The 121,896-nt window shown below is 40.0% G+C and overlaps 6 protein-coding genes across 11 annotated transcripts in view; 5 read left to right on the top strand and 1 right to left on the bottom strand.

The window, feature by feature from the left end:
• The first annotated feature begins 478 nt into the window (after positions 1–478).
• kif6 (kinesin family member 6) lies at positions 479–50,120 on the top strand. 3 transcript variants are annotated; one of them, XM_046412966.1, is made up of 23 exons: positions 480–680; positions 2,468–2,577; positions 3,675–3,749; positions 7,732–7,879; positions 8,082–8,191; positions 9,803–9,932; positions 13,564–13,770; positions 13,959–14,102; positions 14,412–14,498; positions 19,631–19,734; positions 21,517–21,622; positions 24,094–24,256; positions 31,043–31,240; positions 37,330–37,432; positions 38,129–38,184; positions 43,615–43,665; positions 44,371–44,458; positions 44,608–44,743; positions 45,925–46,013; positions 47,366–47,443; positions 47,561–47,650; positions 48,395–48,510; positions 49,471–50,119. In XM_046412966.1, exons 1-23 carry the CDS (start codon positions 621–623, stop codon positions 49,482–49,484), a joined length of 2,463 nt encoding a protein of 820 aa, XP_046268922.1. In that variant the 5' UTR covers positions 480–620; the 3' UTR covers positions 49,485–50,119. The 3 variants fall into 3 exon arrangements, with proteins under 3 accessions (XP_046268923.1, XP_046268922.1, XP_046268924.1); XM_046412967.1 differs by lacking the exons at positions 37,330–37,432; positions 38,129–38,184 and having other exon boundaries at positions 479–680; XM_046412968.1 differs by lacking the exons at positions 480–680; positions 2,468–2,577; positions 3,675–3,749 and having other exon boundaries at positions 7,757–7,893; positions 49,471–50,120.
• Positions 50,121–51,773: 1,653 nt separating this feature from the next.
• Positions 51,774–57,909, top strand: LOC124072483 (potassium channel subfamily K member 16-like). The gene is made up of 5 exons (XM_046413945.1): positions 51,774–53,113; positions 53,523–53,637; positions 53,715–53,881; positions 54,017–54,185; positions 54,416–57,909. The coding sequence occupies exons 1-5, from the start codon at positions 52,901–52,903 to the stop codon at positions 54,622–54,624; spliced, it is 873 nt and encodes a 290-aa protein (XP_046269901.1). The 5' UTR covers positions 51,774–52,900; the 3' UTR covers positions 54,625–57,909.
• kcnk17 (potassium channel, subfamily K, member 17) lies at positions 57,096–61,614 on the top strand. Its single transcript, XM_046413456.1, has 5 exons — positions 57,096–57,311; positions 58,474–58,588; positions 59,254–59,483; positions 59,620–59,788; positions 59,923–61,614. Exons 1-5 carry the CDS (start codon positions 57,096–57,098, stop codon positions 60,171–60,173), a joined length of 981 nt encoding a protein of 326 aa, XP_046269412.1. The 3' UTR covers positions 60,174–61,614.
• Positions 61,615–78,770: 17,156 nt separating this feature from the next.
• Positions 78,771–90,343, top strand: kcnk5a (potassium channel, subfamily K, member 5a). The gene is made up of 5 exons (XM_046413151.1): positions 78,771–79,267; positions 86,714–86,825; positions 87,035–87,201; positions 87,315–87,483; positions 87,581–90,343. Exons 1-5 carry the CDS (start codon positions 79,082–79,084, stop codon positions 88,528–88,530), a joined length of 1,584 nt encoding a protein of 527 aa, XP_046269107.1. The 5' UTR covers positions 78,771–79,081; the 3' UTR covers positions 88,531–90,343.
• Positions 90,344–97,445: 7,102 nt separating this feature from the next.
• Positions 97,446–115,096, top strand: rab3gap2 (RAB3 GTPase activating protein subunit 2 (non-catalytic)). Of its 2 annotated transcripts, none has more exons than XM_046412236.1 (35): positions 97,446–97,858; positions 99,100–99,188; positions 99,513–99,630; positions 99,715–99,796; positions 100,724–100,771; positions 100,855–100,930; positions 101,086–101,187; positions 101,842–101,941; positions 102,477–102,575; positions 102,978–103,126; positions 103,310–103,389; positions 103,856–103,948; positions 104,074–104,213; positions 104,822–105,017; positions 105,201–105,344; positions 105,581–105,663; positions 105,763–105,827; positions 105,924–106,014; positions 106,572–106,693; positions 107,576–107,786; positions 108,034–108,131; positions 108,399–108,507; positions 108,657–108,817; positions 108,955–109,129; positions 109,252–109,434; positions 109,929–110,035; positions 110,271–110,337; positions 110,520–110,590; positions 110,688–110,723; positions 110,861–110,989; positions 111,748–111,963; positions 112,087–112,176; positions 112,322–112,546; positions 112,643–112,807; positions 114,271–115,096. In XM_046412236.1, exons 1-35 carry the CDS (start codon positions 97,750–97,752, stop codon positions 114,421–114,423), a joined length of 4,182 nt encoding a protein of 1,393 aa, XP_046268192.1. In that variant the 5' UTR covers positions 97,446–97,749; the 3' UTR covers positions 114,424–115,096. The 2 variants fall into 2 exon arrangements, with proteins under 2 accessions (XP_046268192.1, XP_046268193.1); XM_046412237.1 differs by having other exon boundaries at positions 97,447–97,858; positions 110,861–110,935.
• Positions 115,097–115,213: 117 nt separating this feature from the next.
• The window catches only part of iars2 (isoleucyl-tRNA synthetase 2, mitochondrial), a 12,062-nt gene continuing 5,379 nt past the window's right edge, over positions 115,214–121,896 (bottom strand). For 2 of the 3 annotated variants that reach the window (XM_046412239.1, XM_046412238.1), the window contains exons 15-24: positions 121,383–121,463; positions 120,593–120,701; positions 119,398–119,500; positions 118,844–118,966; positions 118,633–118,764; positions 118,428–118,534; positions 118,162–118,307; positions 117,564–117,754; positions 117,331–117,475; positions 115,214–116,422 (exon numbers count right to left, since the gene is read on the bottom strand). In XM_046412239.1, the coding sequence (XP_046268195.1) occupies positions 116,277–116,422; positions 117,331–117,475; positions 117,564–117,754; positions 118,162–118,307; positions 118,428–118,534; positions 118,633–118,764; positions 118,844–118,966; positions 119,398–119,500; positions 120,593–120,701; positions 121,383–121,463 (1,283 nt within the window). In that variant the 3' untranslated portion in view covers positions 115,214–116,276. The remainder of the gene's footprint in view (positions 116,423–117,330; positions 117,476–117,563; positions 117,755–118,161; positions 118,308–118,427; positions 118,535–118,632; positions 118,765–118,843; positions 118,967–119,397; positions 119,501–120,592; positions 120,702–121,382; positions 121,464–121,896) is intronic. The other variant, XM_046412241.1, reaches the window with a different exon arrangement.

Raw genomic sequence — 121,896 nt, 5'->3', positions numbered from 1 at the left:
GTCCTGATCATCTCTGACCGGGCTCTGACTCATATTATCAGGCAATTGGGAAAATAAGAGAAAGATTTTTTATATATAATTTTTTAGTACACAAAGAAAGAGTTATAAAGACACAATTTTCTTTGATTTTACTACTATTACCTTCATTAAAACCAAACAAAACATCCTGTCAGTATTCTTACTTATATCACAATAGTCAATATTATCAGTTATGAATTTACTCAAGTGAAGGCCTTTTGGGATGGTTACAGTGCCTGAACCAATGAAGAAGTCTTCCTGTGTATGAATGAACAATGTGATATCCTTTTTAATACAGTGACAAAGCTGGACAATATCTATGTGTGATTTTAAGGCATAAATTTGACATTTATGGGGTAAAGTCCAGATATTTTTTCCTAGTAATATCTTTTATGAAGCTGCTTCAAAGAGAAGAAGAGATGGAAAGGATGGATCATCTTGAAAAGTATAGACGATCTTTGTCAGTGGAGGCGACCACCGTCACCTAGCAACCAGCTACAACAAACTACAAAGAGCACAGCGCCGACATTAACGTCAGCGTTAGCCAACGAGCTAACCAGCTTTATTTACACTACCAAACTATTTTCTTTTTGGGCGAAAAAATGGTGAAAGAGACGATACAAATATTCGCTCGTATTAAACCCACTAAGAAAACTGCGGCGGTGAGTTGACAACTAACTCGACATAACTTCACACAACACAATTTATGCTGGATGTCTGTTGAGGCCAAATTAGCTATTGCTGGCGTTGTTTAACAAGCCATCCTGGTTTATATTCCAATTTCGTGAATTGTCCCAGTTCACATTTCATTACATAAAAACAGGTTTGAAGAGCTAAAAACACACCTGTCTAGATATGATGCTACTCATGTTTTTCCTGCTTTTTTAAAACCACCTTCGTTTTGTCTTGTCATAGCAGGAAAAGCACAGGTGTAAATAATAAGGTTAATGATCATGGCTCCTTTCCATGAAGTTTCCCATTCAGTCATCCAGTGATCAAGAATTTACAGAGCCAGGCCCTTCAACTGGCGCACCTGAACGGAATGCACTCATTATTAATTGTTTTCAATTGCACTTGTGCTTTTCTTGTTTTGACATGTCAAAATAACTCCTGTACAGGTCTGTGTCGCCACTTGCTCCATACAACATGGAACCTAAAAACTCAAACGCAGTAAAGTGACCAAACTTTGTTCATCTCTGAGTTGAAAAGATGCTGACAGCTAGTATTTTGTGGAGTTTTGTGAAGTTGTAGCATGTTTAACATTACACACGATCTCTTTTGTGTACAAAACTGACACGTTTTCATTGTTTCACCAGTAATTTTCTTTCTGGCTGAATGGAGTTCCCCTTTTCAGACCTTACTGGATATTAATCATCAACACAATTAACAAGTAATTCGTAGACTGCAGCATGGTTATCAAAACGACATATTCTAAGTCAGAATCTGATTCTGAATTTAGGGATCACGTCAATCATATCAATCCACATAACAGTTAATAATAGTTTTATTATTTTGTTTTTTGCATCATGAACATACACATTCTTTTTTGGATACACATAAGAAAGTCAGTTTCCATGAGAAAGTTCACTGGCACTGTGTGAGCACAGCAGCTGATGGATGAAATAATCAAATTATTCTGAAGGTTTCTCTGGCACCTCAGCTACAGCCAACAATATCCAACAAAATGAAATGAGCACAGCCACCTCCTCAGGGCTTTTTGCGGTTCTGCACATGTCCACCTGAAGGCAACAGAACAGTGGTGGTCAGGAGGCAACCCTGCACACTGGCTGACAGAGGAAAAACAATCCAATCATTTGAGACTTATCTTTTATTCCTGAAACCCTGGGGACTTGTGATTGCATCGGTGTCCATTGGAAACATATGCCAGAACATATGTTGAAGCTCAAAAACAGGGTGGGCGTGCTTGCATTGACCCAGCCAACCTCACTTTAAATGTCTTCCACTATTAGAGCTCAATCTATAACGGTTTAATGTTCCACAGTTTGCCTTGTGTCCCCTGAGGCGTCGGTGAGCAGAAGTGAATTTGTAGAGCTTTCCTGCACTATTCATTCATCACGATTGCTTGTTCAGTTCTGTTGCTTTCCACAGAATACAGTATATGCTTCATAAACTCCATCTCTTAATTTTGGGGCTTGCAAAACCCAAACCACAAGTGGCCAAAGTTATATTTTAGACCTAACATGATGTATTGTCTTTGTGTTTGAATTGGGCTGCATGTATGGCATTACATACCATAACAGCATACAAATCATATAGTTGACTACCCTTTCAAAACAGTACATGGATGCCTACTGTATGTGGCTACTCTCAAATACTATATATTTCCTTGTGGTGAACTGGCCCTGAGCGCTGTACTGTGCTAATGAACAGTAGCCTGCAGGCCCTGTTCTGCTAGGACTGACTCTGCGGTTGTCTCTGGCTCCCCCAGGTGTACTCTGTGGACAATGAGGAGCAGACAGGTGCTTCGGTGGAGTTTGTATTGCCCAGGGACCTGGCTGATGGCTTTGTTAACAACAAGAGGGAGTGCTACAAGTTCAGGTAGAGTGTCAAGTAGCTGTAATTGTGCCTTGTCATTTTCCAAATCAGCCAGCTAATTTGGCCTAATTAAATCCAATGTGGTCTTTCAAGTCCACCATTATAATTTATCATTTTTGTATCCACAAATGGCTATATGTCTTCCTATCATTTGTAGACTGTACACTTATTGTAGATTATACAATGTATATATATATTCTAAATACAGTCTGTTTTGTTGTCCACATAAAACCATATATAATAATATTGTAGAAATAGAAATCAGATTTAATAAATCTGTATGCAGTTTACATTTTATACTTATACTTTATGGTATCAGTATAATTAGTTCCACTAGGCAATAATGACACCCTGTTTCAATATGTTGACATTGACAAAAGCAAGAGACTTGCAAATGAAAACTTCAGCTCTTGATTTCAGTTATGTTTAAGCTAAAATCTGCAAGAGCAGTGTTATACTCAAATTTAAAATGAATAAGGACAACATACAACATCAAGGAATGTGTGTTGCCCACCAGATTTCTCTCTGACATGCTCTCAAGGTTGCATAAGGACTTTTCCTATTAATATTTCATCCACCAGTTCTGCCAATGCATGGCCAGAACATCTGTTTAACTCTGTCGGTGAGAGCTGCAGCATATATGCTCTGGGCAGGGCCCATGCCACACTTCCAAGCCCTAAATTCACCGTCAGGGAGTCAGACAGCAGTGGACACTGAGAGCCTTTGAAAACCACAGTCTTAAAATTGCCTGTGGAGGTTCCCTTGTGCCCTTATAGAAATAAAATTTCCACATTTAACAGTCTTCCTGGGTGGATTCCTCTCACGTTGCCCTCATCTGTCTGTGGGATAACACATGATGGGTTGCGACTGTTTTAGAAAACAGAGTACTAAACTCCTCTTCATCCACTTGCACTTGGGCACTTTTGTGCTTATTCAGTATGGCTGTGGGTAGCTTTGTTGAGCCATGCTTGAGATAAACCAGCAACACAAATTTTTAATGTATGTGATGCTAGTAAATTTAAAATTTAGATAAATGATATGACCTGTCCTGTTGTGCCACATATGTCATGTACTGTTTTTGTTATCTCACTTTTGCACAGGTTCCAGAAGGTATTTGATCAATCAGTCAAGCAAGAAGAAATATTTGAAAACATTGCCAAACCAGTTGCAGACAGGTAAAATCTTACTGACACTGTACTTTTCAAAAACTTAAATAATTCTTCTTATGAATACTGGGTCATTTAGAAAGTTTAGAACTGTTTGTCAACCCTACAACCTTTAATTATCCCATTTACAGATCATAAATTTCAGAAGCTATCACAATTCGCCTGTGCCCAGTGATGCTCATCATGTGGTCATCACATTGTGCTCAGGCCACACAGGCTTTAGCCAACCTTATTGATTGGAAGTCAGTAAGGCTCAGCTTTCTTAAAGATGGAAGTGGAGGGAGGCACACTCAAGATGGCACACTGTCCCATCTTGAGTGTGAGAACATTTTCAAGCAACAGCACAGAGCTACACAATGAACTGTAGGTGCTCCCTAATTCTGAGATGCTGTTTAATTTGTCATTCGCATGTACCACATACAAGAGACTAACCTGCTGGAAAATCTTGCTCCCAACATCAGCAATACAAATAATTCGTTCAGTTTAATATAAATAAGGAGCTAATGTCAGTCTGTTTTAAATGTAAAATGTTGAATATCTTATATACATTTTATTTTAAATATGAATATGTCCAACATATAAGACCAATTTAATTTGAATAGTACAGAGGCATAATTATGTGTTCTCTTTTATTATTGATATAACAGACTAGACCGCAGTTAGATTTAGTCAGTTTATCCATGTATGAATTGAAACATTAAATTGATGGTTGATGAGTGAGTATGATGTTTGAAGTAGGCATACTACTCTCTGAATATGCTGATGTGGTAACAGTTAAGTTTAAAGTTAAGTTTTCAAGATTCCATCTGTTTAAGAAAAAACTGCAAGAACCAAAATGGTTGACTTGGTGTTGTTATAATATACAACTCCACCTAAGTAGATAAGTAGAAGCTTTACAAATCGATATTAGCAGAATTTTCAGTCTTCCATCCTTACCAGATATACGATATAAATGATATCATGATATCATTCTGTCTTAATTTTTCAAAGATTACTGTAGATGCTATATACTCTATACTATATAATTAAACATGTTCATGTGGGATTCTTACATCTCCCAATCAGCACAATTGTTTCTAAATGAGGTGAAACAAACCTCACTGACAAGATTAAGGTTCTTGTTTCTTTACCCCTAAAATACCTTGTCACACAATTTTCACTTCATTTTAAGAAAGGTGCACTCTTACAGCATCTGACATAGCTTCACCCTTGCCTAGAATGTTAATCAGACTTTCAAAAGCGAAAACAGCCAAGAGAAGAGGGAATTTACTTGGAATTTCCTGTGATCAAATGTTGGTTGTGTTGTTGTTATGTGAACAAGGTTCCTCCTCTCCACCTCACCAAACTCTGTCTTCCTGGCTCATTTTAGCTCGACCATCTCCTCAACATTCCACCCCCAGCCTCCTTAGTCACAACAGGAGCTATTTGTGGAATCTCACAACTGCTTTGCATTATCTTCACAATTAGAAGACATATAAACAACATTGTGAGATGTCTGGATTGGCTGACTAAGGTCTTGGACCTGACTCACATGTGTTCATTGACTCACGTATTAAACTGCCCTACCAGACAGCATTTTAATGGCTCCTTCTTAGTGTGGCAGATGATAAACATCAGGTTAAAAACATCTGCCACAACCAGGCCATGTCACGTCATATTAGTTTGAGCTTGGCATCTTTCAGTCTTTGATATGAATGTAATGTATGCAGCCTAGACCACATTAGTCATCCTGTCTAGCCATGATCATTCTGCCTCCCCAATCATACATTTGTTAGTCTACAGTCAATTCCTTGCCCCCTCTGCAAGATGCCTGTTTACACTCTGAATGTTCTAAATTCCACAAAGTTTTAACCTTTTAAATCCAGCCTCACCACAGTGGCTCAAAGACAAAAGTGAATGGAGTGAATAACTGCCAGTTAAGCCCACATTTCTGATTATAATGTCTTGTTTTCGAACACAGTCACCGGAACAGACCAAGACATAGGCCTCATATCGTTATTGCAAAAAGTACTGATAAAGACTGGGACTAACATTAAGTAAACTATGTGAACCCAGTTGGTATGCTGATAACTAGCTTATGTTAAGCTTATGATACTGACATGGTTCCAATTACAGATGCAAATCTTCTCACAGAAAAAGGAATCAAATTTAGACAAAATGTTTTTCCTAAACCCTCTCTTTTCAGGAAACATTTATTCATTTTTAATCAGGAGTCACTTTCAATCGCAACAGTTTTTCTGTCACCACACTAAAATTCAGTTTCATGCATGTAGGCGCCTAGCAATAGCTGTCAGGTTGTTGTTTTGCTTGATACTCTGTTATACTTGGTGTAATTCAAGTTTAACCAGAAGCTCTCACTCGTTTACTTGCACACCAGTCTCTGTCTCTGCTGTGGTGTAATTGAAACCAGTCATTTCAACCCCAGCACAGTAGTTTAAAAACAAACCAGTATTAACAGCTCCAGGAGAGGAAGAGCCAATGTAATGGTGTTGGCTTGGCAAGGCAAACCCTCTAGCTGCATTGTAATCCAATTTCACAAGGCTGTGAAACCTGCAGCCCAATGTCAAAGAAGATGGCTCTCTCCAGTTTTAACCTTAAGCTGATAACCTCAACAGTTTGGACATATTGCTTCTCATCAGAAGAACAGGAAGAACAGGGATCCTTTGAACGATGTGTTGCCGATTTCCAGGAAAGCTGAAGTGTAAACAGGAACAAACATTGGGAAACGCCCAAGCCTCAGTGGCAGGGCCCAGGCCGCATCATTAGTGCTGACATTAAACTGAACACTGAGCCTGTGTCTTTTCTCCCCACTGCCAATCACTGCCATGACTCACACTAGATTAAATGGACATCCAGTGGCTGTCCAAGTCAGACAAACCAACCACCATTCTCATGAGTGGACGTAGTGTTTTATATAAACCGACATGCAGTTTTTTTCCTTTACCCTTTTCATGCAGGGAGGGAAACCCACACTATGCTCAAATACTGGGTTTGCAATTCCATTAGAATAAGTGAGAGGCTTAAGTTTGTTTATAATTCATCTTTAAAAATATAGTGTCATGCTATCCTTTTACTTGCAATTGGCAAGTCAAAGAGCATAGAATTGATCCTTACCTTTGATCCAGACTCATGTGTCAGAGGCCCATCTGTCATTCACTATTTCTCACTGGTTTATTTCCAAAACTACAGAACAGAAGTTTTTTTTTATGACAATTTGTCCTACCTCATATGATCATATTGAATGTTTATTTCATTCAAACTAGAACTAGATACCATTGGTTTCCACAGCCCTGAGCACGTGCAGAAGGGAAGTTCATTGCCAAACCAAAATTTACTGGGCTCTGCCTAGTTGAGTGAGTCTGGGCCTTTTCCTTGACTCATACTCTGAGACATTCCTCCCTTACCGGCAGATGTCTGTCGCCACTGCACCACTCACTGCCATCTTTTCCTGTGGATTTAAAGTGTCAGATTCAGTTTATTCAGACTTTTGGTGTCTGCTTAGGGTATACTTGTCAGTCCCTTGTATATTAAAATAGTGATGTCATCTTATGCATAGTATGCGAATGAGCAAGAATTTAGTTCCATTTACAGATGCTTTCTGCGATACATTCAGTAATCAGTGAGGCAGTATTTTTAAAGGAAAAACAATTTTAATTTGGCTTTCTGTGCCATGTGCCCATTTTGTTGTTTGATTGCATCTATTTCTCTGTCTTAAAAAAAAAAAAGCACAGCTGTTATCACTGTTATCACACAACTGTTTACTGTGCTTAGGTGCTTGTTTTACCATTGATGGTCAACTGGCCAGTGACAACAAACTAAATGTGGAAAAATATTTGGAATTTTATAAATATTGTGTATTGAGTTTGCAAATCTGCTTCTCATAAAATATGAAAAGTAGTTAATATACATTGTGTATTCCCATAGGCTTTGTGCTCTTTGTGCTTATGAACTTGTCTGGTATTTATAGTTGTTAATGTTTGTGTCTGTGCAGTGTATTGGCTGGCTATAATGGCACCATATTTGCCTATGGCCAGACAGGCAGTGGAAAAACCTTTACCATCACAGGAGGGGCTGAGCGCTACAGTGATCGTGGCATCATTCCCCGCGCGCTCTCATACCTGTTCCAACAATTCAGCCAGGTCAGCGCAGCAGGGTCAGCTTGTTTTTTCAATTCATTTATTGTATTGGTTTCATTGGGACATACAGGCCACACAAATTGATACATACAAAGAAAATATCAAATGGCCTCCTTGTGCAATTGCATTTGCAAAATGTCAAATACAAGTTTTCCATCTTTATGCACCCAGACCCATTTTATGTACTTTATTTTTTGCTCCACAGGACAGCAGTGTGGTTTATACCACACACATCTCCTACCTGGAGATCTATAATGAGATGGGATATGACCTTCTGGATTCCCGACATGAAGCGTCTCGACTGGAAGATCTACCGTCAGTGTTTTTTTATTATTATATTTTATATTTATTGTAACTTTTAGTCATGTATAGTGTATATTTTGCCTTTAAATCATACAGTTTATTCACTGAAAAGGCCAATCATCCCTGGTTTCATTCTCCCAGACACTTGTGGGTTTAGCCATGCCTTATCCCTGAACAGCCATTTGTCAGTCGGACCCAGAGTCAGTGTGGTGAAAAATGGAGACTCTAGTATTTACCACCTCACTACAAACTGCCAACTGACATAATGAGACTGTGGGACAGCAATGGATGTGGTCAACCTGGTGGCAGACTGTGCAACTGGAGTGGGGAGCAAGAAGGTCATTTGGAGAAATAGCTTTACATAGCCAGTTGCTGCTGCAGCTTGTCTGATTTTTTATTTGTGTGTCCATCTACCTCTTTTTCTCACTCATTCTTTGTTGTCCTTCTCTGTCTCCCTCTCTGACTTGGCCTGTCTTTCAGACTCTCTCTTCCTCACTTTTCTTTTTCTATACGTGCATAATCTCTCTTTTCTGTTTCTGTCACACTCAGTCCTTATTTGTCTCAATGTAGCCTTTGGACTTCCAGGCATGACAATGTCCTAATTCATCATTTTGGTGTTTGCCCTTTATTTTCTTTTTTTTTACAAGTTCCATTTAAGTTGCGTCTCTCCTTTTGCAGAGGACCCAGCTCAAGGTTTCGATACCCACAAATCACAGTTTTCTGGAAATAGATGGTGCCCGTTGTTCACTATGCTGTGGCCACACTTGCTGATTCAAGGAGAAGCTGTGGCACTGGCAAATTTCTCTTTTTAACTGCAGGCCAGCTTCTCTGTTTTGCTACTCTTCTCTTCTCTCTGACATTCTTGATCTAATTTTTTTCTTGCCTTTCTTGTCTCCATCTGTGCATCATTTCCATCATGCATCCAGCATTCCATCAGCATTCAGTCAGTAAAATATTTTGTAAATTCATTCAACATCTAGGGCATTTTTTACAGTTGTGTGAAAGTACAATAATCAAATCCTTGGAATGGCGAGGCTGTTTAGGAACAAAACCTGCCTGGGGACATGCCTTTAATCAAATTAAGATTAATACAGTTTTATCAAACTACCTCAATTACCTACACATGTTAACATAATTATTTGCATGTGTTCTCCAGTCATTCCACCCTCTTTGACATCTCTATCCAGTAGCCACACTGTCACAACCCTGGTGGCGTGATGGAAATGATATGGTTGGATTGTAGGAGTTATTTCAGCCCCATCTGTCCAAGCACACTGTGTTTGAGAGTGCTTGATGTGGGCAAGAACCAATCACCTGTTTGTTTTTAAAAGCAAGCCCTGTCTGTTATCAAGTTCTGAACCCCCAGATAGATAAAGCATATGTGTCAAACTGGGTCGCAGCCCACACTGACTTGCAGATGTGGTTTGTTTGGGTTTAGAGCTGAGCTTGGCCAAGGAGATGGGAGGGAAATGGATGACATAACTGACATAATTAGTTTTCATAATTGCTTCAATGTTGAACTATTTGGGTTTTGACTGGATTTGTTCAGCTTTGTCATTTTTTATTCATAATTTCAGGTAATTTATTATGCTGGAATTTCCCTTATTATTTTTTCTCTTCCAGAAAAGTAATGATCATGGAGGATCCAGACCAGAACATCCATCTCAGGAACCTTTCACTGCAGCAGTCAGCAAATGAGGAAGAGGCTCTGAATCTGCTCTTTCTGGGTGACACCAATCGTATGATTGCAGAAGTAAGAAAGAAGAAAACATTTCTCTAGGGATTCTCCACTAACAGAAATCAAATGACTTCCACTTCCAGCAGTTTTATGTAGGAACAATTTTATTTCTACCAAGCTATATCATATCACTGCACAGAAGGAAATGTGAATCTACTTATGGATGAGAAGCTAGACAACTAATGTAGCTAACATTACAGCTCAGCAGAGGACACCATTAATGTGCTATAGAAAGAGAAAAGTTCCTACAAGAGACTGATTTTGATTAACTGGGTCATGATCTCTGAAGAGGGCAGCACGGTGGTGCGGTGGTTAGCACTGACGCCTCATAGCAAGAGGGTTCCAGGTTTGAATCCCAGTCTGGGCCCTTCTGTGTGGAGTTTGCATGTTCTCCCTGTGCCTGCGTGGGTTTTCTCCAGGTACTCTTCCTCCCACAATCCCAAAGACATGCACTATAGGTTAATTGGCTACTTTACCATTGCCACTCCATTGCCATTGGCACTACCATTGCCCCTAGGTGCGAGTGTGTGTGTGTGTGTGTGTGTGTGTGTGTGTGTGTGTGGTCATCTGTCTTTGTGTGTTGACCCTGACAGATAAGTGCTATAGAAAATGGTTGGATGGATGATCTCTAAAGAGAGACATTGATGTTGAGTTTTTCTCATGTATATTTTGACACTTTGAGCAACACAAGCAAAGTGCCATCTATTTCTGTTATACTAGAGAAAATACAGACATCTCTACAGGTGATATCTTCCAAACTTAGCAACTCACACTAAAACAATCTAGTTGGGTAGGACTACGCAGCACTACATGTAAGACAGAAATTATGCATTTTTGATTTGGGGTGAACTGTCCCTTTAAGACCCATATAAAATATTATTTTGATTCACTGTGGTACCTTTTACCATGTTTCCTCTTTGTAAAACCAAGCATTCTCTCTGTGATTTCTGTTTATGTTGTCGTGGTTCTCTTTTTTTCTACCATCAGACACCCAGGCTCCCTATGTTGATGAGAAACGTGGTGGGTCGGCTTTTGCTTTGCAACCTGAGGTTTGGAGCAAAGGGCTGATCTCACCTAGTTTACTTGTGTTGCAAATTTGTAAGTAAATAACAGACAGTAAAAGTAAAGTGACTAATTACTTCCCATCTGAGACTTGCTTTTCATTTTTGACAAGTTTTTCAAGTTCACTTTTAGATGTGGCTGGGCTTCTTCCTTGAAACAAAACCAGTGCAATGGATGGGATTTCTCCAAAACTCGTGCGTTTAGTATGCCAGTATTCTGTCACACTGTCCCGTCCTGTATTTTCATAGCAAAGGAGAAACTGTCCACCAAGTAACATGCAGATTCTACTGAACATAACCCCTTGCCCAAACAATATTGCTTTTGTTTTTCAACTACCTTGAGGACACATTCTACCCTTGAGTCCACTGCTGTTATGCTTGGGGGATATTCCAGCGGAAACACATTCTTGGATGTTAAATGAGTCTGTTGATCAGGCGTTTGAGGCATTGCACAGTTCAGTTGGGAGCCTCCAGTTCAGTCCACCCACACAGAGACTATTGTGAACTCATCCTCTCTGGAAGTTCTTCACAAGGAGGTTTTTCTTGAGCCCCAAGCAAACAAAGCACCCTCAACATAGCCTGTTTGTCGCTGCCAGAAACATCCCAGAAGTCTTTGCTCCTCACAGACTCTCTATAAAGTTAACAGTAAGGCTTTCTTTCTTCTTTTGCTTCGAACCATGTGGATAAAATATGACACATTCACACCACACTCAGCAGACAGTGAGCTCACTCGCTTTGAGACTTGGCAGTCGTCGCCACACTATTGTTGGATGGGAAATAAAATACACCTTCTCAACTACTCACCCTTTCTTCAGCCTCAGCCAGAGTTTTATCCACTGTGATCTTTTGTTTTCGGTTCAGTTTTTTTCAAATGCAGGACCTTGATCTTTCCCCCTTTCTACATCCTGACTCCCTCCTGAACTTGCAGGGATATAGGGTGCGTAGCAGGTGGTCGATATTAAACCTCGCACTTTATGTTTTGAATGAGCAATCTCTAAGTGTTTTGGGGGTTTGTAGCACCACGTTGTCCCCTTCTGCTGACCCACTGCAGCACTGTGTGTGGTCACATAGTGAACTGAGAACACAGGAGAAGTTGAAGTTGCTCCAATGAGGTTGTATTGTCCTGCTGTCCTGTTTTTGTGTTTTGTTTGGTTTTTTTGTGTGTGTTTTTAAGCAATTAAGACACTTTCCGTAAGCATTTAAAAACACATACTGTACATGATGAGCTCTCTCTGCACACATTGCACAACACTTGACAAAATTTACCCAAACTGTCTCTCAGCTAGTGCTCACTCGGAGATCATTCTTATCTATGGACAGCTGCAGTGTATTTAAAAACTTGACAACATAATGCAGTCTAATACAACAGTCCTGCAATGAAGCTTCCCTTTATGAAGGTTCTAATATTCAAACCCTACGTGATATAAATGTTGTGGGACAAACTTGTCACTATAACCCATTATAGTTCAACAGCACCATGAACTACATCATGCTAAATGATCATAAAGTCAAATAAAACCATTTCAACAAAAAGTGACCGTCATAATCATGATGAAGGGAGGATTCATTGCAGGCACTCTGGAATTTGTCAAACTTAATGTACAGGCCACTTTTCAAGGCCACTTCACGAGGTTACTGGTTAGTGTTGAAAATAGCTGTCAGTGGGGAGACTCATTCTTCAGCATGGACACTTTATTCGTACCTTTGACCTTGTATTCAGTCCTATTAGGTATGTGATCTCTTGTCAACAACTAAGGGCTGCCTCCTATTACTTTAAGGGATGCCATGAGGAGCAAACATGGACCCGTGCAGAGTGAAGGGAATTCGGACTGAGGAAAGAGATGATAGCTGTTGGTTAAGATAGCGAAAGATCTGTCATGACCTGTCGTGACCATAACAGGCAGGTGTTGGCACATTTACGCTGACAAGTCCAGGTCAGAGCACTTTTGTGGAATGAATAACCTGGATCTGACCTTGATATTTTCAAGCAGGGAGAAAAAAAAAGTCATATTGAAAAGAATCCCAGCCTTGATCAGAAACTAATTCAAGTCAAGATGTAATTTACCATCAGGATAACCCCTCTGTTATCATTAAAAGCTTGGTCTGAGCACAAACAAAAGAAGCAAAAACAAAAAACCAAAAAAAAGAATGTGGTCAGCACTATTTCAGTGACTGTCTATTTCCCTTGTTTATTCTCTGAGTATCACATCCTCTAGTTAATAAAGCTTGTTTGTGCAGAATGACTCATGCTCTATTTCTGTCTCCTCTTGGTCTCAACCTGACTTCTGCTGTTCTACTGACCATCTGAAAATCAACCTCAGCTTTTCTAGAGCCGGCCCCATGTGTTTTCTGCTCATCAGTTACATATGGCGTGGCTTTGATCTTCAAACCAGTGGGAGCGAGAAAAATAAGAATCAAAGGAAAGATGTTTGTTGTTTGGATATGGAAAGTACCACAGATGGAGAATGATTTATGTGTCCACAGTGTGCGCTGATTTTAGGGGATTCAAAATACTCTCACACAGACCCTAAGAGCATTTTCACAATGTTCTGTCACCACTCTTTTCTTTCTTATCTCTTCTCTAGACTCCAATGAACCAGGCATCCACACGCTCCCACTGTATCTTCACTGTGCACCTATGCAGGCGTGAACCGGGCTCAGCCACCCTGCGGCGCTCCAAGCTCCACCTTGTGGACCTGGCTGGATCAGATAGAGTTAGCAAGACTGGACTGAATGGGAAGCTGCTCACTGAGGCCAAGTACATCAACCGCTCCCTCCACTACTTGGAGCAGGTAGCTACTTTTGAAATATGAAGAATATTTTCCTTTATAAATAATATAAAAAAAAATCACTTTACTAATGACCGTCTTGTGGCCACACTGTTGAAAATAGACATTATGTTACATTTAAGCATTTAATTAGCTTCCTCTGTCTTTGTCTTCTTTTACACATCAGCCCTTATCACTGCTCTCTCCTTCAGGTGATTATAGCTTTGTCAGAGAAGAACCGCTCCCATATTCCGTACAGGAACTCCATGCTGACCTCCGTGCTGAGGGATAGCCTTGGGGGCAATTGTATGACTACAATGATTGCCACTATGGCAGTTGACAAGAGGAACCTTGATGTAAGGGACAGCCTGCCAAAGGCCTTATTGAGAAAGAATCTTCTGTTGTTTGCCAAAAAAAGTTGGGAGAAACAAGGATTTGGAGTGAAATAATGTCATAAGGCCTTTCAAGCTAACTCTTGGACACTTGGTCAGTCAGTTGTATACATTTTCTCTCCTGAAAGCTAATCTGAATTCTGAGGGTAATTTAACCAAGCAAAAACAATATTTTCTTACTTGGGACTGTTGTACAGTAGTAATTAGGAGTAAAAGTCTTCCCCCAGGCACAAGAACAAGCATTAAAATCTCTTTTAAAACTGTATTTTGCAGGAGTCCATCTCTACATGCCGCTTTGCTCAGCGCGTGGCTCTTATCAAGAATGAGGCAATATTGAATGAAGAACTGGATCCTGCCCTGGTGAGAAAGCCAGACCTTCACAGCATTTCACTAGTTGCTGTCACTACTGTAGATTAGCCACACAATCACACCACAGAAGCATGACTTAATGTGCTCTTTCATTATGGCCAGACCCTCCTCATAGCTTCCAGGCCCTAAATTGATCAGGGAACCAGTTATAGTGAGAATACAGCTACTAAATGAAACGAAGTGTAACCCACTATGTGCTTAAGTGTCCTCTTTAGGTTTCCAATACCAGATTAGTTTTTCCAGTGTCAGGCAGTCATTCTGAAAGAAGCAGTTTTCCACTTTCAACACATGGATGCCTGTCCGCCTTGGGTTTTTAAAACTGGCTCACTGGTCCTGTTTGCATTCTCTCTGTGTCTTGTTTACATGCCTCCAATTCTGTTATGGCATATTTTATCTTAACACCGTACAGCCTCTTGAGAAAGCATCCAGCTGCAGACTGGTGTGTGTGTGCCCTTACGCACATTCATGCAAGGAAAGACAAATTGCTCACACGGAGTCACGGAGTAATTCCTGCCCAGATGTTGTAGGGCCGAGGACAGAGTGTAGCATTTTTAAAATGATGTGGTCAATCTGTTAACTTTCATTATATTTAATGTCTTTAATACTATGAATACATTCTTATAATAGTATGTTACACACAAAGCCAGAGTAGGTGATGTAGGGTAGAGAAAATTTTGCGAAGTCCTTGAATTGTTGCAACATACAAGCTGTTTACAGGGGTCACTCAACAATTCTTAGAGCTTACACATTCTTTCATATCTGCCCTTTGTTTCTTTATATAATGAGTAATAGGAAACCACATGAAAGATTGCCAGAGCATTTTAGCCTGCCTAGGTCCTAACAATGGTTTTCCTCCTTTACCTTCTCCTTTTCCAATCCTTGTCGCACCGTTGTATATTGTAGTGTGCTAGGAAGCAGACCTGGTAGTTGTTGTAAAGACCCCTGGGGGAATATACAGTAGTAAGTCATCACAGCTATATCCGCTTCCTCCCCTCCTACCAGGACCTGCCTCAGGATCAACTGCTACTGTATTACTGCTGCTTAGACTTGGCTGGCCACTTGCAAACCCTACAGAGGTATTTTTAAGAGAGTCTGCGGCCGACCCAGTAATTGTGACAGTGTCTGGCTGCTCCCAGTTGGGTCCAGCACAGTTACAGCTCCAGGCAAACCCAAACTTGATGGGCAAACTTCTTGTCTCTGCTTATGACTTTTTAGTGTGTTTTTCATTTTGTTCGTTGCTCCCGTCTCTATGTCTCTCTCTGTTTCTTTTTTCTTGGTGCACCGAGAAAAAAAACATTAAGCCAGCAGTGCAGTTTGCGAATTACAATGATGTAATTTATTGTGGTTTGAGGTGACATTCAGTCTCCCATTTTTGGCCTGTCCCAGCTGAAGGCACGCTGTCTATTGGACATGCCGGCTGTGGTAATTGATTTGAAATCTGGAGTTTGACTTTTGCAATCTTGCAGTGTTTGGATTGGACTGTTCAGACCACACACTGCCTTAATGGTGTTATACTGTAGCCTACAGGCTACAAAATGCACTTCTTCAAAGCCTGAACACCAGGAACCAAACCAGACCTGACAAAACAAGACTCTTATGGACAGGGAAAGAATGAGGTATCGAAAGTGACCTGTGATCTGTGACCTGTGTGTAAAGAAGTCAGCCACAGTGACCAGATCATATTAGACTGGTTCTGCTGATTCTTTTAAGAACACTACGGTCAGGCATAATCTGCCATTAAGACCAGACTGATCCTGGTCTGCAGTCAGAGGAAGCTGTCAACAGTTATTTGATCTTGGATCAGTGTAGCAGTGTATTTCAAGTGTGTACTCGAGGGAAACTTGAGAATTGAGTGCAGGAGAGCTCAGTTGAAGTTGAGCTGAACTGCCATCAGAAATATTTCTGTAAATCTTAAAGGGTCCAAAAAGTTTATCTTAATTGTTATGCAGCTAAGCAACGGGTAATATGAGGCTTGGTGACCCTCCTTAACCTAGACTCTCCATTCACTTAATGTTACACACAACATCTTGTTTGAGGAGACAGCTCTGATTAGTGCACACCTGTGAGTCAAACAGAGGACTGCTTATGGCCCACCAGTGAGACATGATTCAGAAGAGGGTGTGAAAATTCCTGCGACTGGTTGCTCTTCCTGGGTCCCCCATATGATTCATCTCTGTGGTCTCTGGTATTGGTTTGGACAGAAGGGAGTTTGTAAGAGTTGTGGTATGGTGCACTACATTGCTTCTTCACTTAGTCTAACATGTATAAAAGGTGCTATGTATAAAATGCAGCCCAAGTGTTATCATTGTGTTATGGACAATGAGAGGCCTTTCCCATCTTTAAATGTTTGGGAAAATTTGACTCCTCTTCCTTCATTAAAAGGGGCCTCATATTAGCAGCATGTTTGTGAGTGGCATACTACATAATACATATGCATCTGAGGTGTAACCTGTGGTTATACTGCTGTGCTTGCAGTTTATTGTGGGTGGTTCTCTGCACAGGATGCATTCAAGAAGAAGACGTATAATTTAAAGTACTGTTTATACAAGTCAGTGTAATGTTTCAAAGTTAATTGTGTAACATGTTTACCAGCACACAGACATACATTTAGTGTTGCTTTTTGCATCACTTTATTTTGCACTGTTGCACTCACAAGGATTTCCATAGGATATGCTGACATCATCAGTCACATGAGTCAGGTTTTTTTTTTTTTTTTTCCCAGAGTGTATGAAGAACTGCCGCGGTGCTGTGGTACCCTTGTGGGCTCGGCGCTCTGAAATAGACGATTCGGCTGACCAACAGCTGGCGGTCAGGATGCAGCTGGGAGAATTACATCAGACCATGGGTTCCAAAAAAGAGATACAGGGAGTGGCTCTATTGAGGGATGGTCAGCTATGGTTTTCAGTGTTAAAAAATATGATATGGGGTGGATTAGGGGTGAAATTTTGTTTTAGCTAGGTGGCACCTACCCCAAACCACACTGCAGGTCTGGTTCTTCTCAGGAGCATCTTGAGTTAATAGTGTCTGACTGCATGACTGTGTTTTGACTTTCCCATTAGAAGATGTGTCTGCCAGAAGTGGCAGTTCTTTGCTTTGAGGACTTAGTCTGACCTTTGGCTTGATTGAGTATTCGTTGAACTTTGTTTTCCTAGCAGCTTTGTGTCAGGAGTGTTACTGTGTAACTCTCACAGCTAGTTGCCATTTTCCGTTGTATTTGCTCTTTGCTACTGAGAAAGTTCCAGCCATTCAGTCTACTTTAGTATTTTGTGGTGTGGTCAAAGTCAGTGGTGATTGTTCAGTGGGATTTATAAGCAAGAGAGCAGTGCATCATGTGAGAAAAAGAACAAATCGCCATTTTTTTGTTGTTTGTTTGTTTGTTTTGGCGTTTTTTTCCTTTGGGGTGGTTTTGCGTGTTATTTTCTATCGTGATTTGTACAGAATTTTTATTACAACTGGTCTGGGCTTCTTTTACTAACAACACCATCCTTTGATTTCAGTTTTGGCCTATTTTCCCTACCATTAACATGTAATTGCACATCTCTGTTTGGACGTAATGTAGAAAGGCTCATACCCTTCTTGGACTGATTCCTCTTTTTCAAGGGACTGAATGAATGAATGAATGAATGCCATGTTAATATCTCATACAACTTATATGCACAGATATCGAGCCGTAGGTTTTATAAGGTATGATGTTTGTCTGTGGTCTGTTATGAATGTAGATCTATTCACATTTAACCATAGCACCTAAAGTTCAAGTTATGGCATACTGCTAGTAACTGCAAAGGACCCAAATAAGTTGAGTGAGACAGGGATTGTGGATATAATCCCATTTACCAGGATGAAGACCAAAGAATTAAAGATGAAAAGCCTAGTAATATAGATAACTGAGTGCCTGCTTTCAGACTGGTGCTTAATGCACATTTTCAAATAACATTTGCCTCTATAACCTAGCAGCCAATCTTTTAGCAAGTCCTACTCATTACCTACTACTTATGGATGATAATTATTCGGTTAGTCTAACTTGTACATAACAAACACACGGCAAAGCCAACAAATCCATTTAAAATCTGTTTTTTTTTTTGTTTTGTTTTGTTTTTTTGCCATCAGAGGAGATAGTATTGTGAGATTCAGGTCATGGTGGTTTCATCTATGTACAGGTAATAACACTTCATCTATGAGCTGAACTCACTAATCCTTTGGCTGGTAGGTAGCTAGATGCCTGCTAATCCTTACCTAGGCTGACATGAGGCCCCTTACACTGACCTCTTTGGGCACGGACCAGAAAAGGGAGAATTGTTTCTTTCTAGTGATTAAAGAGTTAATGTCAACAAGACCAGGACGTGTTTTTGGTGAATTCTCCTTTGCCCTATATAGCTTTTTTTCATACACTCTGTTTCATAGGGGTGTCTGTCCCTGTGCTCAGCAGGTGGAGAATGCAGTGCCAGAGACTGCACAACATATTGCTGTCAGCATTAATCAGTAGAATTATGCCACAGGCAGTTTATATACAAACAATCTCCCTGTCCTGATATACCGTCTCTTCTGACATTAATTCATTTTTGACAAGCCTCTTGTTACTTATTTGCAAAGATTGCTATCTAAGTACATACTTAAGAAGCTATGTCTGGACTTGGTGAGATATTGTTTTTATAAATAGAGTAAACAGATCTGGACAGTGGTTACTAATGGCTTGCTGACTGAGTGTGCAAGGCCCTAACCAAACCTGTGAACAGATAGCAGTGGGTTACATGAGGGTTTTTTTTCTTTTTTTTTGCCACAGTAGCTGTTTAATGCTAATTTTGTATTTTGGTTACTGCATTTTCTCACTGGAGCACCCAGTTAACTGAAATCACTTATGTTGGTCCTCAGAATGCATCAATACAATAACTCTCAAGAATGTTGAATGCTTGAATGCTTCATCAGTTAGCAGCAGTGAAATAACCTCTGTCTGCATGTCCTTGTTTAGCATTAGGCATAATGTATGTCTTTGTTTCGTTCTGTGGATGGAGACACAAATGTTTTGGGATTTTTTTTTAATACCATTTATACTGTGCATACGGTATACCTCTGGAGTTGCTTGTTGTGTATGTTTATGTGTCGGTGTGTATGTGTGTATGTTTCAGTTAATAGCACGTTTGAAGAGGGAGATCCAATCACTGAAGGAAGAACTGGCCATGATGACAGGAGAACAGAGGGATGACCAGCTCACTGTGGAGGAGATCCACACGTATGTCACCTCTTTGTTTCCTCAATACAGTCTGTCCCTCAACAAAGCCTACATATTTTGGCCTGTGATGTTATCTGGAGATTGACAGGTAACAGATGAGGGGAGGCAACAAACTCACTTGATGTTAAATCAAAATGTTCAAAAGGTGATAGCCATGCATGATAATATCGGTTACAGCCGATAAAGGCTGCAATACAGAATATCAGCATTGGCCTGAAAAAAAAGGGTTGACCCTAAAAGGATATCTGAATTCCTTGAAAGGAGAGTCTTGATTCAATTCAATTAAAGTTATCTCTTGACACTTTCCAATTAGAGCAGGTCTAGACCATACTCTTTAATAGATTTGCTCTCATGACGTTCTCTGCAATTGTGTGGAAAAATATGGATCGATACATAGGTATTCACAATTGGTTAAAATTTGTTGGAAAATATTTGCATCAGCACTGGAAGCAGAGAGAGCAGACAGTTTTTATGTTGTTTTTTTTGTTTTTTTGTTTTTTAGACTCTGATTTGTATTTGTAATGCTTAACACTGGGATTCCTGAGCAAATATGTTTTATATTTTGGAAGTATCTGGAGTTTGCCTGAAGTGCCTCCATAAGTTATGTCTTTGGAAATGCATCTGTGCTGAGTTGAAGCCTCATTCACCGAGACCAGATCTAATGGAGTTTCCCAGGACTGTGCTTGAGCATTACTGCTTTATTTCTGCTCTTATATTCATATGGCAGAGGGACCCAGTCAGTCAGGGCCAGAGTTCAGGACAGGTTCCATCAGGGACTTGGCACATCTCCTGTCCAGTGCTGATGTATTTACTGTGCCTTGGCTCACTCAATCCGCCTTTTTATTATTTCCTCTCTACCCGGGTGATTATCCTTGATTTCCCCCTGTTTGTGGTCAAACTCACACAGAGAACCTTTAATGAAGTCTGTTGTGACCACATTCACTGGACATGTCGACCTTTTTTGTTGCTGTTTCCTCCCCAGCTTATGCCTTGAATCATCCCCATTGCTGAGTGATTGCCCATATTGTGGCTTATTTGTTGTCACATTTCCAAACACATATATCTTCAGGAATACAGACTTTTGGCTTTCCAGAAGGCAAGATTTGCAAGATTGATTATCAGTCCATCCAAGTCAAATTTGTTTTTCTAAATAGAGTTTTAGTTTGCAACAATTGCTACATAACTTATCATCTCACACTTTGGAAAAACTATTGGCAAAATTTTAAATTAAGGCTTTTGAATTGAGATGTCGTTTCTCTTACAAAATATTGTTCATGACATTGAAATTCTTTCTTCAGAATCAAACTTTGTATCTGAAAACCGCTCATGTCTTGCAGGGCCCTGAAACAAGACTGCTACGTTTGTTTTAAGCCCTTTGTCATGTAAACTTAGCCTGTTTTGTGCTGCACACGTTACGCAGAAAATCAAAACCGCACGTTGTCGTGCCTACATTGGATCTGTCTGGATGGTTGCCTCCTGGTCTTTTCCAGTGTCCGGTTCCAGAGCTCAAGGAACCAATGTTTGGACTAACATCGAGTGATAGTTTATCAACAGACCGGCCCAGTGGAGCTGGAACACACGTTTAAGTAAATAGTTTTCTTTGACTGGACCCACATTTTAAACATTAGAAGCACTCCTCAAATATAGATCTTAACTGTTTGAGTGCCTGTTGAGCGTGTGCTAAGTGTGATGGAGAAGGACTGTAACATGGAATGTGGCACTAATATCAGCTTTGGGAAGTTATTAGAAGGTCTATGTGTATGTGCGTGTCTGTGTGTTTAGGTTGGAAGAGTTAGTCAAGGCCTTTCTGCATGACCCTGATCCAGACGTGACACTGTCATTGGGACCAGACATGAGAAAAATCCATTACTGTTTCTCCCTGCTGAAGGTAATGTATTTACAGTATTTGTCTCTCCATGTACATGCACGTCTACGTGTATCACCCTTCGTCTGCGTCTGTTCTTTCTGTCGTTTCCTTTGCTTTGTTTTTCATTCCTCTCCATGACAAGATCCGTGTGCCATCACCGTGCTATTGTGACTTGTGGTTGGGTACGGAAAACTTCTATCAAACAGGTCCTGCAGCTAAATTTTTAAAGGCCATAGTATCAATAATTTCTAACGTTATCGATAATGCTTACAGTGCTCGAGAAATTAAGAAAATATATTTCATTTTTTATTGTCATTGCATAAAAGTCATGTTGCACATTTATCTCACGTACTGATCGAGACATTTGTCTATGATGCATTCTCACTTACACCAATCTAGAAGACAGACCTTTTTATCAGAGCCTGCGTGTAAGATGCTGGTCAGTTGGCGTTCACACAAAACACATGCATACTGGAGAGCACCAAAAAGGTCAAAAGTGTGGTTACACTTTACCAGAGTTGCCACAAGTGCAACAAGTCTTTTGTCTATAAGGACAAAAACTCAAGTAATCTGTCTAATCATCCAGCAAAAGTGTGTTATGTACAGGAGGAGAAACACACGGTTTTTGACAGGTTAGCTCGTAGTGCATGCCCCACCTCTGTTGCTCAACTGCTGTTTATTTTTCTGCTGTAAATTATATCCCTCATCACCAATTTATATAATAGTGAATTGTTCTAACCAATGCTGTTGCAGTTTGCTATTCAAGACATTGATTTACATACAGTACATTTGAGGAAATACAGCAATGCTAATTCTGTTCTTAGTTTTTTTTCTCTTAAAAATATCAAAAAGATCTGACAAGAATACCGTTAAAGCACCGATATCAATAAGCAGTATAGGTAAGAGTAGTATAACTGTTTCAGTCTTAATGTAACCATCCTTAAGTGTGACAGCAGAAGATATTTTTAGTTTGGGTTGCTATGCTGGTTGACTGAAATTAAAATGCTAATTCTCTTTGTCAGTGCTTGAGTTTTATTGTCACTTTAACAGTGAATAGAACAAACTTGATGAGTGTCAGAACTGCTCTCATGCCCTGTCACCTCCTTTGCTGGAAATTAATTGACTTTTTAATTAATTAAATTTCTGTTCCTATTTTGATGTTGTTGCTATCACAGTAGGTTGTTACTGTGTTACTGAGATTATGAAGTTTAAGACCCAATGATGCTGTTTTGTCCAGTGCTGCTGATTTTCTCACAGTCTGACTTTAGTCCAGACGCTTGGTGTTTTGCAGTTATTTGCCATCTAGTTAGAGGCAAGGTGTAATGTGACATACACCTGTTAATGTGCACATGTTCAAATGTAGCCAAACACAATGGCCTGAACTGTCCTTTCGTACAAATCAGTGCTGAAAGGGTTAGTTGTAGTCAAGTAGTTAATTGGTTAGTTAAGCAACACAACATTAATCACCAGTATATTTTATGAGAGTGGAGTCATTTGTTTTTGCTCCTGTGCACAGTCCACTAACAGTGCTCCCACTTTATATATACAAGGCTAATTCTAAGGTCATGAAAATCCTACAATTCTTAGTTTCAGCTGATAATGAAAATGTAATTTCTCTGAATAGATCCCTCTAAATTGCATCCACTTTTCCTTAACCTTTCTTCATGTTTTTAAATTTTTGTTTTGGAGTCACATCAGTTATAGGTTTGATTTCCTCGAACAGCAGCCGATGGCCCACTGCTGTTAAATGAGCGTAGGGAAAACAGTGTCCACACTGTTCCTGCTCTCTGGTTTAGTTGGAGTTGGAGCAGCCGCCAGAAGCAGTTCCAGATCCTACTTGAATGTCTGTTTATCTCTTCTTCAATTTGTTATGATCTGCACACTCTATCTCCTGTTCAGTTTACATTCCTGTGAGCATCAACCCAGTCCCACTCCAGTGATTCTGTTGGAATTTGGATCTGGTTTGAATTTGATTTCCCTCCTCTTTTTTCTTAATGCTGGTGAGCTCTTTCATGCTCAACTTTCTGCTTGTCCTTGTTTTATGGTGATGCTCAAACTCCAGAGGGCACATCTGCAGTTTTATCTTTTCAGCACTGTGAGCGTATATGTGCAATACAACCTGTATTGCCTCCATACAATATATGTCCCCAGCCTTACCTCTCCTTATTCCTTTTTCTTCTACTGTATTATAATTGGAGAAATGAGGGGAATTGAATTAATGTTCAGGGAATATAACAAAATTTAGAAGGTAAAGTGTATTGTCCAGATTGTTTCCATTCATGACATCAGATGGTTGTTTAATCAAAACTCAATTGTGGTAGCTCCTGTAGAAGTGTATTATGACTTATTTAGAGAAATTTTGATTCGGTGCAATTCTCAACAATTGGTCTACAACCATATCATATAACCATCTCTGAGAAAAGGAAATATAGAAGCCATTCTGTTTTTATTTTGCATTTAAAATCAGCAGTGCTTTTATGGTGTTTGTACAGATTATGATTATGGACAAGCAAGAACAAAGAGGTAATCGATCCCATGGTGGTCAACAGTCCCCGGCAGCAACGGTGAGTGAAGAAATAATTCAAGACAGCCACCACAGTGCAACAGAGGTGACCAAATTAAAGAAGATGCTGACCCAACGTGATGATGAGATCAGTATCCTTTGGCATCTTGCAGCCACATCAGCTCAGGTGAAACTACTATTGCACTGACTGTTTTTGTTTTTTTTCAATGGGGAGATTTGAAGGGACACTCTAATTGTCAAATAAGGTACTATGCAATGATATATTTAGCATGAAAATCAGTGTCTGCATGCGTTATGTAGGTTTGCATTGCACAATTGTAATCCAATGTGTGATATTTTTCTATGATTTGTAGATCCATTACTTGACAAGAATAAGCCTGTAATTTTCCATTAGGCTTAAAACCAAAGCTAAATGCACTCACTTTCTCTTTACCACATAAATTACATTAAATAAAATGAATGTTTGAAGTCTGTAAGATGCATGTCACAAGTCAGAAGACCTCACTTTTACACTGAACATCTAAGTAGTAATAGTAGTAGTAGCAGATTTTAGGGATGCATTATGCTATAGATGTATGGTAGAAATATATAAATAGAGCACGAATATAATCATTGAATTTCTGGTATAGTCATGGATCAGTCATCCTAAATATTGGTAAAGGTTAGTCCTTTAAGTTTTCATTCTGCTAAGACAGACGCTGTACTGTGACACCACTTTATTTCTACAGCTTCATCTACTCTTACTGAAGCATTGATTGTAGTTCCTGTGTCCACCATTTCCGGTGGTGTCTGGTTTGAGTCCCCTTAGCAGTACCTCGGGCTGGTCTGAGCGAATGTAAGAATGGTTGGTGTGAGCGCCTGCATGTTGTAGGGTGGCAGTGAAGATGATAGCATGAAAGTGAAAAGGAAATGGTTAGAAGAGGCAGCTGGGAACACCATGTGTCAACAGCGAAGGCACTTAGTAAAAATAATGATGGCAGTGTTGTAGTGAACGTGCATTCCAACCTGATCCAAAATGTGGAAGAATCTGCAAAAATAAACTGAGTAGGGTAGGTTTCCACTCAACAGTTTAATCACTCTTACTGTTGATAGTACTTTATTCAATAATAGAAAGGTATTTATCCTAAAGGAAATGTGCCTGTGTTATTGCATGGTTGGATTACAGCACTTCTACAAACACATAAATTTGAAATCTAAGTAGTCTTGCATTCATCACCAGTGCCACAAAATACACATGAAATGTTGTTTTAATGTGTATGTTCAGATAGACCTGCGTCTAATGACTGCTGTTAATCATAATTACTATTAATCACAATTATGATATTTGTGTTTGAATATGATATTTCTAATGGCTTTATGGGATTATGCTTCCCTCAGCCCCTCAGTCAGTCCCTTGCTGTGGCTTGTCATTAGATCACAGCACATTAGTCGGAAAATTGAGATGTCTGCTTCATTACTTAGCCACAAAAATTTCAAGCTTCCAAAATAAATAGAATATTATCATGGAGATATTTCACCGTAGTATTTCTTGGACCGAGTATGTGTAATGTGAAATCCTGTCCTCTTTGTAGATTTTCCTTCTCAGAATGTCATACACTGGTTTTCACATGATGTAAATGTAATTGCCAAAATTGCTGCTCTGCGTGTTAAAAAACATATATTTGGGCCTGTAATGCACATGCATCACTGACCATATTGCTTCTATGTTCTTTCACTTTGTTTCATTCAAGTTTGTATATAAAGTTTGAGAAACTGTCAGACCCTCCTTGAGGGTGGTCTGTTTGCAGTAACACTAAAGTTTGTACCCTGTAGGGGGACATCATTTCCAGCCAGAGCCCTAATAACTATCTAGATTCATACCATTTCAACAACTAAAGCTTGTATCCACTTGTTAATCACCATGATTTCCATGTCTGCATAACTGTCCTACCCCCTACACTGCTGAAACCATTACTGGGAGCTACAGGCTCACTGTTCCCAGACTGACACAGAGTCCTCACAGGGTTAATTATGGGAACGTTCCCTGTAAAACAAAAGGGTGTATTCCTGCCCAACTCTGTATGGCAGCAGGGCACCTGGTAATGCTTAGCTTACTCTAGAGTAATATCACATCCAGCGCTAACATGAAGGTAGAGCGGCAGGGAGAACAAACATTGACGATTTTGAAGAGCAAGATTGCACATGTGTTTATAATACTACGTAAAAACTCCAGGTAGGCCTGTCAGGATAATTATGTTCTCAACTTAAATGCAGATGATGTAAATCATTTTACTTTGATATTGCCTGTTGTGTTTACATGCAGTCTTTGCTAACAGAGTCTGAGCATCTATTTTATTCATTGTTTTATTTATTTTTTATATTTTAATTCTAATGTCTAAATATTCCAATGTCTGAATATTCATTATACTATTATATTATCATTACATCAGAGACAGGAAGGAGTCTGAAAATGACAGTCATAGTGTTTATTTTCAATTATTGCTGGGTCAATATATAATCCAACAAAAGTAATTATCAAGACCACAGTCTGTATCATAAATAGTTAACAGAAGAGAACCCATTGGTTTGTTGACCATTTTGAAGCCTTGAGCTTGACATTATGAATGTAGCTATCTTGTTTTTTTAAAAGCAGAAAAGGCCATATTTGGATGAATGTGTGCAGCAGGCGTGTATACATATTGCTACACCCAGATCCTGATTGGATCTGATATGGTAGTGACAATCACAAGGTAGCCACATCACAGTACTTCAGCACTTCCAAGTTGTAAAGTGTATCATACCTTCTCAGATTGACCCCAACAACTTGACAGAGACCTGAAACTGGCTTGAAATAGGCAATTCATCACAATGAATACTGTCTACCACACACGTTATCCATCTATCCATTCATCCATCCATCCATCCATCCACCCATCCATCCATCCATCCATCCATCCATTTTCTCTTTCTATTTTCTATACTGCTTTATCAGTACAGTCACTTGGGGGCTGCAGCCTATCCCAGCTGACGACGGTTGAGAGGTGGGGGTACACAATGGACTGGTGACTTTTCAGGGACATAAAGTTACAAAATTTTCAGGTAGAAAAATGAATATTCTCAACTGGGAGATTTTCCATTTGGCTCACATGTGCTGTAGCATGTACCCAAGACAGATTTGGCTAATATTAAGTCATAATTGCAACAGCGATGAGGCATAGAAGTTATCTTACATTGTGTTTACTGCATTGGCAGGGCTTTCCTGAATTCCCTTAACAACCCTGGCTATTGTTCAGTAGGATTTCTTACATCAAGACATTAGTGCCTAAAATTCCACTCAGTCAGATTAATACCATTGGTCAAAGACTCCACAGCCTGGTTTCGTGTAACAAATCATTGGGTCTCTTTAGTGGTCTCAGCTTTAGTAGTTTATGTACCGGGCTAAAGATGTTTCTGCATATTTTTTGCCACACTAGTAGTGTGCCTGCTCAGCCAGAGAAATATTATTATCATTTCTTCACCTCAGAAAATGCCTGCTGATGACTTTGGTCCTTTGGTGTTTCTGCTTTATTAGTCGGATAGGGCTATGGGGAAGGACAGCAGAGATGGGAACCTTGCTTTGGATTGTGTTTTAGTGTGTACTGAAGAAACATAGAGAATATTTAACCACTTTTTAAAAGAGAATTCTATCCTCAATTCTATACTGTCCTAATCCTTAACCTTGAACCTCACAGTTTGAAAGCTATATAACCTCTATATCCTCTATATATTGTACATACAATATATACCACTGAGTCTGATGAAACAGAGACTCAACAAGCTGAATATGTAATCACAGTTCTGGTTCTGACAATCAATGCAGAACTAAGAGGATTTTATTGTTTACTGGTTTCTGTCATATGATTGTGACTGAGGTGGAAGCTCATCCAAATTATTTTGTGAGAAGTTTGTACCCATAAAGAAATGCACAAAATTTCACGTTGTCATACATTCTCAGAAATGTGGCCAAGAGAGTAGGTTTGCTGCCAGCTGCAAACAGTTTTTGCATATATGCAAATGAGTGTTGATTGGAGGAGATTACATAAATTAGTCTATTTACAATTTCAAAATGTTTGTCTGATAATGGATTGAATGGATTATAACAAAATGACATTTTATTTGAATCATTTGAATTGGGGTAGTTTTCAAAATTTAGCAAATCATACAGAATACTGCATTAGTAGTAAACCCATTCACTTGTTATTGTTGCGTTGATCTGGAGTTGAATTGGCGTGTCCGTGGTGTCTTCTCCACAGCCCGAGTAACTGACCTGAGATGATGTGTTTCACATCCATACAGATTGCAGTCATTTTTCTTGTACACAGTATACAGCATATGAACACTTTTTATTCAGTTCATGTGTTCTCACACTCTGCCCCCTATTCTGGTAACATTTCATGTGTTCTACTTTATAATCATCTCTGTTAAGCTCACTGCTGATGCTCACCAGAGGGTCACTAATTGCAGGTTTCAGTGAGAGTGACTGTGCGCATGCATCATGTAACAATTTTCTTTGCCACTTTGAAGATGCAAAGCAAACAGCAAAACATAAGTCACTTTATAAATAGCATGAACATGTTTATCATCAATGCAGAAATGTGTTCTGCTTCATAAAAATATAATTAGCTATGCGCCGTAGTTTGTTAAATGAAATTAGCAACATTGATTCTTACATTTTATTTGTAGCCCAAATTATCAAAAGTGTAAAGATGGTCCTGAAGAAAGGTCCTGTAGTCATTGCAATTATAGGAGATCAGCCTCTAGAGGAGGTGAATGTGCTCAGCCAATTTATGATCATGAGATAACATATAGGCAGCTGACATCTTGACTTAAGAGTGGTTCTAAAGGAAAGCTACTTTTTCTGTTTAATCCTCAACAGTTATTGGATTTGCTTTTTGTAGGTCCATTGTTGAAAGACCAACGTGCTCAAACCTTCTTCTAACACTGTACTTGTAATATTAAAAGTAGGCAAAATATCTTCCTTAATTTATATATTACACAAATTGTATGGTATCCTGAAACCTGAACAATTTGTGGCACCACTAAGATTGGCTTTGCACCCTTGCCAGCTGTGATAATTTTCAAGGCATTTTCTTTATTTTCTGCTCTAAGTCTGCTCTCTTGGACAGTATAATAAAGAGTGACAAGAAAGATGAGACGGAGAGATTAAATGCACATCAAGAGCTGTGTTTGACCACACTTTGAGCACATGGCATGTGAAGCAGCCCACAGATCTAACATGGAACCCCCAATAGAAACTTTCATCATATACCAGAAGTCTATGGCAGTGCTGAGCATATGGAAAGGTATCAGATGCCTCAATAATGGAAAAACCTGACAAATAACAGTCTGAAGTAATGACTTGTGTAAAACAATGACACGGGACCCACAAAGTTTTTCTCTGTAAAACTTGGCTTCTATAGCTCATTTGGAATTGTGTTGGGTTTAGATTTTGGCAGTTATGAGATGGTTGGTTTCACTGGAAACTGTATGTTATTGTTCCCTCTGACATCCCCTTTGTATTGGCTGACAGGAATATAAATGAAGCTCCAGCTCCTTCAAAACTACATCCATTCATCATCCAAAATAATGACATTTTTTCTTACATCCCAAATTATCTGCTGACCACCACAGTTTTCAGTCTGGCCACAAGTAGATGTCTGCTAATCTCATGATAGGAACATGCTTGAACAGACTCATGTGTTGCCTCTAAATTATGGGTTGTGATTAGGCCATCAAACTCACATTCTTTTATAGTGGAAAAACATTCACATAGGTCAGGAGCTGAATGAATATTTTATGAGGCTGTAATGTTTTATTCATGAAGGTAATGTATACGTAGATCAAAACTAATGGTTAGATAGACTTAGGTGTTCTTATAGGATAATTTTAGCTAATCTTTTACCTCTTTACCTGCTAACCCCTGACTTACTTTAATTTCTTGGTCTCTGCTGACATCTTAAAAGCAATCTTGGCAACTTTCTTTGAAATGTCTCAGTAATGTTTTCTTTATACAGTTTTCCCCTGCAACTCTACTTCACACAATTACAATTTTCCTTCTCTCAGCAGTTCTGATTTTAAAAAATGGCCTCTGCTAGCACCATCTTCTCCTTTCTTAACAGAAAGGAAACAGCACTGTTATACAGTAAAAGTCACTCTACAAGTCATGAAGTGCAGCAACCAGGCATCAATCTGATAATCAGATTTGAAAGTGCTGAAGGAATTCATGCTCTGCTGCATGCATTATTATTAAAAAAATATGTGGGACCAGCTGAATGCAGTTTAAGCAAGAGGCAGTTGATCAAATACAGAATAGTACCGTAGAGCTGGAAGCAAAGTACACAGGAAATGATTATAGTAAATTGTCCTCATGCAGACATTGCATATGGAAAAGTGAAACGTGTAGTGGTAATAAAAGCGTGAACAGATTCTAAATGGCAGTTCTTGCCTTTCACCTTCTCTTGTTCTTTCTTTCACACTCGCTCAACTGCATTAACATGTGCCGACATCCTCAAGTGGATTCAAGCAGACAAACATGTACATACAACCTCATCGGAGAAGATTTTGTGGAATTTTGGTAGAGCTTCTGCTGCCTCCCTGTCTCCTCTTCTGCCCACTGAATCAACCCAAACCATGACATCTTCCTGAGCCTCTAAGGTCAGACGCTGAGCTCATGTCAGCACCCTTTATTGAAGAAATGAAGCTTTCTGCTTTATTTTGGACTATTCAGTCTAAAACTCATGAGTTGTCATTAGTAGGATAACCATGTTGTTTATGTGTACATCAAATTCTAAGTCGTCAACATCTGCTGAAACGGGTCCCTTGATATGCATGTGTTAGAAAGTGAAAGATCTGTTTTCCATCCAGTACTTTGTCCAAAGTCTTTAACTCAGTCCCTACAGGTATTTTAGTTAAGATGTTGAAGAGGGAGAAAAAAAGGGCCCAAGATGCAGCTGCTCAGCTTGCTAACATCACCAATGGCCAGAGCCTGGCCTCTCAGAGTGCCTTGAAGTCCTCCACACCACCACTTTTGAAGGATGGAAGCACTGATGCCATCTGTACAGCCAATGGGGGACAACCTATGCAGTACATGAAAAGAGGTACTTTTTTTTTTTTTTTTTTTGGACGTGTCTTTAGAGTGAAGTGTTTACAAGAATTTAGCCTGACAGTTTTAAGGGCACCACACTATGGGGCTTAAAAATCATATTTCCTTAAACTTACAAGTTGTGATATACAGCCATGTATATAGTCTTAGTTTTATTTGCCTTGGTTTTCAGATATCAGATTTTTCCTTCACCCAAAACAAAATGGGACTATTCTTTTCAGTAGAATGAAAACTGTCCACAGCAATATGACCTATCCAGAGTAACATGTACACTGTCTAAAGAAAGTTGCTGTTCAGCTTCTTTATATGTCTTTTTTTCCTTCTGAAAGTTTCGCAGACATCAGGCACACACACACTCACACACACATTGATTATATATACAGATGGATGGCTAAAGTGAAGCCAACACATCTCAATCACCCGTGGTGGCTAGCTGCAGTGTAGGTCATCAACCCTTCTCTCTCCATGTTGACGGATGAGACATGGGCCAAAGTAAAAAAAAAAAAAAGTTCGTATTAAATTAATTTATCTTCAAGTGATAATTTTGCTGATAAGTCTGGTTTTAATAAGCCTTTTGTTCCTATTAAAGGGGAGGTAAAATGTCATGATTGACAGCTTAGCACTTCTTGGCACCAATTGCGTCATCAGCACAAGATGGCAGCACTTGTATCCAGGATATTTTGGCTTCATTTTGGCTTCATTTTGGAACAGTTGGAGGAAGTGGAGATATGTTGTCCATTTTTATATAGGTCAATATGGCAGAATTCTGAGATACAGATCTCTTCAAACTTTGGCACATAAAAGCAAAATAATCTGTATCATACATATTGTGTTTCTTTTCACGTTTTGTCTATTGCTGTTGTTTGTAATGTTGGTGAACCAACCCTTTAGTACTGCACTATTTAGTATCTCACAGCAACAAATTTCAAGGTTTGAAATTATTATTATAAAATTACTATGGCCATCTTATGTGACCTTAGCATGTTCATTCTGTGTTTATGTGAGCTTCCTTCCATGCCAAAATACTTGTATTTTAGGTAGCAAAAAAATAAGTTATGCTGTATTTGGCACTGCACTGTGCTCACTGCTACCAGGTAGTAATAATGGGCCAAAGGTCCCATGGAGACTACTAAAGTACTGTATAAATTAACCAAAATTTTCACAGATGTTCACTCCATTAAACGTGACAGTCAGTCTTTCAGACCTGGAAGAAGCAATGAGTTTGTGATGAATTAGGCTCTAAGAATACAGACAGGTGATCTTCCTCAGTTGGAATGTGAGCAGCTCTTGTGGTCATGCTGATTTTCAGTGTGTCTGTTGGGGCTGCCTGTGGGGCATGACAAATCCTTAATTTCTGGATTTTAGTGCATGGTGAGGAGTCTGACATCCCAGAGCTCCCCACGTTCTCTTTTCTCTAAACAATATCATCAGTGGGATTGCAGGCATTTAGGAGTTTCCCTTTAGAGGTCACTCAAGTGGCCCAGTGTAATCGTGTCAGCAAACCAGCATCACAGAGTACTGTATATTAAACCTGTAATTTGTTGCTGATGAAAAGATGATGAGTTTAAAACCTATAATAATTATACTGGAACATGAAGCAGGAATGAAGTGCCAGGAATGCTGCATTATAAACACAGACACTGTTCGGACAGTCCATCAAGATGCAGTATGTCCATGTCAAATGAAAAGACCGCAGGTTTTATGTTCTGTTGTTCTACGCAATACAAAAATAGAAGTAAACATCCATCCATCCATTTTCTATACCGCTTATCTGTCAGGGTCGCGGGGGAGCTGGAGCCTATCCCAGCTTAGAAGTAAACATGCTAGGGGATATTTACAATGTTTCTTTTAGTACATGTATACATGAAAATATCATGGTTGTAGTATTCTTGCACGTGGCATTGGACTGAGTGCCATCACAGTATTGCAGCTGATTACATTATCTCCATGTGGTTTGGCCATGGCACATACCCTCAGAAGATTTACCTCATTATGTCAGTGCAGAGAAAGTATGACGAAGACTGTAAAGCAAGTAGCGGACTGCAACTTCTCTTGGATTGTCAGTCAAGTTGTACCTTTTTTAGACTTGAACTTGGTTTAAATGTAACAGGAATATGAAAGTCCAGCCAGTCGAACTTTAAGATATGTTCCCTCGCCAGCGGCACCGTTTGTTTAGCTTCTCCTGCTTAATTTTGGTAGAGAGGAGCCTAAAGTGTGATGATAAACCTGACCCATTATAATGAGCTTGGTCATAGCCATGGGCCACAGAGGTATGAGCCAACAACTCATCAAACTGAGTCTGAACTCTTGTCTGGGCTAACCACAGCTCCCTCATCCTGTTCAGCAATTTTTGTGTAATTGTGCCCAGTGTGGTAATAAGGCCAGCAAAGGGGTATTTATAAACAAGGTCTGTGCAAGAAGAGCCTATTAAAATTCAAACACACTCGGTCCGGTCAAAATTAGTAAACCAACAGTCATTCATTGAAAGGAAGAAAGAGGAACACTGTGATGGACGACTGTAAAGCTGTGGTTTTCAAACTGCTGATAAATGACATGCAATTTGTATTAGTCTTGTAGAATGTATGTGATCAGTCATGGAGCAAGCATGATCATCTGTGTCATGTCACCCACATGGGTGTATGTTGTCACCTGACTCTACCAGTCCTCTTTTTTTTCTCTCCCTCATTTCATGGGACGTGGGGACCTCCATGGATCCCATTTCCATTTGGTTGGCCTATGGCTGTAAGTAGCACTAAAAAGATTGGTCAGTCAGAGAAAATCAGTTGGTAGCTATTTAGATAACTGATTTATCATTTCAGTTATTTTCCAAGCAAAACTGTGAAACACCTCTGTTGTACAGTAGTTCCCAAACATTTTCATGTGAAGGACCCCTAAAGTGGCCGTTGATCTTCTTAATCACTATTGGTTTCAACCCTGAAAAAACATATAGTGTCACCCCTATGTCATACATAATGTATAGATGATTTATAAATCAACTCTTTCAACAACTCTGTCCAAATGGTCAAATAGGTCAGTTCCCAAACCACAGTCACATTTTTTGTGGCAGAGTGAAATGTTATATGAGATAGGATAAGATATATAATAATCCTAGAATTTTTAAGTGGAATTAATGGCAAATAATTTTTAATGCTTGGAATTTGTAAACTGTTTTGCAGTGATTTAGAACTTACATTCTTTTCAAAGAGCTGGTCAAAGGAGTCTAGATATAAATCATAACTGCTTCATTTACTTCAACAATGTACTTGAGTGAGCAAGTGAGATGATATTAACTCATAAACACAAACTTTATAATGGCAAGGTCCTGTAGCCAGCAGTATTCATAGAGTACATTGTTGTGAAATTTGGTGTGAAAATGTTCCTACCCCCTCAGACACTCCCAGATCCTGCAGTCCATTGCTAGCAATTACATGTCCAGTCTGGTATCTTTATCAAATTTTCTCACACTTTCCTGTCTCTTTTTTGCTCTATTTCCAACCAATACTGTCAGCAGAATACATTTCCAACTCCATCAGCTGTTAAGCAGCAGGGAACACTTCATGTTCTCCAGAAAGGCTCTGCATTTTGGAAAAAGAAAACCTTTAAAAGCAGATTGAGCATTTCCAGTGTTTCCAGTGTTACGGAAGCACACCAATGTCAGAGATTTTTTTTTAAAAAAAGCACCAGTTAATACTGACATGTCAAAAGAGTCCATTACATTCAGTTACATATTGATATTCCTCTTAAATACACATAATGTGCCAAATAATAGAAACACACAATTGACACAGCTGTGTACAGTTCACTGTGTCATATATCACGTCTCACATCTGGAGTGGTATTTTCCATGACCCACTTGGAAGCTCATAACCAAACTATATGCACATTAGATCATTGTTCTTTACTCTGTCCTAATTCAAAACAAATGCACAACCCTTATCCCTTCCTTATGCTCGATGGTTCACCGAAAGCTTATGTATGTTTTAATTTAGCTTTAATATGAGGATTCTGGAGCTGTAGCCAACAGCCTCTATGGTTACAGAGAGCATAATTGCTGTCCCCAGTAGATTGACTGTAAACGTAATGATGATGATGACCTTTCCATGGAAACTGTTCATGCTGATTGAATGGTGCATAAATGATACTATTCTTGCCATAATACATCGGCTCTGAGCTTTTGCCAGTACAGAATAAAATGTAAACATATAGAGTTTTTTTCTTTTTTCCATTGTCTCTGTATCAGCAGTTTACATACATTACAAGTTCTTCATGTGACTGGATTACGACTATGCACGCTGTAAATTGCAAACCGGGCTACTCTGAGTGAGAGATGCCTAATTTATTGTCTTCTTTCACTTGTACATATTACAGTGTCTTCTTGTGCTCTTACGATAATTATTGATAGTGTAAAAATATGTCTAATGGATGTTGTTCCTGTTATAATTCAGGCTGGTGATGACTTGTATTAAGCTTGCAGAAACTCGAAGGAAAGTTGAGACGTAGTGTAGGGTTAGAGCTTAGTGTAAATCCTGTTAACATATAAAGAGAGGCTGATGATTCTACCAGGCCTTCCACACATTTCTGTGATCTAAGCAGAAGCCAAAGACAATAGCGATGCCTCATTAAGTCAAATACTTCTGTCCCCTAAAGGGGGCCGCAGTAGGAAAACACAATGTAACAGTTCTAAACAACGGATGTCGCACAGCTTTCTTCTTATATATTAATGGAAAAGTCCTGTCATACTTCACTGTGCTGGTATTTCATTTCTAAAATTTGTTGCAACAGCAACAATAGTCACGACACATTCCTTTCCAGTAAAACCTCTGTGGTTTGTCAGCACTTGAAGCATGGAAAAGAAGAATTAGGAAAGTTGGCCTAAGGTCCATGTGATCTTATTACCCCACAAATTATGTTAGTACAACATAATATGATGTCATATCACTCAGAGATATTCCTGGAATGTTGCTTCATACAAGAGTTGAATGGAGTACATTTCCCTCAAAAAACCTCCAAAGCTGATTTGTTGGGGTTGGCTCTTGCAACACCCTGTGTGCCTATGAAATGCCGGCTGGTTTCAATCAGCTTTCCAAAAATAAAGAAACAAAATTCCTAACTGTCCTACAATAAATCTCACATGAGTTGCTGTCCTGTGCATGTCTTTGGTTAGAACAAATTTGTCACAAAAATCCACACATGTTAACAAGGGTGGAATTTATTGGAAATCGTTGTGAAACTTTGGTCTTTTCACAGAAATCTGAAAATGTACATGTGTAATTAAAAATAATCAGCAACATTAACAAAGACCACTCCCTGTAAGTGAGCCACTTTTAAGGTCCTGTATTGGCTCTGTGAAATGCGACAGTTGATGGAAACTTGCCATCGTTATGTTATTAGTTACACCGGTGCTTTTCCTGCAATGCAAAAATATCTGCTCTGAAGCAACCTTTCCATAGCAGAGCAGTCCAATGTTATCTTCCCGCTCTTCATTTTATTGCACAATGTGAGTGATTAGTCACCTTCAAATAACATTAAAAAATCATTTTCCACTAAATCAGATGTTGACAAGTAAACAAAAAACATCCTGTGTGCAGTCAGTGTGAACAGTTGTGTCTGTTTTGTTTCTTTGGTAAAAGTAGAGTATTTCATGCAGAGCTATCACTTTTCCTCACTTATGAGACTGTCAAAGTCAGGTGAGGGCATCTGCCATGTACATGTTACATCTAAAGAATTGCTGTTTATATTTGTGTTTATGTTCTATTTAAACAGTGAATGGAAGGGTAATAGTCCTTCAATTTTTCAAATATCAGTAATAGGTGGGAGGTCAGCTGTATCAGCAAGGCTCTTGCTGGCATCTGGCTGCCAGATTGGAGCAGAGTACCTGTGGATGTGGGAATGTGCACAGCTCACATCTTACAGTTCAAATCTGAACAACAGGATCTGATACAACTTCCCATAGTTAGTAGATTTATTTTGTGTTGTGTGGTTTTCAGGATAGTAGTGTGAATGATGTGGTGATATGAACGGTAGCTTCTGATTGTTCGAAGAAAGCATATGCTTTATCCTTATAGCCGGATCTTTTTCTTTCAGCTCCTCAGCTATCTGTGGCTAAACAAGAGGCCTTTGACACTTTTATCAAAGAGCATGAGGACCATTTGACCATTGAAGACAACAAGAAAATACTCAAACAGAGGTTAGTGACATAGGACAAGTTATATGAACAGTTTAAATTAATATCCTGATACTGTCCAAACTGCAGTTAGTCAGTATGAGCAATATGAGGAGGGTCATATTTGTTTATAGGCTTATATATTTTATGTTTATTTTAAGCTCCCATTCTATTATAGTTCTTGATAAATCTCACAGGGAACATATGACAGACCATTTTAACCCCTTCTCTTATTGTACCTCAGAAAACCTACTTTTAAGCAAATGCATTTTTGAGCTATGGATTTTTCCATTCAAATATCCAAGGGAAGCCACAATGAAAATTAAAATCTTTACTTGCTTGTTGTGTGAACATTTTTCAAAGACACGCTATGTCAGTCAGACCCCAGTAAAGCGTAAAGTCCTATACCTTTGGGAAGAACGTATGGGGGGCCATGTTTCATTTTCATTCAGACAGTTAAAACCTGCAGAGACTGGTAGGTTTTAAAAATGTGTTGATGTTTGGAATCAGAAAACCTTGCAAAAATCTTTGGCCATACATGGCAACAAAGATATGTTTTATTTGTTTGATGCAATGTTTCATTTGGAATTCTATAATACCTCGCAAAAAAAAAAGCTCATGCATTGGACATGATTATTGTTGTTATTTACCAGATTTCATTTATCAGATTTCTTTTGTTTTTCTTGCATTGTCCATGAACACCTGCATCCTTTTGAATAGGGCAGCCGAAGCCAGAAGACTTGGGGAGCAACTGATGGAGGCCAGAGAAAGAATCAGTAAGTCACCCTCTGGAAATCAGATTATATTTTGAAGGTGTGAAAACTTTCAATTCTGCATTTTATTTTCTTCATCATCATTATCCCAATGGCAAACAAAGATTGTGGAACAAGCCCTGAAGAATGCTGGTGATTTCCATTAATGTTCTCTTAGTGGCAAAATACACCAGCCTGCCTACCTGAAAATCGTTTAGGAACACATCGCTGTCAGGGTTACGTTACCCCGGAGTGTAGAAATGTCGTTCAGCACATTCCTGAACTTTTCCAAGACCAAAAGGCGTTCTGATTTCCACCCACCTAGTCTTCCAACCTGTACTTTTTACTAGCCTGAGCCAGGGCTGTTTTATGATGACTCTGTAAGCACACCCATGTGTTCTTCTGGGTAATGTCCTTGACAGGTAGCCTCACTATGCCAAAAGGAGACCTGGCATAAAACCTAGCTCCAGTCAATGTTGAGTGATTATCCAGTTTACCTCCAAGAAATGGCCTCCACTACACTTCTGTCCAAAGTTTCTCTGTAGACACATACATGTGTGTATTCCTGTGTGTCAATGCTTTTATTCCTTAGATAGTCATCTGGGAATATGAAAGAGCACTAGAGTAAAAGTACTCTTTTACTCAAGTAAAAGTGCAGACTGTATCCTGTTGTCTGTCACAGACACAACAGGCACTTCTTCTCTATTTGGCTCCTGTCTTTTGTTCCATTCACACAGAGACACTATTTCGTTGTAACTGAACTTGAAGTGTAGGAAAATACTGTAGTTGAGATAGAAATACACAAGTAAGAGTAAAATGACTGATTTTTAGTACTCAAGATTTTTAGTGCTCAAGTACTCAAAAAAAACAACTTTCAGTAACCAGAGAGTAAATGTAATTCATTGCTTCCGCCCCTAAGTGTTTGTTTATTGCTTGGTTGATTATTTAGTAAGATTTAAAATATAAAGGAAATGCTTCATAATAGTTGGAAATGAATCCACATTGATTTGAATTCATGATACAAATAATTTTATTCAGTAAATTTAATAATGAGTTGTTCAAAGACAAGTCCTGTTACTGGTAGCAATAATGGCATGATAAATGATGTCACTGTACTTTGGTTGCGTTTTCCAGGAAACTTAAAACAGTTCAGAATCTGTTATTAGGGCTTGATTTGCATTTACTGTTCGCCAGCTACATTTAAGAATATCCCTAGACTGTGTGTGTTTGTGGTTCAGTTCACATGCCACTGAAATGGAGAGGCTTGCCTCACACCAGTGCCTGGCATCAGTGCTGCTTCAGATCACGCTTGGTGGTTTGGTAGCATTCAGCTGTTACCCTCATACATGCCAGCATACACTTATCACCCTTGGAATTTAAGTTTTTCTCAGCATTCAGTCCATAAGGTGCTGACACAGCCGTGTATCATACATCACACAGAAATCAGCAGTGACATCATGTAGAATATTAACTCTTCAACTAAATGAATGTAGTTTTAGCATTTGAATTCTTGACATGATTCAAAATCGGAAAGATACCGCCAAGAAATCATGATGCTGTCAGATTTGATTATATTGTTAGCTACATGGAACTGCATTCTTCCAAGATGAGAGACAGTGTTTTTAGTGGAACGTGGTTGCCTCTTCTGGATGGAAAGTAGCACCATAATATTTAGCTGTGTGTTTCCTTGCCATCTTGGAAGGCTAGCTTGGAAATTTTACACTACCTGGGTCTCATGGTAAATGTAGAACATGGAAACATTTAGCATAATATATACAAAAACGTTGTGCTTTTCCCTGATGGATGTGCCCAGCATGAGGGTCAGTAGTAGGGGAGAAAGGGAGAGGTGGTAGCCCATGAAGACATAAGTGTCTAAACATTTCCTGGGTTTACAGTATTGTTCTTGGCGACAACACATGGTTCTGGAATCCAATCCAACTGGAGGAGCGTGTGTTCCAAGTCCTTAGGTTCAAAAGGTGCGAGGATATATATTTATTCATCGATGCACATCTTCTACAAAGGTGTAGAGTAGCTGAAAATGAGCAGCATCTCTTGATTTCTCTGCCACATGTGATGGAGCATCTGGTAACTGCTTTGGCATCCTGTTTTTACTCTCTGTTGAAGTGACCCAAAGACCCAAGGTTTTTGGGATGGATTTCAAGCAAAGTCTTTTGGAGTCTAAAATGTGCGTCATTGCCAGGAAGCACCAAACCACTTGTGAAGGAACATCGCAGGAAAATTTAACTTGATTTCTGCATTGCATGATGTCTTTGTAACCAATGGCCACTTGATTCTACATGATTGCTGCTGTGATTTTCTTGTTGAGGTAATGTTATCAGCTGCTCATTAGAGTGGTTTATGTAATGTTCCTGGTTTAGGTTATGGTCTCAGAAAACACTGTCTTGAACACAGCTGTCCAATAAAAATTCTCATTTTAGCATTAACAACTTTTTATATGGTTTTTTCATATATGCAAGTCTTGTGATGGTTGTTTATTAGTCAAATTATGATAATAATTAATAATAATTTTCCAAGATATTCATATTGCACTATCTTAACATTTGATTCCAACTTAATACACAGGAACCAACACCCACCCAGGTATTGAGAAGCTGGGCAGAATGTATAATCCTTGGATCTTGAACTTGCTGTGGTATATGTGCGGAATATCACATTTAACCTCCAGGCCACAAAAATCACCAAATATTTATTGAGGTTTGTATCTTGAAACCAGGCCTCGAAGACGACGGCACGTCTCTTGACAATGTGGGGGGAAACCCTGCATGGTTTGGAAGAGGTTTTGGTGTGGAGCCCACAGTCTTGTCCTGGAAAGAGTATAGGAGCACTCAACTGTAATGAAGTATTGCATTTAGCACACCGCACACCACTACTTCTTGACACGTATGCAAATGAATCGTTTATGGAATTTTTCTTGTCACTGAAAGACAGAAATACTGTTGAAAATGCAATCACATTTTCAACAGGACATATTGCACATGTGCATCGGCATTGAAATCTGGGATTGAGAGTTATTTAGGCATAAAGCTTCTCTGCATACCATGACTGATGTCAACCACACAGGTTGTGCTGGCTCCTTTTTCTCTGTTGGTCGCTGCTGTGTGCTTCTTGCACATTTTCACTGTGTCCACATGGCATGCTCATGCGATAAATATTTCTTAATCCTTTTATGTTATATATGAAAGAGGGACAATATACATGAATTATCTGTGGCGCATGTTTGAGAAAGTTTTGCCTGTGAGATGACTTGGTCTGCCCACCTGACCACAATGTAAAGCCACAGGGCGTCTCCGTTCATTTGGATTCTCAGCTACCCTAACTACTGACATTGTATGAAAACACTTGGCTTTGTGAGGGGTTCCCAAACCCTTGTTCTTACTCTTTAGGCATGAGGAAAAACTGTGTCATCATAGCCACAGTATATCCCTGTGTGTCATTTGTAACATTTCACTTCATCCATTTATGTCTCCACTGTCTACTGGAACCCCCAGTAGTGGTCTAGATTTAAATAAAGTGTCTGTAAAGAGTTTTGAAAGATGAGCTAATCTGTGTGTCACTGGAGCAGACTGTAAACAGTTTATCAGTGGAATGCTGAGAGCTGATGTAATACTCAACCTAAAGTCAGTGATATGGATGTTGTACTTTATTAATCCCAGCACCTCTGTAAGAGACTCAGCTTTACTCAGGGCCACTTCAGCCAGACAGATGTTTGCCTCAAATCCTTTCAGTTTCTTCATCTTCTGTTCGACTAAACATTCTAATCCAACTTTTTTATGGCACCATGAAAGGTGTTGCGTCAAAAGGTTGCGTCCCACACCCCAGTTTTTTTCAAAATGATACTGATCTGGATTTCTCATCTTTGGAGCTTTGACCTTAACTTTTAGATTGGCTACATGCTCGTATTACAGAAAGAGCTTTAGTACAGCAGTGTCTACATGTGTATAAGACCTAAGGGACTGTAATGGAAACTCACCACAGAAAATACTGCCTTCCAATCTCTCTTTTATCTTTTAGTCCGCCTTGTGATTATTCTGGTCATTACCTAAACCTTCTGTCACAATACTTGATGTCAGTGTGTAATTATCTACCATTGTTGGCTCGTATTGTTGTCTGCATGTCTGAATGGTGCCACACAAACTGGTATGGTCACTTATATAAACTATACAATATAGTTTAGTCCATTTGTTTTACAGTTGTCCTGTAAAGCACTTACCCATATGTTAACGGTTACTGCCACAAGATAGGCAGTGACCCCAAAACTCTACCTCATGTTGCTTCCAGGCTCGCAGAAGTCATTCTTCTTCTTTTTGGTCTAAGGAAAGACACTGCTGATTTGCATTATTGGAATTTTAGGATCCAGGGTGTTTGGAGCCTGAACCACACTAGAGAGTAAAAGTGGGAACACCTTGATTATTGTTGCTCAGGTTTTGACCATGTTTTTTTTTTTTTTTTTTTAATTTGTCTCTCATCATACTCCTTTACAATACTCCTTTAGTATGGATAAGACACACATAACTCAACAACACTGAAAAAAAGTCATCAGTGCTACTGAAATCAAGAAGTACACACAGACGGTCTTGTAAAATCTGTTTTGTGAAAGTGCTGTATGCTGCATGTCCAACAATTAGTAAAAAGAAACTGTCGTGGAGAAATCATAGACTGTGTCAGAAATGGATGTAGTCTCCATGAAGTCTGTGAAGTGGGTGAAAATTCACAGTTATCCAGATCATGCACGTTAAAGTTGAGTAAAGGCAGCTGGATTAGGTCATAGATTCTTGGGCAAGATGTGCTATGTAAAAACTGTGTTGCAATGCAGGGCTTTTACCAAGTAGTAGATGCATAGTCATTTTTAAATAAGTATATTGTAGTGTATATTAGAAATATCAGTTGAAAGGATCCAAGAAGTGCCTGCAGTAATAATAGCTCTACTTCTACATCTGTGGTCAAACATAATCTGTTGATGGACCAGAACAAACAGAACGATTGTTCTTTGAATTCGTTCATAACATTAAAGCAGCATGAGTATAAACCATCTCCTACAGTTTACAGTTAGCATTGTTGCATAGCATTGTAGAAGAATTATAGAACTGTCAGTTCTATAATTCTTCTCCTCCTCCTTTCTTCATTCTTCACTCTTTGCTGTCCACAATTTGTGTTCCCCTCCCGCCACCCAAACTCCTCCTGTCATATTCTGTTATTATCACAATTGGTAATCTCATGTATTGCTCTGAGCGTTGTGCATTTTCCCCATCTTAGTGACATGGGATCTCTGTGATGTCACTTTGGCAGCCCTTTGCATTTCTGCTGAATACTAAACTGTAGTTAGTATTTTATATATAAGCAATAGAATAAAGTAGAATTACTGGTTGATTTCAATTATGCAGGAAAATATTTGAAAGTTTTCCTTAAGTTTTTTCCTCCCTCTCTCTTTCTCAGATGAGTTGAAGAAGCAGTTAGCACTGCAGAGAAGGCAGAGGGCAGCTCATGGTAAGATCAAACTGACCATGATTGTTCCCACAAGCAAAACTTGAACCGTGTGTCTCTACAAGAGTAACGTACCGTCCATCTACCCACACCACCAGCCAAACAGAACATGTACACCTGCTCTCAAGTTAGGATGATTGAGGATTCACACTCTGACTTCAAAAAGTGTCAACTTAAAAGATGTTGCAAATGCAAACCCTGTTTCTGATCTTTTTGACACTGAACTCCTTTGAGAATGGGGTGGTAAACATTGTGGTTGCTCTTGTACTGTATGTGCAGCAGTGCCCACTTCAAAGCCTTTGCAGTAGGCCCCAGTGACTGAAAGCTTAGTGACCAAAGACTGGGCGTCACAGCTCTAAGAGTTTTTTCTTTTCTGACTGTTTTGATCAATGACATAAATGCTTTGATGAGGAAATCTGGTTGTAAAGCACACAAACATCTCCCTCCAGTTCAGACGCCAAGGGCTTTTCTTGTTATTTTGTGTTTGGCATCAGAGAACACATCACAGCAGCCTGGCTTCTATTATCCAGGGCCAGTATTTCAGATGTTGTCTTTAAATGAGATGCATTCTCATGTACACAACACACACTTGCTTCTGAATCTGAAACAAACAAACATTATGACTGTGTTTCTTTTAATCTACAGTATGTTCACACTTATGTCTTTAAAAAATGTGTCATGAGTTCTGCCTGTCCAACTCTACCATAGGTGTGATGGGGAATCACACAGGGGCTGAAGAGGAGGTAAACCCAGTAGAAGAAAACCTGTGCAAACACATTGATCAAGAAAAAAAGCTGTACGTGCAGTAGCAGTGCGTTGTAATGTATTACTACACCAAATGTTTGCATAGGTTCTCGAAAGATCCTGTTCAGATTGATTAGACACAGCAGATGCTGTGCAGTGGGGGCAAAAGATGAATGATAATGTGATAATATGTGCCTTCAGTTACAAGAGCACCATTGGCCGTCTGAAAGCGTTAAGGACTGAGATTGAGCACCTGCAGCTGTTGTTGGAAAGGACAAAGGTCAAACTCCAGAAGGACTTTGAGAAGTGGTGGAGTCAGGAGACTTCCAGTGTGCAGGTAACTTACCTTACATTTCCCTTCCTATCTATGTGACAACACCACATAAAGCTTCTATAAACATGACACAATGACAATGCTGTGTGTCAAAGATACGTTAGTCACATCAGACAGGAAGGCTTGTCAGTTCACTTACCTCTCCATATTTATGGTGGTTTCTTTTGTGAGTGTTTTCTGAATATTGGCCTCTATGGACATTATGTGTGTTAGTTGATATGCAAGTGTCTCTGAAGTTGGAGGCTTTTATGGCACCGGTGTGACCCTTGCAGCCTCTGTTTTGCATCATGCTGAATAGACCCTGGTTCAGAGACATGTAGGAGACATAGACACAGGAACACATTTGTACAGTTTTCCATGTGACCCAAACAAGATCCTGGAGCTCTGAGGCAAGACAGCAACAACATCAATACATAAACTAAGAAGTTAGGCCTTAACAAGGACAACATGTTCATGAGGTTTCTCAGCAACACATTGGGGGATAAGAGTTGAGTCAGTGTTTATTTCAGTACTTAAGTAATAATTCTGTGTGCAAGCGTGAATAAGTAAAAGACTTGTACATTGTAGTGAAATATAATTTTGCAAGAGAAAAAAGATAAAAAAATTCCCAAACAAACTGTGAATTAATTATAACACTGACTTAAGAAGAACTAAGTCAGGTCTCACACACTTTACTTGGCCTTGATGGCTGCTGTGCACATTTGGTGAATTAACCACAAAGAAGATGTTAAACAGAACATCTGACCAGCAGACACTGCTGGCTTCTACTCTTTGGGTTTGATCTTATGAATGGAGAACAATATCTCACTCACATCTGAGCAAGGTTTGGGAATTTATCACTGAATGACAAATGGAAAGAAAAGCAAGTCCGACAGACAGACCCTACATGTGCAGTTTTGGTCTTCCAAGCAGGAAGCAGGCCATTTTCCTTGGCAATATACTTATATCCAGCAGCTTTGTTCAACCATTTATTGCTCTGTTTTTAGAAAACAGTGCACATGTAGTTGATTAAGCTTTGAGTGAGGTGTGATGTAGCTAGAGGACCCAAAATACCTGAGTTCTTCTGTTTCTTTTAGCTACATATGGCCACATTGTGTTTAACTTTCAACATTATCAGCATGGAATGGTGTTTTCGCTGAGCGCTCCAGCAAAAATTTCAATGATTCCTAAATGATTGTGACTAGGAATCTGAGTCAGAGTCCACAGCCAGATGTCATGCAGGATCACAAAGTGGAACCTTGCAGCCATCTTCACCTGGCACTCCAGGATTTCGGTGAGATACGCTTTCTGTGAGTGATTTAAAATCTGACTGACTGCTTTTTTTTCCATCCTTCCATCCCTACTGTAGATGTAAATGTACACCTATTAAAAGTGTGCTTGATTACATTAAGATGCAGTGGCCATGTTGTTAAGCATTAGTTTTTGTCGCTAAGACTGAGCCGATTGGTTAGGTAGAGAAAGCAGCCGAGTTACAAAGAGAGACAAAGTCCCCTCACTGAGTCATTTCCACTCAGTTCTTTAAACTTATTTTTACCCTCTCACCATCTGTGCTTGGATAGTCTTTGATTAATGACCAACAAGCTACAGCTATTCAGTGCTTGTTTCCATGGAACAAATATTGAACAAATGTTGAAAGGTAATGCCGTTGTGTTTGTTCGCTTCATAGAGAGATTAGAAGATGTGAATAACAATATAATTAGCCATTTGGCAGTGATGCAGGAGGTATTTGACAACCCATGTCTGTCACAAGTCTTCCACGATAACAGTGTGTCACATTCTCAGAAACAACACCACAGTATTGGTCAAGGCTGTGTGTACACATTGCCATCTTCACTCCTCCGACTGTATCAGGAAACCTGCAGGTCTTGAATTTTCTCACTTCTCTATATTACCTTTAAAGGTAATATAACTCTTAATTATTTTCTTTTGCCTGCTGTGTGTAGCAGTAATAGATGATCATTGTCACTGTTAGCTGTTAGCTACAGTATCTAGGAAGTTTAATGTCTTATTTGCAATTTTTTGTACTTGATTCTTTATTGTTGGTAGTATTGTTGTGGAGCACTGTCTTTGATTGTACTGTGCATTCTGTTGTAATTATCTGATAGCTGACACAGACACAAATGGAAATTTCCAAAAATACAATAAGTGAAACTAATCAATGTTTAATGTATCTGTCCATTTACTGCCTCTTATCTGGGTCCACATCCTCAGAAATGACTGGTAATGCTGTTGGCAAGTGCTGAAAAAATAAGATAAATAATGCTACTTTTATACCTATGGTAGGTATGATCATGAAGCAGGTATTAAATTGTTTAAAATCTTAAATAATGCAGCACTGGAAAGTTCATAACAGGTCTAAAATTTGACATGGTTAACTCTGCAGAAACCCTGAGCAGACTTTGCACTGTAGCTCCCTCTTGTGGTTAGGATGAACATATAATTGGTGATCATACTGAAAAACAGAGAATCACACTGAATACAGACTTCAGTAAGACACAGTCAGTACTTTCTACAGAACCACCATACAAGTTTCATGTGTACATTATGCTGTATTGCATTGATGGAGCAAGCTACAGATGATCTGTGGGATCATGGTGTAACAATCTTGTAATTCTTGTCATACAGAGCACCTAGTCTGAGCAGTACTGTGAAAGACCCAGAGTCAAATCCAAAATGCTCCACCGCTCCTGTTCATGATCTCAGGTCAGTCCCTTCATCTCTTAATGTGTTTCTCATAAGGTCCTACTAGAATATACTGCACATCACACTTTGTCCTCATCAACTTAGATATTGTAATTATTAAATTTCTGTGAATTTCAGAAGCTACATCCCCAAAAGTGTACCTCCACTGACAGCTGTCCCTGCATGGCATGATGAGTCTGTGGATGGGAGCCCTTCATCTGAGTGGAGGTACATGTTGAATATCAATGGATGGTTTTTCATGAAATTATAGAATATTAAGGAGAATCCAGTGATTATAAGTTGCATTTCAGAAATAAAAAAAAACCCAATGGCAGCATTTGGGATCATTTTAACTGTCACTTCTTACTTCACTTGCAGTTTTAAATGATTAAGACCATAAAAATAATGAATCGAACTGAATTTTGTATCCAGTTTAGTTTGGGACACATACATATGCTATGCATTTATCAAGTGTATGCACCACTGCAAATTATATAGTAGCATTTTCCACATGTTTGCAGTAGCTCTTCAGTCTATACATACAGCCTGGACCTGTAGATTTTATAGCTGAGCTGCATTTTCTCTCCTCTTCTGAAGATGACCATAAAAGTTTTATTTCAATGTGAAGTAATGTCTCCAAACTCTGTTCACAAATCAAACACCTGTGGTGTCGTTTGAACTTGCTGTCAAAACTACTTATTTTTTTTACAGCCAATGCGTTACGTGCAGCCATTTGTAGGACAGAGATACTATTGTTTCGTACAGAGACTCCATGGTATGAGGAGCTTTTCTGTTACCTGTTAATGTTTTTTGGAATAAGAACAGTTAAAACACATTTTACAGCAGTGTTGTAAAATGTGCTATATATTGCTCCAACACACACACACACACACACACGTGCGCGCACACACACACAAGGTAAACTTCAAGCAATATATATATAATACTACATTGAACATATGTACATTTCAGAGCCCTGTCTACCACCAAACTCTCGTCCTCCTCTATTCCCCTGACTGGAGATCAGCAGGCTGATGCTGATATCCTGGCCTTTATCAGAGCCAGGCAAAAGCTCCTCAACAGAACAGGTAAAACACACACACAAAGTAAAGCTCATGCTGTGCTTTCATACAATATGCAATTTGCAGTCAACGCTGCCCCCTGGTGGCATGACACCTTACAACACTTCACCTTGCAACTAAGTTTTCTGTTTGCTGTGGATGCCACACTGATACAAGATATAGCACTTGATAATGAGCTGAAAATGTCTTTTAGCTTGTCTTTTACATTTTAGCTTTTTCTTGCTGTAGAGCATGATGATGATGAGCATGAAGTAAAGAATGATCCCATAATCCAGACAGTGATTTTCATAAAGGTCTCATAACGTACCGTCACCCCCTCAGTTAGCAGCCTCACTTTTTCTAACCCTACAACCGCTCATCTTTTGCTCTTATGTGGTTCATCTTTTCATCACACACACGCACACACACACACACACACGCACTGTCTCCTCTTCTTTGACCCTTGTGTAACTGCTTACTTTGGCAGATAGTACAATGGAATCGGCTGTCTTGTGGTTTGCTACGGGATATCCAGACCAGCTGAGGTCATAAACAGACAGAACAATGGCCAGGCAGAAAAACAATAGTTTGCCCTCTGAAATTTTTCTTTCTTTCTTTCTTTCTTTCTTTCCTTTTTTGTTCTGTCTTTCTTTAAAAGGATGACTCATTTCATGCCTCTTTTCCTTGGCACTACTAAGCAGGACAGTGACTGTTGGTGCTATTCCTCCTATCAAAACAGCTCTTGTGCAAACTGGTGCATGCTGGGAAGTGTAGGGAACCTGGAAAAGAAAAAAAACAGCATATTTTCAAAACAGAGGCTGTTATTGTAGTTGAAATTATAGTTTAGGATGTGTTTCAGTGCAACTTAATTTCAAGGACTGTTTCTCTAAAATTAAAATTATGTAATTTATGTGTCATTTATTCATTTATTTAATGCTTATTTCTTAAATACTTTTAACTGAATAAGTTGTTTTTTATGTATTTCAGGCCCTCCTCAATAATAACACAAAGTTCTGTTGATACATCCAAGGCCCGAAGACATCATCGGCTTGTGCAACCTCCACATGTGTCAGGTGATAGAATGATCCAAAAAAACCTGTATTAGACAGACTTTGCATAGATGGACTGATAAAAACAAAAAGGTGTGTGAAGACAGTTATCTCAACTGGGTCCCAAACATAGCTGTTTTGTCTTTAAAAAAAGACCCAAGCCACACATCCTATCTGAGCTTTATATGCATACACATACTTGTTGACCTCCTGGAGATGATGCCAATGATATAATGGCCAGCAGTATAAATCACAGCCCACGCCAGCTATTTGATCTGAACAAATGTTGTCTCAAGATATCAGAGGAAAGAGCGGACAATAGAAAGCCAGTTGGCTCCAGTATGTGTTTGACTATATGGTCACAGGAAATGTTGACATGCATAATGACAAATGCATTTCATATTTCTGCCTGGCTTCATTTTATTTTATTAAGTGTAACAAATTTTGTGTAAGATGTCATAAACAAAAGTCACTAATTTACTTGATTATATCAAACCTTCTGAAAAAAGTGTTGTTTTTTGAATCTGTACAAAAATAGTGACTCAAAAATAAAACTAAACAATGACAAAATGTCCATTTTGTGAACATTCTTATCTATGAAAAGGTCAATCACAGATGTTGCTTTATTTATCATCGCTAATGCTAAATCTCATTATTACAGCCCTCCCTTTGCAGTCCCTTACAAACGGCAAATGCAGTCTGAGGATCATTGAGCTCTAAATCTATTATTATGCAACGGTTTCACTAATGGATCATCTGGTCCTTAAAATTTCCATCTGTGCTCACTGTTCTTTAGGGACACACGGAGGTGGAGTCTCAGCATGCTCTGAGCAGAATAATGGGAAACATCCCAGACAGGCCTCCAGTCCACACAGGACTTCCTTAAGAAGACTATTTGAAATTCAAATAGGGTTACAAACATTTTTTGCATACAGTATTGATTATTGAGCATTGAGCTGAATGATCATTTATGGCTGCTTACAGACTATTATAGTAATATTTAATGTGATAGTTCAGTGTATCAGTCAAACTAATCCACATTCAGTTGAATGCTAGAATTACAATTTAGTTTTTGAATGGCCTTCAGCAAGCCTGAAATGTGTCTTTTTGACTCCATGCGTCTGCAGAGTTACCCGTAGACCTCCATGAATACCACACAGTCTTGTGCCGTCTGTACAGCCACTTCATGAATACAAATCTCATTCAGACAGTGCATCGTTTTTCTAACAGCTGACAATCAAAATCTATCATCCAGTCACCTCAGAGCCATCACTACACACCTACTCAAACAGAAGACAACCTTTTAACATTGCAGCAATCTGTTTGCATTGCTTTGCGTTGATTTGTTTGACATATGACAGGCAGCTGCACAATTTGCATCCAGAGTCGCCTTAGAGAAGCAGCCCTCTCTGGTCAAGTCATGTTACCTGTTACTTCTCTCAGACGCATTGACAACTTTCTCCATAACATTAGAAACTTCTTTAATTGTCAAAGTTGATGCAGCGATAGACACAAATTACAGAACGATTACATTTTTACCTCAAACTAAATAGCCGTGGTAGATAATTAAGTGCACGACTCCCTTTAAATCAGCTGAGAGAGTTAGCATTCTCAATGAGATGACACGTAGCTCGGTGTTTCAGTTCCACAGAAATCCCACAGCCCACTTTATACAGTTTAAAACCCTCTGGAGTCCAGGTTGATAGTGGTAAACAGCTCACTGCTAAGCATCAGGTCTCATAAGAAGAAGAAATAAAGTGTTAAAATGTAGGAAATATTACTCAAAATAAACAAAGTTGTTTGCCATTCGGAAAATTTTGCTTCCCAGGAGTTTTTCACATGTAAAAATATCTTGTCTCAAAGAATCCTCAGATATCTTAGATCAAGCATGGCCAGAAAAACAAGTACATTTGTCTGGATAAAAAGAAAAGATTTTATTTTTTCAATATGTAGGAAAATGGGCTTTAACAAATGTTAATGCCATCGTCTTAAAATAAAGGTTTTTGTTTTTAGAAAGATTAACTTAAAACCAGTACACATACACTCAAAACAATAACATCCCTCCTTTTCATTATTTATAACCACTTACCTTTGGAGCATCACAGGTAGCTGGAAGTGATCCCAGATGACATTGGGTGGCAGGCAGGATACACCCCAGACAGATCGAAATTATCTTCCAATCCTGTTGCAATCCCTGTGATACAGCTTTTTGTAAAATTCTGATAGCCTGATAAGAAGACATATTTTGTCAGACAAAAGCAAAGAAATATTGCCCTGATTTAAGATTTAGATTTTAGTTTTTGTAGTGTGGTTCACAGACATGAATGTGTGCGATACAGTGTGAAAGGCCATGTCCGGTGACTCTGGGGCACCAACCCACCAGAGCAGAAATGAACATTTTATTATTTATTGATAATTGTGGCTGGTTGCTGACGTCTGCTCTAAAATCGGGGCTTCCCTTACAGCTTTGCAGACATTTTCAACATGCCAGTTTAATAAACACTGCAGCCATAGAATTCCATTAGGTTCACCCCTGAGACTATTTGATTTATGGCCCATGATCAAGAAGTGCTCTCTACACCTCTCCAAAATGTCATCTCCTTCCCCTCCATCTGACCATAATCATGCTTGGTCCCTGAGTGTGGTTAAAATGTCTGATGATTAATCTAGCAGACCTCTATGGGTTAGAAAAGTTGAGATTTTGAAGTGTCCATATGTAATTAATATCAATTTATCTCTCTTAACACGACTCAAGTTGTGGCACCAATCATTATTATTTCAACAGCAATTTCTGCAAAGTACATCAATTTGGAAATCCAATAGTTTGTGGCTGAAATACATTGCTTTTGTTAAATCTAGTCCCCACATTACAGAATCCTATTGAAAGCCTCTGGCATCAGTGCTCCAACAACCGCCAGCAGGTAAAATATTAACTTTTGTTCTGCTGACAAGATACTGCCGCCGCTTCCTTATTAGTGGAAAGAGTTGGAAGTGTGCGAGTCCAGATGTCGCCGCTAATGGAGAGGAGGAGTTACCAAAGCAACCCATAAATCAACATCCAACATCAACGGTACTCTGACCAATCAGAATAGGAGCAGTGAGTGGAGATGCTTCACCTTTGGATGATTATCCAGTTAGAGATGTCATGCTAAGTTACAACTTTACCAAAAATTGGACTCTTTTGTCTCACATGGGAAATTTTCCAGCTCTCTCTTTTGGAGAAGAATGCCACAGTCGGCACTAATGGACACTGTATTTGGAGGACCACTCATCAGATCTGCATTTCATCAAGACATTGATTGTTAGTCCTTTCTGAAGTAATTAGCCTCTTTCTGAGTTTGTGTCCATTCTGGTGTTGGTGGAGGTTGATGGCGAGGTTCCAGTTGGCCCGGGTCAAAGTGAGCTGGACTGCACTTTTGACTCTGGTCTATTTCACATACCTGCTGTTTGGGGCCATAATCTTCCAGATGCTGGAGCGAGAGGCTGAGAGCAACAACCGAGACCACTTCCAACTGGAGAAGTTGAATTTCTTGGCTAATTATACCTGCCTGGATAGACACGCCTTGGAGAACTTTGTTCAGGTTTTCCCTCACTTTGTTCAGGAATTCATGTATCAGAAGAACAATGGGGAGTTCATAATTTTCATAGTGTAAAACTAATTTGATCAATTTTTTCAACTTATTTTCACTCAAAATGGTGACATATTAACATTCTTTATCAAAGAAATAGTAATAGACAAATGCTGTGAATGTTGATGAAAAGGATTCATCAAATACTGAGGGACAGAGAAATTGGAAGATCAATTTTATTGTGAGGTTTTGTACATAGCAATAAATGGTATTATGGTAGCCTGACCTAATAAATCAATAAGTGTTTCTTGATCCAAACAATGGCCAGCATCAGTTAAGTGAATGGGTCATTTTTTTTATGTCCAAATGTGAAAGAAGCTTCTTCATGAATTTGAATCAACTGTTTTACGTGTGTTTGCAGGTGATATTGGCTGCCTGGGAAAATGGAGTGAATCCCTCAGGCAACTCGACAAACCCCAGTAACTGGGATTTAAGTAGCTCCTTCTTTTTTGCAGGCACAGTAGTCACAACTATAGGTGAGCGCCTTTTTTTATATATTTAACTCATCGATTTGATAACACAATGACAAATTGTGATGCTGTGCTGTTCCCAGGCTACGGCAACCTCTCCCCCAGCACTGTATGTGGGCAAGTGTTTTGTGTGTTTTACGCACTGTGTGGGATCCCACTGAACCTGGCCTTCCTCAAACAACTTGGGAAGTGTCTCAGCAACTACCTGGGTCGACTGGAGAAGGGAATGATCTCAGTTGTTCCGCACAAGGTGACTGACGCTTTAGCCTCAGAATTGGTGATTTATGGTGATTATTTGCTCCCAAAACATTGTCTCTACTTTTCTATGTCCAAGTGATTCCCATGGATCTCACCTAAATCTAGTTTTGTTGTGTTCACTTCCTAGCAAACAGTTGAAGCTCTGGCTGTGAGCTTGTTCTTCATCGCAGGCAGCCTGTTGTTTTTGGTCATCCCTCCTCTGCTCTTTAGTTACGTGGAAGGTTGGACGTTTGGTGAGGGTTTCTATTTCGCCTTCATTACCCTCAGCACCATTGGTTTTGGAGATTATGTGGTGGGTGAGTAGAGAAAGCAAACAAGCACTAATGTGGCGGACAGGCTTCAGCAGTCAACTGTGTTAGAGGAAAAGGCCTTTTAAAGCTATAATACTGTGACTGTGCTAAAGTAAGAAGAAGAATAAGCTTGTTTATGTAAAAATCATCAGCGTTTTGCTTATCTACATATTGACTCAACGTTTCTGTTGGCTACAGACTAGCATGTTCTAATGAGGTAATGCCAATTCCTGTAGGGGCTGAACCTGGCAAGAAGTACATCACTCTATACCGCAGCCTTGCAGGTATATGGATCATCTTTGCCTTGGCTTGGCTCGCTCTCATCCTCAACATGGGAAACAGAATAATGGCGCACGTGATCGGCCTGACTCATCCAGGCTTTAAGAAACAAGAGGAGGAAGAGGACGTGTCATCCACTACACTAGAGGACACGTCAAAAATCTGACAATGGTCTACACGGGATTATCAACATGTAATATATTTAGTGTGATAGTTTTCTGTACATATAATGATATATAGTACATTGAGAACCAATGTAACAGCTAGCAAATGGCTGTCTTTTGTAAAATATTAGCCCCAGGATATTTATTTCTGCTTTAAATGCTTCATTTACTTTAGAATTATGTTTCATCTTGTAAAAGTGGTTTGATGTATCATGCAACAGGCTGGGAAAACATTACAGCTTTTTATTTGATGATTCTACCTCAGGAGCCAAAGAGTCAGTGCGGTAGACCTGGACATGTATTTATCAAACTTCTAAGAATTACACTTAATAACAGGCTGACTTTAAAGTACATCTCTCTGCTGAGTGTGAGCTATAAGACACATTTATACAGTGGCTTACACATGCAGACAATGTAGCATAGGAGTAACATCTTCGAGCGACGTACAATGATTAATTACATGTATGCTCTGCAGGGCAGCCGATTACAGACAAGGATGTAACCTATACCTGCCTGAGTTTTTTTGTTTGTTAAAAAAAAACTTAGTGATGCTATTCTGCAACTAGCGATTAATATGTGACATTAACGACAACCAAAGATACATAAAATGAACACTGAAATGAAAGCATGATGAAACCTGAACTTTGACAGGAGCAAAATATGAAAACATGGCTGGAGTAGATGGGACCCCAGTGAGTGCAGACAGTGAAGGTGAATGGATAGTCACACCAGCTTTATTCATGTCTGTGCTCCAGAAAGAAACAATCACACTAATGATAACGTTGAATGTTAGCATCACATTATATAATACACTAACAATACAATACTCTCTGAATTCATATCGCCTCAAGAACTTTTCATTCATCATGACCAATCATACTGTGTCTATGACTCTGTACTGCAGCCATTAAAGATCTACTCTGAACCAGCTTAAGGGATCACTGGAGCTCTCTTACATTTAAGAGCAATTTTATAACATTTGGTAAATTGCTCTTATTCTTGCCACGCTTTTACATCAAAGTGAAAGGATGTTTGCTTTGGTCTTTCACTCAAGCCCTAAATTTAACATGTAGCACTTTGATATACGTGCCCAGGGTAAAGGTATCAATCTGATGTCATGTATTGTCTCAGGTAGGAATCCTGTCATGTTTTTCCATCCTCAGACAGCTGGTAGAACTCTAACTGCTGAACTATAAAGTGGTGTTTTGTTTTGTTTTGTTATATATATATATATTTTTTTTTCTATTCTTATTTATGTCTTTTTGTTGTTGTACATTACCCGACTGCATTGTTAGAATGTTCTCAAGTCAGACTGCAAGTGTGCATGTATGTTTTGTGTGCGTAAGATGATGTGAGTCCACATCTGTGTTTGTGTACTGATTGTAAGCTCTGGTGAATTGAGCATGGAGCGCTATCTTAAACAAACACATTAATCAAGATGGTGATGTGCGCTGACCCGAGAGCACCCAGGACTGATGCCAGGCAGGCAGCTGAAATATAGCAGGATGGCCTCTGTCTGTCAGAAGGGCAACAACTGTCACCCCTCTGTCTTTTGCTTTACTTGCCCTCAGCAACTGAAATGCGTAAGTGAAACTGATATAGTCTGATATATAATGTGGAAGTGCTTTGTGAACTAGTGCAGTGATTCTCAACCTGCTGTTAACAGAGGGTATGTGGAGAAATTATAGAGTAACTCAACTAATCTGACCATTAATTTAATTATCTGATAAAAAAAAAATACATCCATATGTTAGCTAGTCAGCTATAATTGTAATTAAGATTGGGTGAAATAGTAAATTGACCAATAAAGTTTTGTGGAAAAGTGGTTTCCACTCCATGTGGAGGTGGTACGAATGCAAACCTTAAAAAAAATCCAAAAGGAACTAATCATTTCACAGTTCACATGTATGAAAATGTTTCAGATCTACTTTATTTAATTGATAGTTAAATAGCATCCAGTTTGAAATGATCAAATCAAATGAACACATTTGGAACCCAGCTGGTGGCGTTGATGAAGAGGTACTTGAAATTATCTGACAGGGCTGTGAGGTTATCATAAAGGTTTGACCCCACTAGACCAGTGAAGTGCAGTAGTTAGTCAGTCAGTGCCTCTAAAAACCACACCAGCTTCTGTAGTTGGTTTTGAATTGACCCGTGCCGTGCTGTGACAAGGCAAACTCCGTGACTTCACAGACAATGGCCACAAACTGTAAATATCTGTCCTTACCAACAGTCATCACCTCCAGCCCAACCTCTGCTGGTCTCCCTCTCCCTGTTCTCGTGTTGTTCCACTACATTTGCATGGCAGACCATGGCAGTGATGGAAACAGTAGCACAGGTGGAGGTTAATTTGCCTGTAATTTATGGAAAGACGAGAAGCCAGGAAGATAAACCTTCACTCCTCGCTTTCCCCGAGTGCAGAGGTTGAGACGCTGAACCTGTCTGGATCCCAAAGTTCTACCAGGGAGCCAAGATGGAAATAAAGGAAATGTTAAACTTGGCGCGTGTGCCCTCCATCCTCATACTCGGTGTGGTTTACGTGGCCTACGTGCTGATCGGTGGGGTGGTTTTCTGGAAGCTGGAGGGGGATCTCGGAAAGAAAGACATCAGCGTTTTACTGATGAACAAAAAGAATCTGCTCATGACTTACACCTGTCTGAACCAAGAAGGCCTGGAGGCAGTGGCTCAGGTGAGGCACAGAAACAGCAGCGGAAGCAGTTACCTGAACCAGAATCCTCACCCCTTCTCCCAGGGTGAGGGGGGCAGGCAACACTGCTATTGATGTCATATTACGCTCCCAGGAACTCATTACCTTTCTCATATACAGTCTAACTGGCAACTCTGAGCTAATACCTGCTACTACTTTAATGTGCATAGTTGTTTTAACACAGGTGAGCCTGTGGGTTCACAATGAGACCACTGGATTTACATCTGGACCACAACCCTACTGCTTTCACACACGTACAAGTCAACAGTACTGTCCCTCGTTTAATGAGTTTAAATGCATGTAAGACTCATATTAAATAGTTGCTAAGCTTGCTGTGTTTTTATTGTCACTCGTAATAAATCATTCAAATCATTCAATAACACTAGTGGTACCTTTAAACATGATTTGTGTTTTTTTTAAAAAATGACTGATAACAGTTCTAAGTAGTGAAGGGCTGTTTGCAATCACATACAGATTCATAAAGAAAAACAAAAACATCTAAATCTTTCACAACTGCATTTATGTGGCAAAAAGGCAACTTGTCAGGTCATGCAAATATCATCTTCTCCAGCCCCTCAGCTTTCTGCGTTGCCTGTCTTTCTTGCCCTGACTTGAAATACTCTACAGCAAAATTGTAGAATCTTCTTCTTCTTCTTCATTTTTTTACACTTTGAAATGAATTCCAGAGAAGGGCACGTTACATTGCACGCTATTTGCAGAGTAAGAAAATCAAAAGATTGTTGCGTTTGCACTGTATTAAAACTGAAATACTTTAAGGTATGAAGATATAAAGTCAGGCCACACTTAAACTAATAAGCCTGTTTAGGATTAGGAAGTATTGCATCATAACTGCTAAGCCTAGATAACAAGGCCACAGCTCTCAGACTGTTATATATTTCTTTTGGAGTGCTTTCCCACACTTGTGATGAACTCGAGACTTTTATGTAACATGCTGTGTCAATATATCTGCTCTGCCTGACACAGTGCTGAGAGGAATGTTCTGTATGTCATGCTGACAACTGTGCTATTGACCTAAAATGCCTCAAGGTGTCAAGGTGTGAGTTACATAACAGTGAGTCTTAAAGTCTGACCCACATCCATCAACACATGTCAGAGATTGTCAGAGATTTTCTATTTGTTTCAGGTTGTTCAAGATGCATCCAAAGCAGGCCTAAGTTTGAAAGGCAACAACACCACAGACGGCTTCTGGAAATTCACCAGCTCTGCTGTGTTCGCTGCCACAGTGGTGACAACTATAGGTTAGATTTTTATTCGATGGAATGGAGCCAATACATATTACATATACAATATTATCAGGCTTTTAAACCTGCTCCAGACCCATACTAATCTTGTGTTGGGATAACTGAGACAGGAGCTTTATATTTAGAGCTGTTTAAACTTATGGTAACGCTTTCTGTGAAGACCACATCTATAATGCATTATGGGGGCATTCATAGTGTATTATAATGCATTCATAGTACTTTATGGCAACAATCATAAGCACACGTAATGCTTTCTAATCCTCTGTATGAACACTCATACAGAGTATGTACACAGCTCAACAATCAGCTGTAGTAATGGCTCATAGCGTGTGGGACAGCCCATGCCAGCACGATAATAATCACTTCTGATGCAGCATAGATTCTTTTAAATGCATAAAAATGTGCTCACACTTTGCTGACCACCAACGACGGAGCATGCACTGTTACAGGTGCATCAATGTGAACTTCACTTTACTCCACACATGCAGTGATACCTTATTGTACTGCATGGAGTTCTTACTACAGCTGATTGTAGAGGTGTGTATTGGTGAGTGCAGGTAGTCATAGCGTATTATAAGTTCCATCAATCAGCCAGGATCCATATGAAACAATTTGGCTGAAATGATGCATTAATTTAACCACTTTTTGAACATTTAACTTAGAAAAAGTTCTTCCTGTCCCTCCACCACAGCAAGAAGAAATACTAACAGCTTACAGTTTTGCAGGTTATGGGAACATGAGCCCCAGCTCTAGTGGTGGCCAGATCTTCTGCGTGTTCTTCGCGCTATTTGGTATCCCACTCAACATGGTGGTGCTCAACAGGGTGGGCAAGTACATGCTTGTTATAGAGAGAAACATCTCTGACTTCCTCGAGGGCAGAACCAGGCGAAGGGTGAGGAGTTCTTTAATCACCTAGTCGAATAATAAAAATAATAATAATAATAAAATATGTTTACGATCACTCAAGAACTGTGGGAAAATTCTTTCTTGAAACATGGCTCATTTCTCCCTCCTGCATCTCGCTGCAGAAGTGTACCCGCTTTTTTGTCCACCTGGTGTCTTACCTGTCAGGAGCAGCTCTCTTCTTTGTCATGCCCATGTTAGTGTTCCAACAGCAAGAGGGTTGGACCTACTCCCAGGCCATCTACTACTGCTTCATCACCCTCAGCACCATCGGCTTTGGAGACTTTGTGGCAGGTGAAGTATAGCAACTGCCTCCAACCATAAAAACACACTGCAAGGATGAATGTCAACTTAAATTTATCACAATGTGATCCTGAGTGACCAATTCCTTTTTTTAAACTAGCACTGACTGAGTCTTTCCATGACAGATAGTAATCCAGACAAAACATACCCAGAGTGGTACAGCGTCCTCATGGCCTCATGGATCTTCTTCGGCCTGGCCTGGCTGGCCCTGCTTATCAATCACTCCATCGACATCCTGGAGAGGCTCAACACGCACTTCAAACAGCGGAGGGGTGGACAGACACAGGAAAAAGAGTCTGGCAGTACAGAGGGTGACAACCAAGACACACAGGTGGACAAGGAGGATGAGATCCAGAATCCCCCAATAACTGAGTAATGTACAGAACAAGGAGAAGGGTTCAGTGAGGTGGCCTAGTTGTAGAGTTATCCATCTGTAGATCAGGATGTGGGCAACAGGCATAAATCAAGGAATATGACTAAACCATAGCGGGATGTGTGTGTGTGTGTGTGTGTGTGTTGTGAGACCGTAAACGTTGAGAGTCTGTGATGAGCAATGGCTTGTTGGTTTTGATCCATTTGTCCTTAACTGTCGCTAAAATATTGACTCATTTTTGTTGAGTCAGATTTGTTTGTTTGACTGCAGCCAACACCCATGTGTTGTTTGGTCTGTTAGCACTTTGTTTCCCAAACTGTAAATAAGTGACTCTTCACCTCCATGCCAATTAAACTACCTGGTTAAAAAGAGTCCTTTGAGATTAGTCTAAGGGAGGACATTGGGTCAACACATACTTTGCCCCATGTGCCTGACTGTGGGTTAGTGGTCAGAGGAAAACTACAGTCAGTCAGCCTGTCTGTCTGTCTGTCTGTTGCTCTTTGGCCTCTCAGTGTCTTGCTCACCCCATCACTTTCAGACCAAGTAATTTGCCGGCTCAGTAGCATTTTGTAAGTGACCAGTGCATTTTGAACGACTGCTGGTGTCAATCCACAGTCAATTGAAAATAAGTGTAAATATTGTGACTTGTTTGTAAAATAAGACTACTTAAATGACCTGTTAAAATCATCGCTCTGGTTCACCATGACTTGTGTGTTCTGTACACTCAAGCATTTGAATCAGATATTTATCAGAATGTATCAGTGGGAGAACATTTTTGAATGAGTATAATTTAAGTTGAGTGGGCTAACAACAGTCAAATATTTCACTTTTGGCTAAAATGAAAACAACACACAAATTCAACAGAAAACAAGAAAACAGAGCTGACTATGTGATGAGATTACAGAAAATACTTCAATTTGCTTTTACACTGTTAAATATTAAAACAATGCCACAATCTTAAATGTGGGATATTTACACTAATATTGTTCATTTTTACCACATGTTCAATTGAAATTATTCCTTTTTTTTATTGATGTTCTATGTAGAGCGTTCAGTAAAGCACTGAGCCACTCACTTGTGCTGAAATCACCTTTGTTTCCACAAGGTGGTGTCACTAAACCAACACTGAGATTAACCATTCAAAGCAGAGTCAAAGCAGCCAGTCCACACTGTACAGTACTGTACTGTTCTGTAAACTATTGTAATTATGTACACTAACCATAGTGATCGCATCCTCAGTTAATATGCTCCTACACTTCAGAGAATATCACGTCAGTCAAAAGAACATATAAACAAACCCAAACACATCCCATAAAGGAATGTCCATCAAATTTCATTTCTTGTCCTCTTGCATCATTAAATAAATGTGTGCAGTCATGATTTCATTATGTGTTGCTTTTATTTCCCCCTGCGTATCTGCATACTTTTCTTGACAATAACCCACCAGGATGCAGCAGCTCTCAGAGGCACAGACGCCTCTTGAGGCTCGTATATCACCGAACATGTCAGGCAGTACTGAGGAGGAGGAGTGAATGACAAAGACAGACGGCAAGCAGCAGGGACGGGAGAATGGAAAAGTCAAAATGTTCTGGAGAGGTGGATGGCGAGACAGGAAAAATGGGCTTGGTGAAAAAAAAGGGAAATATTTGAGGGAAAGTGCAAAATTCCAGACAGTAAAAGGAGGAAAAAAGGCAGCAGAGGAGATTTCTGCGTTTGCTGTGTGTGTGGATAGTGAGGAGTGTGAAGGGGATGTGGAGTGAGCGTGACAGGACTGTGACCACGGTACAGCAGAATGCCACATACCTGTTTGGCCACGGTTCAATGAGGACTCAGTATGTGTGAGAGGACTGGTGCCTCTCATTTGCTCTGGCTACTTGTTTAGCCTGCATACTGTCCAAACAATGTGTCCTGTGGATGTTCACCATCATCATCATCATTTATCTTTGTTTAATTTACCCGAGGAATATTGTCCCCACTCATAGGGACTGAACCAGTTAGGATCGCACAGCAGATGTTGTACATTACTGTAAAGGTCAGTTTGGACCAGTACCTGGAACTCTGAGAGAACTTGTGAGATGTGTTCACATTTTCCCAGTCTCATGAGAGATCCGGTAACTTACTAAATCCTTTTTGTTCAATGGAAACTTTCAATGCGGAAAGTGGTGAAAGTGACACACACATTGTGAAGCGAGTACATGGAAGGCTGTAGTGTTACGTAGGGGCATAAGCAGCCACCGAAAGCCTGTCATTATTTAAACATGATCGTGAACCTTTAGAGTGGCAATATTCTACATTTTATTAAGGTGAACAAATCACCCCAAAGCCAACAGTAAACTGATTCTACCAAGTACTGAAACTGTATGTTAAAGGGGACCTGTGGGGCCACAGAGGGAGAGAGAGAGAGAGAGAGAGGAAGCTGAACAGTATTGAGTTCGGTCTTCCCTGTTTGGCGGTCAGGTGTAGTCAATACACAATCCATTCCTGTATGGTAGAGGATCTGCATCCTCAATGTGAATTCAGTTAGACTGCAAGGATGTTTCTCCAGGAGGGAACCAGCATTAACAAACTTATCTTCTCTTAAAGAAGAATTCCGGTATTTTTAAACTTTGGTCCTATGTTTACATATTTTTGAGTGAAAATGATACACTCTTAGCAAAAGCAGATCGGCAGCCCTGACAAGGCTGCAACTGAGTTTGCCTTGACGGACTGCTAGCATGAACTTATTTCCAAATGTTTTCAAAGCATTTAAAGGCTGAATTTGTAGCTGATCAATCAACGGCTACTGCATCTCTGTAAGAATCCTATCCATGATGCTGTCAAACACTTAGAGTAACAATCTCAGTGTGTGGGAGGCAAACTTTTGGTGAGTATGAATCGTTTACACACCCAAATATGTAAATACAGGGCCCGTGGTCAAAAATAACTAAATTCCTCTTGAATTACAGAAACAGCAGCATGTCCGATATGTAACCCCAACACCACTTGTGACATTACCCTTAAAAACATTGCAAAGTAGCCATTTACAATACATGTAGGTTTATGGTATTCCTCTTGCAGAGCGAAACGTGGAACAGTGACACACATTGGAAACATCCACAGAGAATAGTTCAGATATGTCGGTCTGTCTGCTTGCGCTGGTTTCATGTGACCGCGTGCTGAAGTGTGCAGCTGCAGCTCGGGGTGTCATACAGTTTTCTCTGGGGACAACAAACAGCTGTCTGACATGTGCAGAAAGAACACCATTTAAGTTCCAAATGTGTGTCCTGCTGATACACACACACACACACACACACACTCATTCAACCCCAGACATCACAAACTCCATGCTCAGGTTTTAGATGGATGCAAAAATGATGCTCAACTCAATGCACCACATGAACAACTCCCCACGTTCTGCAGGCACACAGGACACAACATACACAAAGGTCTGTGTGTGTTCTTTATCTCCTCTGCACATGTGGGAGCAGCAGACAAGTCACATGAAATGCATCTCAGCTGTCATCATGTGGATGTGCGTCAAAAACCTTGTGTGCGACCTTCGCTGCTCTGTCTGACCTTCACGTGCCATGTTCGGAAACGTTTCTGAGACATGTTGTTTTTTGTTAAGAACACTTTCAGATCAGACTTTCAGTGTAATGTCTTTGTTTAAACAAGAAACATGTCAGACCGCTGTGTCATCTCCACCTGTGACTGACATTTTAATGTTATACAAATATCATATTATATACTTTAGCATTAGTAACTTAATCCTGAGTAAGTTCCTTCATTTGCTCTCCACTGAGGCAGTCCCAAAACCCCAACCGCTGTCCACATACCCAAGACAATTTAAGGGTACATACAGTGAATCCCGAAAATGACCTCTAGGCGACCACTCACTGAAATATCAGCACAATAAGATTTGGGTTAATTAGTTAACTACATTAAATGAGTGGTTATAATTAGGTTGTCAGAATTAGATACAGCTACTCCGTCCCTCTCATGTTTATCCGTTCTTGAAACCTCACACTGCTCTTCTTCTTCTTCTTCTTTGTAACAAAAAAAACCCAGGAAAATCTCACAACAACTGGGAGGGTTGACATGTGTGCCCACAGTACAGATGAGGTGCCGTAATCACTGGTGACATGTTTTTATAAACTACAATCATATGGGTTAAACAGTAACCTGTACGCAATTTTTGTTGGTGATGTAAAATCATTTGTTACTAATGATATCATTTGTTTCTGTAAGCTGTACAAAGTGCAGCTTAGACTCTCATCCTTTATAAAAAAAACCTGTACAAGAAGTTTAGTGGAGGCGACACCAGTACAAAGCTACACCAGTGCTTCTGCTACAGCATTGTAGCCCTAAAGTTTTGGTGCACATCAACAGTTTATCTGGATTCAATGAAAGTTATTTGGCAGGTCGTGTTTCAAAAATTCTGTATTTTAATATTGGCTTTGAGGCTTTTTAGTGAAAACCTGTGACTTAGCTTTGTGGTTAACTGCAGTCATACTTGAAATATTCCGTTTGTCCCACACTTGCATCTTGTCAGCAGTCCCCACTTTCTTCACATATCTGTGGTTATTAATCATTGACAAACAAAACATCTGCTCTGATTATACTGCTGAAAGCAAAGCAGCCAGGCTGAGATAACTGTGCAAGATAGAACTTAAGTTGAACTGCGATTAAAAATATTACTGCTGTAAGAACTGGTGATAACTGATATTGGGAGCCATAAAAACAATATTGACATGCGCCAGCTAAAAGTTACTGGGGTAATTATTAAAGGCATTTACAGATACAGTGCTGTCCAAATATCTTGAGGGCAAAAATCATCAAGAATAGCATTCTTATCATAGAGTGTATAGTCGTATAGTGTATGTAACAAACTTATCTTTGCTCTGTTCTACAGGTTATCATCATTTTTTGTTTTTCTCATTTGGCCCTGGTATTAGTCAGCTAATATGTTTGCCATATGTGTGTTGTTCTCCATCCCACATATTTGACCTGAACTAACTGCTCTGAGCCAATGGGAGGACAACATACACATCCTGCCTCTAAAGCCCTATGTGTCTCCTCGTGACACAGTCAACACTCTGAGTTAACCCTTTTTAACCCCCCCCACACACACACACACACACACACACACGCACTCCCTGACTCACACCTTAACCTCTGTGTTTGGGTCCATTTTTGAACTTGATTACTTACTTGATTTACTTTCTGTTATGAGGCACCAGCTCCACTTCACACAAATCCCAACAATTACTGTAATCAGGGGAGTGGACAGACAGGCTTGTGCTGAGTTGACAACAGTAAGCAAGCGCTTCCACAAACTGGAACACGAGGGGGTGTAGCCAGAGAGGATAGCGTGAGGACAGATAAACTGATGGCCAAACAGAACTGATGGCTTTTCATGAACTGAACAAGGAAAAGAAAGAAAATCTAAAGTCTAAAGTTTCACTTGCATAATCCCAAACTAGTCCACCACGCAATTTCTACCCTTCTCTGCCATCCTCAGTCAAGCCACCTGCAGCTATGATACACTGTGACACATAAGTGAATGTCTAGAGGTTTGGGGAGGCAGACTAAACACTGAAAAAAAAAAATGTAAGTTTGTGTGCTGAGTCACTGAAAAATGCATGTGTGTCTACCTATGTGTTTGTCTGTTGAGGGTCACTGACATGCAAGTGTCACCTCCCCTATCTGCTCCACTGGATTGTTGTGTTTACCCTACATGAGAGTGCGTAAACAAGGCTATATGCAAAAGTGTCCGGTGTTGAATAAGGACTGGATGTTTCCCAGCACAAAATGCCAAATGCCTACCTGTTTTACTAACAACAGCATGACCGATAGTAATCCCAGGTTACAGCGACCTCTCCAAAACACTGTTCACCTTCACCTAAGTAGTCCTTTGCAGTGCACACATGCCAAAACATGTCTACAGGTTTTGGCATGTGTGCACTACCAGTCAAAAGTTGGGACACACCTTCTTATTTATTGGGTTTTCTTCATTTTTATTGTTTTCAACATAGTACATTAACACTGAAGACATTTAAATTATGACAGAACAAATATGGAATTATGTAGTTAGCAAAAATGTGTTAACCCAAAATATGTTTTATGTTTTCGATTCCTTAAAATAGCCACCTTTTGCTTTGACAACAGCTTTGCACACTCTTGGCATTCTCTCAGTTCGCCTCATGAAGTAGTCACCTGGAAAGGTTTCCAGAGGTGCTGAGTACTTGTTGGCTGCTTTTCCCTCACTCTCCGCTCCAACTCATCCCAGACCATCTCAACTGGATTTATATCGTATATTGTGGAGGCCAGGTCATCAAATGCAACACTCCATTACTGTCCCTCTTGAACAAACAGGCCTCACATAACCCAGAGGTGTGTTTGGGGTCATCGTCCTGTTGGAAAACAAATGATGGCCCGATTAAGCGCAAACCAGATGGGATGGCATGTCGCTGCAAAATGCTGTGGTGACCATGCTGGTTAAGTATGTCCTCAATTTTGACTAAGTCACCAATAGCGTCACCAGCAAAGCACCCCCACATCATCACACCACCTCCTCCATGGTTCACAGTGGAAACCACACATTCAGGAACCATCTGTTCAACCCCAAAGGACAGTTTTCCACTGGTCTAATGTCCATTTCTTGTGTTTCTTGGCCCAAGCAACTCTCTTCTGCTGGATGTTCTTCTGAGGCTGGTAATTCTAATAAATTTATCCTCTACAGCAGAAGTAGCACAGGACGACTGATTTGATCTGATTTGATTTGAACCATCTTTACTATAATACATAACTTGCAATGCATGAGCATTGTTTTTAAATGAATCTTCTGCCTACGGTTATAGAAGAGTAATAATAAGAATAATCATGGGATAGTACATTTCTGCAAACCACAGAAATGTTGAAACTTTTTGTATTTTTACATTTTAACTTTACATTTCTTAATTTGTCGCCTTTCACGTTTCTTTTTGGAATGCCAATGCGATGGAATTTTCAGTAATAAATTAATAAACAAGGCAGCATTGATGGTGCGCTTTCTTCTGTAACTCCAGGTTGATGTGTCAAAGCTCAGATTTTTTAAAAATGACGGCTGAAATAAAATGCTGCGAGTACTCAACCAGTCAGAAATGTTTAGCGAGCACTGCGAGCCCCACCCCAGATGTCACTGTACTTTTTGAAAGTACAGCCCCCAGAGCAGGGACTTTTTGAGTGGTAAAATGATGTTCTCTGACGTCAATTTAGGCCCTGGTCCCTGCAGTGGAAAGCCATTCCTCAAAAGGTTCCTAATCCCTGGAGAAAGTTCCTGCGGTGTAAACGTGGCTTATGTTATTCTGGGATTCTGGGCCAGTCTTATTCTTCAGAGAAAATTACACAGAAAATTGTTCTAGAGCTAATACTCCCACTGTTAACAGAGCAGAAACACTTCTGGAACACAAGAGAACATAATTTGTCTATTCCAAATCATAAAAACTGACCTTCATTTGACCTGTTGGGCAACAACCGTACAACATTTCAACATTTTTCTGGCTTAACTGAGCTGAAACAGTGGTCTGTTTACACACTCCCTGACAACCCAGACAGCTACAAAGATTCAGTGTCACTTAAGGGCCCTTCCGGCAAGGGCACAACAAATGACTTTTGTGTAAGGCTCTATGTTTAGTGTGTCTGTCTCAGTTTGTCTAAGTGAAACTGTGCACTGTGTGCATGTTTGCATGTCTGTATTTGACTCACTATAGAGTGCACAACAGATTACAGGTTGGTGATAACCTTAAATGCAGCCACAATTAGACACTCAAGTACACAAAATATATCATAACATTATCTGATCATATTATCGGTTTTAGTAAATAAAATTTAATGTAATAAATTGCTCATTTCATTTTCAGGCTAAAATTTGAGCAATGTGTCAAAAGTCTGAGAAAACATACTAAACTTACTTGAGTTTAAGTTCTGTTGTGAATTCTTACTAACCACTCCAGAGTGCATGCAGGTGGGTGTATTTTTGTTGACAGTGCACACAGCTGCAGAGTCTAAACATGCTGTTCTGGCTACCTAAGATGTGGTCAGTGACATCAGGATCCTCCTTCCTGTTATACAAAAAGAGTGAAGTTTTGAACTGACATCTGAAAAAAAAAAATGACCTGAGGCTGATATTTTTAATGTCTCAAAAGCAAGGTGTTACTATTCAAAAAACTGTAAAAAAAAAAAAAAAAAATCTAAAACTGTTTACATTAACCTGTGTCTACTGAGCCAACCCTAAAACTGCTGTAATTGCAAGTTGGCTACCAGAGTGCAAAACACATGGTGCAGCACAGGCAAAATGTACACTTGTACATTTTAAGAGCAAAACAAGACAAGGGAAACTTGCCGTTGCGATAGTGGGAACTCAAAGGCGTCTTGAACTATGTTCCATAAAGGCACACCAGCTGACAGTCCCTTATGTAATTGTCAAATGATGTTGTAAACCAAAGGAAAATTGAAGTCCCATCCCCACCCTGGTAACCAGAAACAATCAAAAACCCATATGATTGATGATTAAAAGGTTTTACTAGTGAGAGTTTATTGATGTAACACTTGCAATCTGTTTTATTGGACCTGCTGGTAAATGTTAAAGCAACTAAATTAACAAGAGAGCGGCTAATAGGCTACAGAACATACAATGGTTTGTCCTGTTGAGTTACAATTCCTATACTCTGTTAGAGTGAAAAACAAAAAAAAAAAAAAAATAGTGCAGATCATTTCTTTCTTCTCAACCTAACTAAACTCAACCCTGAACTCAACCCTTTCATGCCCCAGATAAGTAAGTCCTCATATATCAAAAGCAAAACTAGTCCGTCCATCAAAAGATAACGATAAAGACAGATAAAAGATAAGGTTATAAAATAAAGGGAAAAGATCCAATATATGCTGCAAGGGTGTGTTCCTCGGGCTGCTGGCTCACAGTTTCAGAGTGAACAGTAATGATGGATAGAAGATGCATATCAACATAAAGATGTCAATATGCCGAATGGCAGTAACTGTTCTTAAGTTTGTAAACTTGTGACAGTTGTCATATGGGTTTATAAAGAAAAACAAACTTATGGTTATGGCAAGGCCATAGTCAACATTGATGTGGTTACGCTGTTCTTTCTTTTTTCTTTTTTACCTTGCTAGGACAGATGTTAGAGATGAACAGAGCACTTCCATAACTTGTCTATGTGATTAATCATTGGTGCACATATCTATTAATGAAGCTTAGCTTATTGAAAAATGTTGGGACGCTGAAGTAAAGTAATGTGGTTGTTACGGTATTACTATTATAAAAGTAAAAGTGTACAACAAAAACTGATGGTTACGTGAATGGATCCTATCTTTATGCAAAGCTTGTGTAATATGCTCAAAATGTATGAACTCTTCACTAGCTTAATGCTTGGAGTGTATGCTAAGTGTCTGACACTGATTGTATCCAGCAGCAGTAATGCTTCACCATTTGGACAAACCACTTACACACCTGCAACAGACTGTAATGCTAGAACCAGTAATAATCAAACAATAATGGCAATTTGGTCATTTTGTTTGTGATTTGTATTTTTCATATCAGTATAACGGGGGACATTTTAAGCATATTTAAGATGGGGGCATGGGTCCCTCCCACTATATATTATAGCTACTGCCCTGGGTTAAGGTTATGGTCACTGCTTGACACAGAAAGTTCTTACCATATTTTTAGAATCATACAAGGTTATGTTTATTATGTGATATGCAGTATGTGATGTAACCCAGTAAAGTTTCCTGATAATGGAAGTAAACTTTGAGCTCTGATGTAAGATGAAGTGTGTCTTTATTTTATGAACTTGTTCCGGGAATTCTCATACACTTGAAAGGCTCATCTTTGTTTTGCCAGCAGTTGTTCCAGTCAATGTGGCATTAACTCGGAAACTGTATGACCAACCAAATGGCATGCCCCTGCTCATCCCACAGCATTTCCTGTCTGAGCAGCTAAGACAAGTCTGTACATGAGAAAATAGCAGCAACACACCGTTAAAAAACCTGTTTCAACCTTCCCTGCCAGGTTTTTGGAGGGAATACTCAAATCTTTGGGCAATGAATCCACTAACCCAAGTAAATATAAACTTGATTGAAAAGCATACTTAAGTACAGCACCTTATCCAATTTTCCAAGAGAGCATATTTGTAAAATTACATGATTTTTCCACTGCCTATTGTTCAAGGAAATGCCTGGGCCTGGTAATCTGGTAAACCTATCACTACCTTTTGTGTTCTGTTATGTAATCACACCACTTGTCCTTCAATTTATAGAAATTTAAAGATATGCAGGAAGGGTGTGAATTTGGAGCCGTAGATATGCATATCTTAGTTGGAACTCGTGCAAATTTAAAATCAGTTTCAGTGCTATCAGAACTCAGATATCGTATTTGACTTCATAAGCTTTTCATTTGTATTTGTAGTTTAAAAGTAACTCCAGAACAGTTCCCATTGGCCGGAGCATGCATTGACGAAACAAGGCGGTTCAGTGCAAGGTAGGCAGATCAGCCTGGTTCAGGATTGAAAGCTGCCACAGGCTGTATGTTCACATTCATAGCACAGTCACCTTCAATCATTTAATCAAATGCTTATGCACTATAGTGGATTCCTGTCAAAAACTCCTGCAGTTGGACAAAAAAGGTAGCGTCTTCTCAGTGATTGAAGTTAAAAAAAAGGATCAAAATTCCCAACACACTGCCAGGTATAGAGTAAAAACCACTTGTCCATGGGGTAGACGAAAAAACAAAACAGATAGGTCAAAATTGATGCAGCAGAGGCTGAGATGTCCAGGTCTTTGGTCCCCATAGGTCAAACCAGGACTTTTGCTTACTTTTTTCTCACATAGTATATTATCCCTCAAATGAATCTGTGTGTGTGTGTGTGTGTGTTAGGGTTAGGTTAAGGTAAGGGTTAGAATTAGGCGAGTAATGTTCATTGTTATGGTTAGGTGGAAGACTCTGGTATCTAGACAGAAAGAATCTGTGAAAAGTCCTCCTCACTCACTGTGTGTGTGATTTAGAGGTGGAAATAAGATGACATTCATAATTATGTTATATCATTAGCATATAATCATCTGAAAATAAGAACTGTTGTGCTTTTGTGACTCCAGGAGGAGTCTTTCATATTTAGAGAGGGAGACTGTCTTCTTCAACAGAGTCCACAATGTACCTCCATGGTTATACGTTATATAGCCCAGAATGGACAAACCAAATTCTGACTACAGAGAGGGCCTTTAGGATTTTCAGCAGCAAAGTGCTGGTTACTCTGTCTTGCATAAGTGACATTTATAGCTTCTTTCTGGCCAATCAGTGGATTGCAGTGTTTTCACTCTAATATTGGATATTGACTCACTGTACATGGAACAGAGGTGATACCAAAAAAGGCACCATACAAAACTTATGACAATCAGAAGACAACAAGAGTCGCCCTGGGTCGAGGCGAGCCTAGCCAGAACATGCACTGACCAAACAAGAGCACATGTTTAAATTGTAACGTGATTTTTTTTTTCCATTGCATATTGCTGAAGGAAATGCCAAGTCGGTAGTCTAACAAACCTACTTTGTCCTCTGGCACTCTGACCTTTTCTATTCTGTTATATAATCATAGCACTTGTCCTTCAGTTTACCAGAATTTAAAGATACAACTGTGTGAATTTGTAGCCGTGGAACAATTAAAATGTACTATCTTATCATATGTATATCTCAGTTGGAACTCAAGTTTAAAATCAGTTGTAACACTATCAGAACTCAGATATCGTATTTGACTTCATAGGTTCTTCATTTGTATTTGTAGTTTTAAAAAAAACCAAAACAAAACAGTTCTCACTAGCCAGAACATGCATTGTTCAAACAAGGCGGTTCAGTGCGAAGCAGGGAGATCAGGCTGGTTCAGGACTGTGGGCTGCCACAGGCTGTCTATCAAAGATCTGCAGTCTACAAGATGGACCGAGATAATTCTGATGACTATCTGATGATCTGGGTTTTCCCACAACACAACATACATTATACATGTATGTTAACTGTTTCAACATGCTCATACATTAAATGCTCCGCATGAGAAAATGGATCTTTGCATATAAATGGGTGGAATGCTCCTTTAAGATATGTTAAACAGCACTTATTCATGGTAGACTGGGAGATCATTCTGGCGGGCAGTGGTTCAAGCAAAAAAGTTTCGCTGACCCCACCCACAAGTTTTTTATTTCCAACCCGATGTTGCAATGGCGTCATTCACAGAGACACACAACTCACAGTGTTGTGTTCAAACACATTATCCCTTGAAGAGCACACATATTTAACCTGTTTTCATGAAATTTCAAATGAAATTCATTCAATGTTCAGTTGTTTAGATCAGCTCTGTCACATTCCATCAATGGCTTCTTCCAGAAAGAACATTAGGAGAGGTGCAACTTAATGGCAAAAGCCAAACAGTATAAGAGTTTGGCTTTTACTTTGTTATTTGTAGCAAAGTAAACCTTTTTCCCATGATTTTCTTGGTTGTGATCTACTTTCCTAAAACAACCGCAATTGATTAAAGCATTAATTAAAATACATTCAGTTAGTCAAAAAAAAAACTTCATTTAAATGAATGCTTGCAATGACACAACATTAAGCAGTTTAGCTCCATGATGGTTTAAACTTAAACTCCTCATAATCCTGATCTAAGTAGGCTTCATTTTCAGAAATAAATAAGGAAAATCACTGACTTGCTTCCTGTCTGCTCCAGCTGGATGAAAACAAAACAATTTACATCCCTGTTTCTGCTCTACCACACCATATTTATCTCACGGGCCTTTATCAGTCGGAAATTTTAAAAAAAAATCATGCTTAAAGAGCTACCTTGATGCAGCTATTTCTGGATGAAGATGCAGAGTGACAACTGATGATGTGTTCCACTATTTAAACTTCATCTGACAGCCGACCAGTTTGCTGTGTACAAAACCAAAGAAATCTGTATACTTCTGCAAGACTCTGGTGCTGGTGGCATATGATCTCTGGATAATGTTTGAGTAATAGCGCATCACTTTGAAAATGCACATCACTTCTTCAAACAATAGACAAACATCCTGTTGCCTCCAGATGGCTGTAGAAATGTAATTAACCATGATGTTTATACTGAATGGAGAATACAGTATCTGTTTGAAACAAGTAAGCATAACATCCAAGAAGGTGTTCATGTGAATTTGGATTGTTTTCCTGTCAGGTCATGTGTTTCTAGGAATTATAACACAGCGTGCATCAGTTTCACTATGGCCCTCTTTCGTTGAAAGCAGTTGCAATATTTAATACCAGACTGGCACCACAAAGCCACTGTTATGTATGATAAACAAACCAAGATGAGCAACTCCACCCAACACTGGTGAGTTCACAGTTCAAAACATCCCAAACTGGCGGAAATGCTCCAAAGCTAGTGACAAACAAGTTCAAGAAGTGGCAGAGCAGCTTGGCTCTGAGATTATTTGCATGTGGCTGTTCTCATTAGTCATGCAGAATCACAATCAGCTTTACTGGCCAAGTATTTGTAAACATTCAAGGAATGTGAATTTGGTATTTATACAGAAATTAGGTATTTAAAAAAAGCAGCAATGGAAAGTCATTATTCTGTATGTTGCAAATAATGCAAATCCATTAAATGAATGGATATATATGGAATGATTATGTCTATGCATGTGTATGTATACATACATATAATGTGCAAGATTTACATGTATTTTACAAACAGTGCATTTCAAACTGTAAACATAGAACCTATAATGGAAATGAATTTGTTCTTAAAGGGCTGCTGACTGTTCATCAGCGTGACGGCCTGTGAGAAGAAACTGCTCCTGTGTCTGGCTGTTTGGTGTTCCACTCACTGACTGTGTATAAAGACAGGCGACTTGAGAGCTCCCCAAAAATGAACCAAAATATCTGGATCACCCCCTAGTGGCTGGCTGCAGTATAGGTCAGATACCCTCCCCCTCCATGTAAGCAGAAGGGATTTTTACCAAATTAAAATCTTAAAGTACATGTCAAATAAATTTAGCTTTATCCAATTGTTAACTTGTTGAAAGTGAACCAGAACTGTTCTCACTGTCATGTAAAAAGCTCTCAGTACATGGTAGAAGTATCATGTATCAAGTAAGACAAAAAGCTGCCAAAGAGCTTACTTGTTATGCAGGACCAAGCATAAAAACCTGTCAAGTATTAAAAATTTTGGTTTCACTATTCCTAAAGCATAAAATGGCTCACAGTGGCACACAGCAGTTTCTAAAGATACTCTGCAAAACTCCACTAACCTGATATTAAGTTAACATAAACATAGTAAGCTTATAAAAGGTCACATTCAGTGTGGGATCTTTTACAGGATGCAGGATCTGCATAGTAAACTAACAGGTTCAGCAGTAGACTTTCACCGTGCAATAACTCACAGAAACCTCACCAGTCAAATCAGTGCAGCGCCTTGTCTTCAGGCAAGCAATTTACTTTTGTACTTGCTGGATGCTAACCTGCCCTCAAATACTGAGTTAGGTGGAAACTCCAGTTTCATTTTAATATCAACTGTAAAAGTTTTGTACTTAAATATAGCAAGTAAATAATAAAGCTATTTGAACACCCTGAGGTAGTAAATGTAATAAGCTATTCAAACAGCTTAGTTTCAGCCTTCTTTTGTGCATAACTTTAAGGAGAGACACATTGCACATTAGGGACTTTTCATATGGTTCATATTAGTCACTATGATTTGAATATGGTGAACCATAAAATTACATAGGTCATAGGTCAATCAATCTGTGATGCTTGGACTAATTAAAGTACTTATTATGAATGAGACTATTAGTTTTGGCCCTCCAATTTCTGTGTTTGGAAAGGGATCCTGTAAAATTGCACACTCAAAGAAATACATACCAGTCACAAGCAAATTAGCTGGCTGATTGTGCCGGTTTCCTTCCCACTGAGAAGCTCAGAAATGAAAAAACCAAAACAAAAAAAACACAATGTGAAACATAGAACAATGGGACTAGGAAGTCGTCCTTCACTCATTTCACATGGTACATTTCACTGTACACACCTACACTCACTAAAAATAATCCTTTACAAACAGTATTACTTAACAAACAGGAAGCACATACTATAAACAATTAGACATTTTTAGTAATTGAAAGAAAACTCACTGAGTCTGTAAATTCTGGGTATTATCAATGGAATCTGGCTTCTTTTTTGGTGAAATTTACAGCATCGTTTGTTCATTGTCATTATAATAATAATAGTCTTAGCTAAGACAATCTAAGGTCTCTTAGCTAAAGAGGCTTTAGCAGGGCAGATGCTTTTGGTCATGTTGAACGTTATTAACCTGATTGAGTAATACTCTGTTAAGTAAACTCAACATTCTCTCTGTCCCAGAAACAGGAGATTTGCTGATGCAAACAGTAACTGCAAGAGTGTCTTTACAAATCAAATTACCTTCACATCGTTAAGGAATTGAAAGTGAGATTAATAGTCACCTCTTCGCTCTACCGGTTTCACTTGCAATTTCTATATCACTGTAACATCTTCACAGAACTGTGAACCAGAGAGTCTTGTTTAAAAGTTGTTACTGGGTAAATGCCATGATATATGCCAGCTCTTACGTCAAGCTTTTTCCTGGAATTTCCACTTACTTCCTTCTCACTTATTTTGCTTGAACACTAAGCATTCAAAGCAGTTTTTTTTTCCATATTTAGTGTGAGCTCAGTAATTAAAACTGTAATTTGAGCTTTCCTATTTTGCTTGTACAACCTAAAAAAGTGCATATTATATCAATGCTATAATTTTTGTCTAGGATGGGTGTTTGTGTGTGCATTTCCTAGGAATATGATAAGTGAAAATAAACAGATCACACCTTCTTGCTTCAATACCTTGATCCTAAACTCTGTACTGCATTCTCATGCAGCAAAAGCTTTGGGCTTTCTAAGATCTTTTGTCCTCTTTTGAGACTTTTGGTCACCAAATTAAACATGTGTTAATGCATCTACAGATACTTTGTTGTCTGATGTGACTCTTCCGGTTGTCTTATCAGGCCAGCCTGAAACTCCGGAAGTCCCCTTCTTTCCCATAGGGCAGACCTCCATGATGGGTTTCATCAGCTCCACAGTACAGTATGTAGTATCTCTGAGCATCTGCGGATGTTTGGCCTTAGACTGTGTTTACTGTCAGCCCAAAGGGACCAATGGGACAACATTTAGGAAAGATTAATCTCTTTAGATTTATGTAAGAACAGTCTTAATGTCACAATCAGTGCATTCTTTTTCTTCTTTCTTTTTTTTAGCAACATGTGAAAACAGAAAACTTATATATTATAAAGTTGGGGTTGGTAAGATTAGAGAAACAAACAAGAGTAGCTTGATTATGAAAGTCTAGCCTAAAATAATTCCATCCCATGCCCTCAGGCCCCCTCCAAAGTCACTCCTCTGAACCTGCACTGCCGGACTACACTGATATGTGTCTGCTAAATCCACTTAGCTTTTTTAGTCTAATAAAAAAAAGGCCTTGTGGAGGACTGCAGTCATACACAATGAGAGCACAGGCAGACTCCACCACAGACTGCAGCTTCATGGTCAAGTGATGGACTCTATAGCATCATGTGACTGCTAAGAGAGTGTATCTATTGTTTCTGAGCTCCTATTTGAAAAGCAGAATCAAATATTTTATTTTTCACCCAAATAATGACTTTGTAAAGTTCTGGACTAGAGAAGGATATCACCATCACCACGTTATGGGGAAGCTGTCAGTACAACCACCAGCTATGGTTTATACTCTGCTGGCTCAAGAGTTTGGGGCATAAAGAAGAGAGGAAATGAAAAAATGGCGGGAGGGGTCTTGAAGAACATTGTGACCGTTTTTCTTCAGTATAGTGGTGCAGATCATAGCAGGGGATGGATGCCCTTGGCCTTTGATTTCTGACGTTGTTCAGACATTTCGTTGAGCTGAATGAAAGTAAGCAAATTTCCCAAAATGTCCAACTATTAATTTAATTTAACTTAATTTAATTTTGTCACAAGTTTGATGTATGAGGGAACAGAATTAACCAAATAAAGCGCAGCCAAAGATAAAATGTCACATTTCATAGAATGTCTAACCTAAACATTTAATGAAAGAATAACTTTAGGTAAACTGAGCTGATTCCGAATATAGTAACATGTCAAAGGTGTTTTCTGACTTGATGAAGGTATTTTTTTCCTGTGACCTATTTAACAAAATATAATCTGTTCTTTTAAAGTCTTTCGCCCCATTGTTGTCCCACAGTTTCACACACATTTTGAACAAAAGCAATGCAGTGATTTGCCTTTGATTTTATACCATTGTAGAAAAGAAAGACAGATGGAGGAAGCAAAGCACTGCAGAAATATGTAGGAGTGTCGTTTTCTAAAAATGAGCAGCTTGAGTTTATACGTGTACTTGCGTGGAAGATAAATCATAATACACACACGCTCGGCCTTGGGCAAGTAGGGATCATGATGCAATATTTTGTTGTGTTGCATGTAATTTGCACAAAGCTGCCAACTTCCAACAGAGACCACAAGTACACTGAGGTCTTGTGACAACAGTGTTTTTGGAGGAGTACATCATTTTGATTTTGCCTATTCTCACACCTTCTAAAGCAGACTAATGCAAATTACATGCAGTGTCCAACTCAGTACTTTGATTGACAGGTAAGATAATAAATCCTGTTATCTCAGTCTGAGGATCATTGGCTCTACTTAAGCACTAATCAATATATTTGTTCCTTTGTTTGATCTTTGCTCCTCACAGCATCGACAAAGAAAACAGAATGCATCACTTGAGCAAACATTTGAGCAATTGAGTTCTGGACATTGACACAGGTTACCTTTAGGGGCTCTCCACTTCTTCATTTGCAAGATGGCTGCACTCGGAAAAAATAATATCACATCAAACTCCACGTTCTTGACGGGTTAAACAAGTTCTTAAGTATGTGGTGATTTATATCTTCCTTTAATTACTTTTGACAGACCTGATTATGATATTTGCAGCACTTACTGTCTGTGCTGCAGTTCTCTGAAGTCACACGCAATCACATGCAATCAATTGCAGTTTGTGCCACAAAAATTTGTATTTGCACTCTGTTGACTATGGAGCTTAAATGCATTACAAGTGACATTTTCAATTCCAAAATATGCAGCCACATTTTTTTTGGACATATATTATCATATATTTAAAAACTAGGGCCAATATAAAGTCACTGTTAAAAGGGAAACTCAACAAGATGTCACAAAATCTTATAAGAACAACACAGAGTAATTATAGCACTTTTTGTGTATAGTAAAACTCATGAAAATGTGTTGGGGGGGGATGAATAAAAGGAGCTCTTTAGAGTTGTATTTCATTTGTTGTAAGCTATAATTTCACAAAGAGTGCTTTGAAGTTTTAAATGGTCAGTGGTTGAGGCGCTTTTTGAAGTTTTTGCTGTGAAAGTTACCTTTGCATGCCACAGTTTCTCGGCAGCAGCACACCTGTGGTCAAAAAGAAACAAACTGCAGGGGAGGTGCCCCCACCCCCTCCATCGGGGCGGATCCTCGCTGCTCTTCTCCACTCCCCTGCTCAGAGTTCACTACTTCAGCCCCAGTATTTCTCTGGCAGTGCACGTGGAGGGAGTAGTATTGCGGCTGCGGTTCCACGCGCGCTCAGTCCCGCTTTATGCCTACTTTTATCTTGTTATGTCTCGAGCCCAATGCTGTCGGCAGCGGCACGTTTCACTCATTTTTCAGAACCCTCGCGCGGAAGAAGAAACATTTTGTAAACCAAAAGACTTGCTGAGAATGAGTCCCGCATAACTTCGGGTATTGTTATCTACCCCCTCCTTTCTCTCTCTCTTTTTCCCCTGTCCCGCGCTCTCCAAGTTGAGTCATTGTACATAATTATGGTAGATAAAGGCCCCTTGTTGACTTCTGCCATTATTTTTTACCTGTCCATTGGGGCAGCAATTTTTCAAGTCCTGGAGGAGCCCAATTGGAAGCTGGCTGCAAAGCAGTATAGTGCCCAGAAGGATAAAATACTTGAGGACTATCCCTGTCTGACGAAAGATGATTTGGACAGAATTTTAGAGGTATGGACACGTTCTGAACATTTTTTTCTGTTGGATTTCTGAAAAACATCTTAATGTAAAGCACGATCACTGCTGCACGCTTATTTCAGTCCACATGAGGATGATTTCAAAGTGAATCATCTAATCAGTGTTGTATATAATTATTTATCTTATTACAAATACTGTATTTCTGCATTTCTTTTGTCCAGTTTTGAAGAGGTGACACATGAGGGCCAAAAAGAGCCTCAGCTGCTGTGTGAGCGTTCACCAAACAAAAGTCCTGAGGAGTGAGATGTTGTTGGTCTAGGGTTCATCTTTGTGGGTCAACATGCCTGCACTTAGTTTATGAGCTTGAAGTCCTTAAAATATGGGCTGTTATTAAAGTTCACTGGGAAGCCTTGTTGAGATAATCTGGTGTTATCTGTGGTGGGCACCTTATGTCCGTACCTAATGATGATAATTGTTTTATTACCTGGTTAAGTCCATTTTCTCTTGTAAAACTGATGGACTGTCTGGAGCAGTGATTGTGATACTGGGTGTGGAGGGCCAATCTGTAACCTCAGCCTTTTAAAAGCTGCAGTACATGGTGTTCCATTGCCAAATTTTTGTCAAGATGGCTATTCCTTAACCTGCAGTAAAGCTGGTGCCATTGACCTCCGTGGTTTTTCCCACTGAATGAACTAAGTCAACACTCCTGTGATATCACAGGTGTTCGCCCCACGTCGTGTTGTTTATTTGCTTCCTTGAAATGTGGAGACGTTATGACCTTGACTCCATCTGAAATGTATGACAAGCGGATATAATGGTCACATGTCAGGGGCAAATCTTTCACCAAGGAAGGAGAGTGCAGAAAAGAAACCCTGATTTATGTGTTTGTGGAGGTATACGCAACACACTATCTCTCTCCCTGTTTTCTTTTTAACTTTTTTGCAAGCCTGACCAGAAACACGTCTGAACCTGTTCCCCTTTCTGGGCCCACATCAGTATTAGGGAGATTTATCACCCTCCCCCCCATCCCCCCTTCTGCTTCCCTCTGCTTTTCCTTTTTGTGTTTCGGGAGCACTGAAAGGGATATGCCCATGAACCTCCCCCCATTTGTGGCATCTCTGTAACAGCCAAAGCATTGCAATGGCCAGGTCTGCTTCTGAATGTAGCTAGGAATAATATGGGTGAGACATTTTTAAAAATTTCCTTTTGGTAGTCGCAGCTGCAAACCAGCTGAAAGGGCTGTAATTTTGGTCGAACTCTTCAAGGTGGCTCAACTGAAACTGAAACATTTCCTGCTCCTGCGGGCTCTCTGGGGGAGAAAGCCCACATAATACCATCTGTGGGGTTCCACTTTGAAAAGATAATATAAAATCACATGTTTGACTTCTTAACCTCTTCCCCAGTTACTCAGTCAGTTGTGCTGACCTGCTATCGTCTTTCCAGTAGTCTAGCAGTATTTTTCCTCTGTTGCTGTTTGCCAAGACACCTGCTGCAAAGGCTTTAGAGTCCATATATTAAAACAGATAAACATAGAGCTTTTTACACTCGGTTGCCTTTATCGACTTCATTTGTGTCAGACATTCTATTAAGTTTCCATTGTGGAAACTTTGCTCAGCTTGTTAACAGTTAGAAGCTGGTTTAACAAGAGAAGGTGACAGTCTTGTAAAAGTTAGTCTTCTCTGTTTTATTAACAAGGAGTTTACTATTAACTGTAGGAGCCTTGAAGTAGTCACAGTTTACAGATTGGATTTTATGGCCCGTCAATGCAGGCTCTTGAGAAGCTGTTATAAAAGCCCATTTAAGGGATGGCTGCACGTTATCTCTTCTGCAATTAAGAATTCAATGCTGGTCATAGCATGAAGTGTAAGCTGCATTCTCTGTGTTGCTCCGTGTTGCCCAAAAGCACTGTGGACAAAGGCAGGAGGACGGCACCATACCACATACTTCTCTAAACCATACTTGAATACGTGTATGTGTATTTCAGTCATTTAAGCAGTGTGGGTTTTCACAGCTCCTTCTGAGTGTTGAATAAATCCCAAACAAGCTGCCAACTGTCCCATTATTTCCTCAGTTTCGATCTTTTTCACAAAAAAAAAAAAAAACGCAATTATTTCCACTCATTTGAAAACCAATGCGTTCCAGGTTGTATCATATAAAATGATGGGAAAATATTCAGATATTACAAATTACGTTTGGAAATTAACTTTTTGTTTTCTTAGCTCAGAACATTGCAGGATCAACAGTTACCTGTAATGAATCATCTGTGACCAGTGATGTCAACTTAAAATTTGCCTTCCTGCAGGGTAGTGTTAGGTAGTTCTTTCCACTCACTTTTTTTTTTTTATTACAGTCCCGTTGCACATGACTTAAAGATCACATTTGTGTGGCTAAATAAGCAGTTTGCAAACACTGTTTAACACACTGTCACATGCGTAAAATAAAACATGGCCCCTGGTAAGAATGAAAAAGCACAAGTGAATGAAGTAGCACTCTGTTTTGGGGGATTGCTAGCTTTGTCATGTGCCTAGGATGCTGTCTTGGGGCTGCTGGCTTGAAATAGCCAAGTCTTTCTTCCTCTTTTGAAATTGTGTCAAAAAAGAAATTACACTGAAGTCATGGAAAGTAGCACTGTATTTCAGTGTCATGAGTTTGATTTAGGTAGTTAGTTAGTCAGACAGAAATATCCTGACTGCCTTGTATTGCTAATTAGATTTTACTTCAGCCTCAAATGGCTGCATGTATTGTGCATTGTGAGAATGCAACCATTTAATTCAAGTAATTAAAACCAGTCCATTCTGTAGTATAGCACATCCTGCAACGAGTCCAAACCAAGTTTCAGTCGAGTGTAATTTAATGAAATGTTTATCTCCTCAACAAAGACATTGGCAAACAAAGCAGAATACCTTATGTGATGTTAATGAAGGAAGTCCTTCACTCTCATGCAGTACAGCCTAGTTTTCCACAGCCGCTTACAAATCTGTTCAAATATGCTCTGCTTAACAGTTGGAAGATGTAAGAATCCATTTACAGCTTGCCCTTCTTCATGCGTATCAAACCCAGAAAAAGCTGGACATACATTGTCTGGACTTGGTCTGCGTCACCATCAGTTTCTTCTCAGCGTTGGAACAAATCATGGAAACATAATTTTACGCCTTTCATATTTCCCTCTTTTGCAGGGTTTTGCCCTACACTGTGTGGGAGATCTTTAAAGTGTGCACACAGTGAAATCTCTGCTTTGTTTTCTGGATGCATTGACTGCAATCCATCCACCTCGTATCAATACCGAAATCAATACATAGTGACACGGAAAGGCTTGAGTGACTTCTTTGTCCGTACATCGGTCAACACAGCAGTCATGTTGTGCACATGTACTGGAAGTGGAAAAATACCTAGTAACTGGAGTGGTATGCTGGGCCGCCAGCTGTCTGATAACAGTTGGAGTTTGTCTTTGTGGTTTTTACGGTTCTTTGGTTATCAGAGTGTGGCAGCGGCAGACTGCTATGCCTGCCGTTTGGCAGTATTTCCAGTTTCACAAAAGAAGGGAATCCTGTACTTGAAGAATGTGACACTGGCTCTGTTTTGGTCTTTCTGTGGAATATTGTGACTTTCAGTATGAATACAAGTCAAAATGATATATTTCATATCAAGCTTTTCACAACGTGTGTAACTTGGACTCATTGGATTGATTGTCTATAGCTCATCAGTTGTTATTTGTATTATTGGTTCATTTCAAAAAATAAACATCCAGTAGAACATTTCCAAACTCTTCTGCCAAACCGGTTTCCACTCCGTATTCTTTTTCTCTGATATTATTTACTGCAACTTGCAGCTGACAACAAGCATATTTTTTTGCGCATAAATTGTGTGTTCAAACATTTACAGCCTTCTGTCATGTTGTGCCAATACCATTTTTAGCCTAATGTGATACTTTGCACCATTTTTGGCAACTTTTGTTTTATGGGCACATGTGTCATTATAATAATTTGCCTTTGAGATAAAATGGTATTAATAATAGACTCATATGCAGACTACTTATTTTATTAATGTTTTAGTCTGTAAAATGTCAAACAATTGTGCAAAATCATCCATTGTAACTCCCAGACTATCAGGTGACTTCTTCAAATGTCATGTTTTTATATAAATATATGGCGGTAAATGAAATCCTCACATTTGACAATGAGGAACCATTAATTATCAAATCAACAAGAATTATCCAAATAATTGCCACTTTTTTTCTTTCTTTTTTTTTTTCAAATTCAAAAAGGTTTCTCGGGTTACGTGGCTAGGAGTTTCATGCTGGTGTTATGAGTTGCTCAGTCAGGTTGTTTTACTGGACTGGGCATTTTTGGCAGTGATAAGTCAACCACAACCCAAGGTGTTATCTTTTGTAAAAGCAAGCAGCCACTAATGTTGTACTACTTCATCAATTGAGTCTACCAATATAGTACGAGTATGAATCAGTATTAACACTAACTTAAGTTCTTCATTAATAAGCTTGTGGTTTCATTTTGTTTAGCACATTTTGAAATGTTTCTTCCCTCATTTCATGCATGTCATGCACTGGCTGTACCACTTGGCAAAATGCCATTTTGCTGTACATCATTAGGGATTTATAACTGCTAATTTTTTAGCCAAGGTTGCTGGATTAGCAATTGGTCTCATAGCAATTTCTCCATTGGTTAGACTTCCAGAGATGGCAGTTTAACAACTTCTACTAAAGTTGGTTTAGGTTCAGTGTGACACAGAGTGTCTTTTCTTCTTTCTCCCCCAGTGTTTGTGCTTTTTGCCTTGTTCTCAGGGTTATTTGTGACCTGAGACAACCATGACTTGACCAGTGGCCAACCCCTTAACCTCTCAAGGACCTTTGACTTGCAAAGCTTGTTCAGTCCTGTATGAGCATTTTGTCACTGTTTTAGTGCTTTGTGGATGGAAGAAAAAAATATTTCTCCTTTACCTGTGTAGTTAAATGGTAGCAAGACAGGATGTTTAAAGATTTGCGACCTGCGTTATTTTTAAAAGTTGTATCTCATTGAGAACACGAATGTCACTCTTTAGCTTGCTCTCTGCCCTCATTGTATTCCTGTGAATCAGCATTTTGTACATTTCAAACTTCAGCACTTTTTATCTGGCAGGCAGGCTGTGAACATGTGCAAATCACCCTCATTAGGCTAGAATAAGGTGTAGTGCTGAGCACACAAATTTGACACACAAACATAACATTTGTCACTTTTTTCGGGTTTTTTTTGGTTTTTTTTCCACATAGCAAACAAACCTCAAACACCCAAAATTTCTGCAGAGCCGGTGGGGTAAAATTTCATATTGGTTACAAAAGAGGCATGAATGAATAATGATTTTGGGGTGGATTTACCACAAGCAGGCTGTCATGTGAATTTTAAAGATGTAATATGTAAAATTTCCACATAAAATATCTAAAACCATTAGATCTTTGTTAAACATTCTGTTGAGTTCTGTATTTATGTCATTACAAAAAAATAATTTTTATTCAAGGTAAAGTTATTCAAGGTAAAGGTGCAATTAATTTTGTTACCTGTTGCTGAAAATTCCAGGAGAGTCAGAGTGAAGCAGGAAGTTGGTGAACATTGCTAAATAAAGGTGGATTACCTTGTTCCTGAGCATTTCTGCCTGAGTCACTTCAGATAGATTTACATGTGGTGATGATTTGGCAGGGAAAACAACAATGATCTCTTACATGTTTTGTTTCGATAGAGCTCCCCAGAAGCAGAATAGATTTGGATTTACTTTCATTTATAATACTTGTGCAGTTGTATTATTGTAAACGCTTTTTCACTTTCGAGTCATGCAAGTCATTTCTTTGTTTCACAAGGGTTTTCACCTGTTGTGCAAGAACGTTTTTAGAGGAATATTTATTTTTAGAAAGTACATTGTGCAGATTACAAGGCTACATGTCATATTAAATGTAGCCCGTTCTGCCCAATTGGATCGTAAATGGACCCAAACATTTTTTTTATTATACCTATGCAGCTGTAGTGTGAGGTAGTTCATTGGGTCAACAGGGATATGCACTTGTGGGGTATCAAAGTTTTCTGTAATCATCTTAAACCAAATAAGATTTTAGCCTCAACATGGACAATAGCAAGGTTACCCCATGCATATAGATGTAACCAGTAATTACAGAGACTGTGGACTGTCGGGAGGGCTGTCAAATGTGAAAGTGCGTAAGCAGCAGTTGTTCACTTGAGTGAGGTTTTCCTCTTTAATTTCTAGTCATGGTTCGAACACAAACTTGGTCATCACTGCTGTCATCCTAAAGCCCAACAGAGGAACTGTGTTGTTTCAGCACACAAAAGAATGGCCTCCCCTTGTGCTGGTAATTACAGAGCAGAACTGTCACAGACCTGTTATTATTAAAGAACCAAGCTTCTTCCAGTACTTAAGAGCTTACATGAATTTTGCCAACCATTGCACATTTCCTCTCTTCAAGCAAATTTGGAGAAGGAAGAACTTTGGTGTAGGGGGAATGCATTGTCTCACCACACATGGCTGGGTGTTTGTGAAAAATCAACAGGGGGAAATTCAGTTTCTCTTTTGGCCGTTTAAGCACTTATGGTTGGGAATGATTGATTAAGCATTTTCTGCCTTCTTTGCATGTCAACACTAAAACTTCCTCGCAAGAGCAAATTGATGTATCCCAAGGTCTAGGTCAGTTATTCCCAACCGCTGTGCCACGGCACATAGGTGTGCCGTGAGAAACCGTCAGTTGTACCTCAGATGATTATCCAATTTCACCTGATCGGTACTCTAAGTGAGCGGCGTGTAGTGACAGACAACAATTAACTGATCCGAACATTTTTGTTTGGTGGTATGCCACAAGATTTTTCTAATGTAAAATATGTGCCGTGGCTGAAAAATGGTTGGGAAACACTGGTCTAGGTGGTTAGAAAAAATATTGCCTGGGGATTAAGCACAAAATACCTTTTTTACCTTTTTAATACCTAGTAATACCAAGTGTAACTTGTACTTATTCATTGCAACTTTGGATCTCTGAAAAAGAAAAACAAGCACAAACAACCACAAACACTGAAGAACCACCTGATGCTCTTTTTAATCTATGCATCATCATGTGATAGCAGATAGCAGTTTAGGGATGCGGCACTTGCCTTCCTGTTTCCCTACCAATGTAAGCAGTGGTTGGAACTATAAAGCCCTCAGGTTAGCAGCAATTCTCCAGGGTACCTGAGTGTCGTTTCAGCTCATCAGTACCACTGGAGATACCATCAACATATCATAGGAAGGATGTGGTTTAAGAAATTGAGTTTACACGCGACAAACTTCCTGTCTGTCTTTATCTTAGCCAGATTAGACTTTTCATAACTGCCAATGGATAGCATCAATCTGAGTCTTGATGCTAAAATAAATCCATCCATTTGTCTTACTTTAAGTGAATTGAATCTTAATTCAAGCGTAAACTCAGATTTGATCTTTCATCTTTGTCCTCAGGTGGTGTCTGATGCTGCAGGCCAAGGTGTCACCATAACTGGCAGCAAGACCTTCAACAACTGGAACTGGCCAAATGCTGTTATCTTTGCAGCCACTGTTATCACTACCATTGGTAAGTACTTTTGGACATTCAGCAATGACAGTTATAATTCTGAGAGGAAACAAGCCATTTTGATCTGTTTTGCTACACTGCTTGAATGTTTAAGAGAATGTGACTGCTTGTTGGAATAGTTGTTGGCCATATTAAAGAAACATACATAATTAGGGATAATTCAAACAACCCAACCCTAACCACTTGGTATTCATTTTCAAATTTTAAAGGATATGGAAACATTGCCCCTAAAACATCAGCGGGCCGTGTATTTTGCATCTTCTATGGGCTGTTTGGTGTGCCTTTATGTCTTACCTGGATCAGTGAACTTGGAAAGTTCTTTGGAGGGAGAGCCAAGCACCTGGGCCAGTATCTAACCAAGAAAGGATTTTCACTTGTAAGTAGAAATTAACATGTATCCACTGTTGAAAAAGTACTTGAATTACTCTGTGCTTTCATCTGGAGTAATGTTATTTCTTTTTTTTTTTTCTTTCTCTTTCTTTTTTCCAGAGAAAGGCTCAGTTTACCTGCACAGCTATTTTTCTCCTATGGGGTGTGCTGATCCATTTAGTCCTTCCACCTTTTGTATTTATGTCCCAAGAGGGTTGGACATATATCGAAGGCTTATACTTCTCTTTTGTAACCTTGACCACAATTGGTTTTGGGGACTTGGTAGCAGGTAAGCTGAGAACTAAATATAATTCTTTTGATAGATACAATCACATAAACCAGGCCAGAACTCGAGATTCAAATGGCTGTTTTGTTTGTCCTTGCAGGTGTGGAACCAAATAAAGAATACCCAACTCTATACCGTTACTTTGTGGAAGTATGGATTTATCTGGGGCTGGCCTGGCTGTCTTTGTTCTTCAACTGGAAAGTACGGATGGTGATTGAGGCCCACAAGGCACTGAAGAAACGCCGCAAACTGCGCAAGCTATCTCTTGATGAGCTCCGACACTACAAAGAGTCTCACAAGGCTGCCCTTCGTTTGCCACCCACTCCTAATGATGTCAACATCTTCAGCTTCCTGTCCAAGAAGCAAGAAGGCTACAACGACTTGATTAAGCAGATTGGCACCAAAAAAGATGGCAGAAGCAACAGCAGCAGTGTCAACACCAACAATAAAGCCAAAGAGATTGGCCGTTCCAAGAGTTGCAATGATGCCCCCATGTTTAATAGTCATACCATCCTAAGTCTGGACCGTTCACCCCGCCAAAAGAGACGCTATAGTTTCAGTGATCGTGTCACTGTTGCTTTTTCAAAGTCCAAGAACTACCTTCTGGGCTCAGATAATGGTTTACTGCTAACAGAGGACTCTGTAGAGGGTGACCTAGAACTTGACCAGGTCCAAATGTATGAGAACCAGCTTGACAAGGATGTTGACATAGAACACAGAGGAGTGGGAGAATGTGGACCAAGTGGTCGAAGGACATGGGAATCTAAAGAGTATCATCCCTTGACATTTCAAAATGCTAATATTACTTTTATAGACGAAGAGAACTTTCTCAGCAATAACTTGGAGGAGGAGGAGGAGGATGATGATGACGATGACTCTAAAGCAAAACTATCCATTACTACGTGTGATGAAAACATTGAAACCAACTCCAAGGAGGAACAGATCTCTGAATCTGAAGGATCTGTGTTCACTAGTGATGATTCAGAACACAGTCACTCCTATGAGAAGCTTGTAGAGGAATATGCAAAAGAAGAAAATACAGACTCTTGATCTTCTGATGTAAGCTGGTTGGTATTGAAGTATATGTTTTCTAAAATGAATTGTTTTAAAGAATATTTGAAGTCCCATTGCACTTTTCGGGGGTTTGATAAGGAAACGCAAGATCAAATTTCAAATCAGTGTTCTGTTCTTAGCTGGAAAATGAAGATTCACATCACTTTGACTAGGAACTCTAGAACAAATGTCCTGCATCTTGATACAGAGAATGACACATAACCTCATGAGTATTTAACATCTGCTCTATTTATGTCTTTTTATACGGTATGACAGACTTTATGCCACACATTTATTTTACTGTCCAAACTAATAACTGTTTTCCATGGATTCTTTTTTTACTCCTAGGTTGTTAATAAATTCTATGTGGAAATGTATCTTATTTCCCATAGTTTCTTCTGTGCATATTCACCACATTGGTGTTTTGATAATATTTATTAAGATGAAGGACTCAGTAGCTTTTATTCACTGGCTGCATGGTTCTCCCATTGCACAATTCCACTAAATGAGAACAATTCAAAGTCCATTTCAGTGCAGATTGTCTTTTTAAAACCTGAGCCGAACATTTGTCCTTAAAGATAATGAAGGAGGTTAAGGGCCAAATTTTCATCTTTTTTTATTTGGTGTTTTATTTTGGCTGTAACTTGATAACTTGTTCTGTCTGAGACTGCTGTTTATTTTGACAATAAGGAATAGAATTGTGACTGCACTAGAGGTCATCAGACAGCATCTGGGAGTCTAGAACCAAACAAATGTAAACGTAAAAAGGAAAATCTCACTCTTAACTAAGATTTGTTTTCCTTTTTTTCCCCCCGCTCTTTTGTTTCAAGTTTTTTCTCTACTATAAAAAAATTTGCTTTGGAATGAAAATCTGCTTCTATTGTCACATAGTAAACACCTCTTAGAAAACACTACTTTATTGTTTCATTTTGCTGCTGACAGCATGTCAAATGTTGATCTGTGTCTTTTGGCTCCTCTACATGGCGGTGCATAATGGGAACGAAACTTACACACCAACAATATTCTCCCTTTTTGTCTCTTTAGCACCCTTTCATTTCATTGTATTTGCCATGTAAATATTGGCTGAAAGCCCATCAGTAGTCACAAACACAGTTCTGCTCAGGACATGGCCTTGCTACTTATGTTTGCCTATGGGGGCTCGCAGTGGCACAAATGACTGAAGTACCGCTTTTGACAGGCAGCCAAGGTTAAATTGTCACAGATCGATGCTCTCTTGACGTATGTTTTAGTCATAAGACATAAAGTCAGCAGTATTGGTGCTGTCAGTTTAGTGTAGAGTCTTTCCCCATGGTTTTATGTGAGCACACATCACCTGTTGTGAAAAAAAGACTTAAATCCACTGCAAAATAGAAAGGTATAGAGTACGATGCAACTTCTATTATTGAATGTATTGATAATTATTCACTTAAAAAAATGAAATCTTTCACGCTGGGTGTTTTCCTCTCTTGTCTTTTATTTCATCACAGGGCCACCATGTTTGTCTGTGACATTCATCTCTGCCTGTCATTTTCCCAGGTTTTCCGCAGTGTTAGTTTAGCAGTGTTATGCAGCCATGGTACTTCTGTGGATAGAATTTCAAGCATGTCTCTAGATTATTAACTAAGAACAGGTTAGGCAGGTTTAACCTATTGTCCTAAGCTGTCTTCCCAATGTTGTTCCCTTGTGTAAAACTCCATAGTTGTATAGTTGTTGACTTTTTTATGATTAAATTATTCATGTTTGTAAAGTTTGTATATAAATTCCAAGCAATACTGTATATTCATGTAAATAAACATTTAATAAAACTTGAGTCACTTTGTTATTATTATAACATTTTGCTAAACCACCGCTCCAATGACCTTGTCCAGTGACTTCAAGACGAGGAATACAGTAGCTGCGTGCACAAAACAAGCATTCAGTTTGTTTTTTCAGATCATGTGCGACGGCAGTGTGTGAATAGTCCATGTGTTCACAAAGTTTGGCTGCTCGTGGAAGCACAGACAAGGGTTCATATAGACAGATGGTGGATGCGCAAACCACCAGCTGTATTGCTGAGCAGTTGTTTAATATCTACTGCTGCTCTGGAGGGAACCTTCTAAAGTTTGGAAAATGAACCATGATGATGTCACCGGGGATATTTCAGGTTGGACTTCAGCTTTAATTTGGCAATTAGGACGGCAATGTTGGTTGGTTGGTTCATCTACCTTTTTGGTCCAAAGATAATTATTTTAACAAATATTAGATTGATTGCAGTGAAATTGTGTGCAGACTATCATTTTCCATTTGGCTATGATAATGATCATGGAAAACATTGTTCCTCGCAAAGTAGCGTTGTCATTGTGAACATGTTGCATGAAATATCCCACTGAAAGATACTTGAGCCTACTGGAAAATGTAGGCTAAAGTGTTTAAACAGTTTGACCCATGATTGGGGCTTAAAGCCAGGATATTGTGGCCTCTGCTCTATCTTTTTTAAGAATGTCCCACCACAAATGATATGGAAGTGTTGGTATAACCCTTTTAAAACCTCCAAAAGGCAGCTTTGTAGGTTTACATGTTTGTTTGTTTGTTTGTTTTTTTCATTTTTATATGTGTGTAGCTATGAAACTAAATTAATGTTGCAACAGATCATGTGTGGTATTTCCTTGCTTTATGGAGCCAAATGCATGCCCTTTCTTGAGCATGTCCTTAAAAATCATTGCACTGGCTAACAAACCATAGAATGACCATTTACCTTGAAGAGCAAAAGTACAAACAATACCCAATGACTCAATGATGTCATCTACCTGTACACAACACTGTGTCCGCAGGTTCTTGTACAAAATTTGCATGGTGATAGCGACACCTGGAATTTCTCATTAGAAACACAAACTTCAAGGTCATTCACTTGGGACAAGTGAACCACACTGCAAAAGAAGCAGAAAGCAGATACAAAAAAACAAATCATAATAAGGACAGTGAAAAAGAGTAAAGAGAAAGACAAAACTACCAAAAACCCGACATCAGACCGCCAAAAAATTAAATTCCTACACATTATCTGTGCCTATTTAAAAGTTAACATCATGATATTTTAGGTCAGAGTATCATTTAATGATTAGAATGCAAGTCAAAGCATGTTGATCTATTCTGATCTGCCAGAAAAACATGAGATTAGCGTATGCGTAACAGTCAGTTGTTGTTGGCACAAGCTAAACATGAACACCACTCCCTAAATGGATTCAGCAGAATGTAAGAATCTGCAATCTCCAATCTTATTTTATTGCATTTCTGCTATCAATGTTTGACTGGAATGGGTGGTGTTAGGGAGCTTTGCCCTTATAAATGTTAACTCAACTGATGATGGTTACTGAACCAAGCTGAAGACAGGGCTCTCTGTGAAAATGTGCTGAGCCTGGTGGAAACCAGAATGTCTCCTGTTACTGTGGGATTCCAGGCACAATATAAATCAACCCTCTTTTATGTCTTCAAGTTCCTCACTCCAAAGTGTGATCCAATATGTACAGATAAATTACTATGGATACTGAAGCCATTCTCATTGAATTAAAAGTATTTTTTTCTGGATATTTTATTCCTTTATTACAGCCAGGCAGTATGGACAGGAGATGACAGGAAACAGGACAGACTGATGCAACAAATTTCTGTGGCTGGGCTCAAACTGGTTACTTTACCATTCATGGTGGTAATCTTAACTTCTGAACAACAATTAAATATATCTGTACTGAAATGATTTAGAAAACTAAAATGATTAGATTAGGGCAAATTATCCACTTAAAGAAGATACCTCTGATAGCCCCAGAAAACCTCATAAGTGGTAAGCTTTTCTTGATGACATTAAAGTGGTTATGATCTGTATTTTAATAACAACATATCAAATGACAACAAGATGCTATGAAAGGGTGATAAGACCTACAAAGAATGATCACCTGACCTCTACCTTACAGGGCTTTCTACTTAGTTGTCCAGCACTCAGCTTCACTGTTTTGGTTCACTCTGGCTCCTCTCATAGTGTCCTTTTCTGCCACAGCAGCAGCTTTTTTTTGCCTGTGAAAAAGCTCTTAAAACCTACTTCACAATATGCCAAACAGCAGTTAGACAAGGTTAGCTGACAAATATAGCTGAGAAAGTAGCACTTATTCCAGTCAGAAGTACGTAGAGTCCAAAAACAAAGCTAAAAGGGGTGTGTATTGGACTGACATTAATCACGTGGACACAAAGACAACTCTAAGTTCACCATATTAACTTAAAAGGTTAAAATATGCCAGTGTAGTTTGAAAATTTTGTTTCCACTGCCCTTAAGTGGACGAAAAATCAATAATTGCAGGTTTAAATATTTAAAACTAAATAAGCAGCAGCAATAAAAATTTTAGCCTTTGGCATGATATTTCGGAGCATCTCCAACCATCAAAGTTATGTCCACTAAAAGTACTTTTTTGCCCCTCACAGAACACAACAGAGATGATTCTTACAGAGACAGATTTTTTTGTTAAAGAGTATCATCATTTTTATTCAACCAAAAACATAAGTCTCGCTCAGGGAGAAGTCTTGCTTTGAAGTCTTGTGAGGTGAATAGTTGCAGGAATATGATGGCGGACACATGAGTCAGGGAAGGAAAGAGAACTTTGGAGTTTACCGCAAGGAACTGCCAACAAGGATTTAGTTCCATAGCCATGGCCGAATATTTTGCAGCCTAGATGAGGTAATGTTGTCAGACACTAAGAATATCAATCTCACCAAAAAAAAAAAAAAAAAAAAACCCAAATCAAAACAAAACAAACAAAACCACTTCTAGTGCACACAACTTTGATGGTTGGAATTTCCTCAAAGGTTGATGTTGCAGCATTTGCAGCCATGTCAGAGCTGCCAGCTGAGGTAAACTATTGGACCAGTTCCAAAACTATAGCTAAGTATGAATCATTTAGACAACACAATATGGAAACATAGGGTTAAGGCTTAAAAATACCAGAATTCTCCTTTTAAAGTTTTCATCAGGATAGTGTGTTTGTAATTTGATCAGATTTGATTGGCAGTAGCCTGGCAGCAGAAACAAACAACCCATCAACTATTAACAGATTCATTTAAAAGTTGTCAGACTCTGATTGATTCATAGGATTATGTGACATCACCTTTTACAGGAAAACAGCACTCACTTCGAACCAGTGAAAAGAGCAATAACCAGAAACAGCAACAACTATTTTAACTTCTGCAGATAAATGTGTTTTCACATGGAGTCCCAAAACTCATAACAAGATTTACTAGTCATAAGAAACTGATTGAGAATAGGCTTTTGAGCCTTTAATCATAGAGGCAGGTTTCAAAAAGTAAGGACAGCAAAATACTCCACTCTTTTTTACATTGTTATTGTAGCTTTACATCCATCATAATTTGTAAGAGTTTAAACTGGTGACAGGAAATGGGAGCAAGGCTGGTCTTATCGTCAGAAACGCAAAGCCAGTGAATGTTCTTTTTGTCATCAAAATGCATGCAATTTAGGCAATGCCTCAGGACAGTGAAAACTGACTGAGTGGCCTCAGTCACTCTCTGTGATGGGACTCAAAGGGACAATTCAGAGCTTATGTTTACTGTTGGTTAGCTCAAAGAGGGAGCTACAATATATATGCTTGTTTCGTGGTTGTGAATGCCCTCATGCTCATTTTAGAATACCCACAGGTGAAGGAGGATCAGAGAGTCTTGTGTCTTCAGTTTCACAGCACTTAAACTCTGCACATTTTACTACAACGTCAGAAGTCATGATTTTGTATGGTTCGGGGATTTTCAGAGCAAGATTAAATGAGGATAAACGATCAGGAGACATTTGCTCTTCTGAAATAATATACCATTCTTTTTGTTTGTTGAGAAACCGCATAGAGTTGACCGACATAAACTGGCTGCAAGTCATCATTCAGCACCTAGAAGCTTCCACTGCAGAGTTCAGAGAACAGATTTTACTTATGAAAGAATTCCCATATGACTGTTTGACCTTTGCATCTATATTTTAACTGACTTAAAGTTATATAAGGTCTTAGAAAACTGGGTCGCAAGCATAATAAATGTCAAACATTCACATCTTGATATGGTGCTAGAAACATGTAAAAATGAAACATTGTATTTCTTTAGGATGCATGTTAAGAAGTAGAAAAATGGTTTACTATTTTCACCTCAGCTTTCCAAATTCAAAGAATCACAATGTGGAGTTTGTTTAAGTTTCCTTTAGAACTCGATTTTGTGTCTTTGTATGCAGTTTTGGACATTGCAGCAGTTCCTTTAAATATCCCCTATCCTCCAAAGTAGTAAGATGTATCAACAAGGTTGCATGTAAAAATGCAACAGGACTGCTACACTACACTAGATGCAAAAAGCAGAGCAGAAAATGAACCCTTGGTGTGATGAGCTGCTGAAATTTTACACAAATATGTTGAATTGCATAACACAGGTGGCCGGCAATGAGCCAAAGCTAACAAATTATCTTGCTATATTATGTGAATTATTATTTTCTAAAATGTTCATTTATGTGATGCTAAATTGAGCACAATCTAACATCTAATCTCTTCCTTGTGTCAGTTCAAGTCAAGAAGCCTAAAACTGAACTCTCAGTGACCTGTGGGGTTTTCAAGCTGTGAAGGCGTGTGTCTGTTCACTATTCATTTAGGGAGTCAGATTATGCAAGGAATCCTGAAACCAGACAGCTGGCCCTCCTCTGTCTTTCACAGTGCGCTACTTCCTTCAAAGTTTTGTGTTTCCCAGATGTAGAGAGCACTTGTGAAGAGACTACAGCAAGTCAGCGTTTAAGTCTGGTTGGCAAATACACTTTAAATCAGTTTATACAGTAACCAAATCTCTTAATCCAGGCCATCATTGTGCCGTATACATGCCAATAAAAAGGGAATTATCTAATTTGATTTATTTGGATTCCACTACATGAATCTCAGTGATAGTGTATGAAATGCACAACACTTAGTTGTTTCTTTGAATAGCTATCAAGGAACAAGCAACACAAAACACAGTGCTCAGGGTCATACTGCAGTGATTAACACTCAGTGTGTCTGAATAAATCAATGCCATCTCTCTTTGTGTATCAGCAGCACATCCACCCTAGGTCAAAATGATGCCAGTTCACTTCCTTGTCAACAAAGGAAGAGGGGGAACCAGATGGAGACTTGTTTCTGTGGACTGTAAAAGAGCTGACGCAACAACAGATCCATAAGCAATGGCACAGAATGGGAAAATGTGACTGAGACTGGCCCAAGGACCTCTCTGACACCCAATTGTTTCCTGTCTTTCTGTGTCCGGCCTTCCTGACCGGAAACTTTTGGGCACCCCCCCGCCAAGAGGTGAGTTTGTGTGTGCGACCTTATGTGTGCATGCACTGTGTTGGAATGTTTGTGTGTATGTTTTGGAGGCTAGGTGGAATTGTTAGTGAAGATGCAGGAAGTACACTGGCAAAATGCCTGTTGCTTTTTAAAGACCATACTGTAAGAAAGGATGAGAAAGGAAGACACTGAGCAGTGTTGAACAGAACAGTTACTTACGGTATAACACGGAGGAAAGAAATCAGTATCTTTGACCTCTGACCCCACAATACACCAACATGAAACTTGATGTGGGGATCAATAGACCCCACTAATCACAAACTACTTTAAAAGAATGGAGTCATTTGAGCTTATGAACATTTACAAAGAGTATTTTACTTCATAGAGATCAGTAATAATACAGAGGTCAACAAACAGTTTTAAATAGGCTGTAACCTGTTTAATGTAAGCAGTTAGTCAGTAAGCAGTAAGACACTGCTCACACTGCTCAACAGGGCACAATCATTTAAAGAAAATAATTAAAAAAATAAACTAAAACACCCTCTGTTGGAAATGTGCTTTGTGTCATTTTTGTCTAATTGTATCGTGGTGTTGATTTTTTTTCTTTTTCCCAGAACCACGTGTTTATTGGTCACTGAGCATTAAAGAAGAGGATGAGGTACCAATTTCTCACATTTGCTTCCAGAGACAAAAATACAAATGGTGTAATGGGTGGTAATGAGTGCATGTTAGCACCATAATAATAGATATGGTCTTTTTTGTCTATTTTTGTCAATAATTGTGTCATATAATTTGAAAATTAAAAAAAAAAAAAAAGAAAGACAGCGATTTCACCACCAACAAAGCAGCCATGGCCTAGAGCTTGAAGAAGCGGCTTGTGATCGGAAGGTTGCCGGTTCGATTCCCCCACCGGACGGGCAGGAAAAATTGTGGTGGAGTGTGGTGTGGTGGAGTGTGGTGGAGTGATAATGTCCCCACCCCCCATTAGCCGGCTGATGTGCCCTTGAGCAAGGCACTTAACCCCGAATATAAGCTCCCCGGGCAGTTGATGCAGCCCACTGCTGCTGTGTGTTTCACTGCATGTTGCATGTGTGTGTGTTTCAATCAGTGACGGGTTAAATGCAGAGAAGTAATTTCCCAGTTTGGGATTAATAAAGTTACTTAAACTTAAACTTAAAGGCCTCCTGCACTCTTCCAGAATAGTGTTGAATAGTGATATGAATAAAAGTTGTGTACATGAATAGTTGAAGAGTTTGGATTTTGCAAATAATGCGGTGCAGAGAAGCTTACTGAATGCTTTTAAACTACGATGGAAAATATACCACAACGAACAGAAAACTAAAGTTGAAAACTGAAGTCTCGGTGAGAGCCGAGGAGGTGTGGGGGAAGAAAGAGGCACAAGCTCCAGCAAGCCACCTAAAAGTGTTCCTCTACTGCCCTCTGGTGAAAAAACTGCATCTGTACACTGCCAATAAATCATACTGTAAATCTTTTACTTTATATACAGCCTGTAAAATGTCATTACTATTTTGTCCTATCATCTGAATTTCCATTTGAAAGTACATAATTCTTACTTTTATTTTGAAAATTCCGTCTAAACTCTAACCCGGAAGCACACCAGTGTTATTATGCTAACGGTGTGTCATCAACACAACAGCACTCGGGTGGGAATTGCAAACGTTGGGAGATATAAGAGTCCTAGATCCATATTAATGTTTTTGTAGGGGACATTTGAAGTCAAGTAAGAAATAGTTTCTCTGTGAACAGGCTGTCATAAAGTTAACTGGATAGCAGGACTTGCAAACGGACTCAAACTACTAAGCTACGTTGATCTCCCACAGCTGGACTGTTAGCAAGCAGGCTAACTGGCTGATTCCCTCTGCTTGAGTCCTGACGGGACGTGAGGGAGATGTCCTGCAGCTTATTGGAGTTTTGTCGGCTCCAAGAGCTCAAAACGGTCAGGGACTACTTGTTCCAGAGCAAGAAGACCGAACCAATAGTGGAGAATAATCAAACAGGTACCGAGAAGAGCTAAACAACTCAGATAAATGTCTGTAGCGTGCTACAGCGTCTGTCTGAAGTGACAACAGTCCATTTAGCTAGTTTTGGAACAAGCAGTCACAGCATTAAGTTAGCTGATAAACGAAGCAGTGGCAGCTACCTAAAAGTCTATGCATATAGCAAAATGAAGTTATAGCAAGGCGACTCATGGTTGCAAGACTCGTTGGTTTGGGTTGTTGTGAACTAACGTTATACTTTTTAGCTATACATTTGAGTTAGAGAAATTAAACCATTTGGGGCGACGTCAGTTAAACGCCCTCTTAATGCTAGCAGTTTTCTTTGGTTCGATATGTTCTTTTTAGGTGTGGTACAAAGCAATCTTTTCGCATCTTGAGATTTATATCAATTCCATTAACTGGTGTACTGAAGACAGTTAATTTGATGATAAACCTAAAGTGAGTGATGGATAGAGCTGCTGTTCTGCTCTACAGTACCAGCAGGGCAGTGAAAGGGAAGGATATCTGCCTGCCCTTTTGGATATGAGTCATCCCACAAGAGGCACCTGATCACATCACTGCACAGTGCTCCAAAAAAAGAAGAGATATAGCATACACACATGAAAAGGCCACTTGTACATTTCACACACTTTCCCAATTGCATTCGTTTATTGTCTGCATTTCATTCTGATGGATATTTTTAGTCATCTAGAATGTGTCATTATGCCAGTCCTGTAGCAAAGTGACAGCAAACAGCGCACACAGACTGTACCAAGGAATACTGCATTATATATATCTCCATGGCAATGGGGTCTCATCCTGGATTTTGCTACTTGTTCTGTCACAGCCTTTATAAGTCCTTCCCCTGTTGTCCTCTCTTATTTTGTTTGACACATTTCATGTGTTTCACACGTTCACATGTTCAGTAAATATTTTTAGCAGATGGCTTTAACAGTTCCATTCACAGAGCTGCAGTGCCTTTAGCCTGTAATTCCACACCCCTGTAAGAGTTAAATCAATTACTTTTGGTCTTTTGTTGGACTTTGCTGTATGTTCTCTGCTATGTTTGCAGTATGTTGGCAATCAGAAATATGAACAACATGTCAGCAGGTGTCTGGTCATGCATGATCTTTGGGAAAGCAAGACCTGAGCCAAAGGGAGATCTTTGAAAGTCTTGATCTTTGTATAAGCTGTTCTGTCAACAGGGTGTAACACAAACACAAACTGTAAGTGAACTTCTCTATTTCCTTTTTCCCTAACAGAAAATGAGCTGTCCTGGGACACCTCCGATTGGGAGTCAGCGTGGGATAGTGGTGACAACAAGGAAGAGGAGGCCACTTCTTCCACAACCGTCTGTCCTTTTGCATTCCGTATTCATGCGTTGTTGTTTTCTGGCATTTCTACTTCAGTTGTTAACAAAGTACCTGCAGAAACTAATAATCTGTTATTATTGCTTGCTCAAATCTTCCTCACGTGTCCCATAATTACTATATTTTGTAGTATTGCATTTGTTGAAACATTCGGAAGGTTGTGGTCTGTCTAATGAATGTTTAATTCATGTGAGAACCTGGAGGAGAATTCCCTTAATAAATTGCCACAAAGCAAAAGCTGAAAATAATACTGTCCAATATTTGAAAAAGATCCCCTTCCACTGACTTTCCACCTTGCCCCGCAGGTGGAGGAGGAGACCACAGGGCAGAGTGGACCCTGGCTGCAGGACTGCGTAGTGTCGCTGTCGCCTTGCTCTGACCTGCTAGTCGTAGCCCGTGAACAGAAGGCTGTCTTTCTCTCAGGTCAGATATTCAAACACACACGCTTGTCACTCACTAAGCACACAGAGGAGTTACATTATTGTGAATGTTTATTGATTCTTACAGCAAAGTGGCGTTCAGATGACAGTGGCAGAGAGGAGATGACCCTGGCTGTGTCTTGGACTGGAACCCTCAGCGCCGACGAAGGGTAACAGTCACACTAGAACAGTGCTTCTCAAATAGTGGGGCGCGCCCCCCTGGGGGGGCGCGGTGCGATGCCAGGGGGGGCGCGTGTGACCCTGGGGAACATACTTTTTTTGCCGTACTAGAATAAAGTGTAATTGCACATCCCCTACAGTAGTTGGCAGTGGCGCTCTCATTGTCAGAGTGTGCGCAGGGAGTATTAGCTCTATGGTGTAGCGGCTTTTTTGCACCGAGCAGGCGATATGAAGTGCAGTAAACGAACCCTTAAGAGACAACATGAAGAAATTTTTAACAGGGATGAGAAGAAAGGCGGAGAGAGACGAAGATAATGAGACAAAAGTAACTCACCCGAAAGCTAAGACGAGGAAATATGACGAAGCATATGTAGCGCTTGGCTTCACTGTGACTACAGTGGGAGACGACAGACCGGTGTGTTTACTGTCTAAAAATGTTGGCAGCGGACAGCATGAAGCCAAATAAATTAAGGCCCCACTTGAAGACATTACATCCCAATCATGCTGATAAGCCGCTGGAGATTTTTCAGAATTGTTAGCATCCTATTATTACATATTATGAAATATTATTACATATTATTATTACTATTATTTATAGTCGCGGCGGAGAGTGGGGGGGGGGGCGCGAATTGTTTTCTACTTGCTGGGGGGGGGCGCAACAGAAAATAATTGAGAAGCACTGCACTAGAACAACCTGAAGAGGAAAGAAAATGCTGAATGTTATATCTAAGAACAAGTGATTAAGGAAGGTGATATTAAATTGGAAGACCAAAGGCAATTAGAAAATGAACCCTAGAATGACAGTGAAAACTGCAGAGGGTAAAGAAGGGTCACTTGAGAAGGGGCTAGTTGTTTGATAGAGTGGAGAAACTGAGTCACAGATACCACATCCTGTTTTTTGTTTGTTTTCTCAACAGAGAGTGTGTGAGCAGCACCATCTGTATACCACTGGCAAGTCAGAAGAGGTAAGAGATGAGATGTCCGTGGAAGTGAAGTATACATGACATGTATGTATACATATTGTAATAGCTGTTTTTATTGCGTGTAGGAGCTCCACAGGGCGGCCTGACTGGACATGTATAGTAGTGGGTTTCAGCTCTGGATATGTCCGCTTCTACACAGAGGTACCTCGTCATGCTCAAGTCCAACATTATCTTTCCTTTTTGTGAGCTGCAGTGATTTTGTACAACAGTTTGTTTGGCCGGATAAGAAGCACAAAAAAGAAAATGACACCATTCAGTATGATCTAAAGATAGTCACCCTGATTGTTTCTCGTCAGAATGGGGTTCTGCTCCTGGCCCAGCTGCTGCATGAGGACCCTGTACTGAGGCTCAAGTGTCGCACATACGAGATTCCTCGTCATCCTGGAATAACCGAGCAGGTGATGCACAACATTTTTTTTATGAACTGTGTATGAAAATGATCTTCAAATACAAAATGTTTGACATTTGCCAAAATGCTAAGTTTTGTTGTGGTGACTTTGGCAAGATATTCTTAAAAACTGTTGTTCTTCTTGGATTTCTACAATGGCTGATAATTATCTCATCAGCTCCCATTCAGGTGTATCTGTGCTCTACGCTTTGGGAGGTGAAGAATGTGATGATTAGAAAGCGATGATGAAATATTAAGTGGAGTTTGGTTTAGTTGGCTTATATCTTTTCAGATCGAATGGGGGTATGGAATAGTTATGGCTCACTTCAATAACAAGTACAAATGACACTGCTGCTTTGAATATTTATAATAACATGGCTCTATAATTGCTGATTGATATGAAGTGAAATTAAATGTGCGAGTGCCATCACTATACAATCTGACACCAGTTCATTAGCTTAACATCTAAGTTGGCAATTTCCCCTGTTTCCAAAATGTTCGTACGCCCATTTCCTCTTTGATTTTTTTTTTTTTTTTGTGCACATTTAAATCCGATTTTGTGTGTATGCAAAAGTTATAGATAAGACCTCTGGTTCTAAACTCAAGATTCTCTTCCTAGTGTTGTCCAAGCTTTCAACCATATCTGAATCTAATTTTTTCACAGCATGAAGAATTAAGTATCCTTTACCCTGCTGCTCTGGTCACCGTCGATGGCTTCAGCCTCTTTCAGTCTCTGCGTGCCTGCAGGAACCAGGTTGCGAGAGGTACTGTCGCTTGTGTGAACGTGTGTGAACATGTGTGTTTGTGTCCATCCAAATAGGGGTATTTAGTATGTGTGCTTATGCTTGTGAGGAGAGTCAAGGAGTGCTAAATATTACAGTAATTGTGTTTAATATATACCGTAGCAGGATTGAGTGTGTTGACTAGAGATGTCTTCTTCACTTGCTGGCTGGGTGGATAGTGTTGGCCAGAAAGCATCCAGGTACTAAGGAGACATACACACAACTACCACTGCATAACCGCCACACATGCACTCGTATACAGCCTCATACAATCTTAAAGGTTAATAGCCAAGCTTCAGCAGGGTTATTCAGAGCATCTGGTAGTGCAGTGCTGTGTGCGTGTGTGTGTGGGTAAGTGTGTGCACCTGCCTGTGAATGTGCTTTGTGGCCTAAAGCAGTTCTTGTTGCTATTAAAGCACAGTGTAGTGTTTCCATCTAGATAAGGGGAAATAGTTGATAAAATCCCTTGGCAAATATTTAGTAATGAAATAATATGTCAACTGTGCTTTGCATCCAGCGGCAGCAGCAGGTAGTGATGTGATCCAGCCTCCACCCCTGGCCTATAAGAAGTGGGGTCTGCAGGACATGGACATCATTGTGGACCACAGTAGTGTGGGTAAGAAACATTTCTTCTTTTTAAAAGATTCATTGTTTTTGCTCGTACAGCTGGTTCTTTCTTACCCACCTTTTGTAAGGTGGTGTCATAGTAAAAATGATTAGAGGGGTTCTCTCATTGTTTTTAATTGCACATACGACCTACTGATGAAATTCTCACAATATTTTGATCACAAAAACTTCCTGGTATTCACCAGGAAGTTCTGCAGATTTTTGTCTGCATGCATCCTAATGACTTATTAAAGTCTTATGCAGTTAAGTCATATGCTGAGAAGAGGTGGTTGTGTTCAGAATAAAATGCTTGGTTTTCATTGGAGAACTGTGTTCACTAATTCCTGTCATTGTCTTTTGTCACATCTCTGTTTCTCCCTGCTGTTCCTTTCATCGTCTCTACTGCTATTAGGCATTATGACGCTGTCTGTGTTTGACCAGATGAAGAATGCATCCATCCTGGGGGGGTTTAATGCTTCTGTCAAGGGCAGCCCGCCTGCCATGAGCCAGTATGTCACTGTGGGAGGTGGGCCATACACGGGCTTTTACTATGCGGTAGAGGTGAGTGAGAGTGAGAGAGAGATGGAGCAAGCCAGGCTGTTAATCTCCAATAAGAATGACATTCATGTTTGGTATTTTGTACCTGCACAAGTGATGAAAATTACCTGCAACTGACAGAGCAGGACAGTAAGAAGTTTATGTAGACTATTGAGCTGTTTGTTGTTTCTCTCTGCTTGTCTTTAGGGAAGCTCCCAGCCTCTGCTCTCCCATGTGGCAATGGCTGTAGCCAGTAAACTCACCTCAGCCCTCTTCAGTGCTGCCAGGTGTGGTTGGTGGTGTGCGTGTGTGTGTGAAACCAAGCTTTCATGTGTGTATAAAGATTGTCTTTATAAATTGACAGTAATTTACCACACATAATAGGACTTATCTTAAGCATACCGCAACTGAGATAAAAGTTGGCAGGTGGGTAAAAATCATTGAGTAATAATACCAAAGGAGTGGGATGAAACCCATAAATAAACATCTTAATCTGGTGGACTTTGTAAAAGCAGTCCAGTCAATACGCTGAATTATTGCTTGTTCTCTGCTCAGTGCTATCTTAAATCATACACACGGGCAGTTTGTTTTCATCTTCCCTTGAATTTCCTTTCACTCTCTTTCTAGCGCATCTTGAGCGTATGCTGTCAGTCACCTCCTTTTTTTAATCACCTCTCTTATGCTCACATGGATTTGTCATTTTATGTTTTTCATCATTTCACTGCTCTCTCTCTCTCGCTCTTTTCCTCTCAGTGGATGGTTAGGTTGGAACAAGAACAAGAATGAAGAGGAGGTTGTTCAGAAACAGAAGCCCAAGGTTGAACCTGCAACACCTTTGAGTATCAGGTATCAGTCATGATGTCTCAGCACAAATGTAACAGTCCCCTGTTGTGCCATATTGGTGTTGGCAATATGAAGCTTGTTGATGTCCTTTGTCGTTCTTTCTCTTAAATCTGACCTTTCCCGTCCAGATTCGGCCTCCCAGACTCTCGTCGCCATGGCGAGTCCATCTGTCTGTCCCCTTGCAACACGCTGGCAGGAGTGACGGATGACTTTGGTCGAGTCACGCTGCTTGACTTGGCCAGGGGCATTTCTATTCGGATGTGGAAAGGTGAGAAGAAAGTAGACAAAATTGCTAAGTACAAGTACTAAGATGTGAATAATATAGAGGTTTTGGAAAGAATTGAAAAAGTTAAGCACAGAGCTGTGCTAAGAAAGAGCTTTTGTATCCTGCTTATAAATTTCCTTTTTCTTGTCTCTATTCAGAATTGAGTGACCATGTTTCACATACCTGTCATGGCTCAAGTACCTAAATAACATTGTGTTAACCATTAAATACACTATCTAGAAACAAGTATTGGGACACATCTCTTCATTATTGAATTCAGGTGTGGTGTGGAGCTCCTTACTTTCATCGAAGGGAAATCTTAATGCTTCAGCAAACCCAGTCAATGCTATGCTTCCAACTCTGTGGCAACAGTTTGGGGAAGGCTCTTTTCTATTCCAGCATGACTGTGCCCCAGTGCACAAAGCAAAGTCTATAAAGACATGGTTGGATGAGCTTGGTGTGGAAAAACTTGACTGGTCCGACAGAGAACTGACCTCATGTGTTAATTATTCTTTTTGTCCCAGAGTAAAAAACATAGTTTGTTATCTCAAGTCATGCAGTCAGTGTTGCATACTGTGTTCATCTAATGTAATTCATTCATTTACCTGCAGGTTACAGAGATGCTCAGCTGGGTTGGCTGCAGGTTGCAGAGGAGCGAGGCGATCGGGAGTTATCCCCCTCCGCCTCACTGCCCAGACGCCATGCTCTGTTTCTGGTTATCTACGCCCCCCGCAGGGGTATCCTGGAGGTGTGGGCGATGCAGCGGGGGCCGCGAGTCGGCGCCTTCACTGTGGGCAAACACTGCAGGTATAAAAATGTGCCATCAAAATGAACCTGTTAGCTTGTTCTTATAGCTTTGTCTTCATAAACAAAGCAGCACATGTTAATCTTCATACTTACAACAGTAGCATATACTCGACACACGGTAACAAGATATACAGACAGGAGAATAGCACACACATATCATTCTGTCATTCTGTGCACTTACAGGTTGCTGTATGCTGGCTACCGTTTGATGGGAGTGAACAGTGTGACCAGTCAGGGCTATCAGTTCCACACCCAGCAGGTGTGTCTGCTGGATCCCATCACAGGAGCGTTGCGGACAGTGAACATCCCCTTCCACCTGGCCCTCAGGTTGGTACACAGACAGAAAAACACACACAAACATTAACCACAAAGATGCTGTAGATCAGTTTGCATTTTTGATGGAATATTATACATATTTGCTAAGGGAATTAAATGTAAACTGGACTGTCATCATTTACTTTTTTCACCTTGTCTTTAAGAAGCAAACTGTTAAAGACAGCCTTTTAATGAGGGCTTCCAGCAGTCCATCTAAAGTCCATCTTTCTGTGTTGTCGCCATGTCAGTGACAAGAAAAGCGAACGAGCCAAAGATATGCACCTGTTAAAGAAACTCACTACTATACTAAGGAGCAGAGATGTGGACCCTGGTAAGAGATACATGTAGATCCAAGTGTATGAGATAAAATATGTGTGAATGTCTGGTTTGTTTTTCTATCATGCTTTTATGTTTTTTACATGTTTTTCAGAAATCTTGGAGAGCGAAGCCAAAAGCGTGATGCTGGATATCAAACACCCTGCCATTAAGAAGCAGGTAAAACCAAAGGCACAGCACACACCAACAGGGAGGCAAGTTGTCTGCAGCCGTAAAAGTCACATTTGTAACTGCTGTCTTCGCACTTCTTTTCAGGCTCTGGAATCTCTGCTGTCAAATAAGAATGCTCCTGTCTCATGTCTTATTAACATCACATGCGCCTTAAATGACAGTCTGAAGCAACAAGGTAAAGAATTTGTTTATTATTAAGAAGAAAGCCTATTGTTCTGTTCTAACATATAAAATTAGTGTTGGATAGATTTCCCTTTTTTCCAGTCTGTTGTGTGTTGGTGGAGAAAGCTTGAGAATGAGGCACAGGATTTAGAGCAGCAGATTTTTTGAGATGATCACTTCCCAAGGCACCTTTCGGCCATTCAACCACCCCATCCTATGCTATTCTTAACCTTTGTATATTGTATATTGTTGTGTAACCCAGTGTTGCACAGGGACAAATAAATTATCTTTATCCTTGATTAAGAAACATTTGCCTGAATGAAGTTTCAAATTCATTGACTTGTTTTTCCATATGCACTTAAAATGTTGCTACAGAACTCTTTTCTCAATACACAGAAGGCTCAATTCTTATATTAAAACTGTCACAAAAGTGTCATGAGCAATTTTTTTTTTAACTATTTGCTCTCGCAAATGCCAATAATGTAAAGAACTGGAAATGTCTAATGTTGTATATGTATGTATCAGTGCTTTTTCTCTCTTTATCTAAGCTTCTGTATTTCTGCATTGCAGACCCTGAGGAAGTGGATACACCATTACTTCATTTCTGCTCTTCACAACTAAAATTGCTTCAGCTTTACAAAGATATTCAGCACCTGCATTCTGCAGCAAACATAGAGACACACTCTGAAAATGTGAGAAGAACCACACACACACACGCACACAAACACAAACAAACAATGTGTATGCAAAATCTGTAGGCAAGGTACAAGACTTTGCAACTGACATATTCTGGCTTCACCATATTGACAAAAGTATTGCGACACCTGACAGTTGTAATGGCACTGCATTCTGATCACACAGACAGCTTTGCAGCTGTAACAACTTCCACTCCTCTGGGAATGCTTTCCACAGGATTCAGGGCTGTTTTTGTGGGAATTTTTGCCCATTCATGCAGTAGAGCATGTGAGGTCAGACACTGATGTTGGACAAAAAGTGTGGCTCTCCATTCCACTTCAGGTGTTGGATGGGATTGAGATTGAGGGCTCTGTCAGTCAAGTTCTTCCACACCAAACTCACCCAGCCATGTCTTCATGGACCTTACTCATGCTGGAATAGAAAAGGGCCTTCCCCAAACTATTGCCACAAATTTGGAAGCATAGCATTGACCAAAATGTCTTGGTATGCTGAAGCATTAAGATTTCCCTTCACTGGAAGTAAGGGGCGAAGTCTGAGCCTTGAAAAAGAGCCCATAAAGAGGTCTGGATACTTTTGTCTATATAGTGTATTTGTAGAATTTTGCTTAGATTTCTTGGTACATGTTCTGTTATATGTTATATGTTCTGAATATCCTGTAGCTATACCAGTAGCCCCGAAACATGGGCCATCCCCCCAAAAGCTAATCACAATCATAATCATAATCATATTGACAGCTGACGGGTTCTAAAATTGGTTAATCCTAATCCCATAAACATTTTCCAATTGTAATACTGCATTAATTAACACGGGTGGTCACATTAAACCTTATTATTCCTCATAAGTCTACAGCAAACACAAAGTGTTCTCCCACCCTCCAGGACTCCCTTGAAGGTTTGGAAGATGAATTGTCCCGTGTTGGTCCCACCTTACAACGCTACGCTGAGCTCACCTCGAGACCAAGTGTTTCCTTTGCCCAGGATTCGCCTGACACACCCCTGCCTGCCCAAGCCTTTCTCTCCCAAATGCAGTGCACTGAGGAGGGGGAGTTGAGGGTGATCCGCGTGTCGGAGGCTGATTGGAATCAGCTAGGTATGGCAGCATATGTATGCACATTAAACGCCTTGATGCATTAACACCTGTGGTGTATGTATATGCATTAAAGAAATGGGGAATGTGTGAAATTAGCACAAGCCACAAGAAAGCTTGAGAACGCAGAGGGAAAAAAATCTCCATGATACCTGACATAGAGCACCACACCACACAAATCCAGAATAAGAATACACAAATAAGAACGCACAAATAAGAATAATGCTTTGCTATTGTGTATTCTTTACAGGGAACTTTATGTTCTGGGGTTGTCTTTGTGAAAAAAGCCCACTTCACAAAGTGTGTGACACACTGCAGCAGGCTGGCATCAGTCCACAGCAGCTACTGGTAAGATGGCTGAAAATACTTAATAAACTGTCAAAAGCCAGTAGACAAAAGTAATGTAGTTATTCATTTAAGTTATTCATTTAAAATTATGTTTTTGTTGCCCTGTAAAAGCAGAATAGATATAGCAAATAGATATTTTAGGATTATTATTATTATTATTATTATTATTATTATTATTATTATTATTATTATTATTTTAGTATTGCCACCATTCTAAATAAATGTTTTTCACTAATATATCATTTTCACACTTGCTCTGTCATTCAGTCTCTTCTGCTAAGTGTATGGCTGCAAAGAGAGAAGGAGATGCTACAGAAACCACAAGACACTGTTAAAAACTTACACGCACTGCTCATCGCCCTCAGCAACATGAAAGGTACGTGCTTGTGTTGAGGTTGTGCTCACGTCTTCGTACAAGTGTCGGTTTCCCTGTTAGCCAATGGGAGTTCATGGAAAAGAATGATGAGAGGAGAGTCATCGTCGTACCCCCCCCCCTCCCCTCTTCTTCTTCTTCCTCCTCTTCAGGTGCAGTTGAGGAGTCATGGGACCCCCAGTCTATCTCACCCTGGTGGCAGCAAGTTCGCAGCACCTGCATCCAGTCCCACAATGCTGCCGCCGCTTTGCTGGCTGCCTTTGTTGCTCACCGTGCTGCTAAGGCTAGCATCGCGAGCCGGGCTGACAGCAAGGTAGAAGAAGTTTCACGCACACGCCGTTGCCAAAAAGTGAAACTCTAGAAGTCTTTCTCTATTGGGAGCAGTATCAGTTCCTAAAAGCACACTCACTGGCTCAGGGTATTTTCTGTTTCTGTGTGTGTGTGTGACAGTTGCAGTCAGAATGGGAGGCCGTGTCCCTAGAGCTGGAGCAGTGGGTGGTGTGCGTTCGCCAGCTAGAGGATGTGTTGGTGCTGCAGACTCTGCTGTTTGTGCCTCCTCCTCCTGGAGCAGCAGGGGGTGCTGCAACACAGTGCTCCATCAAAACACTACTAGAAGGAGGCACAGGTAGGCTGTAAGGAAGAGGAATATACAGGATCTTTTTTTAAACTTTTTTCCTGTTTATTTCCTGTGGCTAAATAACACAGATTCTTGTTATTTTTTGTTTCTTTTCACATCTGTCTTCAAAGGTGGCATTGCCGACAGTGTCTCCAAGTGGGTCTTCAGGCAAAATTTGGCCCCTGAGCGACTTAAGGAAATTGTGCGAAAGAAAGAAGACAAAGAGGAAGATGTCAAACAAGACGAGAACCCAGGAGAAGAAAGAAAGGAGGAGCAGAAGGAGAAGAGCCAAGAGGGCACAGACAGGACAGCAGGTCAGGACTGAGGAATATCTGTAGCTGCAGGAATGAGCTCTAGACAGCAACTGTGTCTAGAGTTTTGGCTTCGGCATGCGTAAATGTGGATAATATATTAGAGCTTTAGCTGTGCTTTTTGTGGTTAAAGCGATTCACAATTTTTGAAAAACCTGTTTTATTGACTGCTGTGTCGTACACAACCATTGACTGTTGGGGACAATCAGCCAGTTGGGGCTGCAAGTGATCAAGAGCTGCTTCAGACTGGGCCTCGTGTTTCCACTAGAGTCATGTTAGATCAAACAACATTTTACATGGCTGGTGCTTGGGAACCTGCTTATTGATTCCACTACGTCCATGTGTTGGACACACAGCCCCGCAATCTGTTTGTTTTGTAGAGTTAATACAATATTGCTTGTGCAAAGTTATGACCATCACAGTAAAGGTTGTTCCATGGAATCTCTTTATACCCTAAATTCGGTTCCATCTAAGACCCTGCTTACTGTACGTTCCAGAGCTGTTGGTGGCAGTGTGTCAGAGGTTCCCACACTCCCTCTCACCTGACTTGCTCTTCGCCCACTGCTGCTGGGAATATGTCGTGCAGTGGAACAAAGACACTGAGGTGCGTATTCAAACATACATATTTTTGTTTAAGATAAATATAGTTCAAATATCTTTAAACATCAATTTTGTCTTACTGCTGGATTCAGTTTTTTTTCTGCTATTATCACAACTTGCTTCGTTGAGCCAATTCACCAAGAGAAAAGGTGTTTTTCATAAATCCAAGGAACATGGACGACAAAGAACCCGTCGCCTTTGTTCTTGAACCTGGACTCACATCTGATTTCTCTTCCTAGGAGGGTCGTTACTTATGCTGGGCTGTGGAACATTTGAAGCTGGTCTCCAGTCCACATATCCAACTAGGTGAGGGGCTGACTGGCTTTTTGTACGGTGCATATAAATACTTTATAGATAGATAGATATATAATATCTAATAAGTTAAGCTAATAGTATGTTTGTGTGTACGAACATCCTTGCTGTAAATCACTGCCATCCGAAGAGTTATTGGTGTGTTATTGGATAGCTTCTTTGAATCACTCTCACAGGTATTTCAACAATGATGTGGAGTACGTTCATTGTCAAGCGTTTGTCAGCAGCAGCCTTCCTCATGGAGAAAGTAAGTCATGCACAGACTCCATACAGCAGGCCAAGTATGTAAGTTTGTAAGGCAATATCTAAAATGTTTCAACTTTTTATTTTCTTTTTTTTTCCAGGTGGGGAAAGCACCTAAAGATCGCTTATGTCGACGGGTAAGTATCTGTTTCAGTTTAAGTTTGACATCATCCTAGATTCAAATATATGATACCAGTATGATACTAGCATTGTCAGGTATCGCAGTTAAAGTATTAAGGTGCATATATTAATGGAGGATGTTTCCTTCACGCAGGATGTCGGGATGGGAGACAAAGCCGTGACGACTTTCCTGGCCTGCTGTGTCCAGCTGCTGCAGATCCTCATGGAGGTGACTGGAGTATTGGTTAAAAATCAATGCCCTTTGTCTTTTATAAATTACTATGTAAGTAAAGAATTTCTGGGAAAAGGCATGGAGAAACATTAGCACTACTAACCCCACCTATGCTTCATATGCATTTGATTTATTAGCTATAGTGTACTTAAAGATCCCCTCCAGACATGTGACAGCACTCACTATAGTGATTTGTGTCTGATATGTTTTCTCCACAAAATATGGTTCCAATTTCTGAAAATTGTTCTCATTAATTAAAAAAACCCCCAGAAAATATGCATATACAAATGCTGTTTACTGGAGGCTTCATGTTTCCACACTCACTGGCATGACACAAATCCTGCATTTAAAACTGTGACATGAACAGGGATACTTTTGTGATGTGAACACAGCCTTCTGGTGTCAACCTCCTCACAGACATCATTCTCTACGGTAAAGCTGCAGCAGTACACGGCTGCACTGCTGTACTGCATGTGTTGCATTCTGCACCGGGCTGTGTTAATGCAAAACTGCAAATCTTTGCACAAGTGCAGCCATTCTGAGTCTGCATATATCTCCAAAATTATTAGATTTATGTCAAAATATGAAGGGTTGGCATCACCTCTCAGTCATCCCCACTAGGCCTGTGTTCAGGTATCTGCAGGGGCCCTGCATGTGCTGTATAGTTTTCTCCTTCATATCATAAACATCATTATCATTATTATCTTGCTGTGTTGTGGTCGAACTGTTGTCAGAGGTAATTAGCCACATATCCGTCACGAGCGCTCGATCTTTCTCCTCATCATCTCTTCTGTTCCTTTGTCATGCAGGCGGACGCAGCGGTGGAGGAGGTTTCTGCCCCGGAGCTGTCAGTGGAGGAGGCGTGGTATGGAGCGGAGGGTCCTGCGTCCATAGCTGACCTCGCCCTGGAGCAGAAAGGTGTCCACTACCCCCTGGTGCAACACCACTGCCTGTTAGCCTCCCTGCTACATGCTGCTATGACCTTCAATGTGAAGGTCAAACCACTCAGCCTGTTTGATAGCAAGGTGAAAGGACATACTGAGAAACACACACACAATCTTGCTGGCTGTGAACAAGTTAAACATCTACAAGGCTTTAGACACTCAGTAGCTACCACATACATTTATGTTCTCTGTGTGTGTGTTCAGGGTAAGAATGCTTTCTTCAGAGATCTAACAACCATCCAACTGATGCCCAGCGGAGACATGGACCCAGGCCTGGTCTCACAACGGCAAGAGGTGAGAGGTGGATTTATATCTAAAAAAAATCAATCAAAAAGTGAAGATATTGAAACAAATGGTTTCACTCTTCTCATCTTATCTACTCTTCACTCTTTATACCCACCACCTCATCTGTGTTTCCATCATTTCTGCTCTGTCTCAGTTCCTCCTCCGGGTGCTGACTGGATGGGTGCAGGCTATAGATGATTCATCCGGGTCAGCGTCTGGCACCACGTCGCTTCCTCTTCCCTCCAGTGGCCCCAAGGCTGACTGGTGGCCCTCGCTGTGTCTGGAGCTGGGCCACCTGCTGCAAGTCAACGCCGACATCCTGAGACGGCACCTCGTCTGCGAGCTCTACAACCAGGGCCTGGACTCCCGGGCTGAAGAGGTACGACCGCTTTTATGCCGACCGCAGTACTCGATAAGTGTTTTACTCTGTGACCTTTTTTTTCCTGAGTGTGTGGTTTTGTGTCTTACCACTCAGGTGATGTTAGAGGTGGAAGACAAGGATGTGCTGGGCTCTCAGCTGCTGGTGCTGACTGGCCAGAGGATGAGCTACTCGCTGCTGCACAGCCAGAGCCAGACTCAGGCTGCCATGGAGCTGCTGGCCCGCCTGCCCCCGACCCTCTGCACGTGGCTCAAGGCTATGGTGAGAAAACAAACAGGAGACCTTTCAGTCATAGGGTCCTAGAAGCTACATGCTGATTTCCATCATGCATTTATGTACTATTTACAGCCAGTAGAATACTGAAAAACTTTACTAGTTTTTCCATAGTGATTTTGTAAATAATTAACCAGACCGGAAGACGAAACAGCTTACAAGTCCTCTCTGAAATGCACCACTGGAAAAATCGCTTCAGCATGACAAGCGTAACTCAGTTTTCAGAAGGACCTCACACAGTCAGGAGTGAACAGACCTTTGAAAAATTGGACCTGATTGAAAATAATTAAAATAATAATAATTACATATTAAAAAAAAAACATGTCCCAATAGAGAAGGCCAACCATGGCAGCATACATTTTCAGCATACATCAAAAAACAGAGACAAAAAAAAAACAGTACAGACCCAGCGGAAAAAACAAGGGTGGATAAGCTCCTGTTACCTTTTAAATAATGTGCAAACCAATTAAGCATGTGCATTTCCACTGCTTTATTTATTTAATATGCTCAACATTATAATTATGTCATTTGTCAACACTTGTTGTCCTGCATTACTCATTTAAAGTGTTATTGGCCTGTTTCAGTCACTTTGGGAATGTGTGTGTGTGTGTGTGTGTGTGTTGATTGTTGTTTGTAGTAACATAAAAGTGCCACAAGATGGCAGTAGCTACACTTGGAGTTTCTTAATAGAACCTTGCAAGTCACTGAATTATACACATGTTCCTGCAAATATTTCACAATAAAATGAAGTTCAGTTTGTGTTAACAGCATAATGCAGTAATGAAAATCTAACAGGGCAAATGGTAACAGATCAGAAAACAAGGAGGCCAGACATATCAGGGAGAATTAGAAATAAAGATCTGTCTGTGATATAAGCCTGATACTCTCTGCAGTTGAGATAAACAAAGCCCCAAAACACTATTGGAGGAAATATGGTAATAATAATGTCCCAAGAACAAACCCAAAGTCATAGAAGTTAATTCCAAAATGAATTTGTCTGCTTGCTTCAAAGACTTATTATTTAAAAAAAAGAAAATAAGGTTCCGTTTTCACCTCCTGCACTGACTATAACATATTCTGTAACCAAACCAGCAAATCAAACCAATTTAATAACATTCCAAAAAAAATATTGTTGTAATAAATGCAGTTTTTATTTACTCTACTCATTTCTTCAAGTGTTGTCCTCCACTGTGATTATGACGTGCCACATACAAAGAGAATATCCACTCAGTTCTTAGACTTACTAACATGCAGACCTAAGATAGTAAAACCTGGTCCAGTCTGACCTGATTGGATGGCAAAAATTTAGACACAGTCTGACACCTTAAAAAAGTGGATCCACAAAGACCTTGAATACAGGAATAATGAAGGAACAATAAGGGAGGGGGAGACACGTGTAGGGTCCATTTCTGTCCAGTACCATTTATATATAAATGATATGTTGTGTGCAGGACCCCAGTGAGCTGCGGTGCCCCCTGGTCCCCCTGTCGCAGACCAGCAGGCTGGTCGGCCGTCTGATTGAAATCCTCCCAGAGAACCACGCCCAGTACAGCCTGGCCCTGCACCTTCTGGAAGCTGTGGAGGTCCTCACTGCTGAGGACTGACTCTGAGAGGGAGGGAGGGAGGGAGGGAGGGAAGGAGGGTGGAGAAACCTTTGAAGGCAATAGTGGACAGACTGAGAGATCCTAAGTCCTAAGAGAGGAAAAAACAAACAAACAGAAGTGCTCTGGAGTTCGACGGAGGCACGATAAACAGCCTTCTCACCCTCTATCGTCATTAATCATGGAGAGCTTATGTGTTTTATTGTTCAGCTCATACTAATGCGATGAATTCGTCCTCGCAACACAATAATAGGCTTTTAACTTTTTATTAATTGATCATATTTTTGTGCATGTAACATAAAATATATCAAATACTTGCGTTATTGGAGAGTACTGTTTGCAGATACGCTAACAGATGGTTATTAAGAAGTGGGGCATGTCTTTCCTTTGTCACGTCACCTTCCACCCTTTTCAGTCTGATTAACTTTAAAAATCAGATGTCATTGTGTGGATGTCATAACGTGTGCCATATCAGAGTTCTGTTTGACATTTCTCCTTCCTCTATCTCTCTCATAGACAAGAGGTGTATAAGAGAAATATGGACCTTATTTTTTATTTATATATGCAGACAGTACTGTACTAGCTGTGCCTGTACACCTCCTATTCTGTAGTCCCAAGTTCAGTTGCTTCTGCTGAGCTGCTCCAGAGCAGAATAAAGAGGTTTCTCAACAGCTTAGATATTCTGTTAATGCGCTGCTTAACTGCATAGATGCTCATAACATGTTAGGAGGTAAAACTCTATTCAGTTAAGATTTCAAGACATTTTCAGATTCATTCAATTGGAATGGAAAAGTTTACAAGGAACAGGCTTTATTATACAAAGGCAGGCATTTACAAGAACTTACCCACAAACAATATTAATTCTCTAAAGTTGTCACACAGTGACACTCATGGTAGTGAATTCCTTTTCCTTGTATTTACGCATTAAAGAACATGAGCCCTCTAACTCACATCCCCTCCCGACTAAACATCGAGTCATTACCTCCAGTTCCCAACGACAGCAGAGAAACTTGCTCACGATGTATCGGATTGGTTGGCGGTACAAGATCACATATGCAAAGAGAACACTCAGGTTGCCTCACACATTTTGGCTTTAAAGTTCACACCTGCTGTTTTAGGAAAGTGTTAGTGCATAACAATAGTGAGGTCTGAAGCACATAGAAATGTATGCTTATCTGCTCTTAAGCATTACAGTGCCAGTCCCATGCCAAGCAAAATAAAGATGAACCACAGCCAATCAACCTTGATTGCCCCCGGTGGCCTTATGTAGTATAAATCCTGCAGACGGAACATAAGCCAAAATAAAAACTGAAAAATGTGTCCAGTTTTTCCCAAAGATGGTTTTTTTTTTCTTAGTTTAAATAGTCCTTATCCCACTGATGTATGTTCAGGTATTTATTTTTCTGATACATTTGGTTTCAATTAGTTTGTTATTAGTTATGCCAGGCGGGGGTGTGGATGGGAACTCAACACCACGACTCCACTAGTCAATCACTACTCCACAGACTCTGGCTCCAGATGATGTCACCAGCGCAAGATGGCGGCACTCTGGTATCCAGGATATTTTAGCTTCACTTTGGTACAGTGGGAGAAAGTGGAGACACGCCGTCTCTCTTTTATGTCAAAATGGTGCCAAGCTGCATGTTTCTTTTAACTGGCTGTGGCCAAAATGAGAGAAACCCGGAATGAGGCAACAGCTGATTTGGAGTCAGTTTTACATTTCTCAGCTGATGGAAACAAGGATTGTAAAGAAAGAAACTGTCCATATTCAGGCCTCCACAGCAACTTCACTCGATGCAGGGAAACAAAGGAGCCAAGGTAGGTAATGTTGCTGGTCGTCACGGCGACGCGACCTGTCAGTGAGCCTGTGAAACAACAGTCTGGCAGCGTGGGCAGAGGCAGTCAGCTGACTCTGCAGTGTAGCGGCGACACCGTGGGCATCGGGCACCAGAAGTGGGCACCACTGCTATACTGTAGCTGCTCTCCTCACGGATAACACCACCTGCCAGGACAGATACACGCACATTGAAAATCATCACTTATTTGTACTTTTTGCTCAGTGATAAATACTTTGTTTTTTTTTTACTGCTGACATTTTGATTTGTCCCTGCAGAGAGAAGCACAAGGGCCTGTATCATGAAGAAAGTTCAACCAAACCCTGCTCTCTTTTGGATCCCAGAGGGGCGTACTACAAAGTGAGAGCAGTGCAAACTGTAGGCTATGCATCACATTGTGGCTGCATGCATTTAGTTTTCATCATTTTCACACATTTGCTTCAGATAACATTGTCATATTACATTTTACACAGCATGTCATTCATACACTAAAAGAATGAGGGAGAGTCTGTTTTACTCTGCTGCTATTGCAGCTAAAAGTCTGTCTGGGTTGGTTGGTATTTATCACAGATAACATTTGATCAAAAAAATTCATTTCACTTTGACTAAACTGATCAACCCCTCCATTTAGTTTAATGGGGAAACTACAGCTCACAGTCTGCTGTAACAGCACTGCCATTAGCTTTCGCATTTACAAACCAGCTCCAAGAAACACACAACTGTACCTCCACAGGCCTTCAAAATATCTGACATTACGCGACACTCCGATGAACATTACCTTAATCAAATACAGTCTCATGTTCAATTCAGTTCAGTTCAATTCATTTACATAGTGCCAATTCACAACAGAAGTTGTCTCACGACACTTTCCAACTCGTTAATCTTGCTTTGTGTAACTAAATGCACTAACAATGGCTCAATTCCATTTAGGTGTGCCAGTGATGGCAAAGGAATGAGCCACACTACTCTGCCTCTGACTGACTTACCCTGATCTTCTTACCCTCACGTTTCCTAAATCCCTGGTAGGCGAACATTTGCATTATTGTATCAGTATCTTAATGTTGATGTTCCTCACCTTCCAAGTTGATGAGGAAGGTACCGTGGCTAAGTATGGCATCTGGGGGCAGATCGCGAGGTAGCTTACTGGTCAGGTTGACCCGTGCTACCATCATCAGCTCAGCCAGCTGCGAGGAGGTGGAGGTGGGTTCCTCTTGGAGAGACTGAGAGTGAAGTGGAGAAGGGATGTGAGTTTTGCGCAACATATCCTATGTGTTGTTATATTACTCTTGTGGACAGCTTCTGATTTACCTCCATGAGTTCAAACAGCAAACTGGGTTCAATAGCAATGGTGAGGTCAAACTTAGCAGCATTTTTGCCTGCAATGGAAGACAGGAAGGAGTCTCTGATGGCACATGCCCCTTCCACTGCCTCCTCCAATCCCGGTCGCCGCCACACAGAACTGCTTTTGATCCAGCCACTCTTAAACAATGTCTCCCCTTCTGCAGAAACAGTTACAGTTTATGAGTACTCCCGTGAACATTTTCCTCTCTGCAAGAGCTGCACAGTTTCAGTAAGATCTGTCAGACGTAATGGAATGGAATGACAGGATAAAAGCAGAATGAACATTTAACATATCATATTGCTGTTGTTGCTTAGGTTGGCTACCGTGTTGGCTGCAGTGGTTTGTATGACTGTCCAGGCACCTCAAATGTCCTCAGAAATGAGTTTAACGATGAAACAGCATGCAAAGCATACTGGAGATTTTTCCAAATCATAAAGACATCCAGTTATTTTTGGCATATTGCAGATTCTGCCTTGTGTGCGGTTGAAAACCCAGTCCTGCACAGCCCTAAGGAGTAAACTCAACAGTCTGACACGTCTTTCACACAAACCAACAGGTACATACGGTCATGTCCTGGTGCGTGTAGATAGACCTCTTCGGCTAGATGTGGCAGGATGGGAGCTATGGATCTGGTCACTCCATCCAGAATCTCCTCTAAAACTGTCTGACATGATCGTCTGCCCAATGAGTCCTCCGAATCACAATACAACCTGATTGAGGGGGGGGGCAAAGAGATCCTTGGCTTTAAAAGATATTTAAGGCAAAGTAAAGCCACAGCTAAACCAAGCGTGGTAACTGTGCTTTCTTTAACGCAGTGCCAAGCCTTTTACCTGTCTTTGACGATGCTGAAGTAAAAGCTGGAGAGTTCTCTGGTGATGAAGGCTTGGAGGACCCGGATGACCCTGCTAGCATCAAACTCACTGTAGGCGTCTGTCACCTGTAAACACACACACATAAACACACACACACACTTGTGTCAGTCAGGAGTTTGCTCCATTTTAGGCTCCGAGGGACAACTTAAACACCTAAACGCACCTTCATGCTGTACTCGCGGAGCAAGTGCAACATGTACTGATCAATGTAGCGCATGTCTTTGGGGTCCACAGCCTGCACACGTGGGTCGAAACCCTGCAAGTTGCCGAGCAGGAACTTCAGAGTCTTCCTCACCTGGGAGAGAATTAAAGACAGAGTGTGAAAGCAGGGAAAACGAGCGTCATCTGCTCCACGTCCTGGTATGCTCCGGTACCTTGCCGATGTTGTCCGCGGCTGAGTTGAGCGCAGTGGGTCCGATCTGAATCTCAGAGAAGACATTTGAATCTGCCACCCACCAACGCAACACGTCTGCCCCATAGGGTGGCAGGCTGGGGTCCTGAAAATATATCATCAAAACACCTTTTCATCATTACACACACGGTCAGGTCAACCAAATCACTTATCTATCTGCTATCGCGCATTGCATTTTCATTTTATTTGTCGTGGACTTGAAATGTCAGCTGAGATGCCACACTGTTACACAGTGTTTTATACAGTACAAAAGAAATGATCTTGCAGTTCCATTTATTAGGATGAGGTTAAAATCTCAGCAGCAGATTTATTCAAATCTTGGCAAAAAGCTCTGTCTGGCTACACACCACAAAGGTAAGCAGGAAAAACAAATTATTAGTTTAATTGTTCACATAAATCTGGGAATGTAATAATGATTACAAAAAGCTTTCTATATATGAGTGGAACATTTCCAACCGTTGTTAAAGTACAGGACACTTTCCCAGAGGACTTCACACCATCTCTCCCTGACCTTACCTTCCCTCCATTAATGACTGTGTCGGGATCCACGACGTTGCCCACAGACTTGGACATCTTCTCTCCCTTCTCACTGAGAACAAAGCCATGCACCACCAGAGACCTAAACACACACAAACAGTGTCCCATCAGCGCCCCCTAGTGATGCTGCTGATTGTTACGATGGGAGCCTCGAGAAGCTTACTAAAGACTGGAATGAAAATAATCCTGATGATGTCGTGCACCCATGCGCAGTCCTAAGGAGCAACATCAATAGTCGGGCCACACAAGCCAACAGGTGCACACTGGAATGTTCCGGTGCTCATAACTTGACCCCCTAGTGGATGACAAGTGTCACTATCAACTACCCAAACTACACAAGTGTCTTTTCTCCAACAACTTCATGTTAGTTCATGTTAGAAAATATGTATCCACTAGATTGCAAACTTTTAAATGGCAATGGTGGTTATATATTTAAATGTTATTAATATTATTCTGTGCATCTGCTTCACAGGGTCATTTACGGCAGCTGTTCTCAACCAGTGAGCCAGTGAGTATCAGAGTGCCATCTAGTGGGCTGCAGAGGCAGTGATGGGCCTCCTGCTAAATGATCAGATTAAAATAAAAACAATACAATTAGACAATACAATACAAAGCTAGCAATGTTTATTTCTACATTAATTGTGCTCAAGAAATCACATAAATGAAAAACACATAATTTCTATGACCAATTCCATTTGAATACCACCATTCCAAAACCAATGTTTGCTAATGTTTGACTGCTAATGGGATGCAGTGACAAAAAAAAATATATAAAAAATAAAACAATTTGTTCATGAAATGAAAAGGTTTTGTGGGGAAACAAGAAACATATTGAATCTGAATTTATAATAGCAGGAAGCCAAAAGCACAAAGTGTAGAACAAGATGAAATCATCAAAGCTCCAGAGACACTTGAGCACAAAACACTTAAGATGTGTTGGGCTCAGGCACAACAGAAAGCAATCACAACATTAACAACTGGCTTTGAAAGCTAGCTATATGATTGCTGCTCATGTAGCTCATATGTAGCAATAAACTCTTCTACCCTTTTTCTCACTCCTCTGGGAAAGTGGTCCTCTGAGGATTGGTTTAACCATCAGAAGTGGACCTTAGGTTCCAAAAGGTTGAGAACCCCTGAGCTGCAGTAATTTAGACCTCGTGCATACCACACTCACTTGTAAGGTGCCTTGTTCCTGACGGCTACACTGGTCAGCAGGGAGGACTGAAACCAGCCTCCAATCTGGTCCTTCCCTTCTATGTATGCATCTGCCCTGGAGTCCGTCTCTAGAGGAGAGGGGAGAAAAGAGGGGTGAATTATACACTCGTGCCACGAAAATGAGGTAAAACAACATGGTTAGTGTGTGTCCCAGAGGACACAAGTGTCTGAAAAAGACAAGAAAGACCAGGCAGTGTTAGTTGTAAAACTGCAACAGCCCATCATGTGTGCACTGACTACACTTTAAAGTTCAAAGCAAGCCATGTCAATACAGTCTACAAATTGTCCGTCTGAATCAGTCCACAGATAAAAACAGATAGCAGAGATATGAAGGGTTTTGGCCAGTCCTGGAAAAGAAAGGCAAACTGTGGCAGCGTTCCCCTGAGCCAGGCGATCTGTGTGTACACACTGCATGCAAAAGAAAGCAGGGCTGTCCTGAAGAGGTCCTCGCAAACTCCTGCTTCCACATTTGCGCTTCTTAAAAACTCCTCAATGCACACTCAAATGCTTTTGGACTTATCTGACTGAATTGGACCAGAATGTCTGTATTAGCCTGTTTAGTAATCAGACACTGCAACAGTATATAATATCGCAATGTATAATTACGACACATCCGAGAGCATTTGAAGGCAAAAAGAGGACGTACTAGCAGATACACAGTGGAAGTAAAAGCCTGAGAAACAAAGATGAAGACATGTTAGGAGACAAAGGCTGCTGTGATGACCACAGTAGTCAGCTGATGAAATAACCTGCGACCAGAGGTTTGCGAAGTGCAGCAGGGAGCCATCTGAGATGGGACTCAGGCTCCTCAGGGTCTCCTTCTATCTCTTCTGGAAATGACAGACAGCAACCGTGAACAGATCCACTTCAACAAGCACACAAGTGACTTCTGTAGGCTGAAATCGTTCTCAGACACGGTTTCGGTCCACTGTGACTTGTTTTAGCACAAGCAGAGCCATGCTAGCTGCTCTGTGAGCCTGTACTAAGCTAAATGCTATTGTTAGCACACAAACACGCTAACATGCTGATGGATTTGCAGGCATGATGTTTACTGTGTTCACCATTTCAGTTCAGTGTGTTAGTGTGCTAACATTTGCAGATTAGCACTGATCACAAAGAACAGCTGAGGCTTATGAAAATGTCAAACTGACATGTTCAAATTGTTTCTTATGTCCAATCAGCAGTCCAGTATCCAAAGATCGCGTTTACTGACATAAATGACAAAGAAAATCCCCAAATCCTTACATTTAAGAACCTGGAAAA

The sequence above is a fragment of the Scatophagus argus genome, chromosome 15 (genome assembly GCF_020382885.2).
Source record: "Scatophagus argus isolate fScaArg1 chromosome 15, fScaArg1.pri, whole genome shotgun sequence".
NCBI lineage: Eukaryota > Metazoa > Chordata > Actinopteri > Scatophagidae > Scatophagus > Scatophagus argus.
Note: the sequence above shows the minus strand (reverse complement) of the source record. Positions and strands in the feature narration are given on the sequence as shown.

Bases quoted from the DNA above. Each gene is read 5' to 3' on its own strand.
- kcnk5a (XM_046413151.1), top strand. From the start codon at position 79,082: ATGGTAGATAAAGGCCCCTTGTTGACTTCTGCCATTATTTTTTACCTG. The intron at 86,826-87,034 runs GTAAGTACTTTT...CAAATTTTAAAG, and splicing joins CACTGTTATCACTACCATTG to GATATGGAAACATTGCCCCT. The intron at 87,484-87,580 runs GTAAGCTGAGAA...TTGTCCTTGCAG, and splicing joins TTTTGGGGACTTGGTAGCAG to GTGTGGAACCAAATAAAGAA.
- kif6 (XM_046412966.1), top strand. From the start codon at position 621: ATGGTGAAAGAGACGATACAAATATTCGCTCGTATTAAACCCACTAAG. The intron at 7,880-8,081 runs GTCAGCGCAGCA...TTTGCTCCACAG, and splicing joins TGTTCCAACAATTCAGCCAG to GACAGCAGTGTGGTTTATAC. The intron at 19,735-21,516 runs GTATGTCACCTC...CTGTGTGTTTAG, and splicing joins ACTGTGGAGGAGATCCACAC to GTTGGAAGAGTTAGTCAAGG.
- LOC124072483 (XM_046413945.1), top strand. From the start codon at position 52,901: ATGGCGAGGTTCCAGTTGGCCCGGGTCAAAGTGAGCTGGACTGCACTT. The intron at 53,114-53,522 runs GTTTTCCCTCAC...GTGTGTTTGCAG, and splicing joins CCTTGGAGAACTTTGTTCAG to GTGATATTGGCTGCCTGGGA. The intron at 53,882-54,016 runs GTGACTGACGCT...TTCACTTCCTAG, and splicing joins TCTCAGTTGTTCCGCACAAG to CAAACAGTTGAAGCTCTGGC.
- rab3gap2 (XM_046412236.1), top strand. From the start codon at position 97,750: ATGTCCTGCAGCTTATTGGAGTTTTGTCGGCTCCAAGAGCTCAAAACG. The intron at 99,797-100,723 runs GTAACAGTCACA...TTTTCTCAACAG, and splicing joins ACCCTCAGCGCCGACGAAGG to AGAGTGTGTGAGCAGCACCA. The intron at 106,015-106,571 runs GTAAAGAATTTG...TCTGCATTGCAG, and splicing joins TGACAGTCTGAAGCAACAAG to ACCCTGAGGAAGTGGATACA.
- kcnk17 (XM_046413456.1), top strand. From the start codon at position 57,096: ATGGAAATAAAGGAAATGTTAAACTTGGCGCGTGTGCCCTCCATCCTC. The intron at 58,589-59,253 runs GTTAGATTTTTA...CATTTAACTTAG, and splicing joins CACAGTGGTGACAACTATAG to AAAAAGTTCTTCCTGTCCCT. The intron at 59,789-59,922 runs GTGAAGTATAGC...TTTCCATGACAG, and splicing joins CTTTGGAGACTTTGTGGCAG to ATAGTAATCCAGACAAAACA.